At 36.3% G+C, this 122,430-nt stretch overlaps 5 protein-coding genes, 1 long non-coding RNA gene and 3 pseudogenes across 25 annotated transcripts; 3 read left to right on the forward strand and 6 right to left on the reverse strand.

Moving 5' to 3' along the window:
* Nucleotides 1–1,122: 1,122 nt before the first annotated feature.
* LOC137747331 (putative disease resistance protein RGA3) lies at nucleotides 1,123–33,083 on the reverse strand. The gene is made up of 5 exons (XM_068487433.1): nucleotides 31,891–33,083; nucleotides 25,296–27,562; nucleotides 25,034–25,201; nucleotides 24,766–24,852; nucleotides 1,123–1,187 (listed from the first exon to the last, which is right to left on the reverse strand). The coding sequence occupies exons 1-3, from the start codon at nucleotides 33,022–33,024 to the stop codon at nucleotides 25,192–25,194; spliced, it is 3,411 nt and encodes a 1,136-aa protein (XP_068343534.1). The 5' UTR covers nucleotides 33,025–33,083; the 3' UTR covers nucleotides 1,123–1,187; nucleotides 24,766–24,852; nucleotides 25,034–25,191.
* Nucleotides 4,025–4,487, forward strand: LOC137746972 (probable LRR receptor-like serine/threonine-protein kinase At1g06840). The gene is made up of 2 exons (XM_068486975.1): nucleotides 4,025–4,291; nucleotides 4,374–4,487. The coding sequence occupies exons 1-2, from the start codon at nucleotides 4,025–4,027 to the stop codon at nucleotides 4,485–4,487; spliced, it is 381 nt and encodes a 126-aa protein (XP_068343076.1).
* Nucleotides 4,821–11,658, reverse strand: LOC137746979 (putative disease resistance protein RGA3). The gene is made up of 2 exons (XM_068486982.1): nucleotides 10,525–11,658; nucleotides 4,821–7,617 (listed from the first exon to the last, which is right to left on the reverse strand). The coding sequence occupies exons 1-2, from the start codon at nucleotides 11,656–11,658 to the stop codon at nucleotides 4,909–4,911; spliced, it is 3,843 nt and encodes a 1,280-aa protein (XP_068343083.1). The 3' UTR covers nucleotides 4,821–4,908.
* On the reverse strand, nucleotides 22,644–116,128 carry LOC137747328 (putative disease resistance protein RGA3). 9 transcript variants are annotated; one of them, XM_068487422.1, is made up of 11 exons: nucleotides 114,774–116,128; nucleotides 110,505–112,846; nucleotides 110,243–110,410; nucleotides 108,954–109,131; nucleotides 108,427–108,850; nucleotides 107,911–108,037; nucleotides 107,704–107,826; nucleotides 107,359–107,595; nucleotides 107,150–107,281; nucleotides 23,509–23,568; nucleotides 22,644–23,416 (listed from the first exon to the last, which is right to left on the reverse strand). In XM_068487422.1, exons 1-3 carry the CDS (start codon nucleotides 116,052–116,054, stop codon nucleotides 110,401–110,403), a joined length of 3,633 nt encoding a protein of 1,210 aa, XP_068343523.1. In that variant the 5' UTR covers nucleotides 116,055–116,128; the 3' UTR covers nucleotides 22,644–23,416; nucleotides 23,509–23,568; nucleotides 107,150–107,281; nucleotides 107,359–107,595; nucleotides 107,704–107,826; nucleotides 107,911–108,037; nucleotides 108,427–108,850; nucleotides 108,954–109,131; nucleotides 110,243–110,400. The 9 variants fall into 9 exon arrangements, 7 of the variants coding, with proteins under 7 accessions (XP_068343523.1, XP_068343525.1, XP_068343524.1 ...); XM_068487424.1 differs by having other exon boundaries at nucleotides 107,150–107,595; nucleotides 108,427–108,820; XM_068487423.1 differs by having other exon boundaries at nucleotides 107,150–107,589.
* Nucleotides 42,122–45,117, reverse strand: LOC137747333 (large ribosomal subunit protein eL6-like; annotated as a pseudogene).
* Nucleotides 64,076–72,297, forward strand: LOC137747332 (cyclic nucleotide-gated ion channel 1-like; annotated as a pseudogene).
* On the reverse strand, nucleotides 92,248–94,730 carry LOC137747334 (large ribosomal subunit protein eL6-like). The gene is made up of 4 exons (XM_068487434.1): nucleotides 94,330–94,730; nucleotides 94,112–94,198; nucleotides 93,204–93,382; nucleotides 92,248–92,852 (listed from the first exon to the last, which is right to left on the reverse strand). The coding sequence occupies exons 1-4, from the start codon at nucleotides 94,463–94,465 to the stop codon at nucleotides 92,715–92,717; spliced, it is 540 nt and encodes a 179-aa protein (XP_068343535.1). The 5' UTR covers nucleotides 94,466–94,730; the 3' UTR covers nucleotides 92,248–92,714.
* LOC137747338 (probable LRR receptor-like serine/threonine-protein kinase At4g29180) lies at nucleotides 95,437–99,202 on the reverse strand (annotated as a pseudogene).
* On the forward strand, nucleotides 100,600–105,311 carry LOC137747340 (uncharacterized). Of its 12 annotated transcripts, XR_011069958.1 has the most exons (12): nucleotides 100,607–100,838; nucleotides 101,472–101,569; nucleotides 101,680–101,723; nucleotides 101,841–101,922; nucleotides 102,021–102,177; nucleotides 102,529–102,611; nucleotides 102,818–102,878; nucleotides 103,032–103,095; nucleotides 103,654–103,685; nucleotides 104,291–104,353; nucleotides 104,692–104,758; nucleotides 105,159–105,311. It is a non-coding gene; the product is annotated as an uncharacterized lncRNA (long non-coding RNA). The 12 variants fall into 12 exon arrangements; XR_011069956.1 differs by having other exon boundaries at nucleotides 100,600–100,838; nucleotides 102,822–102,878; nucleotides 103,032–103,685; XR_011069950.1 differs by having other exon boundaries at nucleotides 100,601–100,838; nucleotides 103,032–103,685.
* Nucleotides 116,129–122,430: the final 6,302 nt, after the last annotated feature.

The raw sequence follows: 122,430 nt of genomic DNA on the forward strand, positions 1-122,430 counted from the left end.
CTTTCATACCAGCATGAGCACTATAACTTGAAGGGGAGGGCCATCATTGACAGTAATGATCCTAGTATTGGAACAACAACGTTCTTCTTGCATTTGCTCGAATCTGAGCTAAAAAGAACTTATAAGCAGACAGAAAATATAAATCTGAAGGACGCAATACCATTCGCTTTCATTAAAGAAAATGCTAACCTATTCGGCACTCTCCATGAATGAAACTTGCACAAAGCAGTAGGACGAGGAAACCAGTTGAGATCTTCATCTCTGTGTCTCATTGCAGCCTATGAACTACCTGGTATTTATAACATGTGGCAATGCCCGGACATAAAAGACAGAAAAATGTAAACGACACTGGATTTGTAACCTCATGCTGCACAACTTGCACAGTACATGCATGATCCTTATTTCATGGAGATGCTTAGTCTACGTCAATCAATGGATCATTCAATGTTCATACTAAGACAGCAATATGGTCAAGCCAACGTATTTTCTAGTCAAAGCATTTCAAACATTGTTCCTGTTAGGGTTATGTGTGATACAAGTCAGGGAGACAATCCGAAGTATTGGACAAAAGTGATTAAGTCGAGGACAATATAGATACAAACTAGTATTTAGCCTACACTGATTCACTGCACAACAGATCCCACACCCATTTTTAACCCACCTAGTTATGAACATGGGATGAATGAGAGAGTTTGTAGCTACCTTAGCATGTTATCATGGAACCTGCATTTGTGGAATCTGAACATCTGGAAATCACTCCAGGTGAACTATGGTATGGTGAAATTGTAACAGAAGTTTCTTCATTCGAGCCAGTTTCTTCATTTGAGCCTTGAGTTCTTTCTAGATGCCTAGACACCTTCATTTCCAAACGTTGTGTTAGTTGACATGACACAGCACAAAACCCATGCTGCAGACCAAAAAAAGTATTCATAAACCACTCACTGTACATAAATTTGTATTCATAACATGATAAAAAAAAAATCTAATAGAACAAGGAAATTTGAAAATACTCTGGGTCAAGATAACCCGCCGTGCCCATGACCGATCTCACCACATGAGTCCCATTATCATTGGAAAAAACCATGGATATACTGAAATCTGCTATTTTCGCGTCCAAGTTTTCGTTGCACTGGGATTGCTCTCCTCTCTTAATGCAATTCTCTTACTGGATTCCCTTCTTAAGTGAGCTGAAATACTAATCAAATTTATCTGTGATTAACGTATTCTAGATAACTCGACATGATTTTATTCAAGGATGAAAGATTGAAGAAAAATGTTACGCACTGACTAAACAGATTACCTTCCACAAAATTGGTCTCATAAAACTGTGTTAGTCGAGAGAACCTGCACAGAGTGAGAAGAAAAACAGGCTTCTACAAAAGTGTATCTGCACCATAACAACCATGCGCAACAAGCCTTAGAACATATTCGAATGCACGTTGAATGTTGTAAGTTATACAGAATGGCCACGGACTTGTAAACACTTGCAATTTTACTTCTAATTACACATAAAGTACTAAAAGCTTAATTTCCACAAAAGCCTAAAGTCCTGTTCCAAAAATATTATGAAAGCAAAATAATTAATGTTCTTCCACAAGGCTAGATATTCTATGATTTTGCAAACCAAATGGAACTCAGAAAAGTGAACAAAACAGATCATGAATTACTGTTCCGGGAAAGAAACCTACACTTGACTGTCGGAAATGTTTGAAATCTTGGGCCAGTCGGGCAGGTTGCATCTTTCTTTATTCAGATTCGTAACAGTCCCGATTGAACTAAGCAAGGAATACGTTTGGTTAACACTTAACACTTGAGAAAATGAGAGCGAGTGAACAATATTGAACCAAATATACATGAATAATTGATTGGACATAAAAATAAAAAATACCCTCTTATATCTGGAATATGACAAATATTTGGCCATTCTGGGTCACTGTTCTTGGTGCATCTTTCTATCTGCATCCGCAACCATAGACGTGACACTTCAATATTTTGAAACCCTCTGTTGGAGGACAATGCTATGTAAAATATAGAATTACATACCTGATCAGAGATATTCTTTTAGGTTTTCGTTAGGCTTGTACTTGTATATAAGTGCCAACTTGTTGGTATCATCACAGTATCCAATAAATGAGGTCAAGTTTCTATGATGGATTCTCATCAGGAGCTCAACCTGCAGCCACATGGAACTCATCAATCTCTAACAACGAGACGAGGCATTTAACTTGCATTCCAAGGAATTAAATTCAAACTGTCAAACCTCTGTTTGCAACTCCCTAGCTGAGCTAGCTCCTTGAGATGACGATGTCGAACCACAACTTGAGTGCCATATTTCAACTAGCCATGGTATACAATCCCAAATCCTCCTTTCCTGATTTCAATTTTAAAGTTTTTGGTGATTTCTAAAACCTCGTCATAAGTGAACTAGGACTTCTGATGCTACATGAGTTTTGTTATGTTTTCTCCATCTGCAGCTTAAGTAGACAAAAAGATATGAGTTCAGACTAACTGGTTAGGAATACCACTACACCATAGTAGGAGCGCCGGTTCTACCTGAATAAGTATCAAAGCTATAAAATGGTACCTGGTTTTCTTATTCTTCCCAGCTTCCACACCAGTATAAGCACTATAACTAGGAGGAGGGCCACTGCTGACAGCAATGATCCAAGTATTGGAACAACCATGTTCTCCTTGCACTTGCTTCAATCTGAACTAAAACAGGACTTATAAGCACATCAAAAATCTGAAGGACACAATACCATTCACTTTCGTTAAAGAAAATGCTAACCTATTCGGTGCTCTCCATGAACGAAACTTGCACAGAGCAGTAGGACGAGCATATGAACTACCTGGTATTTAAAACACGTGACAATGTTCCGACCAGAAAAGCAGAAAAACGTATGTGACAGTGTGGATTTGTACCTCATGCTGCACAACTTTACATGAAACATGATCCTTATTACATGGAGATGCTTAGTCTACGTCAATCAATGGATCATGCAATGTTCATACTAAGAGAGCAATTTGGTTAAGCCAACGTATTTTCTAGTCAAAAAATTTCAAACATTGTTCCAAAGTGATTAAGTAGAGGACAATATCGATATATATTAGTATTTAGCCTACGCTGATTCACTGCACAACAGATCCCACACCCATTTTTAACCCATCAAGTTTTGAACATGGAATGAATGAGATAGTTTGTAGGAACCAGGAAAGGTAAAGCCTAAATAGTTACCTAGCATGGTGCTGTCATTGAACCTGCATTTGTGGAATCTGAACCAATGGAAATCACTCTAGGTGAACTCTGGTATGGTGACATCGTAACACAAGTTTCTTCATTTGAGCCTGGAGTTCTTTGTCAATGCCCAGACATCTTAGTTGGCACAGCACAGAACCCATGGTGGGTCTATGTTGGCAGGCGAAAGTTGTGCATGCCATTGCTGACTCTAAAGCTTTCCAGGCTGAATTCACATCAAACTCTCCTCGAATCATTTGATACAAAATAGTTGTTAAATCCCATTCTGGAACTCAGGGTTCACCCACTGCACTATGTGGACAAGATCATCAATTTCTATGATTGCAGGTTGGCCAGTAAAACTCTCAAAATCAATTTTTTTTTCATTCAACCTTTGATGATTATAGTACCTGCAGACCAAAAAAAAGTAATATCAAACCACTCACTGTTCATGCATTTGTATTTATAACATGATAAAAAATCTAATAGAACACAGAAACTTGAACATACTCTGGATCAAGATAACCCACTCTGCCCATGACCGACGTTACCACACAAGTCTCATTATCACTGAAAACAACCCTGGACAGACCGAAATCTGCTATTTACGAGTCCAAGTTTTTATTGCACTGCACTTGCTCCTCTCTTAATGCAATTCTTGTTTTACTGTCTTTGGTTCTTACTTCATCTCTGTCTGAATTGGTAGAGTAATTTACCGCTCCTAAATGTTTGACTAAGAATTTACAGTAGGGATTTCGGCTACATGCCATTCGACAAGCTTTATAATTGATGCGTGTCTCAGCAGCTAGGTCTAAAGAACCACTGGGTTTTGAGACGAGATTAAGAATTGCTCTGGGATCAGCCAAGGGCATCCTATACCTCCATACAGAAGCCAACCCTCCGATATTTCATCGAGATATCAAGGCCACCAATATATTATTGGACTCTAAGTTGATTGCAAAGGTTGCTGATTTTGGCCTTTCCCGTCTTGCCCCGGTTCCAGATTTTGAAGGGACTGTGCCTGCTCATGTATCCACAGTAGTGAAGGGGACACCGGTAAGACTCATAAGCATAGTACTTACCTAACTAATAGCTACGCAGGTTAAAAACTATCTTATTATTTGAATTGATTTTTTAGGGTTACCTTGATCCTGAGTACTTCTTAACTCATAAGCTAACGGATAAGAGCGATGTCTCCTACTGGATTCCCTTCTTAAGTGAGCTGAAATACAAATCCAATTTATCTAGATAACTCGACCTGATTTTATTCAAGGATGAAAGATTGAAGAAAGAAGTTACATATTGACTAAACAGATTACCTTCTGAAAAATTGGCCTAAGAAAACTGTGTTAGTTGAGAGAACCTGCACACAGTGAGAAGAAACACAACCTTGCACTGTATCTGCACCATAACAAGTAAAAATCTTGGGCCAGTCGGGTGGGTTGCTTCTTTTAATTTAGAACGCAACAGTAAAAATTGGATTGGCTTCCCTACTGCCGACAGATACTTGAGATTCCCGCAACGGTGAATAGATTGATGGTCGATTCATGAAAGGTTCCGTCATCACTCTGGTAAGAGCCTTTTGAATCATCAAAGGACTGCAAAAAACGAGAGTGAATGAAGAATTTTGAACAAAATACACATGGATATTTGATTGAAGATAAAAATAAAAATTACGCTCTGATACCTCGAATGTGAGAAATCTTTGGCCATTCTGGGCCGCTGTCCTTGGCGCATCTTTCTGCCAGACGGGGACACGAATCAATCTCTAGCTTATGTAATTTGGTTAGGCGTTGCATAGCTTCGACCGTAGGCAGATACATCAGGTTCTTACATTTCCAAATTTCCAACTTAGTAAGAGAAGTGAGGTTGCCCAACCACTCTGGAAGAGCCTCCAGACCATCGAAACCATAAATGGACAAACATGTTAGAGAAGCAGAGTATTGAATTTGCTGAGGCAGTGACTTGAGCTTAGGCCACCCGTACAATCTTAATTCTTTCAGTTTCGATGGGACCTGAAAATGAGGGAAAGAATGGAGCTTTTGGCAGAAGGCACCGATAGACAACACTTGCAAACGAGATAGAGAGTGCAGCGCCTTGGGCAAATATTGTAATTTCCCACAGTCAGATAATTGTAGATAGGAAAGAGATTGCAAGCTGGACACATTGTGATCCGCCAGAGATATCAAATTGTCGCATGACTCGACCACTAATTTGGTAAGAGATGTGCAGGATGCGAGCCCGCTTGGTATACTTGTTAATCGATCGCAGCTGCCAATAGACAATTCAAGGAGGGATGTGAGGTTGTCTAAACTGGGAAGAGCCTCCAGATTACCGCAATGCTTGATACTTAGATGTTTAAGAGAGACGGGGGTTTGTAGCCCAGGACCCGACAAAGTCCTCAAATTTGGACAATTATATATATCCAGTGTGCGAAGACTAGTACAAGAATGGAGCCCGCTCAGTATACTTTTGAATCCATTGCATCCTTTAATTCTCAATTCACGGAGGGATGTGCAACCGTTTAAAGACAAGTCCCCCTCGAGAGTAGTGCATCTCTCAATTACCAAATCACGGAGTGAGGGCAGATTCTGAATTGAAGTGCATCTTAGCTTTGGGCAATCAACTATTTTCAACTCCTCAAGAGATTGGGATGGTGAAATTTGAAAGGATTCTAGATTGTGACAATATTCAATTTCCACTGTCTCAAGTGAGGGGCAATATTCTAACCCATAACATAAGCTCGACAATTTCTCACAGCTCCTAATTCTCAATTGACGGAGACTGGTTACTCGACTGCATATATTTTCAATTGGCATTGCGTTATCAACAAAAAGTATATCCAACTGCCTGAGAGATGGAAAATGAGTGGGAGCACTTCCCAATTCCCAACAATACTTTATTGTCAACTGCTCAAGGCAGGAAAACACTACTAAGGCCGCTTTCTCACCTGTTGATCTCACTTTCTCAACAACCGCTTCCTTCCATTCACTTAGGGCTGGGCATTTCTCAATTCTTAAGCTTTTCAACGCTGGAAACAAAGTAACCTCCGTGGCCGCCTCATTATTATCAACGTATTTATAACCATAAAACTCAACTCCAACACAATTAAGGTTCTCCATATCCTCAAATAAAATACTTCTAAGATTCGGCAAGTGTCCGAGTGGTGGGACTACTTCACATTTTTTGCAACCCCTTAACTCAATCTCTGTTAAATTGATGGGCAACGAATCACTCATCATCCATGATGAAAATTTAGTACCTAAGAACCCCTCAATCCTCAAGCTTTCTAAGTTGGGGTGCAGTTGGAGTCCTTCAAGAAAAATGCCATTTCTTTTTTCAGGACGGACCCACCCCCATTTTAATATCAATTTTCGTACGTTTGCTTTTTCTACTAATTTTGATTTCATTGCTTCTTCCTTGTCTCTCACACATTCCAATGATCCAATAACTAATTCCCCTTTCAATGCGTTTAACCTGCCCAGCTCATCAATTCTATGATGCCTTGCTCTATCCAAATTAAAAGAAGGTAGCGTTTGCAGACCAGTCAATCTTGTCATCCGAAATGGAACTTCCCTATACTCATCGAAATAAACATGTCTCAAGTTGATCAAATTTTCCATTTCCCTAGGAAACGTATTAAGCATGTATGTGCTTGACATTCTTAACGTCTGAAGATTATAGAGCTTGCCAATAGATTTGGGGAGTTCTTTTATTCTTGTGAAAGAAAAGTTGAGATACTTCAAACGTTTCAACTTTCCAATTGAACTGGGCAACTCCTCTATTTCAGCATGGAATAAATTCAACGTCTGTAAAGCTCTAAACTTTTGGAAGATGTTACTAGGGACCTTGTAATCAACAAACAACGACCGCAATCTCCTAACACTCCCTTTTGGAATTCTTTCAAGTGTAGTGGAAGAAATCCGTGCAACATGTTGAATCTCAAATGCATCATCATCCATCTGATCTCGGGTCAAGCTTTCAAATTTGAATGCTTTTTCTGCAAGATCATGCACCAGATCGTGCATCTTGCAAATTGTAATGCCGTACTCTTCTCTAGCATCTTGAAATAAAGAGTTTTGCAATAGAATATTAAAATATTCATTGCCTATATCCTCCATACTCACGTTGGGAGAAGAATGGAGATATCCTTGAGCCATCCAGAGTTGGACCAAGTCATCTTTTTTAATTACAAAATCTTTTACAAACATTGAGCAATATGCAAAACATTGCTTCAATGATGATGGTGTTAAATTATCAAAACTCAACTTCAAGACTGACATGATTTTCTCCTCTTCATTTGGTAATTCCCATATTTTACTTTCTAGAATTGACGACCATTCACGCCTACTATTTTTAGAAAGCATTAAGCTTCCTAAAACCTGTTGATACATAAGTTAGTTAGTTTCTATATATTTTATAATATAAAAAAGTGATTAGCAAAATAATAATCCCAAATTATAGTTTCATTGAATTTTGAATAGAGTGCTGAGCAAAACAAAGATGCATTAAATGTATCTATCAGAATTGCAAGATTGCTCTCCAATATTTTTGCTTGTTAGAAGAGAAATACTAAGAAGACTTGCTAGGCAAGTAAGAATTAGTCTCAGAAATAAACTCAAAGATACTTGATTAGATCATTTAAATATGTGTTAATTTAATACTTACGATAACCGAGTAATTGAACAGTTTGTAACAATGCACTAGGAAGGTAGTATTTTGAAGGAGTGTTTTGATCCACATTTTTTTATAGCGTTCTACATAGAAACACTAAATTTACGCAGCCGTGCGGTGAGCATAGAGCGAACTATTCTTTTGCCTTTTCCTAAAGAAACACTAAATTTGATCCAACGGTCATACGACTGAAGATTTGGGTGATCTTTTGTAGAGATAATATTTGAGGAAAGACATAAAAACAGACGGTTAAATTGTTAAAATATACAAACCTATATGTATATTATGAACAAATTGATGCTTTAAAAGCTCATTATTATGTTTTTCATGCAATTTTCTTTTAAACATGTTGGGACAAAATTAAATATACCAAGTTAAGGTTTTTTATACTGGCGATTCTGTTGAATATTTAATCGTACTTCTATTAGCAAATTAAAATGTCTTAAGTTCAACTCATATGAATGAGGATAACGTTTTGTATTTGTTTGAGTTCGAAACCGTACTCATACATGACCTAGCTCAATTCCCGTTAAGAGTAGAATAGTAGAAATCATAGTCATACATTACCGTAATTCTGCAAACTAATCCTTTATGGAGAAAGCACCAATCTATGTCTTCGACTGGCGACCCATTTTTTTGTGTAATTAATGTCTCATATTACAAACTTATTTCTGAACCACTTATTAATCGTTTAATACCTATTTTAGGTAAACGTATTTGGCAAAACCATGATGTTTTTATTCCCATTCAATTGATTAATTCAATATGGGATATCAAAGTGATGCTAGAGAGACCAACTACTTCAAATCATATTCATAGATCACATGATGTGCTAGTTGATGGTTGGACTCATTATTCAAATCTTTAAAGAAAAAATCCAACTATCAATTGCTATATCATGCGGTCTACAAAATATGGTCTCCCTACTCCCTAGCATAAAATTGCAAGAAAACTTGATATGAAAAACAATTTGGGTCATAATCGTTATCAATTAGCATCATCTTTCTCTACGATTAAAACAATTAGGCTTTAATGCACTTGGATTAAATCTTATTGGGTTTGAGAGTCATGTTTTCCTAGACTTCAATGACTAAGAAAATGATTGTCACTCACTGTTAGATCTTTAATCCAACGGTACAAAAAAAAAGTACAATAAAAAAGTTAAATGAGCACCAACCATTAGATGGGTGACCACCATTTTCTTCGTAACTGGATTCTAGGAGAACAATTCTGTTGGGTTTGATAGAGTTTCTTCTGTTTGTGTGGTTAATTGGCTATTCAATCTTATTGACTTCAGACCTCTTTGGCTAAAAGAAATAGAGGATTCAAAGCCAAGTCTATGTTTGTCACCTTTAACACAATTTAGAGTAATACTGTTCATGTAATCAAATTTACTCCCTTATTTGTATAGTTTATGCTTTAACGTTAGTTTATACGACTTTATGCATAACATTTGTTTATATAACAGTTTTTAATATAGCATTTTTTTTATTTCGTCTTCTTAATCCATTTTTCTTTTGGAAAATTAGGTTCTCATCCTTCCTTTTACTACTCCATTGATTAAAATCATATTCCTTTTCAATTTTTGATCAAGGTCTTTGGTATTAATAACATCATTAATTATTTCAATAATAAAATATTTTTATTTCTAAATATATTCATTTAATGTTAAAAATGTTACAATTAGTATATTTATATTTATGGCTAAATTTTTTAACATATATTTTTATTTTTAGTTTGTACCAATTTTTAATTTGCAACCCTTTTTTAATTTGTACCAATTTTCTTTTCAGTTTTAATTTGTACTAATATATTAATTTCTTTTTGTGCTCATATTTTATAAAGTTTTATTTGTATTTGTACCCATTTTTAATTTTGCTAAATGTACCCATGCTAATTATATGTACCATTCATGTAATTTTTTTCAAATTTTTAATCTTAAAATGTACTTGTTCTTAAATATACTAATTTGTTATATGTAAAATGTACCATTTTTTTTTATATATAAAATCTATTCGATTTTTTTTTTCTAATCCATTTTTAAACTTATGTGGGTACATTCTTTTTTCTTTGATTTGAGAATGTATCCATGTTAAGTTTAATCAAAGAAATTTACTAATTTTATTCAGCCTAATATCTTTTTTTTTTCTTTTTTTTGTGATTTTGAAGAATGTACTCATGTTTTGATACAATAATTTTTTGGTTAATTTTGATGAATGTACCCATGTTTACACACACACAAAAATTGTATATTTATATTTTAATATTTTTAATCCCACAAATTATGGTTTTTTATTTAAAATCTCATTAATATAAACAACTATAAATTTCAATTTTTAATTTAAAAAATATAGTAACGTACATAGAAATATATTATCACATTAAGTTTAGGAACTTGAATCAAAAATTGAAAACCATAAGGTTTCAGTCAAAGAATATTCATAGTTAGGAACCGCATCCAAAATCTCCCTTTCCTTTTCTAGGCACTTGCAGATGATCTACCCTCGCCCATTACACCCAGAAACTCCCCACCCCTCCTTCTAATTCTATATTTATGTTATTAAAATAAAAAACCAAACAAAAGACAGCAAGGGGGAACATGATAATAGACGTACCTTTGCCACCAATGGTACACCGGCACACTTTCTAGCTATCGCCTTTCCAATACGCTCTTGATCTGAATCTAGAGAAGGAGCATTACCATTTGGTAGTGCTTCACCCTTTAATATGGACCAACAATCCTCCACTGATAGGATCCCCAAATTACACCTCGGTATTGTCTCCGTGATTGATGCAACCTTAGCACTACGGGTTGTAACGATGGCAATGCTTCCGGGACCAGAATTGAGTTTCGACAAACAATCTGTAAAACTGCTCCATAAATCCTCAGCTTCATTCCAAACATCATCGAGTATCAGCATATATCTCTTCCCTGTCAACCTTTCCTTGAGGCTATTCAACAATGCTTCCCGACTAGTAACGCCTGTCCTGTTTGAGTTAAGGGATTCTAACATCCGATTTAGAATCGAATTAACCTCGAAGGTGTTGGACACACACACCCACATTTTTTCCTCAAAATGTCTACCAATAGCATCATCATTGAATACTGATTTTGCCAAAGTCGTCTTTCCGAGTCCTCCCAATCCCACAACGGCCTTAACCGAAAGGTACTCTTCCTGATTCTTGGACTCGATCAAGGTTGCAATGATATCCGACACAATCTTCTCCCTTCCAATGATCTTCTCATTGTGGCCGAAGCTTGAGTCGGTTTCTCTGTTCCCCATAGCTGGAAGGGTTTGATCTACTGTCCTTGCAACTAAGCCAATGAAAGATGCCTCACTCTTGAGAACCGCCAGGGACGCATTGATGTTCTTAATCTTGTGGGCCATCTTTTGACGAAATAAAATGGGATTGGAGGGAGAAAAGAAGTTGAGTACCTTTCTTGTCATATAGTTTTGCAATTCTGCTTTACGTCGGAGAACTTCATAGTTGATGTCCTCCAAGACTTCATCAGCATCATGAGCTACGTCTTTCAGTTTCTTCACCCAGTCCTCCACAGCCTTGCGCTTGTGACATTGTTGGTGGGCAACATCGCCTAAGTAATCTTGAATCGCAAGTGACGATTGATGAAGCTCAGTTAGCTCTTTTTTGAATCCTCGAAAAAGACTGATTTCTTGAGCAGCAAGTGAAGCCACCGACTTCAGTATTCCCTCCACCGGAATAGTGTGGAGAACTTCTAGCACATCCATACTCGCGCGATAAAGGGAGATTAGAGAGAAGAATGCAGAGAACTGAGAGAAAGCCAAGGAAGGACACAAGAAGAGGGAATGAGTTGAATGAAAGGCTTAACAATAATTCAAGAAAATGTGGTATAAGAAGACGAGAGAAACATATCATACAAAATAGTAATGAGTGGGGTCCAGCAATAATGGAGACATAGCATGGCAAAACCACATAAATATAAATCCATCTTGTCAGCGAATATTCTCTCCAGCAAGTTTAGACAACAGTCGCGAACATTCTTCTCTCTTTGCATTTATATTTATATTATATTTTATGATGATCAAATTACCAACTTATCCTTGCGTGATTTGATATATTATTTTGGGTAGGTTTTGAATGTTTTTTGCTGATGAGCAGTTTCGTCCAATTATGTTTTTGTCGAACCCAGTGGCACCAAATTGAGCCTCCAGCTTTATATATAAATAGATCAGGATTGAGTAGAAAATTAAAGATATTTATTAAGAAACATAACTTTATCGGTACATATATAGCATATATGATACATAGATTCAAATCAGATACGTATGCGCTTTTCAATGCTAGTTAGAGCCATTGTATATAAAAACAATACCGTTTCTAGATATAAAGCCAGACCTATTGCACAAGGATACAGTCAAGAGTTAGATTTGGACTATGAGAAGACCAGTTGTAACTATAGATGATTGGCATTCACAAAACGAGTAACAAATTCTACACATGTCATTAGGTTTACAAGTTGATCTTGTTTACAATTTACTTGGATTTGCAAATCCTCCATCTTCGGAGGTAGAGGAACGTTTTCCAACGCTGCTTTGCTTGCAATTGCTGTAATGAGATGAGCCGTTGTTTTCATGGGGCAGGTCCTAACGTGCCCTATAGCTATAGGACCCCATCCCACATGAAACATGTTATTGGCGGCACCATTGTGTTTAGGAATCAATAATGATGGGTTGGGTACCTTTAATTTAGAATTCAAATGAATTTGAAATCCATTAGGAATCGATAAAATCTCAAATTTGATTGAGTGAAAATTATATTTATAAACACAACCCAAATTATGTTCAGTGTGTATCTTATTTTTTTTCTACTAGTAACACATCATATGGTTTGTAAATATGATCAAAATTTGGTCTACCTAATATTACTCATACATTAGACTTTCTAGAAAAATAACGCAAAAACCCTAAAATCTTAAGATGCTGATTTAACATAGTAAACGACATAATTCGGCTGGTGTTTAGGATAATCAAATCATTGTAAGAACAGAGAACCTATGGTGTTTAGGATAATTAATAATCAAATCGTTGTAACGACTTATGGTGTTCAGGATAATTAACATCCCATACACAACATTCCACAAGTGGACAGTGGAAGATCATCAAATCCTCTTCTGTTTTTGTTAATTATGGTGTTTAGGATAATTACTATCAAATCATGGTAAAAGCTTATGCTTCTTTCTTCTGTGTAATGTATGTTCTCTTTGTGCTAATGCAATTATTAATTTAAATTTTTATTAAGTTTTGGAAAGTGTTATTGGTACTTAAAAAATCTCATTCTACACTCCTTACAAGTGTACTTTTCTTTCCAAATATAGAAAGTTTGGAGTGTAGAATAAGATTTTTAGAGTGCCAATAATAATTTCCTAAGTTTTACTGTGTATTGCGTTCTTGATTCATATGGTTGGATTTGTGAATTTGTTTCAGCAAAACCTCAATTCGCTGTTATATGGAATTTTCACAGTATAATAGTTTGGGGCAGCTGCCATGCCGCACCACCCTTCGTCAAATAAATCCAAGGGTACATTCTCTCTTGCAACCAATAATATTACTTGTACGTGTGTTCAGAAAATGAATCACTTGTTTAATAAATAAAAAATTCATATGACATGCTTTGTTACATGAGAGGATTTCTTTTTTCAAAATCGTAACAAATCAAGATTATCCGTGCTTATTTCTTTTTCATGTGCCAAACAATTTACGTTTGAGTAGGAGAATTTCTCATATACACCTCTGTCCTTAGTTATGAGATTTTTATCACATTCAAGCTACCACATTATTATTAGATTATTTAGATCGCACATTTAACTGTACCACAGAACTCAACTGGACCAAAAAAAAAAGAAAGGAAAACTAATAAAAAGGGTTTGAAAATTTTGAGTTTTAACGATAAAGACAAAATAAAGTGTAAAGTAAATAGTACTATGATTGACTTTTTAATGTAAAAATATAATTTTTTGTTAAAATGAACAGTACCGTGAGCTATTCGTTAAAGTTCAAAAAAAAAAAAACCTCTAACAAAAATAATAAAGATAAAGAAAAAAAGAAAAGGAGAGAGTACTAATTACTTGAATAAGGGGAAAGAAAAAAAAAAAAAAAGCTATTTTTTCGTTTGGTCTTGGTCTAACTCTCCCGTCTAAATTATCTAATATACTGTTGTCGGCCCCACGCGTTGTCCCCGCATGGCACATACCCTTTCTTCCTCAATTTCCTCCGATAATGTTTACATGGACGTCAATATTAATTCAAGTATAATGGACAAGGTGTAGTTTCATCGTACTTCCAACATGCTATATTTGAGGGTGCGTTTGTAGTATTGAATTATTTCAGATTGAAATATAAATACAAATATTAAACTGAATTAACTTAAAATATACTAAATTTGACTAATTTAATGAAATATTTGATGTAATTTCAAACTAAATAGCAAAGTAATTAATAAAATGGTAAGTTCATCACAACAAAATTTACCACATCACTAGTTTCATCCCAACAAAATTTGCATAGTTCGAATTATTTAGGTTGAAATGTACACAAGAAATATTTTACGACAACGTAAGATTAAATTAATTCAAGGAAAGTTAACACAAACACAAAAATTCGTAACTAATCAAATTATCATATAAAATCGTAAAAACCATAAATTTATGAATTCTACTATAGGAACTCACTCATTGAAGGTAATGTTGCTTTAGGTGAGACATACCCTAAGGACGAGCGTGGATTAGCGAGGCTAGAGAGCTACGATCCTGCTACTTATCAGTGAGTGGGTTTTTGTGTTTTTTATATATATATGCTTTACGATTCCCAGAAACCGTTTTAAATGAACTTATACTTTAAATGCCATGTCATGAATGCATTATATGTTTTAGTATTGCATTAGTGTAGCTATGCATTGTATTGAATGATGCTACGAAGGCTCAGGTAAGCTTCAGGTGAGTACATTATGATGGTATTGGTTGCATTGTATATTGTTAGGCATTTATGCATTCGAAGCTGATTATCCTGCACTCCGGTGTTAGTGTTCCTGCCCGAGGCCAGAGTATAGCCTTCACGTGATTGTTCACCTCTTGCACCACACGCTCACCTTGGATCCAAGTCTGGTGCCATCCTGTCATATAAACCACAATAGGTGGTTCCGACTCGTAAGTGACCCGCGATTCATCGCACAGCTTTCACGTGATCGTAGCACTTGAGTGTACTTATTTACACCCAACCTGTTGTACAGGTCACAATAGGTGACTCTGACTTATGTGCAGACATAAGTTGTTGAGCTATAGGTCCAGCTGTACATATCACATCAGAAGACTCTGGCTGGCATATTATTTTACATTGATTCATATCACCTGGCTTACACATGTTATTGCTGAACATTTTGACATGGCATATCTCTGTTTTCACTACTGTTGGGTATTGTTTTTATATACGTACATATTATTCTTTTCTGGGAATTATATGAGTTTTACAGTAAAGGGTTACTATGTTCAGAAAGAGAAATATGTTTTCAAATGCTTTGTTTTTGCCCACTCACGTTTTCTGTTTTGCGCCCCTCCAGGTCCTAGCTAGTTGTTCGTGTCTGTGGCTCACGAGGACTCTCTGGCAGTTCTGACATCTTCCTAAATAAATGTGGGAATCTTCTTCCTGTATGTATATTTAATACCAGTCTGCTGGACTGCACTTATGTTACCTATGCTCCAAAACACTTGTATTTTGGCTTCGAACACTTCCACACACTTATATACATATTTCTAGTTTAAATTAGTTTAGTTTCGGTTTTTATTTACTCACATTTTCATACTAATATCACTTCTGTTGCGCACTTGGCTACGTTACTCTCATGTGACGGCCAACATGCCTTGACTCCGGTCGGGGTGTGTCATTTCCAACACCTTGAGAGATGAAATAAATTCAAATCCGTAAATCTCTAAACCTTTGCAACATAATATTGGGGACCTTGCCATAAAAAAATAAAGAGTGACTTTGAATGTTGTCCTTAATCACTAATATTGTTTGACTGAACCTTATTAGTTCTCAGTTTTTTTTTATCAAAGTCTTTGACTTTGTACATCTCTTCATATTAATAATAATGTATTTTCATATCAACTAATTATTTTTGAAGTTCCTTAATTCTTGGACTTCAAATTTTGTAATAAATTATTTCCTAAAAAAAGGATAGAAGACACATAATAAATAGTAAAATTGTAACAAACAGAACATTAATCTACCAATAATCAAGCGTTACATTCTAAACACATAAAAAACAATGTACACATATAATTGGATCCTTTTAAAAAATGAATTTATCTGTATAATTGGGAAATTTAGAAAAATAATCAAAATTTGGACCTCATCGAAAATTATAACCGCTTTTTTAAGTTTGAAATAATTATAACCAAAAGTTGATGTAAAAATATTAACATATATACTCATGAGGTTCTCTCCGCCACCTCCAATTCTTCAAACTTTTAGCCCGTCTCCGAGGAGTTAAGCTCTCAAATCCAACACAATATCTAGAATTTTCGTTTCAGTAGGTTATCGTTATAACCAAGGTGGGCATGGCCACCAAAGGTACTATTTTTCTTACAATTACTAACGTTTTCCTTCAATTTTTGTTTCTTTAATTTTTCTGATTTGGGTTGCATTTGATTTTCTAAACATAGACTAGATTCGACCTCTTTCATCAACACTGTGAAACCGATGTTCCTATTGGCCGGGCAAAATCATGGTACACCATCCCATTTCAGCTTGTAAAAAGGTTGACTTTTGGTTTGGAGTAAATTGTAGCTATGGTCCCTTAACTTTAATTCAATTGGAGCAATGGTTTCTCAACTAAAAATCCATTATCATTGATCCCTTAACTTTAATTCAATTGGAGAAATGGTCATTCCAACATAACTCGTTTGGACAAAAGTTTTGACGTAGTTGAAGAAAATGATCATAATTACACACTTTGATAAATTGAGAGACCCTAATTGTATAAATGATCACTCCAACATAACTTATTTTGACAAAATTTTGACGAAATTGATGAAAATGACTATAGCTACACATTTTGATAAGTTGAGGGACCAATGGTAATGAATTTTTAGTTGAGGGACCATTGCTTCAATTTGATTAAAGTTGAAGGACCATTGCTACAATTTACTCTTGATTTTAGTTTTTCAATATTTTCACGTAGAAATAGCATTATTAATATGGGAGCGCAACAAATATATATAAACCCACAGAGAAATTAAAGAAAAACAGAGATGTTTGGTCTGCCATATGTAAATTGACATGTTTGGCTTCTAGCATTGGGAAGAAAGAAATTGTGTATATTTGAATTATAAATTGCATTTTCCATCCAAATTAAGTATTTAAAATTATTGCCGACAAGAGGAGTTTTGTGATTAGTCGCCTGCAGGTACGCGTAAACTCATATTTACTATTCACAAAATGCCATTATTGTTCCCGCGTGCATACGTACGATCCACCCGTCCGTTCTTGCCTTGTAAATATTATAAACATAAATAGCTACTATGAACGCATATGCCATGACGATTCTTTTTTTTTTTTTTTTTTAATAATATATTTTATTTTTGCTTCTTTGATTGTGTTTTATTAAAATGTTAAAAAAGAAAGAATATTAAACATAGAAAGACAGCACGAAATTAATTTTAATTCACTTGTTGTCAATATCAGTTTACGTCCATTGAAATCGACATTATCAAAGAAAATTTTGACATGGGGTCGATTTATAACCAAAGACAAAGTGAAAATATAATTAAAATGATATTATTGGTGTGTGTGATTGACAATGAGCATCGGAGGAAGAGACTGAGTAATTATGTAAGATGATTGTGATATCCCAGTAAATTAGAGAAATTTTTAGTTGTGACGGAAATACGGGTAGTACATCACGTGTTTTTATATAAATGGTGGAAATTTTTTTTTTTTAAGTTATTAACTTTTTAACATACATATCCCACCATTTATATAGCAACACGTGATATTCCGTGTGACGATCACACTGAAAAATCTCTCAGCAAATTGAGGTTACCCCGTCAAACAAAATCACTAATAAATTCGATTTAGTAGTTGGCAGTCGGCTATGGTGCGCCCATGGTTTCAAGTCTAATTTGCATTTTTTATTACTAGTTGGCACGGTCACATGCATGACATGAATGGTGGTAACCACTTATTTGTCTTTTGATTGATGCAGATCCGGATTAAAAAAAAAAAAGGGTCTTTCTAATTAGCATATTCTAGAAAACTCGACATGATTTTATTCAAGGATGAAAGATTGAAGAAAAAAGTTACATATTGACTAAACAGATTACCTTCCACAAAATTGGTCTCATAAAACTGTGTTAGTTGATAGAACCTGCACAGAGTGAGAAGAAACACAGCCTTCTACAAAGTGTATCTGCACCATAACAACCATGCGCAACACGCCTTAGAACATATTCGAATGCACGTTGAATGTTGCAAGTTATACAGAATGGCCATGAACTGTAAACACTTGCAATTTTACTTCTAATTACACATAAAGGACTAAAAGCTTAATTTCCACAAAAGCCTAAAGTCCTGTTCCAAAAAATATTATGAAAGCAAAATAATTAATGTTCTTCCACAAGGCTAGATAGTCTATGATTTTGCAAACCAAATGGAACTAAGACAAGTGAGCAGAACAGATCATGAATTACTGTTCCGGGAAAGAAACCTACACTTGACTGTCGGAAATGTGTGAAATCTTGGGCCAGTCGGGCAGGTTGCATCTTTCTTTATTCAGATTCGTACCAGTCCCGATTGAACTAAGCAAGGAATATGTTTGGTTAACACTTACCACTTGAGAAAACGAGAGCGAGTGAACAATATTGAACCAAATATACATGAATAATTGATTGGAGATAAAAATAAAAAATACCTCTTATATCTGGAATATGACCAATATTTGGCCATCTGGGCCACTGTTCTTGGTGCATCTTTCTATCTGCATCCGCAACCATAGACGTGACACTTCAATATTTTGAAACCCTCTGTTGGAGGAGAAAGCTATGTAAAATATAGAGTTACATACCTGATCAGAGATATTCTTTTAGGTTTCGTTAGGCTTGTACTTGTATATAAGTGCCAACTTGTTGGTATCATCACAGTATCCAATAAATGAGGCCAAGTTTCTATGATGGATTCTCATCAGGAACTCAACCTGCAGCCACAGGGAACTCATCAATCTCTAACAACAAGACGAGGCATTTAATTTGCATTCCAAGGAATTAAATTCAAACTGTCAAACCTCTGTTTGGAACTCCCTAGCTGAGCTAGCTCCTCGAGATGACGATGTAGAACCACACTTGAGTGCCATATTTCAACTAGCCATGGTATACAATCCCAAATCCTCCTTTCCCGATTTCAATTTTAAAGTTTTTGGTGATTTCTAAAACCTCGTCATAAGTGAACTAGGACGTCTGATGCTACATGAGTTTTGTTACGTTTTCTCCATCTGCAGCTTAAGTAGACAAAAAGATATGAGTTCAGACTAACTGGTTAGGAATACTACTACACCATAGTAGGAGCACCGGTTCTACCTGAATAAGTATCAAAGGTATAAAATGGTACCTGGTTTTCTTATTCTTCTCAGCTTCCATACCAGTATGAGCACTATAACTAGGAGGAGGGCCACTGCTGACAGCAATGATCCAAGTATTGGAACAACCATGTTCTCCTTGCACTTGCTTGAATCTGAACTAAAACAGGACTTATAAGCACATCAAAAATCTGAAGCACACAATACCATTCACTTTCGTTAAAGAAGATGCAAACCTATTCAGTGCTCTCCATGAATGAAACTTGCACAGAGCAGTAGGACGAGGAAACCAGTTGAGATCTTCTTCTCTCTGTCTCACTGCAGCCTATGAACTAACTGGTATTTAAAACACGTGACAATGTTCCGACCAAAAAAGCAGAAAAACGTATGTGACAGTGTGGATTTGTACCTCATGCTGCACAACTTTACATGAAACATGATCCTTATTACATGGAGATGCTTAGTCTACGTCAATCAATGGATCATGCAATGTTCATACTAAGAGAGCAATTTGGTTAAGCCAACGTATTTTCTAGTCAAAACATTTCAAACATTGATCCAAAGTGATTAAGTCGAGGACATTATCAATGTATATTAGTATTTAGCCTACGCTGATTCACTGCACAACAGATCCCACACCCATTTTTAACCCATCAAGTTTTGAACATGGAATGAATGAGATAGTTTGTAGGAACCAGCAAAGGTAAAGCCTAAATAGCTACCTAGCATGGTGCTGTCATTGAACCTGCATTTGTGGAATCTGAACCAATGGAAATCACTCCAGGTGAACTCTGGTATGGTGAAATCGTACCACAAGTTTCTTCATTTGAGCCTGGAGTTCTTTGTCAATGCCTAGACACCTTTATTCCATACACTCTGTTAGTTGGCACAGCACAGAACCCATAGTGGCTCTATGTTGGCAGGTGAAAGTTGTGCATGCCATTGCTGTCTCTAAAGCTTTCCAGGCCAAATTCACATCGAACTCTCCTCAAATCATTCGATACAAAATAGTTGTTAAATCCCATTCTGGAACTCAGGGTTCACCCACTGCACTATGTGGGCAAGATCATCAATTTCTATGATTGCAGGTTGGCTAGTAAAACTCTCAAAATCAATTTTTTCATTCAAACTTTGATAATTGTAGTACCTGCAGACCAAAAAAAAGTATTATCAAAGCACTCACTGTTCATGCATTTGTATTTATGACATGATAAAAAATCTAAGAGAACACAGAAACTTGAACATACTCTGGATCAAGATAACCCACTCTGCCCATGACCGACATTACCACACAAGTCTCATTATCACTGAAAACAACACTGGACAGACCGAAATCTGCTATTTACGCGTCCAAGTTTTTATTGCACTGCACTTCTTAATTGAGCTGAAATACAAATCCAATTTATCTGTGTTTAAAGTATTCTACATAACTCGACCTGATTTTATTTAAGGATGAAAGATTGAAGAAAGAAGTTACATATTGACTAAACAGATTACCTTCTACAAAATTGGTCTAAGAAAACTGTGCTAGTTGAGAGAACCTGCGCACAGTGAGAAGAAACACAACCTTGTACAAAAGTGTACCTCAACATATGGAAATCACTCTAGGTGAACTCTAGTATGGTGAAATCCTGGAGTCCTTTCTCGATGCTTAGACACCTTCATTCCATACATTTTGTTAGTTGACGCAGCACAAAACCAACCATGGTGGCTCTATGCTGGGAGGTGGAAGTTGTGCATGTCATTGCTGTCTCTAATGCTTTCCAGACCGAATTCACATCGAACTCTCCTTGAATCATTCGTTCCAAATTCGTTGTTAAATCCCCATTCTGGATTCACCCACTCCACTATGTGGACAAGATCATCACTTTCTATGATTGCAGGGTGGCCAGAAAAGCTGTAAAAATCAATTTTTTTCATTCAACCCTTGATATAACTATAGTACCTGCAAACCAAAAAATGTAATCACAAATAAACCACTCACTGTTCATACATTTGTGTTTATAACAAGATAAAAAATCTAATAGAACACAGAAATTTGAACATACTATCGATCAAGATAACCCGCTCTGTCCATGACCGATGTCACCACACAATTTCATTATGTATACATGTCAATTTGACCAAATGGATGAAACCTGCGTGCTTCCTCAAACACCAACATTGACCATTCTCTCCTTCTCATTAAAAAAAAAAGAATTTTAACGAAATACTCCTGGTATTGTTCATTTTTAACGAAAAATCACTTTTTTACCTTTCCCTAGTACTATTGACTACATCTTTATTTGTTATTTTTCATTAAAACTAAAGTTTTTTTTTTTTGAACAACTAAAGTTTTTTTTTTTTTTTTTTTAAACTTTTCATTAATTTTCTTTTAATAAAATAAAATAAATAAATATGGCGTCAGTCATACAAAGTCAAGCTTTCTAAACCTCTTTTATGGACAGATACGGATTTTATGGTTCGAAGCTCAACCAACAGGTAATTTGGACCACTTAAATGGAATTCGATAATACTAATTAACTCATATGCTGCCTCACTTTACATAATCTAAAGACTTCAACGTCTCTTTCACACAAAGGGTCCAAATTTTCTAATCCTTCAGCTCTGGACACTAATGTCCGGAGGGGATCCAAATTCCTCTTTATTATCCATCTGTCAAATTTTCAACTGTTTGCTTTAGCTTGTTGTCCTAGTTTCTCTCTTCCTCATCCTCCTCTGGCTAGCGTTTGGAGTCCGGCATCCGAATCACATGTCCATGCGGTCCTAGAAACATTAAAGCTTACCTACTCTACATAATGACTCCACTCCCCTCTTCCAACACCTCCATGTTTCAGACGAAAGAATTTCTAGGTTCTTGTGTCTGAAACCCCAGAGCTAAGTTTAATAGAGGAGGGGTGGGACCATAATTTGGTGTATCGTAGGCCTCACAATCAGGAAGATATAGTGCTTTTTTAGTGTCCAAGCCATAGGGATCAGGTGGTCCGGTTGCTTTAAACTAGAATTTTATCCTCAATTTGACAAATTAACAATGGCTAATTGGCTATGCCTCTCCCTCCGTATGTTGTTAATAGTGTCGATATTGTCCCATTACATGGATTGAAGAAAACCCCACATCAGGAATAATATGTATTAACAAAATATGATTCTTTATTTGAGAATCATAGCCGTTGGATGAATTTACGATAGATAAATACCACAAAGTATAGATAATCAAAAGTTCAAACATTATTGACGGATGGCGAATGTGAATGATAATTCAAGAGTAGTGAGAAAGATGATTGGTATTAAGTCTTTGGTCACTATTATCTTGGAAGTTGATGACCAAAATGACAACTGCCTCCCCTTCTTTTGGCTGCAACAGCAGAAATAGGATGCTTACATGGAACCTGCATTTGTGGAATATGAACATCTGGAAATTACTCCAGGTGAACTCTGGTATGGTGACCTCGTAACACGAGCTTCTTCAATTGAGCATGGAGCTCTTTCTCGATGCCTAGATGTACACCTCCATTTCCAAACACTCTGTTAACGCACAGCACAGAACTCTCTGCTGAGAGGTGGAAGTTGTGCATGCAATTGCTGTCTCTAATGGTTTCCAGAACGAATTCACGTCAAACTCCCCTCAAATCCTTCGATCTCAAATCCTTCGATCTCAAATCCCCGTTCTGGAACTCAGGAATCAGGATTCACCAACTCCACTATGTAGAGAAGATCATCATTTTCTATGATTGCAGGTTGGCCAGTAAAACTCTAAACATCAATTTTTTTCATTCAACCTTTGATAATTGACAGACCGAAATCTGCTATTTTTGCGTCCAAGTTTTCACTTAAGAGAATGTTGGCAGTATTTACATCTCTACGCACAATACGTGGATTGCACCCTTATGCAAGTAAACAGTCCTGTGAGCCAAATTTCACAATATACATAAGTTGAATTAGGCATATGAACTTGTGCAGATATATTAGCGTATGAAATAACACGAAGCACTAACCTAACGCAATATCTAGTGTTATCCGAAGTCTCATTTCCCAAGTCACATGTGAGCTTCTATCTGCATTTGCAGCCATTGACGTGACACTCCAATATTTTGAAACCCCTCTGATGGAGGACAATGCTTATAAAATATAGAACTACATAGCTGAGAGAGGTTCTTTTAGGTTTCCTTTAGGCATGTACTCGTATATAATATAAGTACCAAGTAGTCGGTTTCATCACAGTATCCAATAAATGAGGCCAAGTTTCTATGATGGATTCTCATCAGGAGCTCAACCTGCAGCAACAAGGAACCCATCAATCTCTAACCAACGAGACAAGGCACTTGCAATTCCAAGGAATTAAAATCCTAACTGTCAAAACTCTGTTTGGAACTCCCTAGCTCCTTCAGTTGACGATGGAGAAAGTATTTTAACCGCAACTTGAGTGCCATCTTCCAAGTAGCCATGGTATACAATCCCAAATCCTCCTTTCCCAATTTCAGTTTGAAAGTTTTCGGTGATTTCTAAAACCTCGTCACAAGTAAACTGGGATTTCATTGATGCTACAGGGGTGCTACAGGTGTTTTGTTATGTTTTTCTCCATCTGCAGCTTAAGTACAAAAAGTTATGAGTTCAGACTAACTGGATAGGAATACCACTACACCATAGTAGCAGCGCCGTTTCTAACTAAATAAGTATCAAGGGTATAAAATGGTACCTGGTTTTCTTATTCTTCTCAGCTTCCAGACCAGTAAGAGCACTATAACTTGAAGGAGGGCCATTGTTGAAAGTAATGATCCAAGTATTGGAACAACAATGTTCTTCTTGCACTTGCTTGAATCTGAGCTAAAAAGAACTTATCAGCAGATAGAAAATATAAATCTAAAGAACGCAATACCATTCGCTTTCGTTAAAGAATGCTAACCTATTCAGCACTCTCCATGAACGAAACTTGCACAGAGCAGTAGGACGAGGAAACCAGTTGAGATCTTCATCTCACTGTCTCATTGCAGCCTGTGAACTACCTGGTATTTAAAATGTGTGACAATGTCCTGACCAAAAAAACAGAAAAACGTATGACACTGTGGATTTTTAAACTCATGCTGCACAACTTGCAGAGTACATACATGATCCTTATTACCTGGGGATGCTTAAGTGAGCTGAAATACAAATCCAATTTATCTGTGATTAATGTATTCTAGATAACTTGACATGGTTTTATTTAAGGATGAAAGGTTTGAACAAAGAAGTTACATATTGACTAAACAGATTACCTTCCATAAAATTGGTCTAATAAAACAGTGTAAGTTGAGAGGACGTGCACACAGTGAGAAGAAACACAACCTTGTACAAAAGTATATCTGCACCATAACAAGTAACAACCATGCGCAACATGCCTTAGAACATATTTGAACATTATAACATATACAGAATAACCGCACACTCGTAAACAGTTGCAAAAAAAATTAATGTTCTTCCACGAGGCTAAAAGACAATAGAAGAGAACAAATCATGAATTGCTGTTTCGGGAAAGAAACCTACACTTGACTCTGGGAAATGCCAGAAATTTTACGCAACAGTAAAATTTGGATTGGCTTCCCCAGTGCCGATAGATACTTGAGATTCCCACAACGGTGAATAGATAGATGGTCGATTCATGACAGGTTCCGTCATCACTCTGGTAAGAGCCTTTTGAATCATCACCAAAAACTGCAGAAAACGAGAGTGAATGAAGAATTTTGAACAAAATATACATGCATAATTGATTGGAGATAAAAATAAGGGCTCCAAAAATAAAAATTACCTCTGATCTGGAATGTGAGAAATCTTTGGCCATTCTGGGCCGCTGTCCTTGGCGCATCTTTCTCCCAGTTGGGGACACCGTCGGATCTCTAGCTTATGTAAATTGGTTAGGCGTTGCATAGCTTCGACCGTAGGCAGATGCATCAGGTTCTCACATTGCCGAATTGCCAACTTAGTAAGAGATGTAAGGTTGCCCAACCACTCTGGAAGAGCCTCCAGACCATCGAAACGAGAAATGGACAAAGATGTTAGAGAAGCAGAGTGTTGAATTTGCTGAGGCAGAGACTTGAGCTTAGGCCTCCCGTACAATCTTAATTCTTTCAGTTTCGATGGGACCTGAAAATCCGGAAAAGAATCGAGCTCCTCGTAGAATGGACCGAGAGACAACTTTTCCAAACGAGATAGAGAGTGCAGCCCCTTGGGCAAATATTGTAATTTCCCACATTTATATAATTCCAAACGAGATAGAGATTGTAAGCTGGACACGTTGTGATCCGCCAGAGATATCAAATTGTCGCAGCAGCTGACATCCAAAAGGGTAAGAGATGTGCAGTATGCAAGCCCACTCGGTAGACTTATTAATCCATCACATTCCCAAATATCCAAATAAGTGAGGGACGTGAGGTTGTCTAAACTGGGAATAGCCTCTAGATTAGGGCAATCCCATATTTGCATATGCTCAAGAGAGACGGGGGTTTGTAGCCCATGACCCGACAAAGTCCTCAAATTTCGACATTTACTAATATCCAGTTTGCGAAGACTAGTACAAGAATGGAGCCCACTCAGTATACTTGTGAATCCATCGCAGTCTTTAATTCTCAATTCATGGAGGGATGTGCAACCGTTTAAAGACAAGTCCTCCTCGAGAGTAGTGCATCTCTCAATAACCAAATCACGGAGTGAGGGCAGACTCTGAATTGAAGTGCATCTTAGCTTTGGGCAATCTTTGATCCTCAACACTTGAAGAGATTGGGATGGTGAAATTTGGAAGGATTCTAGATTGCCACAATCCTCAATTTCCACCGTCTCAAGTGAGTTGCAATATTCTAACCCACAACACAAGCTCAACAATTTCTCACAACTCCTAATTCTCAAATGACGGAGATTGGTTACTCGACAATTTTTCATCATCCAAGATGCAAATTTAGTACCCTTGAATTCCTCAATCGTCAAGCTTTCTAAGTTGGGGTGTGGTTGGAGTCCTTCAAGAATATCCTCGTCAAGAAAATTGCCATTTCTTTCTTCCCCCCATTTTAATATCAATTTTCGTAGGTTTGCCTTTTCCACTAATTTTGATTTCATTGCTTCTTCCTTGTCCCTCACAAATTCCAATGATCCAATAACTAGTTCCCCTTTCAGTTCATTTAACCCACCTAGCTCATCAAGTCTATGACGCCTTGCTCTATCCAATTTAAAACAAGGTAGCGTTTGCAGATGAGTCAATCTTGTCATCCCAAATGGAACTTCCACATCCTTGTCGAAATAAACATGTCTCAAGTTGATCAAATTTTCCATTTCCCTAGGAAACGTTTTAATGTCTGTATATGACATTCTTAACGTCTGAAGATTATAGAGCTTGCCAATAGATTTGGGGAGTTCTTTTATTCTTGTCGAGGAAATGTTGAGATACCTCAAGCGTTTCAACTTTCCAATTGAACTGGGCAACTCCTTTACTTCAGCCTTGTATAAATTCAACATCCGTAAACCTTTAAACCTTTGAAAGGTGTTACTAGGGACCTTGCAATCAACAAACAACGACCGCAATCTCTCAACACTCCCTATTGGAATTCTTTCAATTGTAGTGGAAGAAATATGCGCAACATGCTGAATCTCATCATCCATCTGATCCAAGTCTCGCGTCAAGCTTTCAGATTTGAATGCTTTTTCTGCAAGATCATGCACCAGATCGTGCATCTTGCAAATGGTAGTGCCGTACTTTTCTCTAGCATCTTGAAATAGAGAGTTTTGCAATAGAATATTGAAATATTTATTACCTATATCCTCCATACTTATGTTGGGAGAAGAATGAAGATATCCTTGAGCCATCCAGAGCTGGACCAACTCATCTTTTTCAATTTCAGAATCTTTCACAAACATTGAGCAATATGCAAAACATTGCTTCAATGATGACGGTGTTAAATTATCAAAACTCAACTCCAAGACTGACATGATTTTCTGATCTTCATTTGGTAATTCCCATATTTTACTTTCTAGAATTGACGACCATTCACGCGTGCTATTTTTAGAACACATTAGGCTTCCTAAAACCTGTTGATACATAAGTTTGTTAGTTTCTATATATGTTATAATATAAAAAGGTGATTAGCAAAATAACAATCCCAAATTATAGCTTCATTGAATTTTGAATAGAGTGATGAGCAAAACAAAGATGCATTAAACTCAACTTCGTTTTGTATCGATTAGAATTGCAAGATTGCTCTCCAATATTTTTGCTTGTTAGAAGAGAAATACCAAGGAGACTTGCGAGCCAAGTAAGAATTAGTCTTGGAATTAAACTCAAAGATACCTGATTAGATCATTTAAATATAAGTGTAAATTTAATACTTATGATAACCGAGTAATTGAACAATTTGTAACAATGCACTAGGAAGGTAGTATTTTGAAGGAGCGTTTTGATCCACATTTTTTTATAGCGAACTATAAAGAAACATTAAATTTACACAGCCGCGCGGTGAGCATAGAGCGAACTATTCTTTCGCCATTTACTAAAAAAACACTAAATTTGATCAAACGGTTATACGACTTCGGATTTGGGTGATTTTTGTAGAGATGATATTTGAGAAAAGACATAAAAATAGACGGTTAAATCGTTGAAATATACAAACATATATATATATATATATATATATATATATTATAAACAAATTGATCCTTTAATAGCTCATTATTATGTTTTTCATGCAATTTTCTTTTTAAAATGTTCGGACAAAATTAAATATACCAAGTTAAGGGTTTTTATAATGGCGATTGATTATTTAATTGTACTTATATTAGCAAACTAAAATGTTTTAAGTTCAACTCATATGAATGAGGATAACGTTTTGAATTTGTTTGAGTTCGAAATCATACTCAAACATGACCTAGCCCAATTCCCGTTAAGAGTAGAATGGTAAAAATCATAGTGATACATTACCCTAATTCTGCAAACTAATCCTTTATGGAGAAAGCCACCAATCTATGTCTTCGACTGGCAACCCATTTTTGTGTGTAATTAATGTCTCATATTACAAACTTATTTCTGAACTACTCATTAATCGTTTAATACCTATTTTAGGTAAACGTATTTGACAAAACCAAGATGTTTTTTTTTTCCATTCGATTGATTAATTTAATATGGGATATCAGAGTAATGCTAGAGAAACCAACTACTTCAATCATATTCATAGACCACATGATGTGTTAGTTGATGGTTGGACTCATTATTCAAATCATTAAAGAAAGAATCCAACTATCAATCGCTACATCATGCGGTCTACAAAATATGGTTTCCCTACTCCCTGGCATAAAATTGCAAAGAGAAACTTGATATGAAAAACAATTTGGGTCATAATCGTTATCAATTAGCATCATCTTTCTCTATGATTAAAACAATTAAGCTTTAATGACACTTGGATTAAATCTTATTGGGTTTGAGAGTCCTGTTTTCCTAGACTTCAATTCTATAATTTTTTGACACTCGGATTAAACTTGATATGAAAATATAATTTTTTGTTTATAATTTCAAATTCTATAGAATTTTACGCATTGGAGGACCACACTATTAGAGGTATGCCTATGGTCCTTCTAGGTTAATCTGCAGTGGGGGACCATATGTATTTTAGAGGTGACTCCGCCAAGTTAATCCACATTGAGGGGTCATTGCCTACTTAGTTACATTACCTTCATAGGTGGTCCTACCAAGTTATACTGCATTGGGAGCATACACTATTAAATGCATGCCTATGGTTCCGACTAGTTAATTTGCATTGGAGGACCATATGCATTCTAAGGGTGATCATCCTTGATATATCTGCAATGAGTGATCACTGTCTACACAATTAAGTTATCCCTATGGTTATGCTTAATTAATCCACGATGGGGGACCATATAAATCCTACATGTGATCATGCTTGATACATCTGTAATGGGTGACTACTGCCTAGTACCATAGGATAGGTTTCTGCTTAGTTAATCAGCAATGTGTGATCATGCTTGGTATAGCTGTGATGGGTGATCATTGCCTATACAATTCGATTATGCTTATGGCTTTGCTTGGTATATCAGTGATGGGGAACTATACGCATTTTAGGGTTGGTCATGCTTGGTACATATGCTATGGGTGATCATTGCCTACACGTTTAGGTTATGCATATGGTTCTACTTGGTACATCCGCAACAGCGAACTATATGCACTTTAGGGGTGATCATGCTTGGTATACCCGCGATGGGATGGTTACTACCTACCTAGGATTGTAAGGAGTAGTTGTGATTGATAAATCCGCGATGTACGATGACTTCCTAGTGTGTTTTCGTTGAGTGGTCTAGAATCCCATCTCTTGTTCAGTTTCGTTGAATTAGTCAAAAACCCTAGATTCTTGTTAATAGAAATTGCTCATGGTAGACATTTGCATTTGTAAATTAAGGTTACAGTACTGCTTGAATCTAAGTAGGGAAATGCATAAATTTGTTTTATTAAATTTCATGAATTGATACTTGATCTTGTTGGTTAATTAACGTAACTACTAACTATGCATCTTTGAATCATTGAACCAATTATTTGCTGTAATTTTGAAATTATGTTGGAAAACATTGTGATATATGTGATTGGCGAAATGACAATCCTAGTTGTGAAATTGTTGCCTTAAGCAGTTTGGCATCCAGTGAGCCATGCTCGTTGAGTTCCATCTACGTTTCTTGCCAATTAATGCCTTGAGAAATTTTAAAACTTACAAGAATTGTGAACTACAAATGGCTTAATCTTGTCTTTGAGTACATGAGATATAAAGGTTAGATACAACCATGTGATAAAAGAAAAGTTACTACGTTATTGACATGTTGGTTTGTTTTTTGCCATGTCTTAGAAACGAGATATGACAGTTAGGTAGGGACATTCTGAAGTCACATGTCGGTCATGTGATATCTCAGAATCGGATTCTACAAAGTACAAATCCTTTATAAAGGAAGCTAGTAATGTATGTCTTGGATGCATTTCTATTGCGACCCATTTTTCTGTGTAATTAATGTCGCATATTACAAACTTATTTCTAAACTACTCATTCATCGTTCAAGACCCAAGAAGTTTTTATTCCCATTCGATTGATTAATTTAATATGGGATATGGAATAGATGCTATAAAGACCAACTACTTAGAATCATATTTCACATATCACATGATGTGTTAGTTCATGGTTGAACTTATTTTTTAAATCATTAAATAAACAATCTAACTATCAATCGCTACATCATAAGATCTAAATATGGTATCCTTACTACCTATCTTCAATTGCAACAAAACTTGATACGGAAAATAGTTTGTTTTATAATCGTTATCGATTAGCATCTTTCTCTATGATTAAAACATTTTGGCTTTAATGACACTAGGACCAAATCTTATAATCGTTATCAATTAGCATCATCTTTCTCCTGAACCCCAATCATCAAGAAAATAGTTGTAACTACTGTTAGATCTTAATCCAACAATATAAAAAAATCACAAAAAAAAAAGTTAACTGAGCACTAATCGTTAGATTAAGATCAAACGGTGGATGACCATGCATGGTCACTAGGGTCTTGGAGAACAATTATGTTGGGTTTGATAGGGTCTCTTCTGTTTGTGTGGTTAATTCGCTATTCAATCTTATTGACTTCAAACCTCTGTCGCTCAAAGAAATAGAGGAAAGAAATCGAGCAAAATTTCAAAGCCAATTCTATGTTTGTCTCCTCTAAGAAATTTATAGTAATACTGTTGATGTAATTAAATTACTCCATATTTGTATAGTTTATAATTTAACATTTGTTTATACGACTTTATGCATAACGTTTTGCTATTCCTCACCTTTTTATTTTCCGTTTTGTTTTTACTCTCCTTTCGTCTTCTATCTCCTTCGTTTTGTTCTAAAACATTTTCTTGATTAGAATTTATTGCATCATGAAATCTTCTTCATTTTCTGTGGTGCGTTACTTATCTTTTTAGTTTTTACCTCACGTATCATATGTTTTGTATTTTATTCAATTTTTTTGCTCATGGATTATCTACCTGTGATGTAGGTCTCCTAATTTTTTCTTTTATGGAAGGTTTCCTCTACTTAGCATGTTATTTATCTACCTATAACACATGATTTTTTAATCTACTTCTGTCACAGACTCACAGGTTTCCTAGATAATTGTATGTTTTGGCTCCATATAAATATTTAAAATTTAAAATTATGTAATTGATGCATTATTTAGGAGTTCAATTATCTGCTATTTTTTAGAGTGAAATAGGCATAAAAAGTAGTAGTTCGAACAAAAAAACATAATTGGACTCACTTAAAATGTAGCCTATGATTTTGGGCCTCTATCTAAAAACCCTAATACAATAATATATGAATGCATACCTTTGCCACCAATGGTACACCAGCACACTTTTTAGCTATGGCCCTTCCAATGCGCACTTGATCTGAATCTAGAGAAGAAGCATCACCATCTGGAAATGCTTCACCCTTTAATAAAGACCAACAATCCTCCTCCGATAGGCCCTTCAAATCACACCTCGGCATTGTCTCAATGATTGATGCAACATTAGCACTACGGGTAGTAACAATGGCAACGCTTCCCGGACCAGAATTGACTTTCGACAAACAATCCATAAACTCCCTCCAAAAATTCTCCTCTTCATTCCAAACATCATCAAGTATCAGAATATATCTCTTGTCTGTCAACCTTTCCGTGAGGTCATCCAGCAATGCTTGCCGACTTGTAAGTCCTGTCCTGTCTGACTTAAGGGATTCTAACATCCGATTTAGTATCGAATTAACGTCAGAAGTGTCGGATACACAGACCCACATTTTTTCATCAAAAGGCGTACGAATAGCATCATCATTGAATATTAATTTTGCCAAAGTCGTCTTTCCGAGTCCTCCGATTCCCACAACGGCCATAACCGAAAGGTTCTTTTCCTGATTCTTGGACATCAACATTTTAATGATATCCGACTCAGTTTCCTCCCTTCCAATGATCTTATCAGACTGACCGAATCTCGAGTCAGTTTCTCTGTTCCTCATAATTGGAGGCGGGGTTTGATCTACTCTCCTTGCAACCAAGTGAATCCGAGATGCATCACCCTTGAGAACCGCCAGTGACGCGTTGATGTTCTTAATCTTGTGTGCCATCTTTTGACGAAATAAAATGGGATTGGAGAGCGAAAAGAAGTTAAGTACCTTCTTCTTCATGTGGTTTTGAATTTCTGCTTTACGACGGAGAACTTCGTAGTTGATGTCCGCCAAGACGTCATCGGCATCATGAGCTACGTCTTTCAGTTTCTTGACCCAGTTTCTGACTGCCACGCCCCGATCATGTGGTTGGTGGGCAACATCGCCTAAGTACTCTTCAATTTCCTCTAACGATACAGCAAGCTCAGTTGCTTCTTTTTTGAATCCTCGGAAAAGACCGATTTCTTGAGCAGCAAGTGAACCGACCGACTTCAGTATTCCCTCCACCGGGTAAGTGATGATACCTTGTAGCACATCCATACTCGTGCGACAAAGGGAGATTAGAGAGTAGTAGAAGGCAGAGAACTGGGAGAAAGCCAAGGAAGCCAAGGAACTGGGAGAAAGCCAAAGAAGAGCGAATAAGATGAATGAAAGGCTTAATTAACAATGATTCAAGAAAATGCGGTATAAGAAGAAAGGACCCCTTATAATTGACGCCACTTTACACCTGTGAGCGTCAACATAATGTTCAAGAGCAATATTAACCCTTCTTATCAGCAAAGATTCTTTCTAAACAACTTTAGTCAATAGTGGAGGCCGACTTTAATAAAGTAACGAGGATTTTCTAAACAACTTTAGTCAATAGTCGAGGCCGATTTTAATGGAAGAGGATCCTCTCCTGAGCATAGGATAAGAATTCTTCTAATCACAAAATCAGGATAGTTCAATTTTAATCCAACGGTTACAATTACTATAACTTTTTAGAGAATCCCCTGTTTAGAGCCGTTGAATTAAAATTGAACGGTCTGAATTTCGTGATCAGGAGAATCCTCATCCTATGCTCAGGAGGGGATCCTCTTTCGATTTTAATAAAGTAATGAGGATTTTCTAAACAACTTTACTCAATAGTGGTGGCCGACTTTAATAAAGTAACGAGGATTCAATTGAAAAGATAAAAAAGAATATTATGTTACTTAGTATTATGATTTAATAGTTTTTTTTTTAGTTGTAAGTGAGAGATATTAAGTTCGATTCTTGTTAAAGATAAAGTTGAACAACATTATTGTTAAGCTCATACCTCTTCTCTTAGGGTAAGTAATATCATTTGTAAATTTTTTTTTTTAAAAAGGGACAAAAATATAAACCCATTTTGTTAGCAAATATGCTCTAAAAATTAATTACCTAGCATTATTCATATAATTACCATGTTGCTTTTTTTATGTAAATATTATGTATCAAAAGTAATGACAAATTAAAAAAAATGGAAATATGATTATCATTGTATCAAAAGGTACAAAATTACTATTTTACCCTCATTTTTCTCAAAAGTGAAAGTAAAATTGAAAAAAATAGAAAAAAAGAAGTTAATAATGGATATCCTCTTAATATATATAGTATAGATAAAAGATAAAAGATAGAAGATGTGGATAAGACGATGAGAGAAACATATCAAGATGATAGGACCCCTATAATTGATGCCACTTTACACTTGTGAACTTGGCTTGGTGAGTCTGAGCACTTTTCACCCGGTGACTCATTTATTGGATTAAATTATTTTGATTAGTCAATATTTATTGGTCTTCCATGGATTTTTGTCAGGACTTGGTACTGATGACTATTCAACCCTACCCGGTCCTGTCACTTCATCTTCAACATGATTTCGCATAGGCAGTGATATTTATATATTTAACTTTACTTTTCATTCTTAATTTTACTGAATGAATTGAAAAAAAAAAATAATTATACAAAATTAATAAAAATGTATCAGAAATAAAAATAGTTGTGTAAATAAGATTTTCACATAAAATGTGTTTTCTTTTACACAATCGAGCTAGAAACTTGTCTCTTGTACATCGAATTGGCTAGTAATTTACACTTGTATTTCTACCCTTTTCATTGACCACGGTAAACCTAAACCTAACAAGAAAATGTGGTAGCTATTACAATCGAACGCTAGGAATTTGTCTCCAACACTACACATAAGCGTTTAAATTGGTCTTGGTTTTAGTGGTTTATAAATACGTCAAATTCAACGAAATCAAACCAAACTAATTATAGTTTGATTTAGTTCAGCCTAAAATTGCATTTTTTTTCATTATAAAAGTCATACCAAACTTCTTTGATTGATTTTTGTACAACGATATACATACATAGCTAAAAGTTAAATCAAAACTTTTTGGATTGAGGTGTAGTATAAATTTGTATCGAACTCGTCATTCATGAAATTCAAACTTAAGACCTATTATTTATAAGTACAAAAAATACCGTTAGATCATAATATTAAATGACAACTTCTTGGATGGTTTAGTTTGAACAATATTTTCATACAACAATATATTTACATTAAATTGAGATAAAATGGACAAAAATGCTCTCCGGATCCTTATTTAGGAACTTTCATCACTATTTCTAAAAGCTTATTTAAAGAATTTAAAGAAATATTCGGGTTTTAAAAAAAAAAATATTGTTTTTTTTATGAAAAGTTCTTATAGTGTAATTTTCAGATTAATATAAAATCTAAAATATTGAATAATTATTATTCATGTATGGCAAACCAAAAAAATATCTCTACCCTTCGCTTTTCAACAATTAAAAAAAAATTACGTGAAAAACCAAAATGAAAATTTCACGTGGGTGGGATCAACAAACAAGGTAAAAGACAAAAAACCAGCTGGTGTGCAGCAAAGACAAAAAACCAGCTGGTTTGGGTCACTTTTCTACACAAAATCAACAGAGGCCCACTATACAATTTTCACATTTGAGATTTTCTTTTGAAGTATTTAGCTAGTTTTTATATATTGAAATATTTTTTGACAAAAAAAATATTGGAATATTTTAAAGACTCTAATTTCGACTCTGTAAAAACTTTTTGTCTTTATATTTAGAGATTGTACTATTATAAAGACTTTGTTTAGATTCTCTATTGAAGTTGTTCTAACATGATAAAAAGGTGAAAGCAGATCAAGACCACATAAATATAAATTCATTTATGTGAAAACAGAGAAACTATGCACATAAATATAAATTCATTTATGTGAAAACAGAGCAAGACCACAAAAATATTTATGTGAAAACAGAGAAACTATGCACCAAATCATAAAACTTAAATGGATAAAAAAAGCTTAACAACGTACTAAACAAAGAATTTCAGACAATAGTGTAGGAGCCAGCAAAGTTAAAGCCTAAATAGCTACCGAGCAAATGGTGCTGTCATGGAACCTGCATTTGTGGAATATGAACATATGGAAATCACTCCAGGTGAACTATGGTATTGTGAAATCGTACCACGAGTTTCTTCATTTTAGCCTGGAGTTCTTTCTCCATGCCTAGACACCTCCATTTCCAAACATTGTGTTAATTGGCACAGCACAAAACCCATGGTGGCTCTATGTTGGGAGGTGAAAGTTGTGCATGCCATTGCTGTCTCTAATGCTTTCCAAACCGAATTCACATCGAACTCTCCTCGAATCCTTCGATCCAAAGTAGTTGTTAAATCTCCATTCTGGAACTCAGGATTCACCCACTCCACTACGTGGTCAAGATCATCACTTTCTATGATTAGCTCTAACAGAACTACCCCATAACTATAAACATCAATTTTTTCATTCAACCTTCCATAATGAAACCTGGCGGCTCCGCTGTCTGTTGCGGCTACTCTTATGGTTTTCGATGTGTGGATGACGGTACCCCCACTGTCCTGTGAATCTGTAGGTGGCATGGACCTAAGTGCCTCGTCCCCTACTGTGATGAGCTGACCAACGGCGGTGTAATCTAGTTGTGTTCCACTCGCCTTACGTGCACCGTGGTGGCGCTGTTGTTTTGGCTAGATTGGTCTTCGTCTTTGTGCGATGTGTGATGTAGTCTCATCTGACTTGATGTGATTTCGCTCTAACGCGATGACTTTATGTGACTTCGTTATTTAGCGATGACTATTGTGGTTGCTTGTCTCTATTGAGGCTATCGTTTATTATGACATATTTGTACTGGTAACACTTATGCGCTTGGCTAGTGTATGTTTACTCTTATTTATCTGTCTGTGCAAATTCATTCCAGATCAATTTATTGGTCACTGGAGCAATGTACCCAATGATACCCTTGTAATTGTTTGTGCTGATTAATGAAATATTACGCTATCGTTTCTTGTAAAAAAAAGAAAAAAATAATCATAAATCGCTCATAGCTTTGTTTTGTTTTGTTTTGTTTTGTTTTTTTTATATGACCAAAATTCTAAGAACATGAAATCTAAACATATTCAGGATCAATATACCCCACTGTACCCATAACCGATGCCACAACATGAATCTTATTATCATTGGAAAAAACCATGGACAGACTGAAATTTGCTATTTTTGCATCCAAGTTTTCGCTTAAGAGAATGTTGGCAGTGTTTACATCTCTGCGCACAATACGTGGATTGCATTATTTATGCAAGTAATGCAGCCCTGTGAGCCAAATTTCACAATATACATGGGTTGAATTAGGCACATGAACTTACGCAAATATATTGGCGTACAAAATAACACGAAGTACCAACCTAACGCAATATCTAATGCTATCCGATGTCTCAGTTCCCAAGTCATATGTGAGCTTTCTATCTGCATCTACAGCCATTAACATGACACTTCAATATTTTGAAACCCTTTGCTGGATGACAATGCTTATAAAATATAGAACTACATACAGGAGAGAGATTCTTTTAAGTTTCCGTTAGGCATGTACCCGTATTTAACTATTTAAGTGCCAAGTTGTTGGTATCATCACAATATCCAATAAGTGAGGTTAAGTTTCTATGATGAATTCTCGGCAAAAGCTCAACCTGCAGCAACAAGGAGCTCATCAATCTCTAAAACCATCTCCAATTTAAGGGCTAAAATCTCATAAAATAGCCTCGTATTTTCAACTAGTCATCTATACGTTTGAGAGTAGTCAGTTTTTTTTCCTCCAACGTGTAAAAGATCTATAATTCCCACCCTCAACTTTATAATTTGTTAAACTTTGTATTTCGTTGTTCTTCTTTTTTTTTTGGCTAATAATTTTGGAATTAGTTGTTGTATAATCAATCTTGTTTTAGCTTTACAAAATTTTTGATGTAAAAAGATTCAAATTCCGAAGAAGAAAAAAGAAGAAATTTTGATAGCGAAATATGTGAAAATTGAATTTTTTATGGATTAGCAAACAAATGGTTGGAACTTTAAAGAGTTTTGAAGTAATTTTGGTGTTGGACCTGAATGGGATTAATTAAACATATTATTTTGACCCTTTTTGAGCTGTTGAATTATTTTATTACCGTTAAAATTGATTAAATTGAATTTGAGTCGTTGGATTTAAAAATAGAAGTAGCTGGGCTCACCACATTGGATCAAAACCCAAGAGAAGTGTCAGCTGGATTTTGAAAAGAGATCCTCTCCAGATCTCTCCCACCAAAGCCTAAGAATCCAGAGATCTAGGATATTGAAATTTAATCCAACAGCTACAAATAGAATGCTCTTTTAAAAGCTATAATAATTGCAACCGTTGTATCAAATTTCAATAGTCCAGATCTTCGGGTCCCTATGATTTGTGGGAGAGATTCGGAGTAGATCTCTGTCCCTAAATTTTAATGGCGCGCCAATCTAGGTCTGGGACCATTGCTTTCCATGTGCTCGCCTGCAAGGAATTCCTCCACCCTATGCTGACTCGCGTGAGGCCCGCGTGGGGTTGTTTCACGTGCTGGCGCATAAAAGCTGGGGGCCTTGGCCCACTTGAAAACTTATCCCCCCAGGGGGGACCCGCAAACCCAAAATTCCCTTTTTCCCACCCTCAAACTACATTCCTCAGAGCTGTTTTGGGCCAAAATTTTTGATTTTTTTCCCCTTTGAAACAACCTAACCAACAAGACAAGGCATTTAACTTGCATTCCGAGGAATTAAACTTTAACCGTCAAACCTCTGTAGATGACAATGGAGAAAATATTTTAACCGCAACTTGAGTGCCATCTTTCAAGTAGCCATTGTACACAATCCCAAATCCTCCTTTCCCTATGCCAATTTGAAAGTTTTCGGTGATTTCTAAAACCTCATCATAAGTAAACTGGGACTTCTTTGATGCTAAAGGTATTTTGTTACGTTTTTCTCCATCTGCAGCTTAAGTAGACAAAAAGACATGAGTTCAGACTAACTGGATAGGAATGTCACTACACCATAATATCAGCATCCGTTCTAACTAAATAAGTATCAATTGTATAAAATGGTACCTGGTTTTCTTAGTCTTATAAGCTTCCATGCCAGTATGAGCACTATAACTAGAAGGAGGCCACTGCTGATAGTAATGATCCAAATATTGGAACAACAATGTTCTTCTTGCACTTGCTTGAATCTGAGCTAAAAAAATAACTTATAAGCAGATAAAAAATATAAATTTGAAGGACGCAATACCATTTGCTTTCGTTAAAGAAAATGCTAACCTATTCGGCACTCTCCATGAACGACTCTTGCACAGAGCAGTAAGACGAGGAAACTAGTTGAGATCTTCATCTCTATTTGTCACATTGCAGCCCAAGGACTACCTGGTATTTAAAACCTGCGACAATGTCCCGACCAAAAATGCAGAAAAACGTATAAGACAGTGTAGCTTTGTAACCTAATGCTGCACAACTTGCACGGCACATACATAATCCTTATTTCACGGAGATGCCCTTAGTGTGCATCAATCATTCGATCATGCAATGTTCAAACTAAGAGCTATTTGGTCAAGCCATCGTACGTATTTTCTAGAGTAAGCATTTCAAACATTGTTCCTGTTATGGCTAGTGTGGTCCTACCGTACAAGTCAGGGACACAACCCAAAGTACTTTTCATTTTATTTTAAATTTGGCCGCAAAGTCCATCCCACTCCAGGATTGCTATCATGGAAGTGACTTTGAGGAGAATTTATTGATAAACAAGAAAAATACAATATGTCAAGGGGGATATGAGGCCAAACCCAGACCATTAAAGAATTCGTAACAACAATTCAAAACCTCTTTCAGCAAAACCTATAACAAGGAAGGTTAGAAAGGTGAGAAATAAGTAGTTGCAGCACAAGGAGGGCATGAATCCCACTAATGAACACCGGGGTGATCAACACCATAATTGACCAAACAATCAGCAGCTCAATTACCCTTTCTAAAAATATGAGAATTCTGAACCTGCATGGAGGATAGTAAAACTCGACAGTTATGCTAACTGACCAAAAGTCTCCAAGGGATAATGTCAAAGAAGGTGAAGATGATGAAAGAAGATATGAACAATTAGTGAGGAGTCACATTCAATCCATAAGGAATGCCAACCTTTATACCAAGCTAAAGATACAGCATGAATAACAGCGCGTAATTCGGCATCCAAACAAGAGGCCAAGCTTATTGAACCCACAAAACAACCAAGAGAATGACCCGTAAAATCCCAAAAGATACCACCAAATGTAGCCACACCAGGGGAACCTCTTGCGGAACCATCAATATTTATTTTGATCCAAGATTGAGAAGGCGAGCGCCACAACAACTCAATAATTTTTGGAGCCTTAGTAGGACGTCCACAAACACCAATAGAATGAAGAATGCAAAGCTCTTTCACAAAATTCTTCATATAGCCAGAATTGAGAGAATCAATTTCAAGGAGTTGAAATTTAATCACTCTTACAACATAATTGATGGAAACAACCTCCTCATGAAAACGAACAGCGTTGCGAGCATGCCAAATAGAATAAAAACTCAAAGTATTTGATCAAAATGATTAAGTCAAGGAAAATATCAATATAAACTAGTATTCATCCTACACTAATTCACTGCACAAGAGATCCCACATCCATTTTTAACCCACCAAGTTTTGAACATGGGATGATTGAGAGTCGCCAGATGCATTAGCCATGTGTTTTATTCTTAGATTTTTTTTTTTTAAGGGTAATGTTAGGAATATCAAATTTCTAAACCAAATTTTGTTAACCAAATGATGTGGATGTTGATGATTAGATTGTTATTTAAGTGTTGATTAATGTGTTTATTTTTTATTGGTGACATATTATTTGGTTTACAAATTTAGTTTAAAATTTTGACCTCCCTAGTTTTTTTAAATTTTTTTTTATTTTTTAAGTTTTTGATGATCGGAAACTACAAACCTATTCTATAAAGCTTAAAACTTTATATATTTTTTCCTACTTGCATATATAATTAAATATTGAATTAATTAACATTACTGTGTCAAGCTGCATAAAATATATTAGACAACTAGAGGGACACATTGAAGCCGCTAGGCCCATGTGTCCCTTCGTTTGCTCTGTGGACACCATTTTATTCCTTCGTTGGTGTTTTGTTGGGAAGAAGTTTAAGATTATTAAGAAACTTCAGTACAATAATAGAATTTAAAAAAAAAAAAAAACAATACTTAGGTATTTATGAGTGAGTATTTTGTTTATTCACTTTTTAATTTGGTCTAATAAGAAAATATTACGTGTTCTTTGTCTTTTAAAGTAGAATTTGGTTGCTACTTGAAATACTACTACAACCTTGATCAAATATGAATTCACGATCTGCGGAAAAGCCACTATATATTGAGAACCATCAGGCTTACATCAAAAGGGAAGTAACATCTTTATATGTTCTTGGTATATATGCTAACTATTGCATTTGATCATTTTGAGAACTCGCATCCTGATTTCATTGTCGGAGGACATTACGAAAGTCAGTCCAATTTGTTGATTGGTTCTGATTGCGTGATGATTATGATTAAATTGATCACAATATATAATAATTTTATATCATATAATTCTATCATTGACTTTGTTTTATTTATATTATATTTTATATTTATATCATTGACTTTGTTTTATTTCTGTTAATATTCGAGTCTTTCATAGAACTCACTGATAATTATCACTTTTAAACAAGTCTCATTCATCGAATTATTATCTATTTTTTTATCCTTTTACGATAAAAGTGAGGTCCTATCTCTTTTACATTGATCATATTTTCTAAAGACAACTTCCAAACCCTCTAATCTCAAATTACCCTTCCCAGTTCCCTTTTAGTGAAGCGCCCTTCTTTTTCTCACTCCCTTCAAAGTGCTTCCTTTCTTTCAACTTTCATTCCCTTCATAATCTTATAAAAAGTTGCTAGACACACTTTTCCACCCTTTAGCTAAGTACATTTTGTTAATTCTTTCCGCCCCCTCTTTCTCGTGAGAAATTTTTATTATGATCGGAACAATGGTACACCACATATTTTTATGTAAGTGATGGAAAATTTTAATACTTAAATTATTAACTTTTGAGTAAATTGTAGCAATGGTTCCTCAACTAAAAATCCATTACCATTGATCTCTCAACTTATCAAAATGTGTAGCTATAGTCATTTTTCATCAATTTCATCAAAATTTTGTTAAAATAAGTTATGTTAGAATGACCATTTATACAATTAGAGTCTCTCAACTGATCAAAGTGTGTAATTACAATTAAGGGACCATTACTCCAATTGAGTTAAAGTTAAGGAACCATACACACACATCCTACTATTTGTATAGTAACACATTACGTATCATCCCGTCTTCCGATCACATTCAAAAATCTCTCATTTATCGTCTCTTTTTCTGTAACGCAGAAGCCTTCCTCTTTCAGCTGCCAACATGGCCACCACCACTGAAAAATGACGACGAAGGCGATGACAAAGACACGGAGAGGCGAAAATTTTCAATAGTCAATTGGTGTTTTAGGGAAAAGAATCAAAAGCTAAAACTCGTATGCTTTTATTTCTTACATTAATAAGTTTGGTTGATGCGAAATTTGGTGGAAAATATTATACCTTCGTCCTATACAAGGAATCAAATGACGTTTTGGAGATGTGTGGTTAAACTTCGACAAAGAAAAACATACCATCTCACCGGAAGTTGGAGATTCGAGATATGAGTTCGGAATTGCATTGCAGGCAGAGAGCATTCTTGCAGAAGATATAAGTTTGGGCCGTTGCTGTACTCAATTGGAGGATTTATTGTCAATCAGCGTTGAGAGCGGGTTTTCGTTTCTCCGCAGGCATCGACTGCTGGTTGTTTTGATGGTGATCCGAACTCATTTGCAAAGACTGTTAATATACTAAACTAGCTGATTTCGAATGATCCTCTCTTCATTTCGTATGAATTTCACTTGGTACTTTGTATGTGCCTAAAGCAGTAGTGATCAAAACCAAATCAAAATGAGCATGAATTGTGAATACACCGGCAAAATGAAAACTCAGAGTTCGCTGGTAACCTGAAGAGGAAAAACAAGCTGAAGCGCAGAAAATTATCCTAGTAGTTTATAAGATGATGGTCTAAAAGACAAGCTCATGAGGCTTCATGCCTGCCTTGAGAGAGAATCTCGCCGCCAAGTACGTCTTCAAGTCTGGGACAGCCTCAATGGACTTTATCAATGAAGCATCCACGCTCTTCCGATCGTCTTTCTTTCCTTGTGGGAGCACATTCTTCTCCTACAATTTGTTGTTCGGGAAAATATTAATTAATACAGAGACAACAAAAGATTTCCACTCATTTACAGACTTCCCATTAACATGTAGAAGAAGCGATCAAGATAGTAGAAAAGAGATGGATTGATACAATTAAAAGGGAAACATAAAAGGATCAGAGAATCTGTACAAGAAAAATATCACGCAAAATCGGAAGACGATGATCACATTGCCACATTTAACTTTAAACTTCATGCAGACGGTACCAACAATGAAGAGAATCACGAGGACCATAAATTATTTGCTCAAAAGTATATGTAAATGAAGAACGATAATTCTAACCTCTTTCTCAGCCTCAAAAAATTCTCCCTCTCCCTTCTTCTTCTTCTTTTCAACTTCCTTAGCAAAATATTTGTCATCAATTTTTTCGACATTCAACCCAGAAATGTCAACCTTGGTAGAAGTGGCAATCACGTAAGATTGATTTACACGTCTCAAAGGAACACCATTAATTTTAAAGGGGCCTGCAATGGCATCGTACCAGCACTGAAGTTAGAATGGCACTCGACAAGTTTTTTCAAGAAGCAGGCAAGTGCCCTAAACTAGAAACCCATTACCCCCACCCACCACGGGGATTGAAAAAAAAGAGCAAATACACAAATCAGTAAATGTAAACAAAATAAAAACAAATATTTTAATAAGAAGCAAAGAAAGAATCTTTCGAAAAACCTATGAAAACTGAAGGCATAAAAGGTAATTCATATATTCTAACTAACAATCACGATTAAATAATGCAAGGAGCAGAGATCACATCCTCAAGAAGAATACATTATAAATTACAGAAAATAAGAATGTAGATTACTAGGTGACACTTCACAAGTTGATGCACTCAGATCTATCTATGCTGTTACAGAAGCGAGTGTTACTCTTTCATGTCATCATTTCACACAGTTTCGGACGAAAAAAAATTAGCACCACATCACTTCGAGTACTGGCTCACTAACCCTATTTGAATATCCCCCACTCAAAGAAAACCCCACCCAGCAAAATATCCCATTCAACCGGAGGGGAGCAATCCCCCAAGCACAATTCATACGAGACGGTGATGTATTTACAAATAACTTGAAACAAAAGAAACCTCCTTTTTTGCACCAAATTCTAATGGCATCGCCACAAAACAACGTTATCGTCATTGGGTGGAATTCACGGCCAAGGAACCTCCAAGTAACATAAAACTTTAACATTCATTCGAAATTCCAGAACAATAATTTCTGCTTAAAAAAAAAAAAGAACTCACCAGTAACAAGAAGTAGCCCAGATGAAAGCTGCTTAAGAAAAACAACTCTCTTTCCCTTAAACCTTCCAGCTTACACAATCAGCACCGTCCCTGATGTAATACTAGCCCTACATCCAACCAACCAAATAAATAAATAAAAAAATAAATTACAGTATCAAAAACCCATTTTCTAATTTCTAATTTTGACAACAATTATAAATAAAGATTATTAAAAACCGAAATATTCGAATTTGAAAAATAATTAAAATCTGAGAGAAAGTAGAGAAAAAGAGAACCTGAGCTTGGTGGGCCTGGGCTTGCGTTTGTTGACGAGGGGTTTCTTGACGTCGTCGGCAGGGTAGAACTTGGGCGGCCTCTCAGGCTGGGTCTCGGCTGCCGGCTTCGCATCGTGGCGAGGGAAGACGCCGCCGTTTTTGGCCTTGAGAGCCCAAAGACCACGCTTGTGGTACATTTTGGACCTCGAGAACTTACCCACCCCGCGGACGAGTTCTGGGTTCCGGGTCTTTCTGGGGTTCCTTGCTTCTGCTGCCATTGCTGCGCTCACACAGTGTCTCTGCGGCTTGCTATTTGCGATAAAGAGACGACGGAGGAAGTAGTGCGGCGGGGGTTGAAGTAAAACCCTAACTTCCGGTTTTAATTTTTTTTCGTTTTTGGTTTTGGGCTTTGTATCAATCTGGCCCAAACTTTATTTATTGTACTTAAGGTACTGTTTGGTACGTGGGACGGGACGGAACAGAGTGGGACAGGGCGTTCCGTCCCACGTTTGGTGCGCCTAAAACGGGTGGAACGAGCTGTTCCACGGGACGAGTTTTGGGTGAATTTTCGTTCCACCTCACCCCCCCTGGAACGACTCGTTCCACATCTGTGGAACACAAAATTATAACCTCTCCGTCTCCTTCTTCTTCCTCCTTGTTTTCATCCGAGGGCATATTTGCTCCCGCTCCGTTCTGTTCCGTCCTATCCCGTCCCGTCCCGTTCCATTCCGTTCCGTTCCGTCCCGTCCCGTCTGCATACCAAACGATACCTAAATGTTCTGTATTATTGAAAAACATTTGAATTTTAAGAATAATCACTTGTAAAAGTAAAACGATTGAGGTCTTGTTTGTCATGTTGTACATAGCATTGGATTAAACCAATAACTATGGAATCAATTGTTGAGCACTTATGTATCAAGTAGGCATTTGCCTAATTATTCTATTCTAGTTTCACTTATTTTATACGTTATACACGTGTTAATTTGTATACTTTAAAAGATATGTATGGTGGTTGAAAAAATGTATTTTAAAGTCACTTAGTACTAATCTAGTGATATTCTTTTTCACTTGTAATTGCATGGTCTTATATTCAAATCTCGTTGATGACAAATTCAATACCAATTTATTCTCCCACTCTACTTAGTTTAAAGCCTCAAACCATGCATGATAACCTCCAAGAAAAGTAGATAAGATACAACATCTGGTAACATAATTTGGAGTGATTTACTCCATTGAACAAAAAAATGAAGTGAAAACTTGTATACCAAATAAAAAACTCAAAATGAATTACCCATTTAGAAATGTTTTTTTAAAAAACACTTATACTCATAAGTGTTTTTAATAAAGTGCTTCTATTTTTTATTTTAAAAGCACTCCCAAACACATATAATATATACAGAAAGAAATCCAAAGTAATGTACAAAAGGATCAAAGAAAGAAAAAGAACTTTATGGATATTGTAGTATGTATATCTTCTTTGTCAACTAGCCGGAAATGTCACCAGTTACCTAGCAAACGGTCCGGTCATGGAATCAACATTTGTGGAATCTGTATACACGGAGAGAACTTCAGGTGAACTATGATTATACTGCCCAAACGCAGCGCGAAGTTCTTCTGTTGATCTTGGAGTTCTTTCTCGATGCCTAGACAACTCCATTTCCAAGCAATATTTGAGCTCAGACAATACAACATCCATTGTGACTGTGTTGGGAGGTAGAGGTTGTGCACACCATTGCTATCTCTAACGCTTTCCAGACCAAATGGCCATCGAACTCTTCTTGCATCCTTTGATCCACAACCCTTTTTAGTTCCCTTTTTTCGAGCTCAGAACTCACCCACGTTGTTATGTAGATTACTTCATCGTTTTTTATCACTGCAGGTTGGCCGGTGATTAGCTCTAATAGAACTACCCCAAAACTATACACATCACTCTTTTCATTCAGCCTTTGGCAATTGTAGTATCTGTAAACAAAAACTAATATTCATTAATCACAATGTCGTGGTTTGTATGCAGCTTATTGTCGGTTTAGTGCCCCTTCAATTTTATTTTTGATTAAGAGTTTGTTCCTTTTTTTTACATCGTATTTTCGCATGATTATAATGGTAATAGAATGAGAAAATCTAAACATACTCTGGATCAAGATATCCGGCTGTTCCCATGACTGTGCTGACCACTTGAGTCTCAATGTCACTAGCAAAAACCTTGGAAAGACCAAAATCCGCCATTTTAGCTTCCAAGTTGTCGCTTAAGAGAATGTTGCCAGTCTTCACATCTCTGTGGACAATAGGCGGCCTGCATCCGTGATGCAAGTACTCGAGACCTACGAACCAAATTTTGCTTTCCGCATTAGTGGAACTATAATTTGTGTAAACATGATCACATCTATTTTACTGAAATAACAGGAAGCACGAACCTTGTGCAGCATCCATTGCTATACGAAGTCTCATTTCCCATGTCATCTGTGAACTTCTTTCTGCATCTGCAACCATTAATGTAATATTTAAATATTTTGAAATGCTATTATATTCTGTAGAGTTAAGATGTTCCAACATAAACTGGTGAAAATTCTCTATCTTGATAACAGGATTATACCTGAGAGAGAGTTTTTTTAGGTTGCCATTTGCCATGTACTCGTATATAAGTGCCAAGTTGTTAGCATCATTGCAGTATCCAACGAACGAGACCAACTTTCTATGATGGATTCTCATCAGGAGCTGAGCCTGCAGTCAAGAACAAACTCATCACAATCTGTATCGAACAAGACTAGGTGCCTTATTTACCTTGCGTTCCAAGAAATTCTAACTGACAAACCTCTGTTTGGAACTCCCTAGGTCCTTGAGTTGATGATGCAGAAAGCATTTTTACTGCAACTTGGTTTCCGTCTTTCATGCAACCATGGTACACAGTCCCAAATCCTCCTTTCCCGAACGAGGTTTGAAGTTTTTGGTGATATATAAAACCTCCTCATGAGTAAACTGGCACTTCCTTGATGCTATAGCTGTTTTGTTAAAAGGTTCTGCTTCTGTGCCATAAGTCCACAAAAAATATGTGTTCACACCGTTTAAATATTCATTAGACAACCTGTTTCGAGAGTTCTTCATTGTTCAAAGTAATACTATTACAATTCGGGGAACTATTAAGATCTGTAAAGGTACCTGATTCTCTTTTTCTTTTCAATTTTCCATACTGGTATCAGCACTATAACAACTGCTAGTGCTGACACTAATGACGCAAGTATTGGAGAACAATTTTCTTCTTCTTTTTGTATGAACCTGAGCCACAAAAATTTTCGCTATCCACTCTGAAATGAACAAAAAATTCTTCTTATTTCTGTTATTTGTCAAAGCAAAGGCATATTTACAAACCAATAAACAAGAAGCGATTTTTACCTCATTACAAGTAATCCAGCTTCTGATCTCTCGCGAAGAGCGTTTGGAACTGAACCAGAAAATTGATTGCCCTTCAAATTCCCACAGGTCAATTCTTAATAATATGGAATTCTGGTATCAAATGAGTCTATGATCATGTAGAAATTACACTTTCAAGAGAGTGAGAGACTTCAGTTCTTCCAAGAACTGAGGCATTGGTCCGGTTAGGTTATTGTTCGACAAATATCTGGGACGAAAACCATTATGGTTAGTAGGTTCTGCAAGATAGATTGAAAGGTGGGTGACCATCAGTTTCTTAGTCACTGAAGTCTAGGATAACTATTCTGTTGGGTTTGATAGGGTTTCTTATTCAATCTTATTGACTTCAACCTCTATCGTTCAAAGAAAATAGAGGAAATCAGTCTATCAAAATTTGAAAGCCAAGTCTATGCTTGTCTCCTCAAAGAAAATTTAATTTATATAGTTAATACTTTTAACATTTGTTTATTTAACTTTATGCATAACGTTTGTTTATATAACATTTTCTATTCGTCATCTTAAACCACTAACCCCCTTTCTTTTTTAGGAAAATTAATGAAAATGATTTGGAAACTTTGAGTTTTAATGATAAGGTCAAAATAAAGGGTAAAGTGAATAGTACCAAGTTTGACTTTTTAGTGTAAAAATGTGATTTTTTGTTAAAATGAACAGAATCGCGAGCTTTTCGTTAAAACTTCCTTTTTTTTTTTTTTTTTGGCACTTGCTGATGACCTACCCTCAACCATGACACACAAAAACTCCCCGTCCCTCCTTCTAATTCTATATTTATTTATGTTATTAAAAAAAAAATACAAAATAGCGAGGGGGAATATAATAAAATGGGTAATGTTAAGGAGATCAAATTTTTAAGCAAAATTTGCATGTAAACCAAATGATGTGGTGGTAGATGATTAGATTATTACTTAAGTGTTGATTAACGTGCTTATTTCCTATTAGTTACACATTATTTGGTTTGCAAATTTAGTTTAAAATTTTGATATCTCTAATATTATCCTATAGATGCATACCTTTGCCACTAATGGTACACCAGCACACTTTCCAGCTATGGCCCTTCCAATGCTCTCTTGAGTTGAATCTAGAGGAGTGTTACCATTTAGTAATGCTTCACCCTTTAATATGGACCAACAATCCTCCAATGATAAAATCTCCAAATGACACCTCGGCACTGTCTTTGTGATCGATGCAACCTTTTAGCACTGTGGGTAGTAACAATGGCAATGCTTCCTGGAGCAGAATTGAGCTTTGACAAACAACATGTAAAACTGCTCCATAAATCGTCATCTTCATTCCAAACATCATCAAGTATCAGCATATATCTCTTCCCTGTCAACCTTTCTTTGAGGTTATTAAGCAGTGTTTCCTGACCTGTAAATCCTGTCCTGTTTGAGTTAAAGGATTTTAACATCCAATTTAGAATTGAATTAACGTCAAAAATGTTGGACACACACATTGACACGCCCCGATCTTGGTGTCATAAGGACAACAGGATGGCCATGTGTTAGCCAACACCCGAGGATGATGCAAGCCATTTAATGAATGCATATGCCGAGAACATGTGAAACATGCATACAAATTTCGCGCGTAACAACGCAAAGTAGTAATCAAGCGTAAACCTTAATAAAATATAACATTCAACTACCAACAATTTCAAAGTGATAATGCATGACATGTTCAGAGCATACTACTAATTTGAAATACAAGTGGAAGGAATATTAGAAAGTACGATTACAAGAGGAATGGGTCCTACACCGAGATGACTCGAAGATACCAATGCAGGAGTGCCTTGACGCCGAGATTGTATGCCTCGATTCTAAATCCTGAGGGGCACAAAACAAAACATGAATGGACCAAGTTCATATATATGTAATACTAAAACAGTTATTCTTTAACGTACTAACCCCCATATTGGAAAATTCATATAGCATAATACGTAATAGGTTTTCTGAAAACCCTAGCATGCCATAAAACCTTCATAAAACATATATCATATATAGTGTTTAGTAGTGGAATCACAATCGCTCGAAGGCACTACATTGCCCTGCCAAAGCCATACATAAATATCTTCCGCCTGAAGGCACTACATCGCCTGACCGAAGCCATATATAAATATCTTTCGTCCGAAGGCACTACATCGCCCAGCGAAGCCATATATAAATATCTTCCTTCGGAATATCTTTCGTCTGAAGGCACTACATCGCCCGACTGAAGCCATATATAAATATCTTCCGCCCGAAGGCACTACATTGCCCGACTGAAACCATATATAAACATCTTCCGCCCGAAGGCACTGCATCACCCAGCCGAAGCCATATAGAAATATCATTTCCATATGTAAGCACAGAAAATCATAAAGATAATCTTTCCAAAATATATCTTATCGGAGCTCAATAGCTCAAACATCATATCATAAATTCATGTTCATAAATATCTCAATAACATAAATTCGATAAAGCATGATATTTCATAAAAGCGTAAATCCAATTTACTCATAAACGTTTCATAAAACGTAGTAAAAAAAATCATGCTTTCATGTATGCATTTCTAGCAATAAAATAATGCATTTTGGAAGAGGTTCGCTCACAGACACTCTGTTGCCAAAGAGTTGCTCAAATTAGAGAGGATGGGGTCTCCACTAACAAACACACCTAAGCACATAAATGACCAATTAATAAAACTCTACTAAAATGATTGAATTTGGGAAAACGAAGCATATATTTGGAATTAGGACGTCGAAATTAGTTTAGGAAGGGTTCCAACCGAAATCCGAAAAAAATCAACAAAAGTCAATGGTCAACGGTCAAAGGTCAACGGGTCAAGTCAACGATCAATGGTTAGGTCAACTATCAACGAGCAAGGTCAATGGGTTGGGTCAACTCGGTCATCGGAAACTGGGTTTTTGGCCAAAACTTTGAGTAATTTTCAAAGTTTCGTTTCTTAACCAAATTCAACCCATAATATATCAAAACGAAGCTAGGAATGTAGAACACGATTACACCTATTTGGAAGCCCAATGGTTGTCGGAGATGGCTGGAAAATAGCCTGAAATGTGACTGGTCCAAGGGAAAACTAGGGAACTCACTGGATTTCTGGGTAAAATTTAAAGTTCATAACTTTGTCAATACTCAACGAAATTGAGTGATTAAAAAACAAAAATTATACCTCAGGACGAGATGAACAGAATGGTGCCCTTCTCGATGGCTAACTCACTGTGGTTTGGTTGGAAAATGGCTCGAAAGGCTAGGAGGTTGCCGAAAATTGGATAAACTTTAAATGTTCATAACTTTTTCAATACTCAACAAAATCGAGTGATTCAAAAACAAAAATCATACTTCCCAATGAGATGAAGAGAATGGTACATTTCTCAATGGCTAACTAGCCATGGTTTGGCCAGAAAATGACCTAAAATGTCACGGCTCGACTTGGATGTTCTAGGTTAGTGAGGACGAGACGAAGTTTGTGGTGCTCTTGGTTTGGGCGGTGGTGGGAGTGTTGTCAATGTTGTTGTGTTGCCTTCCCAGAAAGGGAAGGTTAGAGAGAGGGATGAGAGAAAATGAGAGTGAAAGTATAGAGATAGATATTTTCAGAAATGGGAAAGGGAGGGAGGGTTACATGAGTCCAAGGGAAACATGTGGGCCTTAGTGGCTCACAAAACAATGTCACTAAAGACGAAACACGAAAATATCCGAAAAAGTTCGACATTTCGTAACATAAAATCTTCGTTATAAAGCCAAAATCTAATCTGTTCGTGTCCACACGTTCGTGGCTATGAGTAAAATAAGAATAAACTAAGGAGATTAGTACTACGTATTTCGACGAGACGGTCAACGAAAGTCAACGTTCAAGCCTTGAGGGCAATTTGGTAATTTCATATGTCCGATAATATAAAAATACGACAAATTTAGGACGGGGTATCACACACACCCACACTTTTTCCTCAAATTTTCTACCAATAACAACATCATTAAATATTGATTTTGCCAAAGTCGTCTTTCCGAGTCCTCCAATTACCACAACGGTTTTAACCAAAAAGTTATTTTCCTGATTCTTGGACTCGATCAAGGTTGCAATGATATCCGACACAATCTTCTCCCTTCCAATGATCTTCTCATTGTGACGGAAGCTTGAGACGGTTTCTCTGTTCCCCATACTTGGAGGGTTTAATCTACTCTCCTTGCAACTAAGCCAATGAAAGTTGCCTTACTGTTGAGACCCGCCACTGACACATTGATGTTCTTAATCTAGTGTGCCATCATTTGACAAAATAAAATAGGATTGGAGAGTGAAAAGAAGTTAAGCACCTTCTTCTTCATATGGTCTTGAATTTCTACTTTACACCATAGAACTTCGTAGTTGATGTCCCGATCCTGTGGTTCGTGGGCAACATCGCTTCGTAGTTAAGCACCTTCTTCTTTATATGGTTTTGAATTACTACGTCTTTCAGTTTCTTGACCCAATTTCTAATTGACATGCCCCGATCATGTGGTTCGTGGGCAACATCGCCCAAGTACTCTTGAATTTCCATTAACAATTCAGAAAGATCAGTTACTTCTTTTTTGAATCCTCAAAAAAGATTGATTTCTTGAGCAGCAAGTGAAGCGACTGAATTCAGTATTCCCTCAACAGGAAAAGTGTAGAGAACTTTTAGCACCTTTGCAGCATCATCATACTCGCGCAATAAATGAAGATTGGAAAGAGGGAAATGCAGAGAATGGAGAGATGGCCAAGGAAGGACATAAGAAGAGCAGATAATGTAACAACTTGTCCCAAATTTTAGGACTTTATTAATTTTAAAAGTGTGAAATTACGAAATTACCCCTTAGAAGAGAGATTGTTGACTTTCTTTGACCGTCTCTTCGCAACGCATATGAGTTATTATTTTACCATATTCTCGAAGTTACTTGACAGTATGAACGCATAGACGTAAGTGGAACTGAACTTGGAGTTGCGACGAAGATTTTACAAATTACGGAGCGTGATTGGCGTTTTGGTAAATTCACGTTATAGGGAGATATTTTTCTGTGTTTTCTTTGGTGACTTTGAGTTATGTGCCAAGTGGGGCCCACACCACTCATCTTCCCACTCCCGTATCTCATCTCACTATCTTATCCTTTCATTTTCTCTCCAACTTTCTCGAACCTCTCTCTAACTCTATCTTTCCCCTCGGCTCCCTGTCTCTTCTTTTCTCTTCTTTGTAAACACAAAGGCAGTGACATCACACTAACTCCAACGATCTTGACGGAACTATCCATTTGCTATTAGGGAAAGTCTCTCAAACTTTCTCTGCACTTTCCGTGCACAGTAATACTGAACCATCATCACTCGACTACTTCGGCAAGCTAGACCATCAGACTACCACATCACCTTGTTCTTCCCTATCTCTATTAAGCTTAGACCGTGAACATCAAACCCAGACGTGGAGCTTGCACCATATAGTGGCCATTGCCACTATTCATCATCTTCTCCGACAAGTTCTCGTCGATTCCACCAAGGTAGGCCTCGGGAACACTCTATTTCCCTTCCTTTTTTATATTTATGGAAGATCTTAGGGTTTTGCACTTGTTTTGGTAGGGTTTGGAGACTGTAGGGACGAAGATGAGACTTTCCCTAGTTTTTTGGAAAAGCAAAATTATGGCCATCTGACCACTTTCAGACCAAATCCCGGCCAACACTAACCACGATTGGGCTTCCAATAAGTATAGATCGATTCCTTACATTTCTAGCTTCAAGTTTGTTTTTGTATCCTCGGAATTGGTTAAGAAATGAGCTCGTTTGGGGCTCTGAAAGTTAGGTTTGCAAATTGTAAAAACAGCATGGTAGCGCATGGTTACCAGTGCAACCATCTTGTGGCGACCACGTGTGGCAGCGTGTGGAGGAACCCGAGGTCTCTCCTTAGGTTTCTTGACGTGCCGAATCTAAATCCACCCTCCGTTTTCCAAAATTTGTCCATTTTAAAGTAGTTTCTTTATTAGTTGTACTTTGTACGAAAACACGTTTATACATTAATACGTCATATATTTACATAAATGGTATTGTTTCTAGGCGAAACGCATTGTAAGGATCTTAGATGCCCATCATGTGGGTTCGACTCGACGACATGATTTGTGAATGGGTCTTTTCTTTGATATATACATATATTTGTTTAGTTTCCATATATACATGTAGTAATGAATTTTATATATGACTATCGTAATTAAATTAACGTTTATAGGAAATGACGTAACAATGAGAAGTAGGAAATCATTATAAATCTTACTGGATGCCTTAATTAAATTTATGGCTATGAATAAAATTATGTTGACTAGAATTATCGAATCACTGTGGCATGACTATATTTACGTTATCTGCTCATCGTTTGTTGCACCGGTGTTAGTACTTGCCCAGGCCAAGGCCAGTCTTTCACATGTATGTTCACATCACACCGTACGCTCACTTTGGATCTATTGTAGGTGTCAGTCCTGTCCTAGATTGCTATAGGCAATTAGGATTCGTTTGCGTTACACATAGCTCTAGTCTTCACGTGATTGAAGTACTAGAGCGTATATCATTGTTACACCTAGTTCTATTCATGTCAGAATATCTCTGCATGAACTTGTGTGTCAGTATATGTCGATGAGCACTTGATACGATATGATATGTTCATTTATGCGAGAATATGTGATTACGGACGCCATGTGTTTATTTACGAAAGTTTGTGATGTATTGCATTCTTGAGATATTGCTGGTTCTGGTAAGTATTTTCATATTATACGTAGTATGTATATTTTGGAAACTATACTTGTTTTACGGCAATGGGTTATTATGTTTTCAAAAAGATTTTTACAAAGCTTTATTTGTAGGCCCACTCACTCTTGTTTTTCGCCCATCCAGGTTTTAATGGCTGAGCTTTTGTGTCAATGAGGATTTTTGACAACCTGTTGTTGTGGGAATACTACAGACGGTATAATTCCTCTTTTACTTTTACTGTACTTTACTTATACTTAGACATCACTTGTGAAATGAGTTCATTTCCGCTCATATGCGCACTCTTACATTTAGGTACTTTAGGTTTAAATTTATTCATATTTTCCACATCACTACACTTTATGACTTCGTCACCTTCATGGTATCGACCAACACAGCTCAATTCGAAGTCCAAATGGACATACCGGATCCTAATGTGTCAGATAAGTTGAATGAAAAGCTTAACAATAATTCAAGAAAATGTGGCATAAGAAGACGAGAGAAACATAACAGATGATAGGACCCCTTTTAATTTATGCCACTTTACACCTGTGAGTGTGAACTTTATGTTCAAGAATGGAGTGTGGTCCAGCAATAATGGATACATAGCATGGCAAAACCATATAAATATAAATCCAAAAATTAGATAGGTATGCGCTCTTTAGTGCTAGCTAGAGTCATCAGAAAAAAAAAAAAAAAAAAAAAAAAAAAAAAAAAAAAAAAAAAAATCTCCAAGTAACTGTAGACGATCGGCATTCAGGGAACGTGTACAAATTCTGCACATGTCGTTAGGTTTACAAGTTGATCCCTGCGGTTACTTTCAGCATTATCTTGTTTCCAATTTGTTTGGATTTGCAAATCCTCCATCTTCTAAGATAGAGGAAAGTTTTTCAACACTGCTTTGCTTGGATTTACATATGAGATGACTTCTTGTCTTCATGGTGCAGGTCCTAATGAATCCTATAGCTATAAGACCCCACCCCGGATTAATCATGTAATTGGTGGCACCATTATGTTTGGCAATCAATAATGATGGGGTTGGAAAGAAAAGAAGGATCTATATACTCAAGGCAAGGGATCAATTGATCAAGCTCGATGAATATATTGATATAGTAACATGGAAGTCGAAAGCAATACCTAGACTAGAATACACAATTGCTAATTAACGTGCTTATTTTCTATATATTAGTGACATATCACATGATTTGCAAATGTAGTCTAAAAATTTGATTTACCTAGTATTACTCATACTTAGACAATTACTAAAAATACCCTAAAATCTGAAGATGTTGATTTAACATGATAAAAGACATAAATATCATGATAAATTAATGACAACAACTACGGGTGGGCACGGACCTGGCCGGGCCCAAAATTGGAGGGACCAGACTAGACCTGGTTGAAAATAAAACGGGACGAGACAGATCTTACTATTTCAAAATTTGAAACCAAACCTAATCCGACCCATTTAAAACTGGCCGATTCCTACGGTCCAACGGGTACAATTTGTTTTTGTTTTCGTTTTTTTAATTTTCAGTATCCCAGTTGAATTTCCACTCGACGATTTCGGATTCGAGTTCGAAATCGAATTGTTGGAGAGAAAGAGGACGATGCTGGAGACAAATCAGAGAACCAGAAAGCGGGCCTGAGCGAGAAATAGGGAGTGAAGTGGAGTGGCGGGTAAGATTCGAACTCAGATTGCTCCTCGTTTTTTGGGTTTCAGAAAATGAGAATCTAAAATTGGGTTTTGAAAGCACTATGAGTTTTTTTTTTTTTTTTTTTGTTGGCTGGTGCAGAAGAATTGAGTGAGAGAAAGATTTGTGATGGAGAGTGATGAAAATGGTGGAGAAAAAGAAGGTGGATCCGCGTCCCTGTTTCCTCATACAGTGGATGGAATGGAGAAAAAGATGATCTGATGGTGGATGACCTTCTTTGCAGCAAAGGAAGATTAAATAAATGAAGAATCAAAACTAAATAAAGAAAGAAAACAAAGGTAGTACTAGTGTACTGCAATAAACAAATGTAGTACTAGGAAGAGGATCTTTTCCGGATTCGTCTTGTGGGAATCTTCCTAATGGTTAATCGTACATCATGTGACCAATTTACTTCATGTACTATTTATGTTTAATTTGAAATAAAAAAATTCAAATAATTTATGACTACACGATGCATGATGAATAATTAAGATGTGAGGATTTCTAAGATCTCCACTGTAACATCCCACATCGCCCAGGGGAGTGGATCCTGTAAGCCTTATATGTATATTCTCATCCTTACCTAGTACAAGGCCTTTTGGGAGCTCACTGGCTTCGGGTTCCATGGGAACTCCGAAGTTAAGCGAGTAGCGCATGAGAGCACTCCCAGGATGGGTGACCCATTGGGAAGTTCTCGTGTGAGTTCCCAGAAACAAAACCGTGAAGGCGTGGTCGGGGCCCAAAGCGGACAATATCGTGCTACGGTGGTGAAGCGGGCCCGGGAAGTGATCCGCCCTGGGCCGGGATGTGACAATTTGGTATTAGAGCTAATCCCTGGTTGGATGTGTGCCGACGAGGACGTTGGGCCCTTAAGGGGGGTGGATTGTAACATCTCACATCGCCCAGGGGAGTGGATCCTGTAAGCCTTATATGTATATTCTCATCCTTACCTAGCACAAGGCTTTTTGGGAACTCACTGGCTTCGGGTTTTATGGGAACTCCGAAGTTAAGCGAGTAGCGCATGAGAGCACTTCCAGGATGGGTGACCCATTGGGAAGTTCTCGTGTGAGTTCCTAAAAACAAAACCGTGAGGGCGTGGTCGGGGCCCAAAGCGGACAATATCGTGCTACGGTGGTGAAGCGGGCCCGGGAAGTGATCCGCCTCGGGTCAGGCTGTGACATCCACAATTTGAATGGATCCAAATCCGAAGTGTACTACCAAAGCAAACACAACATTCCAGAAAGCGAGTAGGATTAGGAGAAACGGGTAAGGCTGGGGCCTCATTTCCTTACACTTTTGGATCCGTCCCGTCCCGTTAATTTCGTGAGCCCGCCCTACCCTGCCCCGTTTTTTTATTTTGCATTTTCAAACCCGTCCCGAATCGCATGGACTCGCCCAGCCCCGTGGGTCTAGGACCCGTTTGCCCACCCCTAATAGCAACGTGAATTATCCTTTAGAGCAACATGAGCAAGTTCATAAGCCACAACTTTACCTACTCAAATCTTTTTCCTAACAACAAGTGAGAAGATTTGGCTGCAAAATGATGGAGAATCTGTGGCGCTATGGTGATGGTAGGGGTGTAAATCACTTAGGCTTTTTGGTTTGTCTAGTTTTTGTGTTAGGCCCTTTGTTGACTTCGGACAGTAGTTTTATATTCTGTGGTCTTGCTTTTCTCTTGATCTAACTTGTTGTGTCTGAACCCTTATGTATTTGTACTTTGTTGGAAATGAAATCTTTCCTTTGACGAAAAAAAAACAAGTGAGAAGGCGAATAACTTCCGGTGCATCCAAGGCCAACTTCCTTTTAATTGACACCAAAATCTCAGCAGTAGCGTGTGATTCAACGTGCTTGCATAATAAGGAGTAAGCCTGATTATGCCACGTATGCCTTTCTAAACTTCAACAACACCAACATTACGAGCTAATTTGGTATTATTGTGTTAATAAAAAAATTAAAAAAAAAAAAAAAATTTGTTATGCTGTGAGAATAAAAAGTTATAACATAAAATTGTTGAGTGTTTGGTAATTTTTTTTTGTAAAAGTGCTTTTAACAAAAAAAACAGTTTTTGAGTGTTTGATAAACTTTTATATAAATTGTTGTGGATATGTCCAATGGCAAAATAGATTAAATTAAATTGATTTAATGAAGCATTTAATGCAATGTTAGACTACAAAGCAGAATAATTAACAACAAAAAAAAAAGTAAATAAAAAATTAATTGCTTTACTTTTGAATCAGCATAAACTTTTTTCTCAAATAATTCGAGAAAAATGGATAAGAAGATCATAGAAACATATCAGATGATAAGATCCCATATAATTGATGCCACTTTACACCTGTGAAGTTAATTTGGTGAGACTGGGAGCAGGCAGATTGCCTGCTCTCCTGTTTGGATGTCCTTCTCATGTTTTTTTGTTTGTGTAGTCACGGTTAAGTCACGTCAATATTTTATACTTCTATTATTTTTTATCTTATTATCTTTATAAAAAATTAATATAAAATGTTGACATAATTTAATCATGACCGTATAAAATAGAAAAGAACGAAAAAAATACCCAAACAAGTGGGCAGACAATCTACCTCATTTTTCTACACCGATGGAGACATAACATGACAAAAAGGTGAAAGCAGAGAAATACCACATAAATATAAATCCATCTTATCAGCAAAGATTTTCTTGGACAACTTTAGACAATAGTGGAGAACACTTTAATAAAGTAATAAGGATTGAATAGAAAATTAAAGATATTAAACAAATAATTTTAAGAATTATTATTAGCATTTCAAAATTTTTATTTTGTACTTCAAATTTTGTATAATTAAAAAGAAAAATACACATGTGAGGAGTGTAGAATGAGATTTTTGAAGTGCTAATAACAATTATCTAATTTATTAGTACATCAAAAGTATATTCATGATACGAAGACTTAAATTAGATATGTATGCGCTCTTAGGTGCTAACTAGAGTCATCGGATAAAAATCTACTGAACGAGTATACAAATTCTACATATGTCATGAGGCTTACAAGTTGATCACTACAATCATTAGTACAAAAAATAATTTATGAGACAGAACTTTAGGATACGAAGCATATTTCGCTGCCTAGGAATTCTTTGCAAGAAAACATTGGTACTTCAACGTGCCAAATGATCACGTCAAAACAAAAAATATTGTGCGCAAACTCTGAAAAATTCATGGTAAAATGAGGATTTAGCGCCTTTTTTTTGTGCGGGTCACGGAAATACGATGATATAGATTTTGAAAAAATGGACGTTCTCAATGTCCTGATCCCATATCCAAGGTCCATTTGTTGAAATTCGATACAATGGTTCAATTATTCAATTTTTGAGATAATTGTTCTCTTGTACAATTTTCGTAATTGACGACAATCTAACCGTTAGCTCGTCGTAAAATTTTGTCAGTAGGCTACTTATTGATTGCCAGACCATTGAGCCACACAAGCCTTCAGTAGGCTACTTGTTGACCGTAATGTCGCCTACTTTGACTGACGACTGACTTTTTTAGGCAACGTGCCTCAACTAATTCTGGTGTCTCGTGAATTTTTAGATTGTTGTTAAGGCTTGATAGAGCTTAGTTCATCAAGATGGCGTATCATTCCCGGTTGACGTGCGTCTCGATTTACATGTAAGTAGCATTGCACCTCGTTTTGCGTGTTGGTCTTACTAAGTTTCCTAAGTGGGGTATTGTGTAATGTGTTAGGTTAATTGGAGCAATGTTGGTGAATATAGAAATGCGAAGGACCCAATGTGTGACTTTAATATTATGTGATATGATTATTACCCGTGAAAACTTCCATGTTATGTACAAATGATTTTAAGGAAGTGTGTGCTTCTATGTTATGTTTACTTGATAGTGTCATCTCAATTGTATCCATCCTATGCTTCAAATGACTATGAAATATGATGGCTAGTAAATGACCGTTACCCCAGTTCATGCGGTGATGTGGCATCAATTCGAAATCAGCACCATGTAGCAGTGGTACATGGATGGTCCCACTTGGTTAATCCGTATTGGGGGGACCATACTATTTAAGGGTTGCACCTAGTTAATCCGCATTGGAAGATCCTTGTTACCTAGGTATCGCCATATGTATTTAAGGGTGATCATGCATGGTTAATCCACATTGGGTGATCACTGCCTATCAATGTTCGTATGAGTGACTCTGCTTGGTTAATCCGCATTGGGAACGGTCACTACCTACACAGTTACTTGTTCTTAGGAGTGGTTCTGCTTGATTAATCCGCATTGGGGTTCCACATCCTATTCGGTTACCTATTGTAGGCTTCAGTCGAACAGTGTCTACGACATCTTATTCAGTTACCTATTGTAGGCTTCGGTCGAACAGTGTCTCTATATAGCCCTAGACTTAGTATGTTGTTACACATATAAAAGAAAAGATTGAATTCATGTGTGGCTCAATCTAGAAAAAGACAGTTAAATCAAACAGTTTACCTAATAGTGTATCTGAAGTGAACGGATTCGGATGTGACTCATTCCTACTCGTAACAAAGAGATGCTATGATGAAATAGATACCGATCTCATTCCTACACGTGGATGTACTTATGATGGTGTGTCATTCCTAGACAATTTCAGGTCGTGTGATGACTAATAATTATCTCGAATGACGTGGGGTGAGATTTGAAATTAAAGAACCATTCTTACACTTATTTAATGAGGCTTATGATGGTTAAGTTACGAAATAATAAGTGGTGATTAGATCCTTGTGATCACTCGGAAAATGATGAAAGGCGAGTGGTGAGTCATAATTCGAAGAGAATAATGGAAAGATAATGACGGTGATCAGAACAATGGTTTGATCCAGTATTCAGAGGAAAATCCTGTGTGGATGCAATGACTACTTTTACATTTAATCATTTGATTTTGCTTCTATTTACATATGTTCTATTATTGTCACTACACGAGTGTCGCAACTTATCTAAGTTTTTCTTTTCTTGGCGTGTCATTCCTATGGCGTAGAGTTGTTTTGTAGAGTAACATGAAGTAGTTAGAGATGAGAATTTCAAGTGTTGTAGATGATGTGGGTAGTACACTCTAGAGTAGGTATTATTACCCTTTATTGCTACATTATTTCCGTTGAAGGTCTGATGTATATTGTATGTATGAGTCACAGTGACCCTTACGTGTTATATGTTGTATTGCTACTGTGCTACCATCACGTGTTGATTCTGGACGTAACTCGGGATCAGGGTGTGACAATGGTGATGGTTAAAGAAAAAAGAGAGATGATGGTGATGGGTGAAGAGATACGAGGGTATGGTGAGGGAGGGTGGGAAGACAAGCTCTTATAGTTTTCTTTGTCCTTATCATATTAAATTTTTGTCATTTTCATTAAATAAAGCTATTAAGTTATTTTTTTGTTAAGAAAAAGTTTGGAGAAATCCTTTTCATTAAAGCTTCCTTAATTAAAAAGGTAATTTTCACTTTACTATCCTCAAGTTTCGTAAAATTACAACTTTTAAACTTAAATATTTTTTCTTCTCATTTTCATACCTAAAGTTTGAATTTTGTAACACTTTCATATAAAACAATTAAGTATTAAAGAAAATTAATTTAAAAAGAAAAAAAGGGGCCACCCTTCTTCTCCTTCTCCCCTCCGCCTTCTCCCTCCGCTTCCTTCCCTTATCCGACTCCAGATGCCCACGCTATTTGACCATAAGCGTGTTGGTTGAGAAAGAACTTGGGAATCCCATTTTTGTTCCGCTGATTTTCTTGATTCATCCACTTCAACCCTTTATTCCCCTTTTCTCTGTTGTAAATTGCAGTCCAAGTTCTTCTCTTTTCACAATAATCAAATTTACCCAGTTGGGATTTACCCCTAATTCTTTTATGGGTAGCAAATTCTTGGGTTCTTGAAATGAAAGGAATAGTGGGTTGATGAGCTTTGTTCTTATTATTTTCTGGGTGATCAGTTTTTGATGTAAAGGAAAGATGGGCTTTTTCTCTGACCCAGACCTTTCTGGGTTTTGAGAGGAATAATCAGATGAGGGATTTTCCTGGACGCCTGGGACTTTGACTAGCCTTCTTCTCAGGATTTCCCAATGCGTCTTTGCTGCCGGGTCCATTGCTTCTTAATGAAAAAATATAAATGTATTAATATATATATATATATATATATTTGTATATATACCCACTCATTTGTTGTATTATGTGCTATTGGTCCTCTCCTTAATTACCATTAAATTCAATCCAAAAATCCAATCTTCAATCCAACCAATTTCTCACATTGACGATGAGGTCCTATCTCTCCCAACCCTCATTTCCTTTGTCATGTTTCTTTGTTGAACGGCGATGGCTGAAGAATTTATCATGAATTTATGATCGAACACCTCAAAACCCACCACCCCATTGCCCAAAATTCGCAAAGCTCGCACCTTTGTTGTGGGTTGTGATCGATTTGATCCGCCATTGAAAAAGTTCAAATAACATTGAAGTAAAGAAGGGGAAAGAAGAATTGGGTTTCTATGCCAAGGGCAAAGCCGGTCATGAACCCCAGAAATCTATCCCCATCGCAAAACGCTAATAGAAGTATGAAAGTGGCACAAAAATCAAACTTTTAGTAAGAAAAGTGGAACAAAAAACATTTTAGATATAAAAGTTAGATTTTAACGTAATAAAGTGAGAATTTCTTAAAATTAAAAAAAAAAAAAAAAGATAAATAGGCAGCATGTGCAACGGTAAAAATTAAAAAAAAAAAAAAAAAGAAAATATAAGAGGGCAGGCAGAATGTGCGCTGGGGCCCAGCCTGCCACTGTATCGAGCGCCCTCACTGCTGCTCTGCAACATTCACATGGTGGGGGTTAATTTTTTCATTAAAAACTATGACAATATATATTGCATATAGTATGGTATTTGATCTAGACTATTTTAGGTAAATATATTATAAACATATATTACAAATAATATTTCTTAATGGATTGTAACCGTTCGGAGTACGCACGTGAAATCCGGATCCAAATCCTGTCTCGGAGGCTCTGGAGAGGACTTGCTTCCGTGAACTGCAACTATTGGTTCCTGTTTTTGAAAAGAGTAAAGGTAGGAATATCATTTTGTTGGTATCATATTTGTAAATTATATGATTTATCATTAATAAAAAAATAAGTACGTTAATCAATTTTTAAATAATTATACAATTAATAACATTAAATAATTTATAAAATAGAATTTAAATAAATAGTCTCTTTAGACATCTCCTTTAGCAATAGAAAAATTTTTAGTTGTAATAGGAACACGTGTAGTACATCACGTGTTTTTATGTAAGTGGTGAGAAATTTAATTTTTATGTTATTAACATTTTAACACATATATCTTATCATTTATATAATTGCATATGATGTACCACTCTTGTGACGGTCACACTAAAAAATCCTCTAAGATGCTCTCAGCTTTCTGACGTAGAATATCCCATTTGTCTTTTGGTTGGGACATTTTCTTTATTTAAGGAATCTTTCTTTAGTGGAAAACTCACTTCTACTCTCTTTCTCTCTATCCCCCTCCCGTTCCTCTCTCTCACTCCCGCTCTCTTTTCTCTCTGCAACGCAGAGACAAAACCGCATCCGACCAATTGAGCCTCCAAAACCACGACCATCGCAATCTACTCCTCAAACCCTTACCCAACACAGCCGTGTCTTCCGTGTTCCCAAACTCGGACCCAAAAACCGAGAACCACGAACTCAGTCGCACTCGAACTTTCCGACGAGTTTTTCGTCGTTTTCCCGGCTAAGGTAATCTTTTAATCACCTTAAATCGTTGCATCTCTTTGATTAGTTTAAATTTCGTGTTTGAAAATGGCGCGTTTTAACACAGATCAAAAGAGGAGCAGTCTATTGCAGAACTCCGGCGAGTTGAAGAGAGAACCCGCTGATTTTCCAACCAAACCTCGCCGATTTGGATTATTTTGAAGCCACCATTCGAGCCACCAGCATCCCTAGGCTCAGTTTCGAGCAACCCGCGGGTTCGAAACTTGGAAATTCGAGCCGAGCCAAACCAAGGTGATATTCGGATTCTACACGCTAAAGTTAGTCTAGGTTGTGAATTTCGTAAATTTTGGATGTGTTTTTGTGACTCACCAGTGTTCTTGAAATTTTCCGGCCAAGATTTTAACAAGCTAGGTAGCTTCTAAATTGCGTTAGCAGGGGATATAGTGTCATTTGAACTTGAGTTATGGCGCACTCCACTATAACCATAAGGTTCGTTTGTTTCTGTAACTTTTAGATCATTTCTTGTTTTCTTTCTTTTTCTTTAATTATGAGAAATGACATAATTATTATTATAAGTTGAAAGAAGAATATTGTTAAATGAGAAGGGAGGGGAGGGTTACTGTTATTCGTATATTTGGCATATATATGATCTGATTCATGGAGGAGTTTGCCTAGAGTTCGGACTGAGGACTCCATCACTGTTGAACAGGATTTAGGGAAATCTGAACCGTTTGATACCTCAAATCATTTCATCCCTTCGAGATTTGCTCCCAAAATCTCCCGTTGACCCTTTGTGCTCGGGGAATAAGGGTTTATATGATTATAAGCTTGTGATTGAAGAAGGTCAGATAGATGGTCACTTCCATCCGATTCTAATCAGATTAAGGAGAACGTTGATATAGAAGATTGAATTGGAATGAATATGATAATAATTTTTCATTTGAGAGGATTAGAAGAAAATTAGACATGAATAAAACTTCTCTCTCCTAATCCTCTTACTTTGAGAAGGATTGGAATGGATAACTTTTGTTCTTGAGTATTTCGTCTTCTAACTCCAATTTGATCACAATTTTTCCATCTCTTCTTTCAACACACTTTAAAACAATTACTTATCCTTTCCATTCCAATCCTATATACCAAACCAAAGCTGGCTAATCTTACTCTAATAGAGCTTATATTAACTAAAAGAACTTTAAACAACAAAGAAATCCAAAGTAAGGAAGTAATGATTCATAGCCCGACTTTGGCTTCATAGGTTCCTATGGCTCGTCCTATAGGGGATATATTCTAATTATAGGGACATGGAAGTAAAGGTGCGATAAATAAGTTTTTTCTGAACGTATATATCGATATGGTATGGTCCTTAATGCGAATTGGTAAGGCAGGCATCTCAATACAACCCATACGATTCATTCATTAAAAAATTTACGGGTACCTTTAGGTGCTTCTATTGCGTATATTGTATTCCCGTAGCGGATCAATTCCAACAAGCCTATCAAACTAGTACTTATCGACTCTATAGATCTCATGATCCTACTTTGAATTGGAAAACAACTCGGCCAATTGTAAGCACGTTTTGCAGGCGCATATCGCATGCGAGTAGGAAACATTGAGAAATCTTCGTCATCGCATTGTAACTCAATTCTGATAGGATTTCACCTTAAGTGGGTTTGTTCTGCAAATCGAAATTCAACGATTCGAAACCGTCTATTTATTATGTCTTCATTTATAGAAATTTCTTGCGAAAAATCAATTCAATCCATAACTATTTGCTTATTTAATTATCACAATGAAATTTGAATGTTTCTTAAAACATAATGTTCGTCAATTTCTTTGAACTCAATTAGACATCTCGAGCTTTTTCTATTTGGCTAATATTTTGCAAAGATGATCTATTAGGTAGAACCTGAAAAATTGATGGTTTAGATTGTTGAAGTTCGATGTGGTGTGGGCCCCACAATTAATACCTATTATTTTTATAAATAAATAAAAAATCCCTTTTCTAAACGGCCTTGCTCATATATATACACACACAAGCCCTTTATCAAAAGAGATACTCATTTTTTTTTTTTTTTTTGAAAAAATAGGGACTACTTGTAGAGTCCACTCCACATCGAACTTCAACGATTCGAACTATCTGTTTTTCAAGTTGCACTATATAGATCATCCTTACAAAATATTAGCTAAATTGGAAATATTTGGAGCATCTAATTGAGTCCAAGAAATTGACGAACACTATGTTCTAAAAAACACTGAAGTTTCATCATAACAATCAAATGAGTAAATGGTTTTGAATTGAATTGATTTTTTGTAAGGATGATCTATGAATGAAGACTTAAAAAATAGACTGTTCGGATCTTTGAAGTTCGATGTATAATGAGCCCCACAACTAGTCCTTTTTTTTTTTTTTTTTTTTTTTTTTTTTGGGTAAAAATAGGGATCCCTTTGGATACTATTTTCTGTCCAAGTGAGAGTCGCGACCTAGACGAGTGGCTAGGTAGGTCTAAGCGAGCTAGTCGGGGCCCTAGGCAGGTCTAGGCGCCCTTTCTTAATTGTTTAATGCCTAGAAATTAATTGAGGTAGTGGTCAGCTGCCTAGCACCTGCGATGCTAGGCGGGGATATTTAGAACACTGTATATATATATAATTTTTTTTTTTAATGGGGGAAAATGTTGAATAATATGTTTATTGTCTTGTACAGTGATCTAGGTCATAGGAATACTTCAGAGGGGGAAGCTTCTAAGGAAGATGAAGGACACAGAAGTAGAACTACTGCAGAATGGCCAACAATTGAGCCACAACGTCATCAACCAAAAATATTCTTTCCAACCTGGAATGTTATCTTTATAGTATCATCTGCATTTTCTCTCTTCGTTGATCCCTTGATCTGCTATATTCCGGTCATCGTCGAGAAAGAGACTTGCTATTTTTGGAACCTAAAGTTGGCGTGGATATATATCGCTTTACGATCATTCGGGGATCTCTTTTATTATATGGACATGGTTGTTTTTTTTAAGAGATTTCGCACCGAACTTAGTGCCAAGTCTTTTGCAGGGGCCTCCCCCACAAAAACTATTGATGATCATCATTTGTCAACGCTTCGTAATTTCATCCACAAGAAACCAGTTGGGTTCTTAGCCATTCTACTTCGCATTTGGGTTGCTTTTCCCCTTCTACAGGTAGACCTTATGGGAAGGTGATTTATTGCAAGTAATTAAATTTCACATTTAACTGCATGCATGCGTGATAACTAGATTTTATTTGACATGTGTGTGTGTCTGTGTGTGTGTATATATATCGTGATTACACATGATGTAGCGGGATATGTCAAGGGAAATCGAACAAAATCCCCACGCTAGAATTCACTAGCAAATAAGATGAAGTCCATCAGCAATCCGAAATCTTCCAGAAAATAAAGAAAACTCTAAAGTTGAATTGATTACAAATCTAAGGCTAAGATGACCTATTTATAATGTGACACAACGGAAGTTATAAATAAAAAGGATCACGAATGGTCACCCTTAAAAAAGTTTATGGAACACTTGAGAATTGAGAAAAACTCTAGAATTTTGATTAATAATATGATAAGATGTTGAAAATACAACCCCTGAAGTTGTTTATTCTTTGCAAAAGGAAATAAAACTAGAAAATTACAAAAGTTTTGAAAACACCCTTAAAAGCCGTTTTTAACACTTCAAACGCTATTAAAACGCCAAAATCCATCTTATACCACAACAAAGCGGCGAGTTATAGTCGTCATGTTGTTCTCTATCAGACACCGAAAATCCAAAAAATACAATTCACCGCAGCTACCTCGAACTTCTTGTTCGAATAAGCTTTTCCAACCCCTCGTCATAATGTTCTTAATCCTGGAAACCCTAAGAATCTAAGTAGAAATTCCAACCCCTCGTCATAATGTTCTTAACCCTAGAAACCCTAAGAATCTAAGTAGAAAAGGAAAAAAAACACAAAGAAATATCAAAATTGTACTTAAATAATAATATCTGAATTAAACATGGTAAATGACATAATTCGCCTAAATTTTGGGCCAAAAAGTTGACATGCCAAACAAATTGCGTTAATCCAAACAACTTGAAAAATCCAAAACATCCATTTTTGGGATATGACATCAACAAATAGAATAACCAATTCTCCAATCATTTTTCTTCATTAAACATCGCTTCCTCCATTAAATTTATTGCATGTAGAATAACATAATTCTTGTCCTACTTCAACACGCTAATTACCCCATTATAAACCATGATGCTATATATATTTTTACGTACATTCCTATAAAATTTGTCATTTTGCTACTTACTCATGGTAGTTAGGTAGGGTTTGCCCTGTGGGTCAGGACGAAACTCAACCTCCTCGTACAATTAATTATTTTGATACATGCTTAAAATTTGACGCACATTTGATAGATTATTATGTAAATTAATGATTTAATAACATTGGTTAGCCGATAACCCAATCTAACTGTTGGTTGACATGTCTCCAGGCAATATTGATCATTGGAATTTATACATACTTGGATTATTTTGCGCTTATTTACCTACTTCCATTCCAATATACAATGAGGGCTTATAACTACTACGAATGGCTTTATCGGCTTGCTAACGTAGAGACTGGAACAAGAAAAGTGCTTAAAGCTATGTTAGACTTACTTCCGTTCATCATTGCTTCTCATGTAAGTTCAAATCTGATTTCCGATATCTGGGGAGAAAAATCTAAATTTTGTTGTAACCTCATCGTTGAGGTATATGAGTGTATATATGATAAACTTTTTAAAACTAGTACGGTCCATCAATAACATATTTACTAATATTGTTCTCAATGTAACATCATATCACTAGGTGTGGGGTTTTTCCACTAGAGAGATTATATCCACACACACTCCAAATTACTTCCCAAACACTCTTTTAATTTTTAATATTTTCTGCACACCACTAACACTTGATATAAAAGTATTAAAAAAATTAAAAGGGTATGGGGGAAGTAATTGGAGTATGTGAATATAATCTCCCTTTCCACTAAAGGCGTCTGTGCTATTAGCATTGAACCTTCCACATATAAACTGTAAATTATCTTGTTAAGTCTTTGATGTGAGACTCTATTTTCCAACAATAGGTATAATCATGCTCAATCATTAACCGGTTAGTAACCAGCAACATCATCTCATAATCTTAACCAACAATTTTTAAAATCAACATCCAAAGAATGAAAACTTTCACAATAACAATGCAAATAGTGAAACGATGCCCTATTTGGATAACTTTATTAAGCTTGATTTTTGAATTGACCTAAAATATGTGCCAGTTGGATAATGAGATGACGTTGTGTAGTGGGCTTAATCAAGTAGTTAGTATTAACATATTAACTGGTTAGTTCTTGAGTACTCCTAATATTAGGTACAATTTCTCATATGGTTTTGAATAAACAAAGGGAAAACATTTGAGAATACTGAATAGGAGTAAGAGCATGTTTACTTCTTCTTTAAGACCATCTCTAGTGGTGGAATGTATTATGCCCTTAAATGACGGCGTGGGTTCGAACTTGTCGGTGACTAATCTAATATCTAACTTACTACCACTACCGCTCAACTCAAAAAAAAAAAAAAAAAAAACCTAAAATTTTTAACTCAGAAAATTTAAGTTTTAACTCATAAACATTATTTTTTTTTTTTGCTGAAATGGTTTTGGGTTAAAATTTTAGTCTGAGATTATTAAAAAATGAGTTTAGGCTAAATTTTTTTATTTGGTAACTTTTTTTCAAAATAAAATTTCTGTAAATTATCATAATTTATTTTTATGAACATTTTAACATAAAAATATTTAGATTCCAAGAGAAAATTGAAAATTCACTAAAACCGACCCCATGAAACATGTATTTATAGAGTTTTTGGGTAAATTTCGATTTAAATATTTTTTAATTATTTTAACTGTTGGGTTGAATTTTGGGCAGTTTGATGTTTATTTTACCGTTAGATTTGATAATATTCGATCTAAGCAATTTGATTTAATGTATTTAAAAATTCAAAATTGCCCAAATTTTAGGTTTTAACCCAAAACTTAATTTAGACCCAACCATTGGAGAATGATTGTGTTAGTTAAAACCTAAATTTTGGTGCCACTTAGTACTACGGTTTAGTGGTATTCCTCTTCACTTATAAATGACAGGTCTTAGGTTCGATTCTCGTCAAAGGTGAATTTGAACCACATTATTGCTAGCTCATTGTGAGGCTAAGTCCGCCCCCACCCCCTTGGTGTAGATAATGTCGTTTATTTATAATAAAAAATAAAAAAATAAAAAAAAACCTAAATGTTGGTGGGCCAGCTTTTTAACTTGGCTTATATTCTGGGTTAAATTTGTCCAAATTTTAAGTTTTACCCAAAACTTATTTTAGGCCCAACCATTAGAGAATGATTAGGTTAGTTTAAAACCTAAATTTTAGATTTTAACCCAAAAATTGGAGATGACCTAAAGACCATCTTATTTGAGGGCTGTGGTGCTTTTCATTTCATTATCTTTTATCTTTTTTCAATACTTTTAAAATAAAATTGATTATTAACTATATGGTCTTGTTTGTCCTTCAGCTTTACGGATCCATGTGTACACTTCGGTAATGATTCCTTCTATTGTAATTATTCTGAGCGCGCCAAGGATATGCACAGACCGCGCATCAATGATGATATCAGAATGGGTGCAAATCTATCATGCGCTGTAGAACTTCCGAAAAATATGACATCGTTGCCTTTCGATTATGGTATATATCTCTCTGCTCTCCAATCTAACATGAAAACATCAGGAGATCTTCCAAGAAAAATCTTGCAATGTTTTTGGTGGGGTTTGCGAAATCTAAGGTTTGCATTTATATGATTTTTCATGTATGGTCACCTAGAAATATTTATGATGTAAACTCGTCTTTTATCTATTAACCCTCTCATCAATGTGGTCCTTGCAGTTAAATTCCATTAAAATTTATGTCAGCTTTCTAAAAGAATGTAATCAATAATTAATATATTGCTCTCCGTTTCATTCTTTTTGCAGTTCTTTTGGTTCAAACCTTCAGACCAGTTTCTACGCGCCCGAAATTTTCTTTTCAGTTGTGATCTCTATAAGTGGCTTGGCACTATTTTTAGTGTATCTCAATTCGAGGGTGCAGGTTTGTCCCGTGATCAGTACTCTTTTCAGCAAAAATGTTGTCATTAATTAAGCTTAAAGCTCCTCCATGCAAATTTTTTGTATATTCATGCACGTACGTATAATGTTTCTGGATTTAATGAACTCATCATGAAATCGCTTTATAGATTTATTAAACATATGCAGGGGTTCCAAAAAATAGCCGAGCAACGCATATTGAGACAGAAGATGAAAACGACATATCAAGTCTTAATAGAACAAATACATATTATGCGCCGTTTCCGCATGAATTCACTAAAGAAAGTACGTATTGAGAAATTTTTTATTGTAACAATCACTAATTAAAGATAATATTCGTCTTGCATAATTAATTGTTATCTAATGAAACGTTGGTACGTAGGTTCCATTTCTTCGAAGTATTGATGAACAAGTGTTGAAAGCAATATCTGAGCATCTAAAGCCTGTGATTTATGCTGAGGATGCGTATATTATTCGAGAGGGTGAACCGTTGCGGAAGATGCTGTTCATCCGGCGAGGCACTGCTTTGACCTACACAACTAGTAATGGTGCAACAAGTGTTTGCAAATGCCTTGAGAAAAATGATTTCTATGGAGAAGAACTTGTAATTTGGGCATTCAAATTTGCCTCATTTTCTGAGTTGCCTATCAGCACTGCAACCCTTGTGTCCCAATCAAAAGTTGAAGCATTTTCAATTGCGGCAAACCACTTGAAGTCTATAGTCGCTGAGTTATGGTGGCACTTTAGAAAGGAACTTCCTCACTCTCAGGTGGAGTATTTTGCAGTTTCTTCCATACAAGCAGCCTGGCGCCGCCATGCAAAAAAAGCTAAGAGACAACTGGCTGGGAAAAATAATTAGTAGATTAATAATTACTTTTCTTGTAGAATAAGGCATGTGCATATATTGTAAATTAGTAGATTTGAGTTGGTGTGTGTGCTTTGAGTTGGTATTGCTTTTGTTTTGTGTGTGTTTTGAGTTGGTATTGCTTGTTGATTTGAGTGTTAATAATTACTTTTCTTGTAGAATAAGGCATGTGCATATATTGTAAATTAAAAAAAATCAATAAAGTAAGAAAGTACTTTTAGTGTACTTCTTAGCATCAAGAGCTTGATTCCGATCCGAATTTTAAATAGTAAATCGTGTACAATTGCTGTATTTTTTGCAATCGTACTTTGGGTAAATTGCAGCATATTTGCAGTGTAGTTGGTAGGGAGGCAGATTGTGGTGCCTTTTCCATTTCCTTTTATTTTGTGCAATCACAGTTAAACCACGTTAACATTTTGTATTGATTTTTTTATAAAGATAATAAAATAAAAAATAATATAAATATAAAATGTTAACGTATCTTGATCGTGACAACACAAATAGAAAAAGAAGGAAAGATCATCCAAACAAGAAGGTTAGACAATATGCCCCCAGTATGTAGTGGCTGCTGTCAGGAATTGCTGTCTGCATGTCTTCTTTAGTTTGTCTGCTGATGTCGGTGCACAGTTTTCTTTTAGGTTGCTGTCCTAAGCAGGACTCAATGTACTGACTGTTTTACGTGGCCCATCTAGATAAAGACACCTGTCCATCTTTGAACTCTTTTAACAGGGCAATATTTGAGTACTGACACGGTACCCATTTTACATACCAATCTATATGGTCCAATAAAAATATAACATATGTCATCTCCCCACTCTTTTTCTATCCTTGTAACCAAACACAACCTCACCCTTTCAAGTATTACCAAACTTAAATCTAGTTCGCCACTTCGTCTTCTTTCCGCTCGAACAAATTGTTGACGATCTCATAACCGGCCATCGCGGTCTCTTAGGCTCTGCCATTATCCTGCAAGCTCCATATTCTAGGATTCAACAACCTCGCACCCGCGACGGTCTCGACCTCACTCGCAAAGCCGGCGTCGAGTCCTTGTTCACCACCAAGCGAGAAGCCCTAACTCGTCATCCTCACCACCACAAAAGACGGTAGCATTCACTGCTGGGTGGAGTCGACGATTCGAGGAGTGCTTGTGTGTGGGATCGACAGAGAAAGCTTAGTGCAACTAATAAACTCGTTTTTTTTTTTCTGTCTGGAATTCCCACTTCTTGAATTTTATCATTTTGGTTTACATCTGCCATGGGAAGAAGATTATTATTTTGGTTTAGGTGGTCTGTCATGGTAGATCGGCCATGGAAAGAAAGGAACAAGAAAAAAAGATGAATGCTTGGTTATTTGAGGCTGTTTGGTTACCAAGATAGCAGGGGTGTGGGAGTGGAAATTTTTTTTATTGTGATGGAAACACGAGTGGTACACAACGTGTTTTGATGTAAGTGGTGAGAAATTTTATTTTTTAAGTTATTAATGTTTTAACATATATATCCCAGCATATATTGACACATGATGTACCAGCTTATGTGCTGGGTCTTTCGTGGGAGAGAATTTGAAACAACTCTCGTGGGAGAGAATTTAAAATGACAGATGTTGTATTCCTGTTGGACCACATAGCTTGGTGAGTAAAATGAGTACTACCCAGACAGTACCCAAAGATCCTTCTCTCTCGCCACCAAACCCACCCTTATTCTTCTAACAAGACGTCCTTCTCTCTCGCCAAAATTGTCCAGCCAGCGTCCACTCCCACCCGTCACCTGCACCGTCCACCATCTTCTCCACGGTCCACCAACCAAACATCCTTCGTTGAAATTCTTCTTAAACCCGGAATCAGACCATTCATACCAAATCGATGACAAATCCATCCTCTATCGACCACATCCGTCACCTTCTCCGGCGAGTCCACGGCCAACCCTCTCTTTGACAACGACCTCACCCTAGTCCTCTTTAACGGCTACGAGTGGGTTCTAGTATGGTTGATTAAGCGATTTATCGGTCAAATTCTGGTTTGATATGGGTGTTACAGAGGAAGGAGAAGGGAGGCGAGAAATGGGGGTGGGTTAGTTCATAGTTGGGTCGACGAGGAAGGCATAAGATATAAGGAGGTGAATGATGGGGTTGGGTCGGTGGGGTCAGCAATTGGATGATTTGGATCTGCAATGGCAGTTTGGAAAGGGAAGAAGGAGGCGTGTGCTTGTAGATTGATAGGAAGTGTGGATGTTAGGTTAGCGAGATAGGACAGTGTTTGGTTAAAATCTCATATTATAGGTATCAAAATTTTGGGTTAAACTCTGTTTACTACCTTATGTTTTATGGTTTTCAACATTTAGTACATCAAGTTTTTTTCGTCCCAAAGTTATATCTAAAGTGTAAATTTTAGGATAGTTTCATATATTCATTAGTCAAACTGTTAATTCTCCGGTTAAGTGATGACGTACGGATAATGACTGAACGTCACGTGTCGGGTCCACGTGAAATTTTTTTTTCACTTTTTTTCTTTTTTTTTTTCTTCTTCTTTCTTTCTTCTCGATTGACGTGGAATTTTTATTTATTCTTCTTCTTTTTTATCTTTTTCTTCTTTCTTCGAATCTATGATTTGGGGATAAATCTAGGGTTTCAGTTTTCCTCCCCATTTTCGTTCTTCCACAACTAAAATCATCACAAAACAACCACCAAAGATCAAATCTTTACACTAAACCCCATGTGATTAGCACAACCCAGTAATCAAAATCATCTAAAAAACACAAAAACCAACAAAAGGGCAGCTAAATTTCACAATTTTGGAACTGGGTTTCTTCAAGATTCAGCAGGAAGTACAAAAAAAAAAAAACTGATCTGGGTATTGAGAAAGTGAGTGAAAGAAAGAGATTTTCCCGAGAAAGTGATAGATTTGTTCTAAAGAAAAAAAAGTGAGACTGGAAAAATGAAAATGGACGAGATATGAATTTGATGGACGAGATCTGGGAGCGAGCCGTTGAGACAGCGCTAGAGGGCCAGACTGACCTGGCCGCGGCTCGAGCCCTAACCCTTGACGGCGCCCAGAACCACGCACAGCCCCGACGCCACCGCCATGATCCGACGGAAAACCGAGTCGCACTTGGCCTGCCGATTCGACATCTGCACCGACGCCGCACCGCACGACTGCAGGTAGAAGAGGGCCGCGGCCAGCCCCAACACCAGATCCGAGGGCAGTGGACGAACCGATGGGGGAAGAGGATGGGTTCAGTGGGTGGAGTCGAAGAGGGAGGGGAAGGATAGATGTGCAGAGGAGAAAAAAATTCCACGTCAACCGAGAAGAAAGAAAGAAGAAGAAAGAAAAAAAGGGAAAAAAATTCCACGTGGACCGCTTAATGAGACGTGGCGTCTAATCATTGTCCACATAAGCGCCACATCATCACTTAACGGGAGAATTAACAGTTTAACTAACGGATATATGAGATTGTCTTAATTTACACTTTAAATATGACTAGGACAAAAACAACTTGATATGCTAAATGTTGAAAACCAAGAATGAGAATAGTAAACAGAATTTAACCCTAAAATTTTAGTGAGCCACCCAAAATGGTCAGCAACTTAGGTGCTCCCCAGTGAGTACTTAAACACTATCGGTGTTCTGCAGCCTTGGAAAGGAAATTTTTTGTCTTGCTGTCGGTGAAAATTTGCCCAATTTTGTAGTCCACCGTTTTCTGTCTGGGCTGTTGCGGCGTGACACTTGGCTGTACAGACAGCCCTTTATTATTGTCTTGTCTGCTGCCTGAATTGCCGCCGCCGCCGCCGCCGCCGCCGCCTTGGATTGCGTGTGCTTCTCTTTTTGTTTCTTTGCCGTGTGGTTTTGCTGCTGTGCAGTTGAGTGAACGTTTTGGTAATTGTGGTGCTGCTGTGTCAACAGCATCAAAACATTTTGAATTAAAAAGCCTATCAGGCAATATTGTCTCCTAATACAAAATCCATGCATGAGTCAAAACATGTTGAAGCGGGATCAGTGTGTCTTACATCCTTTGCCCCCTTGTATAATTGTTTATTGATTTCGTCATTGTCCCATCAATTATTGTTTGTACCACAAGTTACTGAACAATTGGATTGTGTTGTATTAATATATCTTTCATTTTGCTTGCTTCAGGATATTCATACAAAGGAGATCAATATATATGGCGCTAAGAGAGAGAGAGAGGTTGTATTATATGAATGACGTGGTTCCTGAAAGAGCTAATTTAGTTTGTGCGTAGTGTAATAGTAATCTACCTAATGTATTGTTGTTGCATTGTCGTTTGGGGCATATGCATCATTTAGTTATTTGAAATATATGTTACCTGATTTGTTCAATGATATTGAAGACTCATAATTGAAGTGTGAAGTATGTATTTTAGCAAAGTCACCGTGCTTCATTTCCTTCAAGTATGAATAGAGGGTCTTCTCTTTTTGTGCTAGTACACTCTGATGTGAATTAAGTGGTTTTTTACTTTTGTGATTGATTGCACCTGTATGTCAACATGGTTGTATTTGTTTAAAAATAAAAGTGAGGTTTGTGATGTGTTTCGTCTGTTTCATCAGATAGTAAAAACTCAATATTCCTCTTTAAAGTTTTGTGTTCTGACAATGGTGAAGAGTACATAAATTCTGAGTTATTCAGGTTTCTACAAGATCGTGGGATTGTTCATGAAACTACCTGTCCATGCACATACCCCACAATAAAATGGAGTGATGGAAAGAAAGAATCGTCATATTCTGGAGATAGCATGTGTTTTGCTGATTGATGCATCTACTCCCAAATATTTCTGGCCAGCAGTTGTATATGCAATTTATGTTATGAACCATATGGCTTCTGGGTCTTGAATTATTGAACAACACTTCAGAAGCTTACTCAACATGTTCTAATGATTTCTACAAATATGTTATCACCTCGGACCTTTCGTTTGTGAAGTCTATGTTCAGGAGCTTACTCAACGGCGACGTTTCCACTACCTCCTCAACTGGACACGAACCTGAAGTTCCTCCGCCAACAACTCCATCTACGAAATCTCCATCCGCAACCACCTCGTGAAGCAGGCCACCTGAACAAATTTGATCGTCCAGGAAAGGGGAATTCAGACTTCTGAGAGGTGTCTAGATGATGGTACGCTCCAGCAAGTCTTCTTCTTTAATATAGACTAATAGAAGGTAAGATTTTCGTATCACAATTATTTTTATATATGCAGATGTTTTATGACTATGAATTTCAATAGTTTCCCCATTATCATAATATGAGTCTATGTCATTCCTTTCAGTCAAAGATCTTAATTTTTCAATTTTTGGATGTGGGATTCATGTATTTTTCGACGCTTTCCTTTCGTTTTCTAAATCAGTCTTTACCGGTGCAGCGAATGGCCTAGTGGTTGCAGCACCGAGGGCAGCTTTCGAATGGTCGAGTGGGATTTGTACCATTTCTGTATTTCCTTTTTCTGGAATCAACCAATCCAGCAACTTGTTCTTGCTGGGACTTTTCGCTGACGCCACACCACCGCCAATCTGCAGGAGAAAAAGACCCGAGATCAGACCTCAAAAAGCTCTGATTTCAATACATACGCCTTTTTGCCACCATCTTTCACCGGCGAGGCCTTCTCGTTGAGCCCAAAGGATAAAGCCATGACGAGGATCTGCAAGGGATGAATTTGGGGTTGTAATGGGTTTCTTGATATTTTCCTCTTCTGGGTTTGAAATTTATCGGTAGGGGATTTAATTTTTAATTTTAATGTTTATGTGGGGCCACTGCAACAGCTTAATGCAGGGTCACGTGGAAGCCACGTTACATCTTAACGGAGTTATTAACAGTCAACTTAACGGAAGTATGAATTTGGAAGAAAAATGTATCTTTAGGTATGAGATTGTAATGAAAAAAACTTGCTGTATGAAAGTTTGAAAATCACGATACTTTATAATAGTAAATTGAGAATTACCCTTAATAGTATTACTGTATTAAGCGGCTCACAATCGACTGTTGGTGCAACAAATCGTCTAATCTTCAGGAAGATAGGCTTCGAAACCTCGAGAAGCAGGGTCCGATGAAGAAAATTCCTAGCAGCGTAAAGAAAATGATAAGCGCCTTTGAAAGCGGTTCATCTGAGGTATGTCTGGCATGTTGCTATACAAGAGAGATGATTATATGCTTTTTCAAGTTGACAGAACTATTTTCTCAACAAAAAAAAAAAAGTTGATAGAACTAGTTTTTCCATAATAATGATGCATAATGTTTGCTTCGACCGCAGGATAACGATGCATATACGTGTTCTCAGTCCAGCATAAGAGCTCTTGTGGAAAGGTAGAACTTATGCCCTGGTTTGGTATTGAGGTGATTCTAAAAAAAGTGGGTATAAAAAAAAGTTAAGAAAGTTTTTGGTGTTTGGTAAACACTCCAAACCGGCCTTATTTCAAAATTTTAGATAGAAAAAAGCTAAAAATGGGAAGCTGCAAAAAGCAACTTCAGAAAGCAGCTCATTGTGAAAAACACGGAGCTACAGTAAATTTATTAATGAAATTTTCAATTTGCCAACATTGCCCTCCTCTCTCTCGCACGCCATCTCGAAGAACATTTTCAAACTCTCTCTCGCACGCGCTCTTCCTCTGTTGCCTGCCACTGCACCTCTTCCTCCTACTCTTTTTCCTCTCTCTCCGCCAGTCTCAACGCCACAGACACCGCTGTCGCCTTCCCTCCTTCTCTCGGCATCGCCTTCCCTCTTTCTCTCGGTGTCACCTTCCCACCTTCCTCTGGTAAGCTTCTCTTGTATAAAATTTCATTATTTATTTTGTTTGGATTTTTAAATTTGGGGATTGGGAGAGTGAGTGAAAGAGGGGTGGGAAGAGCGAAGGGATGAGTGTATGGGTGTCGGGAACAAAAATTGGTGATGAAGGAAACAATTGGGGAAAAAATTAGGGTTTGTGGAGGAAACAAGAAAAATTGAGAGAGAAGTAAGAAAATTTGATTACTTCTCTATTCATTCTCCTTGACTTAATCTTGATGCATGTTAAGCGTGAGAAGTGATAATGCATGTATGTTCCCTGAATCTTGATTTGGATTAAAGAGTTATTTGTGTTTTTGTTGTGCTTGGTTGGGGAAAAAGTGGTGCAAAATTTGGAATTGTTACGATTGGTATTGGATTTGAGTGTATCGCTTCTTTTCTGATACAAGGTTGAAACCCTCATCCATCCACTTGAGAAAATTCCCAAGTTGAAGATTCCCCTGCTGATTTGTGCAAATTTGAACTTTGTGCCTCAGAGGTTAGCCTTCTGCTGTTAGTGATGAAGTAATGATGAGTTGAGTTTTGCATGTTAATAAAAGTGAGAGGGGGAGAATATAAGTGATGCAGTTCAGGTACCTTGTGTTTTGTTGCAGAGTTTTGTAGAAGGATAAAAAGGTGAATGAAAAATGAAATTGTATGTTTTTAGTAAAGATGTATATCGGGTTCGGGTTATGTGTTGATATCTGCAATTTAGGAAATGTTAGAATCATCCAATAAGCTTGAATTTGTTGGTCTTCTCTGATGAATATTTTGATATGAGTTTTATGGTAGACATCTTACAAGCCCTTTGGTAATTGCAGTGTTTTTGTTCACTTCTGGTGTAGCTAGTAGGTACGGAACAAGTGCCTCTAAATGTATTCCCAGGGTCGGCCCAAGCCCAGTGTGGGCAGGACGACTGTCCGGGGCCCAAAATAATTAGGGGCACCAAAATTATTAGGATGATATATTTGTATATGTTTTCATAAGAGTATAAATTTATAAAATTTGGTTCAATGACAAAGAAGTTTAACTAGAATTGGTGGTTTTGTCATTTGAAATTAATGAGGAGGTCTTGGGCTCAAAACACAATTTGTGCTTATTTGTTTTTCAATTTTTACAAATTTCGTTTCATAAGAGTATAAATATATAAAATTTGGCTAACTGATCAAGAAGTTTAATTAGAATCAATGGTTTTTGTTGTTTAAAATTAACGAGGTCCTAAGTAAAATGCTAAGTGCATGTTTATTCTTTTTAATTTTTACGAATTGTTGTTTGGTTGTTAGTTTATTTTTAATTAATAGCTATTAGCTATGTGGGTTGTTATTTTTAAACATTTGTTCCTAATCTTCCACAAAGAGTAGTGCGTTGACCAAATTTGCAACTCATATAACGTGTCATCAAAAAGTTTAATTTAGTACCAATTTATTACTTATACATATCAATTAAAGACTAAAAAATATCATTATTTTTTTAGTCCCATATTGACAAGGTTAGTAAATAAGAAAAAACACATCATGATTTATACAAAAACACTTTAAAAGTTCAGATGGAAAACAAAACTCATATCTATCTACTTGTAAACCCAGAGTTTTTTTGTTCCTTCTCACGATACAAAATAAATTAGTTTTTCCTAGTTTCTAAATTATTAAGTTTAAAGTTTTTTCCTAAGTATAATTTTATCGATGTCTTACGTGTGAAAACAAATAATTTTCTTATATAAAGTGAGGGCACATTTTTTGACGTCGCCCCGGGCCTCAAAAATCTCTAGACCGGCCCTGCGTATTCCCCAAATTATATATGCCGTTTACCAAGAGTGAAAGAATTGATAGATTCCCTGATTTTCCATTTACCATTTTGTACTCCTTTATTGATCCGTGTTTCTCTTGAACTAATATATCCAACTAGAAATATTAATATTACTGTATTGATTTTTGGTATTATTCCTAGCAAACCGACCCTCCTCTATCCAATATATTTTTCTTCTCAACTTTGGCGAATATTGATTTCTCTTTGGGATGAGAAATGAAGGTTAGACTGATATTCGCATCCAACATATAGTGATCCTTATACGTTCATAAGCAAGGGCAGAGTTGCGATTCTTCCCAGCAAAGAAATTGATCAATCGGGCATATTGCAGACGCTCAAGAGAGCGATAGTAGTGATGATGATGATGAAAAATACCAAAATTATCAAGTTGAAGGATCACATGAGATAGAAGCATTAAGAAATTAATAGAATAGCGGCAAGTTTGATGAATGCATCTAATTAGACTACTTTCAAGTATATTAACAATATTGTACTAATGAATCCTAGCTATTCAGTCTAAAATATTTCAATTGAAGTAGTTTGTCATACTAATTAATATTTAAGATAAAGTTTATAAATATTTTCTTTCAAAAAGAAAATATATTTAGTAATTCATCTTTATTTGTTAAGAAAATTAAATTAATGGCACATCTAGTATTATACCTTTTTTGGTCATTTCACACAGTCACAATTGTTTTACATAAAAGTTTACCAAACACTATCATACTGCTTTGTTTTTCATAAGTATTTTTACAAAAAAGTTTACCAAACATTCTGCTGCTTTATTTCACGGCTACTTATTCTCATAGCACAACAAAAACAGTTTTTTTTTTTTCAAATCACAGCAATACCAAACCAACCCTTAGAAGAACACAAGAATGTGATAAGTACAGAAATTGCACAGTCAATATCAAAAGCGATAGTGAATCCTTTTCAGTTAGAGGACTTGAATATTGGTCCAACATCTTGTGAAAAAAAAAAAAGGATGAGCAAATTCATTTGGGTAAATTATAAAAATTTACCTCAATTATTTGGCCAATCACAGTTTCATATCTTATATTTTAAACATTAAAATATCATACCTAAACTTATAAATTTGTTGCAATGTTAGACCTCCGTTAACTTTTCTGTTAAATTTTAACGTGGCTTGAGGCGAGTCCTACTTCCTATTAAAAAATTAATTAAATGTTGAAAAATTAATTAAATATTAAAAACTAAAAAAATAAAATCATTTAATAATTTTTTTAAATGGGGGACCTACTCCTACAAACCAATCCCCCATTCTTCCCCATCTACCCGTGTCCCCCCTCCCCTACCCCCCCTCCCCAACCCACAACCTTCCTTCGCCACCAAAACCAAAACCCCATTGTGACTCTCCCTCACCCTCATCCTCCCCACTCAATCGCCTTTTCCACTCAGCCACCTCTGCCAAATTCCAATCAAGTCTTCCCACTTCTGCAACTCCCCAAAAACCCTTAAATGCCCCTTAAATCCTAGACTAATTACTTCCTCCTCCAACTTTTTACTTCTTCTCTTATCAATTTTGTTTTGGTGAAGGAACGAGATGATGGGCTTTGAGAACTAGGGCTCTAACAAAGCCCACCCCCTCTCATCGTCGCTATCCTTTTCGCAGATCGTCTCCTTCGCCGCCTCCGCCACCACCATCGCAATAACGCCAGCCAACACCGATCCCATTTTCGCACCCTCATCGTATCGCGATCTTCGAAACCCTAGCTCGGCCCCCAACAACTCCACGTACATCAACCTACCTTCTTACATCAATGTGACCTTCAACCCCTTTGATGCCAAAATCGCTGCCGAAATCAACGGCATCGAGAGCCCTGGCAAGAGCTCTGACAACTCGAGCTTGTACTCTCTCTCGCGATCTCCGTCTTCCTCCTCCGAGTACCTCAAAATCACGGTCTTTGAAAATTCTGGGATTTTGACATGGGCAATCTCGCCCTTGAGGACAGTGAGGGTGTAGCGGTAGTGATTAGAGGGGAATGTGGTGGAGGAGGAGGAGGAAGTGGGGGAGGGGGAGGGGGAGGGGAAGGAGCACCATAGGAGGGAGGTAGAGATGGAGGTAGAGAGGGCAGCGGTGGGGTTCTAGTTTTGGTGGTGAAGGAAGGTTGGGGGGGACATGGTGGATGGGGAAGAATGGGTGATGGGTTTGTAGAGGTGGGTCTCTCATTTAAAAAAAATTATTAAATATTAAATATTTTTAGTTTTTAAATATTTAATTATTTTTTAATAGGGAGTAGGCCATGTCTCAAGCCACGTCAACATTTAACAGCGGAATTGGCAAACAAACTAACGGAATGTATGATATTGCAACAAATTCGAATATAAGGTATGACATTGAAATGTTTTAAAGATGAAGTATAAAACTGTGATTTGCCCAATAATTGAAGTAGTTTTGTGTAATTTACCCAATTCGTTTACTTAGATCTTCGGATGCAATTACATATTCACATCCCACTGGAATACAGAATAAATTCAAACAATTAGATGTACACCAAGTAGTTGACATAAAGAAAGGTAATTTTCCCAAAGATTTCGTTAGACCATCAACATTTGAAACGGTTCAAGTATCAGACCAGATTCTTGGTAAGGATAGGCACGAACCTTCTGATATGCCCCGTGGAAAGTGACATTGTGGTGGCATTCAAGGTATAGAGGAGAGTCGAGCAGAAGTTTCTTCGGCAAATTCTCAAATGACCGACGTTCAAGGAGCTTCAGCTAGTGCAAACGTATGTACATCAGAAGCAAAGTTGGAAGATAGGCTCATTCGAGGAGATTCAGGTCCCAATGTATGCGCATCAGTAGCAAAATGTGAAGATAGGTACGTTCCCTTCGAGAGCTCTGGTGCCTGCATATTTCCAGTGGTACAAATATGATGGATTCGCGAGGCGGTTGCAAAGAGAATCCAAGTATCCATCAATGAAAGATGAATTTTTCACTACCACAAAATGTTGAAGACGTATTGAAGTTTTCAGCTGAACTTCTGGTAACTTATTAGTTATTACAGTGCTGAAAAATCTTGATTAGATATCTTGCATTTACCTATATTTCAACTAAAGCAATCCGATTTTCATACGGTGAAGGGAAAATGTATAATTTGTTGGAGTTTTGAGCTCCTTTAAGTCCCACATCGGGAAACTCAAGGCAACTTGAGGTCCTTATATTACTTTAGTCTCCTTTATTAATGGTTAGGTGTTGGACCATTTGGAATGAGGAATGAGGATTGAGGTTTGAGCCACTATTTGTGTGTGGATTAGGTTTGATGATTATATATCATAATATTAATATTAATTAATACTAATTAATCAAGACAAGGGAACTTGAGGTCCTTATATTACTTTAGTCTCCTTTAATTTTGAATTAAGTTTTTAATCAAAAACGTTTTGACTATTAGACGCAACTCTTTGGAAAGAATTGTATAGCTTCAGATACATCCAAAAGGTATTTGAAGAGGTATGAAAGAGCCTATATAACTAGAGTCTTCAGTTCCATCAAAAATCATATTTTCTTCTTCCTTCTCTTCCGTACAAACAGTCAATAGAGTAAATACACAAAGCAATTCGCTAGAATTCTATAATCTAATGCGGGTTATAGAATTAGATAGTTGTATCCTGGTTGAGCAGACGTTGCAGAATCACAAGCACAAGAGAGACAAAAATACTGTTCGAATGACATAACTTTTACACTAGCCTCTATTTGTTGTAATCAAGTTAGTACCATTTTAATTCTTGTATTTGTTTCTGTAATTTCATTCCGTATAGCAAATATTTTTTAGTTGATAAAGTATTAGAAATTTCTATTATTTTTGTTATTTTTATTTATTTCTGAATTGTTCTCCAACATAATTAACATGAGAGATTGAAAATGAATCGCTTTAAAAGTTATTGAAAATTAATCGTTTTAAAAGTTCGAATAATTTAGTTTCTTTGAACTTAAGCATGTGGTGGATTTGGTTTTCTAGCATTGTAATCCTTGTGCTTGTGTGATCACTTGTATCATAATGTGGATAGAAATGAGGAGAATCAAAGAAGAAGATCAAAGGATGAGAATTCATCAGAGGAGGCTGGAACCTGGGCAGGTTATATGTTTTGTCCTAATCAAATCCATGAAATTATAATTATATGTTGGCATTTTGTATGGGACGTTTGTTTGCCCTCATCAAATTTCATTGAACTAGACTGGACTAACTATTAGTCTAGTCCAACGTTGTTATCACCTAGGACTAATGTTAATGACATTAGCCCAGACTAGCCTACAGGCTGGTTTGGTATTGCTGTGTTTTGAAAAAAAAGCTGATTCTGCTGTGCTGTGAGAATAAGCGGCTGTGAAATAAAGCAGCAGACCGTTTGGTAAACTTTTTTGTAAAAATACTTTTGAAAAAAAAAAACAGTATTATAGTGTTTGGTAAACTTTTATGTAAAACAGATGTGAAAAAAAACCGATTTTTCAAAGCTGGGTTTTGCAGCTTCTTGTTTTTGGCTTTTTTTCACCCAAAACTGTGAAAAAAAGCTGAAACTGAATGTTTACCAAACACAAAAACAACTCCCAGCTTTTTTTTATACTAACTTTTTTCAGAAGACCTCATTACCAAACCAGGTCTACATTAGAGGCTTCCTTAGAGGTTCTTAGCAAGAGTCCCAAAAATCATGGGACTAGCTAAGCCCTCCGTCTGCTCTCTGTTGCACTCTCCCTCTCTCCTCACCCCCAACCCAGAACCTGATTTCACCGATTTCCTCCAAAATCCCTTTTCTTATTTTCCACCGAATCCCTATCAAACCCACCCAAATTCACATCAATCCGTAAGCTTCAATTCCCTCTAGGTTTTCAGATCTCTTTATCCGCAGAGGTAGAAACTGGGTGGTCGTCAATATGTTAGGTGGGTTGTATGGAGACCTTCATCCGCCCTCTTTGATGGAGTAAGAGAAACCCAGCAACCGGTGTGGTCGAGCAGCACAAAAATGGCGCCGCATTCCATCGCAGAACCTCCGGAGCCGTCGTTGATTTGTGTTCGCCACAGACGATTTAGTTGCAGACTATCAATTCAACTCACGATCAAATCTAAAAGTAAGGGGTTATTTTTTTATTTCAAATTGTTCAGGAGGATAATTTATCAAAAAAATAGTTTAAAAGGTCGATTTCAATTGGAACAATAATTAAGGGATCAAATGGCAGTTTACCTATTTTTTCTCTTTTATTTCAATATTTCCAAGATGAATAAAAAAACTTGGAATCAATAATATTATCTTCTTTTATATATAAAGCGCACAGGCCCTGTTTGGGAATGGGATTCACAAAAAAATAGAATAAAAATACCCCTCAAACAAAAAAGTTCAAAAATAGCCCAAAATAATGCATAAAATAATGTAGGGGTAATTTCATTATAAAAACAGTTTTTTTTTTTAATTAATATCTCACTATTATGTGGAATATTCACGGGTTTCTTCTAGCATAGTATAATATTATTCATTTAGTTCAAACCTTCTCACAATGCAACAAGATTGTTTCATATTTTATGTAATAAAATTGATCACTTAATTCAAAAATGAGATGCTTGACAAACATGTGGTTTTGACTTTGGACATACATAAAAGATCTTTAGCGGTGTGTAGTGCCCGAAATAAAATGAGTAAGTCGCGTGTAGCGCTAAGTGATTCAAAAAATGCCCTTTACAGTTTATATATAAAGCACGCAGGCTCAATTTGGGGTCATGGGCTTCACAAAAAGAAAGTGAACAAAAATGCCCCTCAAACAAAAAAAGTGGGATCGAGCTCTATTCGAAGACATTAATTGTGACCTCGAAAGGTCTACGGATTTTAAAAGATTAAATACGAAAAATCATACCTTGTAACTATACGATTCAATTCTAAAATTACTGGAATTAAAATAAAATTAAAAAATAATGTAAATAAGAAATTCTTAAAAAAGAAAAAAGAAATTCTTAAAAAAGGGATATGTAATTAAAGAATGAAATTCCGGAGACAGGATTTCACATCCTTCACCATGTTTCTGATCCAGATAGCTTGTTTAGTGGCTGAGTAACACCCATTGAATTCAACTTCCATTGTTGAAGATGCAATTGAACTTTGTTTAGCACTCTTCCAAGAAATAGCTCATCCAGCTAGCATGAAAATGTATTCATTGGTTGACTTTCTGTCATCCACACACCCAACCAAGTCTGAGTTAGTGTAAGCTACCAATTGTAAGTTGTCAACATGATTGTAGGTCAACATGACATCTCTTGTTCTCTTTAAGTATCTCATAACTTTCTTAGCTGCAGTCCAATGAGCTATGCCAGGATTTGATTGAAATCTTTCTAGTACATTCACGGCAAATGTTAAGTCAAGTCTGGTACAAACTTGAGCATACATTAAGTTCCCTACCAAGGATGCATAAGGCTTGTTCTTCATGCTCTCCTTCTCCAGTTCATTCTTTGGACTTTGTTCATTGCTCATTTTTTCTCCTTTTCCAATAGGTAACTCTCCACTAGAAGACTTCTCCATGTTGAACCTTTTAGTGACTCTATCAATATATTGTTGCTGAGAGAGACCAAGAGCTTTCTTGCTACGATCCCTTATGATTTCAATGCCAAGTACAAACTAAGCTTCACCCAAATCTTTCATGTCAAAGCTCTCAGTTAACAGTTTCTTTGTTGTATGCAATAATGAAACATTTGAGCTTGCAAACAGTATATCACCAACATATAAAACCAAGAAAATAAACTTAGAATCACTGACCTTGAGATACACACATTCAGCCATCTTATTTTCATGAAATCCAACAGTTGTCATGACTTGATCAAACTTCTTGTTACACTTCTTGAAGCTTTGTTTTAATCCATAGATAGACTTGTTTAATTTGCAAACCAATGATTCCTTCCCCCTTTGAACAAATCCCGGAAGTTGAGCCATATATATATATATATATATATATATATATATATCTTCCTCCAAATCACCATTAAGGAATGCAATATTGACATCCATCCGGTGAAGTTCAAGATCAAAGTGTGCAGTGAGAGCTAACATTGCCCTCATTGAATCTTTTGTTGAAACATGAGAGAATGTCTCATTATAATCGAGTCCCTCCCTTTGAGTAAATCATTTTGCCACCAATCTTGCTTTGTGTTTATCAATTTGTCCCTGTGAATCACTTTTGGTCTTGTAAATCCACTTGTAGCCTACAACTTTTGTCACTTATTTGTTGTTTGGTACAAGAGTCCAGACGTTGTTCTTCTTCATGGATTGTAATTCTTCCCCCATTGCCATATGCCACAGTTTGGATCTTGCACTGGAAATTGCTTGATTGAAGGATATTGAATCGTCCTCATCTCTAATGTGATGCTCAACTTCATTTAAGTACATAAAATCTGGCAACAAGGTTGCTTGTTGATTTCTTTGAGATTTCCTTATGTTTTTCATTTCTGGCTGAATGTCAACTGGTGTAATGGATGGTTCTAAAGTGTTTTCATTTGTAGTCATCTCAGTAGTATCTTTAGTGATGATAGAAAGTGTTATCTCCTCTTCTTGACGGCCTTTAATGTAGTCTGAATGTGCTGGGATGAGGGGAATCTCAGTTGCTGGTATAACGGTGACTTGCTGATCAAGAAACATTGGATTTGCAGTTTCTTCTTCAAATTTAGGCATTGAATCAACTGAAACACAGTTGGTTCTTTCTTCTATGAACTTGGCATTATTGGTTTCCATGATTCTTCTACCAGAATCAGGACAATAAAACCTGTAACCTTTTGACTTCTCTGAGTATCCCATGACCTGCAACTAATGGTTCTTGGATCCAGTTTCTTTTCACTTGGGTTGTAAAACCTAGCTTCAGCCTTGCAACCCCATAAATGAAAGTGATTAAAGCTTAGTCTCCTTCCTGTCCAACATTCAAAAGGCACCATCTTTACTGTTTTGCTTGGCACTCTACTCAATATGTAATTAGCAGTCTTCAATGCTTCTCCCCAAAGGAAAATTGGCAACTGAGAGTGTGCAAACATGGATCAAATCATGTCTTTGGGAGTCCTATTAATTCTCTCTGCCACTCCATTTTGATGTGGAGTACCAGGAGTTGTATATTGAGCAATAATGCCATTTGTTCAAGGTAAGTTGCAAAAGGTCCATTGTGTTGTTCAGTTTCAGTGTACCTACCAAAATACTCCTCACTCCTATTGGAGTTTTAATGAAAGAGAAATTAACTAATAAAGTCGGGAACATTTTTATAAACTTACCTCCATTTAAAAATGGATTTCATGGTTTGTTAATGGGGAGTCAATTTTTTTTGGTTGGGTTCTTTTCCTCTTCGGGGGAACTCTCCAAAAAACTCTCTCCTTCTCTCCCCCTCATCTCTCTCATCCTTCCCAGACACCACCCACTCGACCACCACCACGGCGTCCTCCGTTGAATCCCCACCTTTAATCTCTTTGTTCTCAGCGTACCTACGACTTGTCATACGATTTCCCTGTTTCTGGTAAGAATATCATGTTATTCACATCTCTACCTCACCCATACTTCATTATTTTCTTATTTGGAGTGAGGGTTAATGGGTTTATCAATTTTATCTATATTTTTTTAGAAAAAGGGATTTTGCCTTGGTTTTGAAATTTTCATATGAGCACACACACCTTTTTGTTTTGGACAAAATAATAATTGAAAAATCATAGACTTTGATATCATGAATCTGTTGAATTTGATATTTTACTTTTGTACATATGCTGGTCAGTTTTCATTATACTATAGGTTTTTGGATTCTCCCGAATGTGAATTGGAATAATTCGATTTTGCCTAATATTTGACTTATCTTATGTTAATTGACAAGGGAATGATAACTGAATCCTATGAAGCATGTGTTTGCATCTTTAATATAGAACTTGCATTAGCTCCTTTGTATGGTTTGAGGCCGTATGCCCATTTTATCACTGTGTACGTGAAAGCATAAGAATAGACTTGTGTGTGTGTGTGTGTGTATCTTGAATATAATTAAATTGGTTTGGGTGTGGTTTTGTCGACGACATTCATATATGCTGGCATTGTTACATGTATGCTAGTGAATCATTTTTTTCTTTTCTTTTTTCTGTATATGCGTCTAAAACTTGTGAATGCATATTAAGTATTGTCATAATGAATGAATTCTTTTCCACTGTACCAGCTTATGGATATATATTTCGTTTTTCAATTATTACACTTAGGATTGATATAAAAATGATATGTTGTGACTGTTCTGAACACTTGTCGAACTAGTGTGTTGATATATAGTTGAAGTGTTGATATATTGTGACTGTTCTGAATACTTGTCGAACTAGTTTGTAGATATATGGTTGAAGTAGAATTAATTGTGAAACCGAGGCTTTGCATATAGTATGTTAGATTAAACTACAATAGAAATTGGGATTGGTCCATACAGTGTACTTATTAGATTAATCACAAGAAAAATCACAAAGGGTCTTGTCGACCTCATTTGATAGTTTACCATGGATGGTCCTGCTTTGTATATACATATTTCAGGGGATGATCATATTTGGTATATCTGTGATAGGTGATCATTGCCTACGCTATTAGACTATACCTATGGTTCTGCTTGGTATATCTGCAATGGCAAACCATACGCCTTCTAGGAGTGATCATGATTGGTATATCCGTGACGAGTGATCACTACCTAAAGCTATAGGTTATGGTCCTGCTTGGTATATCTGTGATGGGGGACCACACATATTTTAGGGGATGATCATGCTTGGTATATCTACAATGGGTGATCATTGGCTACGCTATTAGACTACGCATATGGTTCTACTTGGTATATCTGCAATAGGGGACCATACGCATTCTAGGAGTGATCATGCTTGGTATATTCGCGATGAGTGATCACTACCTAGAGCTATAGGTTACGGTTCTGCTTGATATATCCGCGATAGGGGACCACATATATTTTACGGAGTGATCATGTTTGGTATATCCGCAATGGGTGATTAATGCCTACCTAGGGTTGTGAGGATGTTGTACTTGGTAAATTTCGATAGGCGATCCCATTTTGGTTGGATTCCGTTGAGTGATCTGGAATCCTTGCTCTTGTTCGTTTCTATTAAGTTAGTCAGGAATCCTAGATTCCAGTGAAAAGGAATTACTCACATTAGGCATTGGGTTTATAAATTTGAGTTACCATTGTTATTGCTTGGAAGCCAAGTAGAGAATTATGGAGAGTTTCTTTATTAAACTTCGTGAAAGGATATGTGATTTTGTTTATTGATCAAGGTACTTAAAATGTTAATGTTGTACATCTTTGTTTCATTAAATCGATTAATGGTTGTGATTGTGGACTGTGTTGGAAAATATTGTAATATAGGTGAATGACAATCGTGTTTCACATATGATTTTGTTATGTACACTAAAATCTAGCGAGACAAGCTCAATTGGTTCCCTTGTGTGATTCTAAAACTCTTACAGGACTGCTTTGAGAATTCTAAAGCGTAAAAGAATGATGGACTACGAAGGGCTTGATCCCTGCTTAGAGTACATAGACAGTCTAACACAAGGATTAGATGTAGCCATGAAATAAAAGAAAATTACTGCATGGTGGAACTTTGATTGTGTTTTGGGTCATGTCTTGGAGACGAGACATGAGAGATGTACAGGTACATGGTGACGTCACGTATCGATCCTAGCGTATCTTGGGATCGGGGTGTGATAGAACCAATGTAAAAGTCAGAAATAACTTGACCAAAAGGATGAATAGTGACAGCAACAGAATTCTTTAGTAAAATGATAAGCAAACAAAAGATTTTTCTTAAGAGAAGGAACATGTAAGACAACTTAGGAGAACCCACAGGAGTTTACAAGACCTAGCGTAATAAAATCCTTGCCGGATTCACCTATACTAACACATTTTATTCTCAATTCTGCTCTAGGGATTTCTAACTTTGATCTCTTCAATCATTGCTGGGATAAGCAACTTGTAATTTAGTTAGTTAAGATCATTCACGCTTACATCTCTCGAGCCCATGTTTGAGTCTCCACCTCTATAGTTTAATATAGATATTCTATCGTTTGTCCAAAAAAAAATTAAAAAAAATCATTGCTGGTACAGAATTGAAAGTGGTCGTGGTTATAAAATTGGCTTCCTAAAAGTGGGGCAAGTGTAATGGTAACCGCTCTGGGCTTGTGCGATTCTTGACACCGAAATGGGCACGTAGAGCTACGGAGAAGGTGGATAAAACTATTCTCTGTGAGAAGGAAATTCGGTGCTACCCTGTCTTGGGGTCTGATTTTTAACTTATTTAGTAATTTCCTTTTATTTATTGGATGCTAATTTTTAATCGGCCCGAGCGATCAACAGCATTAACAGAAAGAGATCAAACAGGACTGATGTGAAACTAAGCTTTTCTTTCCGAGCAAATCACATATTAGTCATAAACTTCGACAGAGGAAAACATACCATCACACCGGAAGTTGGTGATTCAATAAATGAGTTCGGAATTGCCTTGGCAGGCAGAGAGCATTCTTGCAGAAGATAAAACTTTGGGTCGTTGCTGTATTCGATCAGAGGATTTATTGTCAAGCCGGGTTGAGAGGGTTTTCGTTTCTCCGCTGTAGTGAATCGACTGCTGGTTGTTTTGTTGATGATCCGAACTCATTAATACACTAAATTCGCTGATTTTGAATGATCCCCTGTTCATTTCGTATGGATTTCACTTGCTGTTTTGTATGTGGCGAAGGCAGTAGTAATCAAAACCAGTATGAATTTGGAATACACCGGCAAAATGAAAATTCGGAGCTAGTTGACAATCTGAAGAGAAAAAACAGGCCGACGAGCAGAAAGTTATCTGGAGTAGTTTATAAGATAATAGCCTTGAGAGAGAATCTCGCCGCCAAGTACGTCTTCAAGTCTGGGACAGCTTCAATGGACTTTATCAAGGAAGCATCCACACTCTTCTGATCGTCTTTCTTTCCTAGTGGGATCACATTCTTCTCCTACAATTTGTTGTTAGGCAAAATATTAATTAATAGAGAGACAACAAAAAAATTCCAACAGAAGCTGGCAGAGTGAGTGTAATTCTCCAACAATTTACAAACTTCCCATTCACATGTAGAAGAAGAGATCAAGCTAGTAGAAAAGAAATGGATTGATACAATTAAAAGGGAAACATAAAAGGATCAGAAAATCTGTATAAGAAAAATATCACGTAAAACCGGAAGACGATGAGCACATTGCCACATTGAACTTCATAGTTCAGGTAGACGGTACCAACAGTGGAAGAGAATCACGAGGACAATAAATTATTTGCTCAAAAGTATATGTAAATGAACAACGAAAATTCTAACCTCTTTCTCAGCCTCAAAAAATTCTCCCTCTCCCTTCTTCTTCTTTTCAACTTCCTTAGCAAAATATTTGTCATCAAATATTTCGACATTCAACCCAGAAATGTCAACCTTGGTAGAAGTGGCAATCACGTAAGACTGATTTACACGTCTCAAAGGAACACCATTAATTTTAAAGGGGCCTGCAATGGCATCATACCAGCACTCAAGTTAGAACGGCACTCAACAAGTTTTTTCAAGAAGCAGGCAAGTGCCCTAAACTAGAAACTCATTACCCTTGCCCACCACGGAATTGATAAAAAAAAAAAAAAAAAAAAAAAAAAGAGTAAATACACAAATCGGTAAATGTAAACAAAATAAGAACAGAACAGATATTTTAATAAGAAGCAAAGAAAGAATCATTCAAAAAACCTATGAAAGTTGAAGGCATAAAAGCTAATTCATATATTCTAACGAACAATCACGATTAAATAGATTACTAGATGATTCTTCACAAGTTGACACACTCAGATCTATCTATGCAGTTACAGAAGCGAGTGTTACTCTTTCATGTCATCGTTTCATACAGTTTCGGAAGAAAACAAATTAGCAACACATCACTTCGAGTACTCACTCACTAACCCTATTTGAATATCCCCACTCAAAGAAAACCCCAGCCTGCAAAATATCCCATTCAACCGGAGGGGAGCAATCCCCCAAGCACAATTCATACGAGACGGTGATGTATTTGCAAATAACTTGAAACAAAAGAAACCTCCTTTTTTGCACCAAATTCTAATGGTGTCGCCACAAAACAACGTTATCGTCATTGGGCGGAATTCATGACCAAGGAACCTCCCAGTAACATAAAACTTTAACATTCATTCGAAATTCCGGACCAATAATTTCTGCTAAAAAAAATCAGAACTCACCGGTAACAAGAAGTAGCCCAGATGAAAGCTGCTTAAGAAAAACAACTCTCTTTCCCTTAAACCTTCCAGCCAATACAATCGCGGTCCCTGGTGTTGTTAAATTAAATTATAAAAAACCCATAATTTTAACAACAATTATAAAAAAAAAAAATTTTAAACCCAATGATTCGAATTTCAAAAATAATTAAAATCTGAGACAAAGTAGAGAAAAAGAGAACCTGAGATTGGTGGGCCTGGGCTCGCGTTTGTTGACGAGGGGTTTCTTGACGTCGTCGGCGGGGTAGAACTTGGGCGGCTTCTAAGGATGGGTCTCGGCTGCCGGCTTCGCATCGTGGCGAGGGAAGACGCCGCCATTTTTGTCCTTGAGAGCCCAAAGACCACACTTGTGGTACATTTTGGACCTCGAGAACTTACCCACCCCACGGACGAGATCTGGGTTCCGGGTCTTTCTGGGGTTCCTTGCTTTTGCTGCCATTGCTGAGCTCACACAGTCTCTCTGCGGCTTGCTATTTGCGATAGAGAGACGACAGAGGAAGTGGTGCGGCGGGGGGTTGAAATAAACCCTAACTTCCGGTTTAATTTTTTTTTTTTTTGTTTTTGGGTTTGAGCTTTATATCAATCTGGCCCCAACTTTACTTGTAGTACAGAAATGTTGTGTATTTATTGAAAAACATTTGAATTTTAAAAATAATTGATTGTAAAGGTAAAATGATTGAGGTCTCGTTTGTCATGATGTACATAGCACCGGATAAAACCAATAATACGGAACCAATTGTTGAGCACTTATGTATCGAGTAGGCATTTGACTAATTATTCTACTCTGGTCCCATTTATTTTATATGCTCTACACACGCTAATTTATACACTTCAAAAGATAGGTTTGGTGGTTAACAAAATGTATTTTAAAGTCACTTAGTACTGATCTAGTGATATTCCTTTTCACTTGTAACTGTAAAGTCTTATATTCAAATCTCGTTGATGACAAATTCAATACCAATTTATTCTCTCACACTACTGAAGTTTAAAGCCTCAAACCATGCATGATAACCTCTAAGAAAAGTAGATAAGATACAACATCCAGTAACATAATTTGGATTGATTTACTCCATTGAACAAAAAAATTGAAGTGAAAACTTGTATACCAAATAAAAAAACTCAAAATGAATTACAAGCCATTTAGAAATGCTTCTTTAAAAAACACTTACGCTCATAAGTACTTCTAATAAAGTGCTTCTATTTTTATTTTAAAATCACTTCCAAACACATATAATATATATATATAGAAAGAAATCCAAAGTAATATCAAAGAAAGAAAAACTTTATGGATATTGTTGTATGTATATCTTCTTCGTCAACTAGCCGGAAATGTCACCAGTTACCTAGGAAACGGTCCGGTCATGGAATCAACATTTGTGGAATCTGTATACATGGAGAGAACTTCAGGTGAACTATGATTATACAGCCCAAACGCAGCGCGAAGTTCTTCTGTTGATCTTGGTGTTCTTTCTCGATGCCTAGACAACTCCATTTCCAAGCAATATTTGAGCTCAGACAATACAACATCCATTGTGACTCTGTGTTGGGAGGTAAAGGTTGTGCACGCCATTGCTATCTCTAACGCTTTCCAGACCGAATGCTCATCGAACTCTCCTTGCATCCTTTGATCTACAATGCATTTTAGTTCCCCTTTTTCGAGCTCAGAACTTACCCACGTTGCTATGTGGATTACTTCTTCACTTTTTATCACTGCAGGTTGGCCGGTGATTAGCTCTAATAGGATTCATAAACTATACACATCACTCTTTTCATTCAGCCTTTGGCAATTGTAGTATCTGTAAACAAAAACTAGGATTCATAAATCACAACATCGTGGTTTGTATGCAGCTTATTGTCGGTTTAGTGCCCCTTCAATTTTATTTTTGATTAAGAGTTTGTTCCTTTTTTTTTACATCGTATTTTCACATGATTATTATGGTAATAGAATGAGAAAATCTGAACATACTCTGGATCAAGATATCCGGCTGTTTCCATGACTGTGCTGACCACTTGAGTCTCAATGTCACTAGCAAAAACCTTGGAAAGACCAAAATCCGCTATTTTAGCTTCCAAATTTTCGCTTAAGAGAATGTTGGCTGTCTTCACATCTCTGTGGACAATAGGCGGCTTGCATCCGTGATGCAAGTACTCGAGACCTGCGAACCAAATTTTGCATTCCGTTAGTAGAATAATAATTTGTGTAAACATGATCACATCTATTTTACTGAAATAACAGGAAGCACGAACCTTGTGCAGCATCGATTGCTATATGAAGTCTCATTTCCCATGTCATCTGTGAACTCCTTTCTGCATCTGCAACCAATAATGTGTGTTGTGTTCACTAGATTTAAGATGGACCAACATAAACTGGCGAAATTTCTCTATCTTGATAACAAGATTATACCTGAGAGAGAGTTTTTTAGGTTGCCATTAGTCATGTACTCGTATATAAGTGCCAAGTTGTTCGCATCATCGCAGTATCCAATAAACGAGGCCAAGTTTCTATGATGGATTCTCATCAGGAGCTCAGCCTGCAGTCAAGAACAAACTCATCACAACCTGCATCGAACGAGACTAGGCTTGGCATTTACCTTATATTCCAAGAAATTCTAAATGACAAACCTCTGTTTGGAACTCCCTAGGTCCTTGAGTTGATGATGCAGAAAGCATTTTTACCGCAACTTGGGTTCCGTCTTTCATGCAACCATGGTACACAGTCCCAAATCCTCCTTTCCCGATCGAGGTTTGTAAGTTTTTGGTGATATGTAAAACCTCCTCATGAGTAAACTGGCACTTCTTTGATGCTATAGCTGTTTTGTTAAAGGGTTCTGCTTCTGTACCTTTAAGTACACAAAAAATTATCTGTACGCATTGTATAAATTTTCATTCGATCTAGACAACCTGTTTCGATAGTTCTTTGTTCAAAGTACCTGATTCTCTTTTTCTTCTCAATTTCCATGCTAGCATCAGCACTGTAACGACTGCTAGTGCTGATACTAACGACGCAACTATTGGAGCAGCAATTTTCTTCTTTTTGCATGAACCCTAGCCACAAAGATTTTCGGTATCCACACTGAAATGAACACAAAAATTCTTCTTATTTCTGTTATTTGTCAAACCAAAGGCATGTTTCTAAACCAGATAAACAACAAGCGATTTTTACCTCAGTACAAGTAATCCAGCTTCTGATCTCTTGCGAAGAGCGTTTGGAACCGAACCAGACAATTGATTGCCTTTCAAATTCCTGCAGATCAATTCTTAATAATATGGAATTCTGGTATCAAATGAGTCTATGATCATGTAGAGATTGCACTTACAAGAGAGTGAGCGACTTTAGTTCTTCCAAGAACTGAGGCACTGGCCCGATTAGGTTATTGTTCGACAAATCTCTGGGATGAAAAGCGTTATAGTTAGTAGGTTATGCAAGATAATAAAGTGGATAAATTCGGCAAGATGAGTCTTCATGGAAGCAAAAGTGAAGAACAATTACAAGGACTCGAGTGATGAGAGATTGGCAATGGAAGCAGCTATTATCCCACTCAAATTGCTTGAACTCAAGTTTCTAATCACAATCAAAGGCAAATCGGCTTAGAATTAGATTGAAAAGACAAAGAAATTGTAAGAAGACTAGTTCCTTAGAAGGACTCACAGGGAAATAATCCGAGGAAGTGAAATGCTGTAGTTGCATTCTAGTCCTTCCCAAGAGAAATTCCTAGGTCCACAAGGATCACCAGCCCAGATTTTTTTTTATTTGATACGTAGTTTTGACATTCGTTATGGCATCAGCTGCAGTCATTAACAAAACCAGATCAAACAGGACCGACAAAGCTAAGAATTGGTCAAATCTAAGAGAGAACGACCAGCGGTCACCAACATTATTTCCAACTTAATCATCCGCACAGTTCGCTACTATATGTTTTATTTTTAATTGTCAGGATTCCGAGGTGGGACTTTTTTATTTTTCAACAAGCTTTTCTTTTCCAGAGGAAATAAGCATATATCAATATTGTAAGAATGTTCTCGTTGATTTAACAAAGGAAGGCATACCATCTTCACCATAAGTAGGTGATTCAACCAGCTGCATAACTTGGAAAACTTCAACAGCATTCAGAATCGGCGGAAGGGAAGAGTCCTTTGTCTTGTGTAAAGAAATTTCGTGATCCTTTCCCACCAGAGCTCTTGAATTAGATATCACGTCTGCCTGTAAGTAACGGGGAGCGAATGGTCCAAACAATGGAGATCCATTCCATGATATATTGAATTTTCTTGACTGATTCTTCTCAAGTTTCTCCACTTCAGCAAAGTACATAAAAACATAAAACTGAGCATTCATGTCAGTTGTGTTCCAGTACAAATTTAAAGGTTCACTTGCATTTCGAGGTGTAGCTGCAGTCCGGATTACTTCCAATGGCACTCTATATCCGTTGTCATAGGTAATGATCGACGAAGAAGTACTAACTGGATCCCAAGAAGGTGAAATGTGACGTGACCAAATGCGATTATAAACATCATCTCCATATCGACCTGTTCCATTGCTTTGTCCAATGTCCAGTCTTTCAATGAGTACTAATGATGCAGTCCCAAATTCAGTACCATAAGTTGAGCTATTAAGCGGTCTAAATTCCAACGCCGAAATGAAAGGAGTTCCCAACCCTTTATTTATTAGACAAATGTCCATGGTATTTGATTATGCAAAACCTATAATCTCCTTTGTAACAATATCTGAAGCATTTTCAAACCTCACTGTCGACCAAAAGTTGACGCTGAGATAGAGATCAAATTCAGGCAGCTTGTTTTCTCCATCGTAGTTTCCATACAAGAAGGTAGCTCTAATCAAATTCAAACTGCCATTTCCTGCTTCGGGTTTCAACACGTAGCAATTTTTGTTTCCTTGAGGAAAACTCCTGAGGTCGGAGAGAGGGAAGGGGAGGTTGGGATTGTTTGGATACATAAATTCAGAAGAGATGTTCTGGTTTATCCCTGTGTCTATGTAATCTCCATCTGGTGAGTATGTTATGTTCGTATCCGTGTCTTCGTAGGGCTTCGAGGGAGAACCACAATGCTTACGAAGTCTACTCCAAAACAAAATAAATGAAATAAGTCTTGGAACTCAAGCAACAAATCGAAAGAAACAGATTCTTCTTATGTTTTCAGTAATTCTTTTGTGTTGCCATGTGATCCTTCAAACAGAAGCACCTGCATTCTTTTCCAAATTTATGGAACATAGAAAAAAGCTCCAAGTTTTCCTTTTTCTTTGTTAACAAAGATAATTGTTGCTTAATGTTGTTTTCCACGGCTATCCTACTTTAAGTGTAGGTCGTGGGAAAATTCCCAAATTACTGCTTAGGAGTATTAGAATAGGCCAGTGCTTTTTCTTTCATAAATATCTATTCGATTGGAAAATAGGCCAGTGTTTTCCTTACCTACTCATTGTTCATACATTAACCCGAGTGTTTAGAGTCGTACTTTCAATGACTTTTTTGTGAAGTGAACAAATCAAGCTCCACTTTCTACTTGGTTAGTCTTCAATCTACCAATTACTTTAGGGGTGTGCTATTCACACACCCCTTTTTACTTCTAACACACCCCTTATTAATTTATGTCCGTTTATCTTCTTCAATTCATCCAATCCGATGGCCGAAAACCAAAAAGGTGTGAAAGAAGTAAAAAGGGTTGTGTGAATATCACACCCCTTACTTTAATGTCCTATCTTCTAATTTGTATTTGTTCGGGTTTTCAAAATTAATGTCTGATTTCTACCATTTTCATCATTGTTCTATTCCTTTAAGCTACAAATGAAGTGTTATACATGTTAGGTACAATTAAGAAGTGAATTAGATCCTCTTGAGAATGAAGGGGATAGTTCTACGGGTGTTTACTTAGTTTTTAGATTGATTGTTTAGTTATAACATAAAATCTCAACATTTACATTTACAATATTAGAATGCACTGATCTAAATAAGAGACTATTAAATCACTGAAAAAAAGTCATCTCTAACTGGTATAAATTCATACAGAGATCATTTAAGGATTGACACCAAAAAAATTCCAATTTGGCAATCCGCTATCGGTTATTATATCAGTGAGACAACAAATGCATGAAACTTGTGCAATTTAGCCTACTTTTGAAATCATTTTCAAATGAGAGACATCATATTCGACTCACATAAATGGTAAATTTGATAACATTTTTTGTTGAAAAAAAATGTGTTTGTTACTTAATTGTTATATGTTGAATGTCGAGTTTCTATTAGAAAATATTCTTGTATATAAAAGGAAAACAATTTTAACTTCATTATGTATACATGTCAATTTGACCAAATTCTATATATACTAAAAGCCGGTGGAAAAGCATTGTTCATTAACAGTGCCGTTCCGGTTTCGTCCCTCATTTTCTTCATGGTTCTTCGGTTTTGGTGGGATTGTGCAGTAAATTGTCCATTTTGCCCTTCATGATACGTGCTGCGCGTGCGTGGATATCGGCTTATCTAGGAAAGATGCTGAAGCATCTTTTATTTCTCTCTTTCCTCTTCTTTTCTTCTCTCTGCTTTTCCGTCTCTCTTTGTGTTTGTCTGTGTTTCTGTGTGTCTCACTGTTTTCATCGCGATCCGATCGTTTAGAAGGGTGGTTGGACTGTTTTTTTTCCGCTGTTTTCGGCGGAGGAATCGCAACGGTTTGGCTGCTTTGGTCGGTAAGAAAAATTTTCAATTGGTTGTTGTAAAATTCGATTCTTGCTAAGTGTTCTCTTTATTTTTTTTGCTGATTTGCATGTGGATCTTTTGTCTGATTTCGTTTTTGGCTGCCGCAAACCTATATCTTCCAATTTTAGGGTTTTGTTGTGGGAGTTTGCAAACGCTTTCTGGATCAGGAATATAACTTATCTTTAAGCGTTTGTTTTTAATAATTTTTGCGTTTTAACTAAAATTGAAAGATTGTCGAGGAATGGATATGGCTACGGTTATATTATTTATCTTTAACCTTTTTATAATATTTTTTGTGTTTTAATTAAAATTTAAAAATTGTTGAGGAAGGGATATGGCTGCTGTTTAAGGTTTTGACTAATTAATTTTATTGTTGTTCAACTTTTTTTTTTTGGCAAATTTTTGGGTTTGGTTGTTCTGATTATCTGTGGTTTGATTTTTGTCCGGAATTTAAAAGAAGAAAAATGGCCATGATTAACTTTGGGTTTTCTTTGTCTGTTCTGCATTTTAAAGTTTGAATTATGGATTTTTTTTGTATGTCAATCCTTAAATGATCTCTGTATGGATTTTTTTGGTGTTTCGGCATATGCCCTTATTGGAATTTTGTGATTTGAGAATTGTAGAAGTTAGTAGCAATTCAAAACCCGTTAAATGGGATGAGAATTAGAGTGATTTGAAATCGGCGAGCAAGGAATTGCAAGTGGTAGTGATACTGATAATGGTGAGGATAGTATGATGATAACACAAATTCGCTATTTTGCACATAGTTGTGAAGATTGCTGTCTTTTTTTGTTCTTCATTTTGATTTTTCATTTTTGTATTTTTGAACAGGTGGTGTTTTGGTTTTTCATTCCTTCTCATCACTTCTACAAGAGGTTAGTTTTCTTTTCTTCATTTAAAGAGTGTTTAAAGAAAAGTTGTATGTAATTGATTTTCTGCTATAATATTTTAAAATTCCTTATTTATATATATATATAACATGGATTGCTCAGGTTAGGTAGCAGAGGATGGAGGTGAGGAATCCAATTTGGAAAGATGTGCTGAGAGGTTTACAAAACACCTTTGAAGCTGTGGGTGAGGATTGTTCTGTTTAAAAGTAGGAATTTTTTAATTTTTCGTGGAATCGATGTTTTGTTATGACAATTTATAATGGATTGCTTGGACAAGTACAGGGTGTTTGGGATTGAAAAGTTGGGAGAGGCCACAGATGGGTTCAGAGAGAGTAGATTGATTAAAGGGTCTGTGTATAAAGGTTTCATTAATGGAGATTTCTATGCCATCAAGAAGATGAAGTGGAACGCGTGTGAGGAGCTCAAGATCTTATAAAAGGTAGTTTCACCTTCTTCTTCTTCTTTTTTCCCTGTGTGTTTGTTTTTTAACTTTTGGGTATTTGGTAAAGCTTTCATCTTTTGCGTAGTACACCATTTGTGGACTTAATTTTGGCTATTTGATAATTTCCTTTCCAAAATTCTGATTATGTTTATAGTTCAGTCAGTCATTACATTCTTTATAAGTACACCAAATTCACATTGTATTTCAATAAATTTTAAACGCTTTGTCTACACTCTTAAAAGTTTTTACTTACAAATGTGTTGGTATTTGTAATTACTGAATCAAATGATCACCATTCCATTTAGCAGAAAAAAAAAGTCCAACATTAATTATTCTTATCATTCACAGATGTGTGTTTCTCAAGCTTTGTTCTATGCAAATTTAAATGTACTTGACACTCACTTCAGGATCATTGGCATTGATCAAATAAGGTGACCAAATTCTTATTATTGGCCATTCAATACCTTTTCTCTTTGCTAAATTTTTTTTCACCCCTCTTAGAACTTATTAACTTTGATATGCTTCAAATTATTCCTTGCTATAGAACCCACCTCAACTGCTTTCAAAATAATCAGATGCTCTTTTACATAATTATTGATTTTTCACAAGAAATTGATTTATTTATTTTTATATTTAGGCAGGCAAGAGAAAAGGGATTGACAAAGCAGAAAGTTTTAGAGAAAGTTAGAAAGTGTCAGGTAATAATTGTGAATGTATTTTGGGTTATTCTTCTTTTCATAGGCTCAAAATGCAGTGCTTATTTTGTGGTTGATAATTTTTCTGAAAGGTATTAAGATAGCTTCTTTTGTCAAATTTTCCTTCCTTTTTGGTTAATGGTGGGAATAATACAGGTAAAAAAAAACTGCATGTTTCAAAGGAAAAAATACACTAGCGCACACTTGGAAATATCTGGAGGTATTGGCAAATCTCACTTTGTATATAAATGCTTCACAATTCATGGAAAACCACATGACTCCTGAAAATGATAGTAGCAAATAAGATGTATTGAGACTAATATTTTAATAACATGTTTCTTAGGGTGTAAGAGTTATGCCAGTATGTGTAGTTTACCTTGGGTGTGGGTTGATGGTTGTACACATGTTACATTTGTGTTACAATACTTAAAAATAACACCTTATTTCGTGGATGAATTTATTTCTACTCTTCATTTAGGCATTGAACCTGATACAATCTTAACATATTGATAGACTAGAAGTAGATATCTGTTTTGTATTCTCCACACTTCTGTCTAACTTCTTCTTGAGTGATAGTTTAGTTAATTTCTTATTACTTTCTTGCACGTTACATATGGCTCATATGAAGTAAGAGTTTCTGGTGATAGGAATTATCGGGTATCTGCAATAATGAGAATGCAAAGTAATAGGTTTGTCATTTTTTATTTATATTAATTTCTTATTGTTTTGTAGATTAATAATTATGCATCTGATTATATTTTATTGTGTTAATGTATAGCAAAATAGAGTGAGAGTGAAGAATGAATAAGGGTAAGATTTTCAAACTATCCAAGGGCTTTAGTATAATAAAATGTCTCGACAATTTTACCTTATTTTTTCCTATTTACTTTTAAAAAAATTTAGCCTCTCAAATCCATTTTGTGCATTAGTTTTAAATTTTCACTTTAATCTCATTAGTTTGATTCTAATTCAATAAATTTATGTAACATACAGTTTTCTATTAGAAAAATAATTGACCTTTGAATAGAAGACGTTGTCTTGCTTGATATTACTAGACTAGCAGGTCAAAAGATCAACCTTTTCCTATCTCTAAATGTTGATTCCTCTCTATTCAACAGAGTAATTCCTTTTTATTTTCAAGCCTTGAATTTTATAAACTATTACATTTTAAAAGTGTAAGTTGATGATTACATCTGTCCATTTCTTGAAAAAAATTAAATTATCAGATGATGTCTCATGATACCAACTCCCCTTACTAGGGCATTATGAATCCAGTCGAATGTAACCTTCTCATTCCCTTTTCCCAACATTTAGAATAATTTTTTTATCATGCATATTACCGTTCTTCATTCTAGATTTGATTCGTTTAGTATTAAAGCTGATGCAACGATTAATATCTCATTGTACCACTGCAGCTATTACCACAGTTGTCACAATTGCAGACATTCTCAAAAACAATAGATTTGCTGTTGAGAAAAGTAAGACATCTGCTTTTATTTTCCTCCTTTCAAAATGAGACAATCAAATTAATAAGTGTGGAATATCATGTTTATGACATCTTACTTATTAAGAAAAAACTTTACATGTGCAATTATTAAAAAATATCTAATTGCATAACAATTAGTTTTTTGGGCTAGGGTTTTTGAGTTATTTCACGATCCTCTCTCTCCTCTTTATTTTTTTTTTAATTACATGTAATAGTTTATGGTCAATGTGATTCCGTATCTATTTGATTAATTATATTCTTAGATTATGTAGGAAGAGTAGCAAGTAGCAATGATGATGCTTTTTAAGTCAGTTACTCTTCTTATTACAGACAAAGTCATTCGGATAATAGCCTTGCATATAACATCCTTTCAGAAGCAATCCATATGTCCATATTGGTAAGCATCGTTTTCCTATTTTTCTTTTATTATATATTTTCAAAGTGTAGTATTTTGACCAATAATTTGTTATTACAAGGGATTTAGATTTTTTATACGTAAACAATTTTTTTGAAGTGTTAATTAAAATGGTTAATTGATGGGTATTACTTACCTATGCATATTCTTGCTTAGTATTTACTATGCACATGCATATTCATGTTATACTAAGTATAATGTTCACTGTCATTCACTTAATCACCGGATATTTAAAAATATTTTTTTCTTTCAATTTTTTCTTGCTGAAGTGTTAAGCAATATAAACTAATACAAATTTGGTTTTTTCATTGTTAATCTACTCATGCTAGGGATAATTTGAGCTTTTACAGTCTTTTGAACATTTTTCATATTTAACTTGCAGGATCAATGTCACTATACACTTTTCTGCAACTGTTTGTTCTGTCTTTCTCCCTTCCTTTGTGTAATTTTAGTCAATTGAACTACTCTTTTTAACTTAAGATTGAACTGAAGTGCTAAGAACTTAGTTAAATAAAAGTTTACATTGGTTTGATGACATTTAGGTGTTCAGTGTTAGGTGCATGATTATTAGCTCCACGACCATTAGATACATGATCTTTCATATGTTTTTACTATAACATATCATAATCCCGCAGCATCGCGCGGGTAGCACTTTCTAGTGGCTACTAGTTGGTGTTTTAATTACAAATGCATGAAACCTGCGTGCTTCCTCAAACACCAACATTGACCATTCTCTCTTTCTCATTAAAATAAAAAAAAAAAAAAAAAGTTTTAACGAAGTACTTCCGGTACTGTTCATTTTTAACGAAAAATCACCTTTTTACCCTTTCTTGGTACTATTCACTACATCTTTATTTGTTATTTTTCATTAAAACTAAAGTTTTTTTTTTTTTTGAACAACTAAAGTTTTTTTTTTTTTGAACTTTTCATTAATTTTCTTTTAATAAAATAAAATAAATAAATATAGCGTCAGTCATACAAAGTCAAGCTTTCTAAACCTCTTTTATGGACAGATACAGATTTTATGGTTCGAAGCTCAACCAACAGGTAATTTGGACCACTTAAATTGAATCCGATAGTACTAATTAACTCATATGCTGCCTCCCTTTACATAATCTAAAGACTTCAACGTCTCTTTCACACAAAGGGCCCAAATTTTCTGATCCTTAAGTTCTGGACACTAATGTCAGGAGGGGATCCAAATTCCTCTTTATTATCCATCTGTCAAATTTTCAACTGTTTGCTTTAGCTTGTTGTCCTAGTTTCTCTCTTCCTCATCCTCCTTTAGCTAGCTTTTGGAGTCCGGCATCCGAATCACATGTCCATGCGGTCCTAGACACATTAAAGCTTACCTACTCCATATATAATGACTCCACTCCCCTCTTCCAACACCTCCAGGCTTCAGACAAAAGAATTTCTAGGTTCTTGTGTCTGAAACCCCAGCTAAGTTTAATCGAGCAGGGGTGGGACCATAATTTGGTGTATTGTAGGCCTCACAATCAGGAAGATATAGTGCTTTTTTAGTGTCCAAGCCATAGGGATCAGGTGGTCCGGTTGCTTTAAACTAGAATTTTATCCTCAATTTGACAAATTAACAATGGCTAATTGGCTATGCCTTTCCCTCTGTATGTTGTTAATAGTGTCGATATTGTTCCATTACATCGATTGAAGAAAACCCCACATCAGGAATAATATGTATTAACAAAATATGATTCTTTATTTGAGAATTTATTTGAGAATCATAGCCGTTGGATGAGTTTACGATAGATAAATACCACAAAGTATAGATAGTCAAAAGTTCAAACATTATTGACGGATGGCGAATGTGAATGATAATTCAAGAGTAGTGAGAACGATGATTGGTATTAAGTCTTTGGTCACTATTATCTTGAAAGTTGATGACCAAAATGACAACTGCCTCCCCTTCTTTTGGCTGCAACAGCAGAACTAGGATGCTTACCTGGAATATGAACATCTGGAAATTACTCCAGGTGAACTCTGGTATGGTGAACTCGTAACACGAGCTTCTTCATTTGAGCATGGAGCTCTTTCTCGATGCCTAGATGTGCGCCTCCATTTCCAAACACTCTTTTAACGCACAGCACAAAAGTCTCTGCTGAGAGGTGGAAGTTGTGCATGCAATTGCTGTCTCTAATGGTTTCCAGAACGAATTCACATCAAACTCTCCTCAAATCCTTCGATCTCAAATCCCCGTTCTGGAACTCAGGAATCAGGATTCACCGACTCCACTATGTAGAGAAGATCATCATTTTCTATGAGCTTCTATCTGCATTTGCAGCCATTGACGTGACACTCCAATATTTTGAAACCCTCTGATGGAGGACAATGCTTATAAAATATAGAACTACATACCTGAGAGAGATTCTTTTAGGTTTCCTTTAGGCATGTACTCATATATAATATAAGTACCAAGTAGTCGGTTTCATCACAGTATCCAATAAATGAGGCCAAGTTTCTATGATGTATTCTCATCAGGAGCTCAACCTGCAGCGACAAGGAACTCATCAATCTCTAACCAACGAGACAAGGCACTTGCAATTCCAAGGAATTAAAATCCTAACTGTCAAAACTCTGTTTGGAACTCCCTAGCTCCTTCAGTTGACGATGGAGAAAGTATTTTAACCGCAACTTGAGTGCCATCTTCCAAGTAGCCATGGTATACAATCCCAAATCCTCCTTTCCCAATTTCAGTTTGAAAATTTTCGGTGATTTCTAAAACCTTGTCACAAGTAAACTGGGATTTCATTGATGCTACAGGTGTGCTACAGGTGTTTTGTTATGTTTTTCTCCATCTGCAGCTTAAGTACAAAAAGTTATGAGTTCAGACTAACTGGATAGGAATACCACTACACCATAGTAGCAGCGCCGTTTCTAACTAAATAAGCATCAAGGGTATAAAATGGTACCTGGTTTTCTTATTCTTCTCAGCTTCCAGACCAGTAAGAGCACTATAACTTGAAGGAGGGCCATTGTTGAAAGTAATGATCCAAGTATTGGAACAACAATGTTCTTCTTGCACTTGCTTGAATCTGAGCTAAAAAGAACTTATCAGCAGATAGAAAATATAAATCTAAAGGATGCAATACCATTCGCTTTCGTTAAAGAATGCTAACCTATTCAGCACTCTCCATGAACGAAACTTGCACAGAGCAGTAGGACGAGGAAACCAGTTGAGATCTTCATCTCACTGTCTCATTGCAGCCCGTGAACTACCTGGTATTTAAAATGTGTGACAATGTCCTGACAAAAAAAACAGAAAAACGTATGACAGTGTGGATTTGTAACCTCATGCTGCACAACTTGCACAGTACATACATGATCCTTATTACATGGGGATGCTTAGTCTACATCAATCAATGGATCATGCAATGTTCATACTAAGAGAGCAATTTGGTCAAGCCAACGTATTTTTTAGTCAAAGCATGTAAAACATTGTTCCTATTAGGGTTATGTGGTGTGATACAAGTCAGGGAGACAACCTGAAGTATTAAACAAAAGTGATTAAGTCGATGACAATATAGATGCATACTTGTATTTAGCCTACACTGATTCACTGCACAACAGATCCCAACCCCATTTTTAACCCACCAAGTTTTGAACATGGGATGAATGAGAGAGTTTGTAGCTACCTAGCATGCTGCTGTCATGGAAACTGCATTTGTGGAATCTGAACATCTGGAAATCACTCTAGGTGAACTCTGGTATGGTGAGACCATAACAAGAGTTTCTTCATTTGAGCCTGGAGTTCTTTCTCGATGCTTAGACACCTCCATTCCATACATTTTGTTAGTTGGCACAGCACAAAACCAACCATGGTGGCTCTAAGTTGGGAGGTGGAAGTTGTGCATGCCATTGGTGTCTTTATTGATTTCCCGACCGAATTCACATCGAACTCTCCTTGAATCCTTCGATCCAAATTAGTTGTTAAATCACCATTCTGGAACTCAGGATTCACCCACTCCACGATGTGGACAAGATCATCACTTTCTATGATTGCAGCCTTGCAGGTTGGCCAGTAAAACTCTACAATTCAACCTTTGATAATTATAGTACCTGCAGACAATAAAAAGTAATCATAAATAAACCACTCACTGTTCATACATTTGTATTTATAACATGATAAAAAATCTAATAGAACATGGAAATTTGAACATACTCGTGATCAAGATAACCCGCTCTGCCCATGACCGATGTCACTACACAAGTCCCATTATCACTGGAAAAAACCACGGATAGACCGAAACCTGCTATTTTCGAGTCCAAGTTTTCGTTGTACTATGCTTGCTCTCCTCTCTTAATGCAATTCTCCTATTGGATTCCCTTCTTAAGTGTAGCTGAAATACAAATCCAATTTATCTGTGATTACCGTATTCTAGATAACTCGACATGATTTTATTCAAGGATGAAAGATTGAAGAAAGAAGGTGCACATTGACTAAACAGATTACCTTACACAAAATTGGTCTCATAAAAATGTATCTGCACCATAACACCATGTGGAACATGTCTTAGAACATATTCGAATGCACATTGGACGTTATAACATATACAGAATGACCACGGATTCGTAAACAGTTGCAAATGTACTTCTATTCACTCATATTTAAGGACTAAAAAGCTTAATTTCCACAAAAGTCTAAAGTGCTGTTCCAAAAAGATTGTGAAAGCAAAGAAATTAATGTTCTTCCACGAGGCTAGAAAGTGTGATTTTGCAAACTAAATGCAACTAAGACAAGAGAACAGAACCAATCACGAATTACTGTTTCGGGAAAGAAACCTACACTTGACTGTCAGAAATTGGGCCAGTCGAGCAGATTGCTTCTTTTAATTTAGAACACAACAGTAAAATTTGGACTGGCTTTCCTACTGTCGACAGATACTTCAGGTTCCCACAACAGTGCGTAGATAGATCGTTGACACATGAAAGGTTCCGTCATCACTCTGGTAAGACCCTTCTGAATCATCCAGTGCCATTGTTGATGGTAATGATCCAAGTATTGGAACAACAATATTCTTCTTGAGCTATTTTTTGCATCTAAGTTTCCGTTGTTCTGCACTTGCTCTCCTTTCATAAAATCCAATTTATCTGTGATTAATGTATTCTAGATAACTTGACATGGTTTTATTTAAGGATGAAAGCTTTGAACAAAGAAGTTACATGTTGACTAAACAGATTACCTTCCATAAAATTGGTCTAATAAAACTGTGTAAGTTGAGAGGACGTGCACACAGTGAGAAGAAACACAACCTTGTACAAAAGTATATCTGCACCATAACAAGTAACAACCATGCGCAACATGCCTTAGAACATATTTGAACATTATAACATATACAGAAGAACCGCACACTCGTAAACAGTTGCAAAAAAAATTAATGTTCTTCCACGAGGCTAAAAGACAAGAGAAGAGAACAAATCATGAATTGCTGTTTCGGGAAAGAAACCTACACTTGACTCTGGGAAATGCCAGAAATTTTACGCAACAGTAAAATTTGGATTGGCTTCCCAAGTGCCGATAGATACTTGAGATTCCCACAACGGTGAATAGATAGATGGTCGATTCATGACAGGTTCCGTCATCACTCTGGTAAGAGCCTTTTGAATCATCAATAAATACTGCAGAAAACGAGAGTGAACGAAGAATTTTGAACAAAATATACATGGATAATTGATTGGAGATAAAAATAAGGGCTCCAAAAATAAAAATTACCCCCGAAATGGAATGCGAGAAATCTTTGGCCATTCTGGGCCGCTGTCCATGACGCATCTTTCTGCCAGTTGGGGACATGAATAAATCACTAGGGTCTGCAATTTGGTTAGGCGTTGCATAGCTTCGACCGTAGGCAGATGCATCAGGTTCTCACATTGCCGAATTGCCAACTTAGTAAGAGATGTAAGGTTGCCCAACCACTCTGGAAGAGCCTCCAGACCATCGAATTTCCAAATTTCCAACATAGTTAGAGAAGCAGAGTGTTGAATTTGCTGAGGCAGAGACTTGAGCTTGGACCACCCGTACAATCTTAATTCATTCGATGGGACCTGAAAATCTGGAAAAGAATCGAGCTCCTCGTAGAATGGACCGAGAGACAACTTTTCCAAACGAGATAGAGAGTGCAGCCCCTTGGGCAAATATTGTAATTTCCCACAATAAGATAAATCTAAAGAGGAAAGAGATTGTAAGCTGGACACATTGTGATCCGCCAGAGATATCAAATTGTCGCAGAAGTCGACCCTTAATTCAGTGAGGGACGTGAGGTTGTCCAAACTGGGAATAGCCTCTAGATTAGGGCAATTGCTGACACTCAAATGGGTAAGAGATGTGCAGGATGCAAGCCCACTCGGTTGACTTATTAATCCATCCCAGTCCCAAATAATCAACTTGGTGAGGGACGTGAGGTTGTCTAAACTGGGAATAGCCTCTAGATTAGGGCAATCGCTAATTACCATATGCTCAAGAGAGACGGGGGTTTGTAGCCCATGACCCGACAAAGTCCTCAAATTTCGACAATTATAAATATCCAGTGTGCGAAGACTAGTACAAGAATGGAGCCCACTCAGTATACTTGTGAATCCATCGCAGTCTTCAATTCTCAATTCACGGAGGGATGTGCAACCGTTTAAAGACAAGTCCCCCTCGAGAGTAGTGCACCTCTTAATAACCAAATCACGGAGTGAGGGCAGACTCTGAATTGAAGTGCATCTTAGCTTTGGGCAACCAACTATTTTCAACTCCTGAAGAGATTGGGATGGTGAAATTTGGAAGGATTCTAGATTGCCGCAATCATCAATGTTCACCGTCTCAAGCGAGGGGCAATATTCTAACCCACAACACAAGCTCAACAATTTCTGACAGCTCCTAATTATCAAATGACGGAGATTGGTTACTCGACAATTTCTCGTCATCCAAGATGCAAATTTAGTACCCTTGAATTCCTCAATCGTCAAGCTTTCTAAGTTGGGGTGCGGTTGAAGTCCTTCAAGAATATCCTCGTCAAGAAAATTGCCATTTCTTTCTTCCCCCCATTTTAATATCAATTTTCGTAGGTTTGCCTTTTCCACTAATTTTGATTTCATTGCTTCTTCCTTGTCCCTCACAAATTCCAATGATCCAATAACTAATTTCCCTTTCAGTTCATTTAACCCACCTAGCTCATCAAGTCTATGACGCCTTGCTCTATCCAATTTAAAAGAAGGTAGCGTTTGCAGATGAGTCAATCTTGTCATCCCAAATGGAACTTCCACATCCTTGAAATCAACATGTCTTAAGTTGATCAAATTTTCCATTTCCTTAGGAAACGTTTCAAGCATGTATGTACACATTTTTAACGTCTGAAGATTACAGAGCTTGCCAATAGATTTGGGGAGTTCTTTTATTCCTGTCCGAGAAATGTTAAGATACCTCAAGCGTTTCAACTTTCCAATTGAATTGGGCAACTCCTCAATTTTGGCATCGAATAAATTCAACATCCGTAAACCCTTAAACCTTTGAAAGGTGTTACTAGGGACCTTGCAATCAACAAACAGCGACCGCAATCTCTCAACACTCCCTTTTGGAATTCTTTCAATTGTAGTGGAAGAAATATGCGCAACATGCTGAATCTCAATTTCATCATCATCCATCTGATCCAAGTCTCGTGTCAAGCTTTCAGATTTGAATGCTTTTTCTGCAAGATCATGCACCAGATCGTGCATCTTGCATTTCGTAATAATGTCGTACTTATCTTCTCTAGCATCTTGAAATAAGGAGTTTTGCAATAGAATATTAAAATAGTCATTGCCTATATCCTCCATACTTATGTTGGGAGAAGAATGGAGATATCCTTGAGCCATCCAGAGCTGGACCAAGTCATCTTTTTCAATTTCAAAATCTTTCACAAACATTGAGCAATATGCAAAACATTGCTTCAATGATGACGGTGTTAAATTATCAAAACTCAACTTCAAGACCGACATGATTTTCTGATCTTCATTTGGTAATTCCCATATATTACTTTCTAGAATTGACGACCATTCATGCCTACTATTTTTAGAACGCATTAGGCTTCCTAAAACCTGTTGATACATAAGTTAGTTAGTTTCTATATATTTTATAATATAAAAAGGTGATCAGCAAAATAACAATCCCAAATTATAGCTTCATTGAATTTTGAATAGAGTGATGAGCAAAACAAAGATGCATTAAACTCAACTTCGTTTTGTATCGATCAGAATTGCAAGATTGCTCTCCAATATTTTTGCTTGTTAGAAGAGAAATACCAAGGAGACTTGCGAGCCAAGTAAGAATTAGTCTTGGAATTAAACTCAAAGATACTTGGTTAGATCATTTGAATATAAGTGTTAATTTAGTACTTATGATAACCGAGTAATTGAACAATTTGTAACAATGCACTAGGAAGGTAGTATTTTGAAGGAGCGTTTTGATCCACATTTTTTATAGCGAACTATAAAGAAACATTAAATTTACACAGCTGCGTGGTGAGCATAGAGCGAACTATTATTTCGCCTTTTACTAAAGAAACACTAAATTTGATCCAACAGTTATACAATTTCAGATTTGGGTGATCTTTTGTAGAGATGATATTTGAGGAAAGACATAAAAATAGACGGTTAAATCGTTGAAATATACAAACATATATATATATATATATATATATATATATTATAAACAAATTGATCCTTTAAAAGCTCATTATTATGTTTTTCATGCAATTTTCTTTTTAAAATGTTCGGCCAAAATTAAATATACCAAGTTAAGGTTTTTTATAAAGGCGATTCTGTTGATTATTTAATTGTACTTATATTAGCAAACTAAAACGTTTTAAGTTCAACTCATATGAATGAGGATAACGTTTTGAATTTGTTTGAGTTTGAAATCATACTCAAACATGACCTAGCCCAATTCCCGTTAAGAGTAGAATAGTAAAAATCATAGTCATACATTACCCTAATTCTGCAAACTAATCCTTTATGGAGAAAGCCACCAATCTATGTCTTCGATTGGCGACCCATTTTTGTGTGTAATTAATGTCTCATATTACAAACTTATTTCTGAACTACTCCTTAATCGTTTAATACCTATTTTAGGTAAACGTATTTGACAAAACCAAGATGTTTTTTTTTCCCATTCAATTGATTAATTCAATATGGGATATCAGAGTAATGCTAGAGAGACCAACTACTTCAATCATATTCATAGACCACATGATGTGTTAGTTGATGGTTGGACTCATTATTCAAATCATTAAAGAAAGAATCCAACTATCAATCACTACATCATGCGGTCTACAAAATATGGTTTCCCTACTCCCTGCTAGCATAAAATTGCAAAGAGAAACTTGACATGAAAAACAATTTGGGTCATAATCGTTATCAATTAGCATCATCTTTCTCTATGATTAAAACAATTAGGCTTTAATGACACTTGGATTAAATCTTATTGGGTTTGAGAGTCCTGTTTTCCTAGACTTCAATGACTAAGAAAATGATTGTCACTCACCGTTAGAACTTTAATCCAATGGTAGAGGAAAAATACAGCAAAAAATTTAAATGAGCACCAACCATTAGATTAAGATCGAATGGTGGGTGATCATCATTTTCTTGGTAATTGTATTATAGGAGAACAATTCTGTTGGGTTTGATAGGGTTTCTTCTGTTTGTGTAGTTAATTTGCTATTCAATCGTATTGACCTCAAACCTCTGTGGCTAAAAGAAATAGAGGATTCAAAGCCGAGTCTATGTTTTCTCCTTTAAGAAAATTTAGAGTAATACTGTTGATGTAATCAAATTTACTCCCTTATTTGTATAGTTTATACTTTAACATTAGTTTATACGACTTTATGCATAACATTTGTTTATATATAACATTTTTTTATATAGCATTCTTTTATTCGTCGTCTTCATCCATTTTTTTATATATTTATGTTACTAAAATAAAAAACCAAATAAAAGATAGCAAGGGGGAATATGACAATAGACATACCTTTGCCACCAATGGTACACCGGCACACTTTTCAGCTATCGCCCTTCCAATGCCCTCTTGATCTGAATCTAGAGAACGAGCATTACCATTTCGTAATGCTTCACCCTTTAATATGGACCAGCAATCCTCCTTTGACAGGAGCTCCAAATCACACTTCGGCATTGTCCCCGTGGTTGATGCAACCATAGCACTGCGGGTTGTAACGATGGCAATGCTTCCGGGACCAGAATTGAGCATCGACAAACAATCCGTAAAACTGCTCCATAAATCCTCATCTTCATTCCAAACATCATCGAGTATCAGCATATATCTCTTCCCTGTCAACCTTTCTTTGAGGTTATTCAGCAATGCTTCCTGACTTGTAAATCCTGTCCTGTTCGAGTTAAGGGATTCTAACATCCGATTTAGAATCGAATTAACGTCAAAAGGGTTGGATACACACACCCACATTTTTTCCTGGAAATGTCCACCAATGGCATCATCGTTGAATATTGATTTTGCCAAAGTCGTCTTTCCGAGTCCTCCCATTCCCACAATGGCCTTAACTGAGAGGTACTCTTCCTGATTCTTGGACTCGATCAAGGTTGCAATGATATTCGACACAGTCTTCTCCCTTCCAATGATCTTCTCATCCTGACGGAAGCTTGAGACGGTTTCTCTGTTCCTCATAATTGGAGGAGGGGTTTGATCTACTCTCCTTGCAACCAAGTGAATCCGAGATGCATCACCCTTGAGAACCGCCAGTGACGCGTTGATGTTCTTAATCTTGTGTGCCATCTTTTGACGAAATAAAATGGGATTGGAGAGCGAAAAGAAGTTAAGTACCTTCTTCTTCATGTGGTTTTGAATTTCTGCTTTACGACGGAGAACTTCGTAGTTGATGTCCGCCAAGACGTCATCGGCATCATGAGCTACGTCTTTCAGTTTCTTGACCCAGTTTCTGACTGCCACGCCCCGATCATGTGGTTGGTGGGCAACATCGCCTAAGTACTCTTCAATTTCCTCTAACGATACAGCAAGCTCAGTTGCTTCTTTTTTGAATCCTCGGAAAAGACCGATTTCTTGAGCAGCAACTGAACCGACCGACTTCAGTATTCCCTCCACCGGGTAAGTGATGATACCTTGTAGCACATCCATACTCGTGCGACAAAGGGAGATTAGAGAGTAGTAGAAGGCAGAGAACTGGGAGAAAGCCAAGGAAGGACACAAGAAGAGCGAATAAGATGAATGAAAGGCACAATAATTCAAGAAAATGTGGTTTGGTTTGAACAATATTTTCATACAACAATATATTTACATTAAATTGAGATAAAATGGACAAGAATGCTCTTCGGATCCCTATTTAGGAACTTCCACCACTATCTCAGAGTGCTTATTTAAAGATTTTAAAGAAATATTCGGATCTTTGAAAGAATATTGTTTTTTATGAAAAGTTCTTATAGTGTAATTTTCAGATTAATATAAAAACAAAAATATTGAAAAATTATTATTCATGTATGGAAAAACTAAAAAAATATCTCTACCTTAGCTTTTCAACAATTAAAAAAAAAAATTACGTGAAAAACCAAAATGAAAATTTCACGTGGGTGGGATCAACAAACAAGGTAAATGAAAAACTAGCTGGTGTGGGTCCCTTTTCTGCACAAAATCAACAGAGGCGCACTATACAATTTTCACATTTAAGATTTTTTTTTTTTTTTTGAAGTATTTAGCGAGATTTTATATATTGAAATACCTGTCGACAAAAAAAAAATATTGGAATATTTTAAAGACTTTAATTTCGACTCTTAAAAAACTTTTTGCCTTCATATTTAGAGATTGTACTATTATAAATATTTTGTTTAGGCTCTCCATTGGAGAGAGTCTAACATGACAAAAAAAGTGACTTTTGGTTTCTGGCTTTTAACTTTGAACTTTTGGTTTTAGTTTTTCAATATTTTCACGTAGAAATAGCATTATTAATATGGGAGCACAACAAATATATATGAACCTACAGAGAAATTAAAGAAAAACAGAGATGTTTGGTCTGCCATATGTACATTGACATGTTTGGCTTCTAGCATTGGAAAGAAAGAAATTGTGTATACTTGAATTATAAATTGCATTTTCCATCCAAATTAAGTATTTAAAATTATTGCCGACAAGAGGAGTTTTGTGATTAGTCGCCTGCAGGTACGCGTAAACTCATATTTACTATTCACAAAATGTCATTATCGTTTTTGAGTGCATACGTACGATCCACCCGTCCATTCTTGCTTTGTAAATATTATAAACATAAATCACCCCTATGAACGCATACGCCATGACAATTCTTTTTTTTTAATAATTTATTTTATTTTTGCTTCTTTGATTGTGTTTTATTAAAATGTTAAAAAAGAAAGAGTATTAAAGATAGAAAGACAGCACGAAATTAATTTTAATTCGCTTGTTGTCAATATCAATTTACGTCCATTGAAATCGACATTATCAAAGAAAATTTTGACATGGGGTCGATTTATAACCAAAGACAAAATGAATATATAATTAAAATGTTATTATTGGTGTGTGTGATTGACAATGAGCATCGGAGGAAGAGATTGAGTAATTATGTAATATGATTGTGATATCACAGCAAATTCAAACAAAATCACTAATAAATTCGATTTAGTAGTTGGCAGTTGGCTATGGTGGGTGCGCCCATGGTTTCAAGTCTAATTTGCATTTTTTTTATTACTAGTTGGCACGGTCACATGCATGACATGAATGGTGGTAACCACTTATTTGTCTTTTGATTGATGCAGATCCGGATTAAAAAAAAATGGTCCTTCTAATTAGCATATTTTATTACTAGTTGTGTTGATCACTGATTGTTTGCCTATTTGTAAGGTTCATGAGTGTTGGAAGAGAAAACCGAACACAAGATTTCAGTTGTAAGTACTAAATGTATGCTCTTAACCACTAGAGTTATAAGTTTCTTTTGCACTCAATGTTCGACTCTCGTTCTTTCTAACCATGAATTGTGTGGACCGTTGGATCTGATGGAGAAATGGACACCTTAGCATCTTCGAAGCGAAACATGCTATTTACTCCTCAAGAGGCTATTTTTCATGCCGACCTTACATGCAGATCAAATATAGTACGTTGGATCTAATTTGAACTACCGAAATCAAAACAAGTTTGGGGTGAAACCAGCTCACAATAAAACAAAGCTCATTGGTGGAACAGGGTCCGAAAAACCCGTATAATTCATGCGCACAACTCGAATATCTCATCCTTTCTTTCCATTTTTTTTTTTTGTTTTTTTTTTTTTTTTCCGCAATGGATTTGGAATTCTCCATGACTGATGTCACCACATGAGTCTCATTATCACCGGAAAAAACCATGAAAATACTGAAATCTGCTATTTTCGCGTCCAAGTTTTCGTTGCACTGGGATTGCTCTCCGCTCTTAATCCAATTCTCTTACTGGATTCCCTTCTTAAGTGAGCTGAAATACTAATCAAATTTATCTGTGATTAACTTATTCTAGAAAACTCGACATGATTTTATTCAAGGATGAAAGATTGAAGAAAAAAGTTACATATTGACTAAACAGATTACCTTCCACAAAATTGGTCTCATAAAACTGTGTTATTTGAGAGAACCTGGACACAGAGAAGAAACACAGCCTTCTACAAAAGTGTATCTGCACCATAACAACCATGCGCAACACGCCTTAGAACATATTCGAATGCACGTTGAATGTTGCAAGTTATACAGAATGGCCACGGACTGTAAACACTTGCAATTTTACTTCCAATTACACATAAAGGACTAAAAGCTTAATTTCCACAAAAGCCTTAAGTCCTGTTCCAAAAAATATTATGAAAGCAAAATAATTAATGTTCTTCCACAAGGCTAGATAGTCTATGATTTTGCAAACCAAATGGAACTAAGGAACAGATCATGAATTACTGTTCCGGGAAAGAAACCTACACTTGACTGTCGGAAATGTGTGAAATCTTGGGCCAGTCGGGCAGGTTGCATCTTTCTTTATTCAGATTCGTACAAGTCCCGATTGAACTAAACAAGGAATATGTTTGGTTAACACTTACCACTTGAGAAAACGAGAGCGAGTGAACAATATTGAACCAAATATACATGAATAATTGATTGGAGATAAAAATAAAAAATTCCTCTTATACCTGGAATATGACAAATATTTGGCCATCTGGGCCACTGTTCTTGGTGCATCTTTCTATCTGCATCCGCAACCATAGACGTGACACTTCAATATTTTGAAACCCTCTGTTGGAGGAGAAAGCTATGTAAAATATAGAGTTACATACCTGATCAGAGATATTCTTTTAGGTTTCGTTAGGCTTGTACTTGTATATAAGTGCCAACTTGTTGGTATCATCACAGTATCCAATAAATGAGGCCAAGTTTCTATGATGGATTCTCATCAGGAGCTCAACCTGCAGCCACAGGGAACTCATCAATCTCTAACAACAAGACGAGGCATTTAACTTGCATTCCAAGGAATTAAATTCAAACTGTCAAACCTCTGTTTGGAACTCCCTAGCTGAGCTAGCTCCTTGAGATGACGATGTAGAACCACACTTGAGTGCCATATTTCAACTAGCCATGGTATACAATCCCAAATCCTCCTTTCCCGATTTCAATTTTAAAGTTTTTGGTGATTTCTAAAACCTCGTCATAAGTGAACTAGGACTTCTGATGCTACATGAGTTTTGTTACGTTTTCTCCATCTGCAGCTTAAGTAGACAAAAAGATATGAGTTCAGACTAACTGGTTAGGAATACTACTACACCATAGTAGGAGCGCCGCTTCTACCTGAATAAGTATCAAAGGTATAAAATGGTACCTGGTTTTCTTATTCTTCTCAGCTTCCATACCAGTATGAGAACTATAACTAGGAGGAGGGCCACTGCTGACAGCAATGATCCAAGTATTGGAACAACCATGTTCTCCTTGCACTTGCTTGAATCTGAACTAAAACAGGACTTATAAGCACATCAAAAATCTGAAGCACACAATACCATTCGCTTTCGTTAAAGAAGATGCAAACCTATTCAGTGCTCTCCATGAATGAAACTTGCACAGAGCAGTAGGATGAGGAAACCAGTTGAGATCTTCTTCTCTCTGTCTCACTGCAGCCTATTAACTACCTGGTATTTAAAACACGTGACAATGTTCCGACCAAAAAAGCAGAAAAACGTATGTGACAGTGTGGATTTGTACCTCATGCTGCACAACTTTACATGAAACATGATCCTTATTACATGGAGATGCTTAGTCTACGTCAATCAATGGATCCTGCAATGTTCATACTAAGAGAGCAATTGGTTAAGCCAACGTATTTTCTAGTCAAAACATTTCAAACATTGTTCCAAAGTGATTAAGTCGAGGACATTATCAATGTATATTAGTATTTAGCCTACGCTGATTCACTGCACAACAGATCCCACACCCATTTTTAACCCATCAAGTTTTGAACATGGAATGAATGAGATAGTTTGTAGGAACTAGGAAAGGTAAAGCCTAAATAGCTACCTAGCATGGTGCTGTCATTGAACCTGCATTTGTGGAATCTGAACCAATGGAAATCACTCTAGGTGAACTCTGGTATGGTGAAATCGTACCACAAGTTTCTTCATTTGAGCCTGGAGTTCTTTGTCGATGCCTAGACACCTTTATTCCATACACTCTGTTAGTTGGCACAGCACAGAACCCATAGTGGCTCTATGTTGGCAGGTGAAAGTTGTGCATGCCATTGCTGTCTCTAAAGCTTTCCAGGCCAAATTCACATCGAACTCTCCTCAAATCCTTCGATACAAAATAGTTGTTAAATCCCATTCTGGAACTCAGGGTTCACCCACTGCACTGTGGACAAGATCATCAATTTCTATGATTGCAGGTTGGCTAGTAAAACTCTCAAAATCAATTTTTTCATTCAAACTTTGATAATTGTAGTACCTGCAGACCAAAAAAAAGTATTATCAAAGCACTCACTGTTCATGCATTTGTATTTATGACATGATAAAAAATCTAAGAGAACACAGAAACTTGAACATACTCTGGATCAAGATAACCCACTCTGCCCATGACCGACATTACCACACAAGTCTCATTATCACTGAAAACAACACTGGACAGACCGAAATCTGCTATTTACGCGTCCAAGTTTTTATTGCACTGCGCTTCTTAAGTGAGCTGAAATACAAATCCAATTTATCTGTGTTTAAAGTATTCTACATAACTCGACCTGATTTTATTTAAGGATGAAAGATTGAACAAAGAAGTTACATATTAACTAAACAGATTACCTTCTACAAAATTGGTCTAAGAAAACTGTGCTAGTTGAGAGAACCTGCACACAGTGAGAAGAAACACAACCTTGTACAAAAGTGTACCTCAACATATGGAAATCACTCTAGGTGAACTCTAGTATGGTGAAATCCTGGAGTTCTTTCTCGATGCTTAGACACCTTCATTCCATACATTTTGTTAGTTGACGCAGCACAAAACCAACCATGGTGGCTCTATGCTGGGAGGTGGAAGTTGTGCATGTCATTGCTGTCTCTAATGCTTTCCAGACCGAATTCACATCGAACTCTCCTTGAATCATTCGTTCCAAATTCGTTGTTAAATCCCCATTCTGGATTCACCCACTCCACTATGTGGACAAGATCATCACTTTCTATGATTGCAGGGTGGCCAGAAAAACTGTAAAAATCAATTTTTTTTCATTCAACCCTTGATATAACTATAGTACCTGCAAACCAAAAAATGTAATCACAAATAAACCACTCACTGTTCATACATTTGTGTTTATAACAAGATAAAAAATCTAATAGAACACAGAAATTTGAACATACTATCGATCAAGATAACCCGCTCTGTCCATGACCGATGTCACCACACAATTTCATTATGTATACATGTCAATTTGACCAAATGGCTACTATTTGGTGTTTTAATTACAAATGCATGAAACCTGCGTGCTTCCTCAAACACCAACATTGACCATTCTCTCCTTCTCATTAAAAAAAAAAGAATTTTAACGAAATACTCCTGGTACAGTTCACTTTTAACGAAAAATCATTTTTTTACCTTTCTCTAGTACTATTGACTACATCTTTATTTGTTATTTTTCATTAAAACTAAAGTTTTTTTTTTTGAACAACTAAAGTTTTTTTTTTTTTTGAACTTTTCATTAATTTTCTTTTAATAAAATAAAATAAATAAATATGGCGTCAGTCATACAAAGTCAAGCTTTCTAAACCTCTTTTATGGACAGATACGGACTTTATGGTTCGAAGCTCAACCAACAGGTAATTTGGACCACTTAAATCGAATTCGATAATACTAATTAACTCATATGCTGCCTCACTTTACATAATCTAAAGACTTCAACGTCTCTTTCACACAAAGGGTCCAAATTTTCTAATCCTTAAGCTCTGGACACTAATGTCCGGAGGGGATCCAAATTCCTCTTTATTATCCATCTGTCAAATTTTCAACTGTTTGCTTTAGCTTGTTGTCCTAGTTTCTCTCTTCCTCTTCCTCCTCTGGCTAGCGTTTGGAGTCCGGCATCCGAATCACATGTCCATGCGGTCCTAGACACATTAAAGCTTACCTACTCTACATAATGACTCCACTCCCCTCTTCCAACA

This window comes from Pyrus communis, chromosome 10 (assembly GCF_963583255.1).
Source record: "Pyrus communis chromosome 10, drPyrComm1.1, whole genome shotgun sequence".
NCBI lineage: Eukaryota > Viridiplantae > Streptophyta > Magnoliopsida > Rosales > Rosaceae > Pyrus > Pyrus communis.

Bases quoted from the DNA above. Each gene is read 5' to 3' on its own strand.
- LOC137746972 (XM_068486975.1), top strand. From the start codon at position 4,025: ATGCGTGTCTCAGCAGCTAGGTCTAAAGAACCACTGGGTTTTGAGACG. The intron at 4,292-4,373 runs GTAAGACTCATA...TTGATTTTTTAG, and splicing joins CAGTAGTGAAGGGGACACCG to GGTTACCTTGATCCTGAGTA.
- LOC137746979 (XM_068486982.1), bottom strand. From the start codon at position 11,658: ATGGATGTGCTAGAAGTTCTCCACACTATTCCGGTGGAGGGAATACTG. The intron at 7,618-10,524 runs GTACGTCTATTA...ATGTATCAACAG, and splicing joins GTGTACCATTGGTGGCAAAG to GTTTTAGGAAGCTTAATGCT.
- LOC137747331 (XM_068487433.1), bottom strand. From the start codon at position 33,024: ATGGATGTGCTACAAGGTATCATCACTTACCCGGTGGAGGGAATACTG. The intron at 27,563-31,890 runs GTATGCATTCAT...ATGTATCAACAG, and splicing joins GTGTACCATTGGTGGCAAAG to GTTTTAGGAAGCCTAATGTG.
- LOC137747334 (XM_068487434.1), bottom strand. From the start codon at position 94,465: ATGGCGGCGTCTTCCCTCGCCACGATGCGAAGCCGGCAGCCGAGACCC. The intron at 94,199-94,329 runs GTTCTCTTTTTC...TAACAACACCAG, and splicing joins CCCAGGCCCACCAATCTCAG to GGACCGCGATTGTATTGGCT. The intron at 92,853-93,203 runs GTTAGAATTTTC...AACAAATTGTAG, and splicing joins TTTTTGAGGCTGAGAAAGAG to GAGAAGAATGTGATCCCACT.
- LOC137747328 (XM_068487426.1), bottom strand. From the start codon at position 116,054: ATGAAAATATTGTTCAAACCAAACCACATTTTCTTGAATTATTGTGCC. The intron at 112,847-114,773 runs GTATGTCTATTG...ATGTATCAACAG, and splicing joins GTGTACCATTGGTGGCAAAG to GTTTTAGGAAGCCTAATGCG.